Below are 144179 nucleotides of genomic sequence, written 5' to 3'. Positions count from 1 at the left end.
ATGATTCATAAATAATTTTAGCATTTTCCTCTCCGTGTTTCTTCCATTTTTCACAGACTAATGATTGGTTTGCGGTAACGACTTGTCTCAACATTCCTTTGCATAGTGTCCATGCCTGTGCTTATTGTAACGATTGCACCACTTCCTTGCATCTAGATTATTCCTCTTAGGCTCACTTCGACAGTTAACAGCCTTATGGCCTAAGCCATTGCAATTAAAACAACGTATTTCTCTTGGAACAGAGCACTCTTAAAAACCAATAGTCAGTGTTTAATCAGGAAGGACACCTCAACTATTAGAGTGCAAAAACAAGGACATCTATAAAAATATCTTGAGCCTCTCAGCAAGCTTCTGGGCACCTAAAATGATTCCGGGCCCTGGTTCAAAAAGTATTCGCAGAACCACCAATGTCAACGCTAGTAGTTACGATATACATCTATAGCTTGGCTATATGCTTTTTCGCTCAACATGGCGGAAATAGTAACAAAGTTTGCAAATAAAAAAGTAAGCATGAAAAGTGAGATTGTGACTTAAGCTGTATTAGTGTACCAGCATTGTGTAAATTTGGACCATCATTTAATTTCAAACTACTACTTACTACCGTAAAACAATTTAACCAACAACAATTTAAGCTACGAAAACCACAACAACTGTGCAAACCACAGCACTAGTGAAAAATCCAACATCAGAAGAAGCTACAAGCATAACGGAACCAGCACCACCAGCGATAACCAAAACAGGATCAGGAGAAACCACAATGCTAGAAGAAATTAAAATACCAGTGGAAAACACAATATTAGTAAAAACCAACGTCAGAGGAAAAGAGAAAAATTCTGCTTCATCAAAAGCAAGTAAGAACTGGCTTTGATTTGTTGAACATTTACAATTCAATTGTCACTGTTGTTTTCACTAATGTTTGGCAAATTGCCCTAAAGCTGCAAGACGAACTCGGTTTTGACTGAAGTTTTAACAAAATTAAACTCTTAATTCTGTAATTCATTATAAAGTGACTTGCATTCTTCAGGTGACTGCATTAGGATACCACCTGATTTTAAGAACGATACCCAGCTTTTATTAATAAATTCTGTGATATTGTTAATCACTGTATAAAGTAGTTTTCTTTGCATTACTTTTTAATTAGTTGTTATCATTGTTGTCTTTTTCGTTTGAGTTTTAATTCGAAATTTGTACTTTTGCTTCTCTGAAATATTTGTTCTGAGATAATCAACACATCGATAAGTTACCAAAATACAACTTCGTCACTAAACTGTTCATTAAAATCTTTTTTTTACTTTACCAATGATCCAAAAGGATGCGTAGTGTGATACAATAATCAAAAAAAGGGCATAGCGTATCACACTAAAATTGGCGAATTCGAGTTTATTAGATTGAAATTGAAAGAATTTGAATTTGTCAATTTAGTGTGATGCTGTCTACTTTTTTTATCGATAAGTTATATCAGGGTGGTCCAAGACTGCGAACATGAAGGGCCACATTAGGGTCTGAGAAAAACTTCACGGGCCGCATAGTGAGAAATGATAACGCGTTGCTGAAAGTAGAAACGTTGTTAAATAAAAACTTAACTAGATTGCGATTTTGAACTTCTTTTCTATAGATTTCGATCTGTTTTAGCTATATTCTTACTGTTCGCAGGCTATGAACATTAGCAAATCTTGTCGCTGACAAAATACAGTTGCAATGAAAGGACTGAGTTTGCTGTTCTGATGGACCTAATGTTTTGCTGCACGCCTAACTCACTTTTTAATCTTTGCTTGCGACTCAAAAAGTGATTTTCAGCTAGTAAAAAAGATACGATACATAACACGTCAACAAATTAGCAAACCAAAACAATTTATTGTTTTTTGCTTTTGCATATAGTGTCGATCTCGGGTTTAAATTCAGTGGTCGACAGACGTATGCAGGCTTCCAGGGTTTCATCAGCCATTCTGTTCCGTGTGTCGCTTTTTAATCGCTTCATAACGGAGAAAGTGCCTTCATAGCGGAGAAAGTGCTGGCAACAAAAGCAAAATATCAACGCATGTTTGTGTCGTCACAAACCGACATTGTTCCCGCATAGTTACCTATTGACCCGATTATGCGCGAGTTATTTAGGGTTGTGGCTAATGTAATGTATTTATAAAACGTAAGTGTATTTTTAAACCTTGGATTTAGCACTGATAATTCCGGCATGCACAAAGTGTTCGCGGCCGCACAAAAGCTTCACACGGGCCGCATGCGGCCCGCGTGCCAGGGTTTGGACCACCCTGAGTTATATTATCGATAACCTGTATCAGTCGACTAGAATGACTAGACTATAGTAGATTCACCAATTAAACTTTAAAGAACATCACAATACTCCGTATAATACTCATCATAATAAGCTATGGAATGAAAAAAAAATACAGGAATGAAAGAAATAAACAAACCAATAAAATAAAGCAGCAATATAATAAGACAAGCAACAAAGGAGGTTGACAGTTGATGGTCACCGCTGGGACGGAACAGTTCTCATCCTCATCATTGGTAACACTTGAAGTTAAATGGTTCATTGGCACACCTACCATTTGGTGAGTATGCGACCACACTTCTGACTTACAGAACTTAACCAAAACTGCATCAAGCTGATTTATAAGAAGTTATTCAGCAGCTATAATTCAACACTTTCTTTTGCAGTTCTTGGTTATGCTAATTGAAAACGGTTGTTACTTGAAAAAATGTATGAAACGCTTAGGAATGAAAAACAAAAACAGAAACGTAAAAAAACGTTTAAAAAAGTCGATGATTAAAACAACGTTTTTGACCATCCCTACCCGCGACCCGACAATTAGCGGTAGAACGATAGATTTCAAAACAATGGAGGGTTAAAAATTTTGAAAGTGTGTGAAATTGGTGGATTTGGCGGTTTTAAATTTGGAGAGACTGAGTGATTCGAGATTTGACAAACATCATCTCCAAAATGCCCTTAACCTTACTCTCCCAATACTCTGAATAAATCTGTCGTTCGGCCAACTGTCGCTCCTCGTTCGACTTACTATCATACTACTTTGGGTTCGAAGGCTTATCTTTCATCGGTCCAGGTTGGAAATTTTTGTTGACAACACAGAAAGCTACAAGAGAGAAGTCAGTTTTTGGCATCGTCCGAGACCCGCAGACCTTTCGCTTCTGGTGGTTGGTGGATAGAAAATCTGTGATTGACTGCGTTGTTCCCCAGCAGCACATTCACAAATAAATTGTAGGCCTACGAGAATGGTACAATGGTTGATGACAATTCTGCGGTCTCGTCAGGAGCCAAACCAATTTAATTCATTCAAAAAAATATCTTCGGAATCCGACTTGAGATACTAAAACGCTTGTAAATCGGCCTTGCATTTGTCACGCGATAATGAAGTACCGGTAGCAACTTCATTTTCTGGCGACTGTGTTGCTGAGAAACAAACCGCAGATCATGTCATTAACAATTACATCCCGTCTACTTTTGACAAACTGCCGCAGAAGGTCGACGTGTCTTGCATGATAAGACTCAAAACTGGCTGCTCTAATCAGGGGTGCGTAAACCCCTTGGCGATTCGTGAATGAGTTTCAAGAGCTCCGTGATGCAGTAGAAATTTGATTACTGTATAAAAAATAGTTGCAAAAATAAAGTGTATTAATAAAAAAAATTTGAATTGAAATAACCCCTTTTCACAAAAATAACTCAGCCTTGTTTCGTTTTCGAGTGAGTTTCATCAATCGTAGTTTGTCATTTAGCCTCTCAGTTTGACTTATCAACTCATCATACTTCACTCTGTGAACTAAATGCCATAGTTTGGCGACTGTTACATCACTTGAGTTACGTGAGCTTCTGCAGAACAAAAAAGCTTAACTTTTCATTGTATCCCTTTTCATCATTGAAGAACTTGCGATGGCTTGTTTTTGCTGCTTTGTTGATTCAGAGTCACAAAAGATTGTTGCTTTGTTGAGTCACACAATAAACTGTTGTGTCAGAGTATTTGTTGTGGCAGATATACCATTGACGTTTCACAATTACTGCATCTTTCTTTAATCTTCATCAAATTTTTTTAAACTTTTTTTCAATTCAATTCATTTTTCTTCGTCAGAATGCAGAAGAAATGATATTGTGAAAAAGAAATACAGTAACATAACCCACAAACGGAAAAGGTGGCAAAACCTCAATTGTGACTTGCATGAAAAGATCTAATTCTACGGTATATGCATCAATTAATATACAGTAGTTAAGCACGGCCATCAAACCTGATACTTCAAACAAGTGGATGAATTAGTTGAGAATCAATCGTCTCCTCGTTCCTGAAACAACTGAAGCGCCAATTCTTAAAGCAATGAGAACACGACTGAACCTAATAACATCACAAGTACAAACCAATACACACACATATATTGAAATTAGGTAACGAACAATCAAAACAAGAGCTATTTACAGATTTCATACAGAAATAAAGTGTTCGCAGCAACGATATTAAGTAGCCTATAGATTGCAGAATAAATACACAATACGACAGCTCATTACCAAGATAAAATAGTTAATAAAGCTTTATTTTTTAAATTAATTTCCTGCACATGTAAGAGCATAAGAAAAATGATGATATAGCAGCGTGTTTTTGGTATCGCCAATAGGAGTTGAATCTTCTTTTATAGCGTCAGTGAGAGATGGAGTGTTTTTGGTATCGTTAATGAGAAGTGGAGACTCTTTGGTAGTGCTGATGAAGGATTTAGTTTCTGAGTTGTTTCAATTTTTTTACTGCTGCTTTTTATTTTATATCATTTTTTTTATAGTTGTTTCAACTCTACAACAACAAAAATAAGATTGAATGAAAGCGTTAACTAAGTTTTTGATTCGCAGCCACTTGGGTCGCAGAGAAAATAATTTTCAATTGCTCAAAGCCAAATTTTGATGAAGAAATAATGGATAGACAATTTTAACTTTTACTGTATTGCTTGATATTTCACACACCTAATCTTAATTTAATATTCCCAATTCCAGAACTGGGAAGAGCAGACCTGGCTTGTTTCTTGTCAAGGAGAATGAGTTTGGTGGTTAAAACTTTTTGTCAAACAATTTTTATAAAGTCCATAAACTATCAAACAAAATTTTTGATGCTTATAATTTGTTCACTCCTTCATATGATTTTTAAATGTTAGACCCGTAGGCTATAGACCACGGTTAGACCATAAAATTTTACAAAAACCATAATTTCAAAAAAAGATTCTCAAGAACCCCTGTTCGATGAGCATGTTTAAGAGGAATTATTTAACATCAAATTTGACTTCTTTTTCTTTAGAGGAAACTTCAGAACTTCTCAAAAACACTCCTAACAACAGCAGATTGCTTGAAAGCGTTGAATCACTTTTGGAAGGTTTAGCTGCTTGTGTCAATGAAACTACAAGAGGTCAAAGTGATGGAGTAGAAATAAACGTTCTTGTGGGAGATGTTTCTGGAAGTCAACATGTGAAATTCTCGATGTCTTCGTTGGATAAAATCGAGATCGAAAACAACCCCAAGCAAGCTGTGGTTGTGACGTCACAAATCAATTTGCCCCAATCGCTTTCAAACAATCAAGAGTCGGGCGCAGAAATGTTTGCAGACGAAAACATAAATCTGCTGCCTGGTCTACCACTTCTGTCAGTGAGTGCGTTCGACATCACAACAAGAAGAAAAGTTCAAGCCAATGTTTCTCATTCTTTCAACGTTGAGAACAGTAGTGTCTACGTCTCCGATCAATTAAAGAACTTTTATTTGAACCAGTCCTTGCTAGAAAGAAGTGTCGTCAAAACAATAAATTATACTTGTCGGTATTACAACAGCACTTCGGACAGTTTCTCAGATGAAGGTTGCGAGTTGCGTGAAAATGATGATACTTTGGTTACTTGTTATTGCAATCATACAACAATTTTTGCTGTTCTGTTATCAATAGAAAGTTACATCATACCAAAAGGAGTGAAGGTAGGTGATCAATTTCAGTTGATACAAAAATCATCAGAAAATTGAAGCTGTTTTATTCATTTCTTAGATTAATGAAAAATAGCATAGACCTACTAAATATTAAAGTTCTCTAGATTTCAAATAACTTACTCTTTTCTAAACTGCATTTTTTAAACGGCAAAATGAAAAGTTGATGTCTTTTCTAAAACATCTTCAGTTAAAAGTTCACATCTTCAACAAATAGACACATTTTCCCACATAACATGAAATTGTATTAAGTTGTAGACAAGAATCGTACACCAGCACTGTTTTATAGGCTATACAACTTCAGCGTTTTGCTTATACAGTTTTAGGCTATATCACTCTATCACAAATTTAACTAATCGAAAAAATCAATAATTTCTGTTCAATTTCGTTTCAGATCCTCTCTTACGTGTTGGAATCACTCTCCATAGTTTTCCTGGTAGTTACCATAACAATCTTAATAAAAGCTAAAAGAATGATAAAATCCGATCGCACTGTAGTTCAAATAAATCTGGCTTTTGCTGTTTTACTTCTGCACTTTTTCAATCTCTTCCATGATCTTGCTTTGAGGAATTCCAGAATGTGTGAAGCGATAGCGATTTTTATCCATTTTTGTTTTCTTGCTGCAGGTAAGTCTGAATATATTTCTCACTTTGGTAAATGCTTCACTAAATTTTGTGGTAGGCCTACGCCTATCCAGATAAGCCCTGAGTTCGTTGACATTAAAAATATTCAAATGAGAAATAAAACAGAGTAGGCCTAACCTTAGTGGGTTTAACGTACTTTTTTACACACAAAAAATATAATCGTTTTCAAACTCAAACGTTTTCGACACGTACGTGTGTCCTCATCAGGAATTTCCACACGTCCGTGTCGAAAATGTTTGAGTTTATTTTAATTATGTTATATTTTTTGTGTGTAAAAATGTACGTTAAACCCGCTAAGGTTACTCTGTTTTATTTTCTCTATGGTTCAACAAAGCAAACTCTCTACCAAAGTTTTATGTTCACATGAGAAGCAAATTTGTAAATTATAGGTTGTTGTCAACCATCTGATGGAATTTATCCAATTAGAATGAAGGGATGTGTTCTTCGAAAAAGTATATCATTTTTACGCGTATAATAAACCAATGCCACTAAAGTTAAGAATGCAATGGAAGGTGGTGGATGAACCAACAACAAATCATCCACCGATCAACAGAAGCGGTCAATAAAACAGCAGCTTATTTTGAGGAATATTTTCTTAGATGCATCCGTAATCCGCAGATTAGAATCGATAGATTTTCTTTCTGCAAGTGAGTGCAGATAAATTGCTCACTTTGTTGAATCTCACAGATGAACTTGGTGCAAACTGATCATCGATTAATTAATCCAACGATTAGTTAAATCGGCTGCTTAAAAGAAGTAGTGTTGATCAGGGATATCTAGACAAGGGGATATGAAAGCTTTTATTACGACTAACAATAGAAGGGCTTCTATTTACTTCAGTGGTTTTCAAACTGGGGTCCGCGGTCCTTTTGGGGTCCGCGAGACAATTTTCTGGGACCGCAAAGCACCTTCCAAATAAATTAACACCATCCCGAAAAAAAAAATTTGTGGAAAGCAAAAATTTTCAGGCAACTTATTTTCCAAATCAAAGTTAAAAAATATATTTTAGTAAGCTGGCTTGGCATCCCTCCACACAGTTTTTTAAGCCTGCTGGCCTTTCGTTTCATTGTGATAGCCTTTGTTTCGTTTCTATCGCCTTTGTGACATCAAGGAGTGCATAGTGGAACTGATAACACCCAAGCAGGTGCACCCATTTTATTGACGTGTGCATTTTTAATTGCATGTAGCAAATAAATTATTATTTACCGTTTTTGCGCTAATTTGCCGTTTTTGGAGGACCGTGAGTCGTTGAAAAAATTGCAAGGGGACCGTTCAACAAATTTTTTTTTAAAGTTTGAGAAACAATTGGCACCTACAGTAATTTAATAAACTTTGTTATGACAACTTGCGTTGCACTATTACCACCAGGTATGGATATTCAATGAATGCTCATAATTACTTGTTAATTCAACTACCCGTATACTGGCTTTACACCTAGCCAACTGCTAAGGTTTTGTCAAAAAAACAGCTAACTGGTAACCTTTCAACTGTCTTTTCAAACAAGTATTCATCAAATATGTTCTACATAACACTTGCTAACTGTCTTGTGTAGCTGAGTGTACCAGCTGCACTACAAAACTTTCTGCAATTTTAAAAAGAACCGCATGCGCGGTACCCACTACCGCCCTTCTAGTGTCATGAGAATAAGGCAATCGCTCTGAGCCTTTGTATCCCCGTCTTTAGATATCCCTGGTGTTGATGCGTGCAAACCTTAATGTAAGCTTTCGACATCAACATCAATCATTTGTTTGTTTAGCTTCTTGGATGCTTTTGGAAGGAATAACTCTCGTTGCTAAGACAACAAATTATGCTCTTACGTTTTCCGGACGAAACGCTTCGAAATGGACAAAGGCTCGTGTTGCGTTTGGGTGGGGATTCCCCTTGTTTGTTGTGTTCATATCGTCCATTGCTGGATTTGTGACAGAAACGTACATGGCTGTTGTTGGACGCTTTGGATACAAGAAGTGTTGGTTGAGTTCCACAAGTGGAGCTCTCTTGGGCGCCGTGATGATCCCGATTGGAATTATTTTCTGTCTTAACTTGATAATTACGTTTCGAATAATGTACTTTGTGTACCACATGAGTGTACAATCAGAGGCATTTAAACCGGCAACTCAAAAAAAGGCGTCAGATAAAGGGATGAACCTGCACCACCTGAAAGTTGCATTGAAAGGCGTTTTGCTTCTATTTCCAGTGCTTGGTGTAACTTTTCTTTTCAGCTTTTTATCAGGTAAAATTATAAACAAACTCTAACAGACTATTTTAAATCAATTATTGTTATTCTTTCATGGAGGTTTGATGTAAAAACATCATCATTAAAGTCTGATCGAGTTGAAACAAAACTCATTTTATCTTCGACCGTTCCCACAACTTGTTTAACGTTCTCACAGAATACTTCGCACTTGCAACAACAATTCCGCAATGAAAATGTCAATTACAGATAAGCATCATTGAAAGGTTCAAGTTGAAAATATTGACATTCGTAAACCAAGAATAAGCAACAAGTGGTTTACTTTTTGCGTTAGAAAGTAGAAACATTGCTGTTCAAAGACTGTTCTTTTTTTATTCGTAACCAGTGAATAGTAGACGGAGACGTAGACGTATAGACTAGTAACGTATAGTAGACGCAAAAATATATAACAAAACTTCGAGTACAGTTCAGCCTACTTATTGGGCCTAAACTATAGAAACTTCTTTGAATAGGTTGCAAATCGACTATCTTCTGCAATTTTTTCCGATTTAATGAAACCACACGCTTAAAAGCACTTGTTTAACTCAATCCCATGTGGTCAGATTAAACGGGATTGAACAAGAACAAGATTTTGATGGCAATGTTTGAAACCATAACTCTTCGTATATGCAAAGCTGTCACGATTAAAGTTTCAAAAAGCTTCAGTAAATAGTTGAGTACCCTGACAGCTAATCACGAGTAATTAAAAATTCAAAGGAAATGAAGAGCTGTTTCCGCAAATATCTATAGGATTGACCCATGATACAAAATATCTACAGCGGATACAAACTGATATGCTAAAATCAACAAGTGATAAAAAAAATAACAGTAACTTTTCAAGTACATGTAGCTCCACGCAGAGTGAAAATGACATGACTTTTAACTCTTTTTTTTATTTTTTTAAAGATAATGTTTCATAGACATTTTAAACTACGAGCAGTAAGCATTATTAAAAATTTAAACTTTTTTCAGGGGTTGCACACAACGAGATGTCAGTGGCTTTTATGTACCTGAACGTAATATTCAATGGACTTCAAGGATTCTTTCTCTTCCTTGTCTACTGCGTTCTCGGCAGCGAAGTGAGGGACGCGGTGATAAGATTACTAGGACGACGCAGGATCATCAGTCCTACCAGCGGGAGCAACTTTCATATGGTTGTGTACGATAAACCCACCTCCTCAAACACTTCGAAACCACACTTTCACAAAACATTATAACAAAATATTTGAAAATAGACTGATATTGAATTTTAGTCTAGCCTACTGTAGGCTTTATTAACCGAGTGGTGAGAACGTCTGCGCGACGTTCGAAAGGACGTGGGTTCGACAGCGCTCCAGAGTACGCGGCTGTGTCTCGGCAAAGACACTTAATGGCAAACCAAAATAAGGGGAGCAGCTGACTCGAAGACTATATGTCACTTCGCTGCTTCCTATCGTCTGTTGTATCGCATCTGTGATCGCAGTGTAATGTATGTTATCGCAATGGGCGCAAATAAAAACAGGATTATTATTATTATTAGTAAGATACTATGGCTGGATCGCTTTGTAGTTAATGCATCCGCTTCTAATTTGGTAGACATGTTTGATGCCCTATCGGGTCATACCAAAAGCTTTTTGAAAGTGGTACTGATTCTTGTTTCTGCTTGGCACTCAACAAAAGGAATAGATTCAGGATAATTATGTAGGCTACTCTGCTGCTACTCTGTCTCTATGGCTACACTGTCTGCTTTAAGCGCTGAAGAGCAACGCATATCTGCGATAGATATACAGCGCTATTTGAAATCACACATTAATATTATGCAAAAATGTTTTGGTTATATGTTGTAGGCCTACCTGGTTATAAATTTAATCGCATTTTCCATGCTTTGATTATTTATTTGTTGGGTTATCTCACATCAGCTGAATGTTTTATAGTTTTTTCTGTTACACCTTTTAATATTTCGTCTCGACTTGCGGTTTACATAGGTGACCGCATTCTGAATGTTTCCTGCAGTTTTGAATGTTGATATATGTTAGAACAGACTTCTTCTAACAATCTACCTAACAATAATCTTTGTGTACGTTGCTGTACAAACGTTTTGGTAAGTTTTAGCTTAAAAAAGCTTTATGACAAGGAATTAAACCCTGACAAAAATATTTGTGTCAAAACAAAATACTTCGAAATATATTCGATCTGAACAGCCCTACTTGAGACAAGGCGGCGAAGAGTTGACTACACAAAACAATGTAGAAGTAGAAGCATCCACAAAAGTAGTTTCTTACTTTTTATTTCTCATGTGTTTTGTTTGAACCCAATGTTCGTTTTGATTGAAAAACCAAAAAAAAGATAAATGCATTGGTGCCAAAACTCAAGAAAAGTTAAATTGTTCTGTTAAGTTTTGTTTGGTCAATGAAATAGTGTACCAATGTTCCCATTCGGTATTTTTTAAATGTTTGATGTTAACTTTTAAAAATGTTGTTTCATCCGAATTTTTGCATTCGATGTATCGCATATTGGAAAAAAAGTGACATTGACTTCAAATATAATCCAAAAAAATGCATGAAAGTATGGTTCTTAAACGACTAACCAGTAGCTTACATGGGCGACTTGGGCAATTTCCCCACCCCCTCCACTCCCTTAAAACATAGGAAAAGTAATTTTAGATTTATCCCTGCAACACACTAATTTTATTACAGAGCCCCGTCGAACATTCTAAGTGTTTCAAAAGACAAAATTTTAAGTCGAGTGTTTCTGCAACAGGCCGTGTGTTTTTTTTTAGTTTTTTTTTTAAATGTATCGTTTCATTATTTAGCAAACCAGTAAAACCTTTACGTTTGCTTTTAGCAGTCTATTCAACCACACTTTACTGAAAGCACGACTTCTATTGTTTACCTTAAGAACAGTTCAAAACTTCTTCATTTCCTAAAAAAAAAAACGGTACGGCTCCAGACGAAATGATTCATGTTTCAAATCTTGTTGCAAAGACTCACACAAAACAGACAGCGTGAGTTCCAGTTTGCACTTGTAACATCTTACGATTAGAATAAGTTGTAACCACTCAGGCAGATGAGATTTTTAATCGGCGACTCCAATAGAGTGCAACCTTTTAACAAGACTATAGGCCTACGCTTTCCCAATTATTGCGTTTTTTCTTTATTGTTGTCGTCGAAATTGGGAAATGGGTCCTTCACGTCAAGCAGGCCTAACAAATCAATGTAGTTAGCAATTATTGCAGCTGAAGCGCTTCATAATAAGGTCGGAGAAACTTAAGCAAGTTAGAAAAAAGGCTTTTTCCTAATTTTGAATAATTTAGTTTAAGGTCAATAATTATTATATTTTTGAATATAAAAACTGGTTGTTCCAACCACCTAGGCTAGCATTTCGTAACCAATGCGCCTCAACGCACTGGCGCTATGGAAGGTACCCAGACCGCTACTTTATCTGGCCCAGACCTGGTAAAGATCTGAACCAGATAAAGTGGCTGTCTGAGTAGGCTAGCTAGGTGTGCTGCAAAGAAATGGAAAATTTATTGAAAAAATAAGTCTACAGGTATATTATTTTGAATGCATGAAAACTGAAAGTGTGTGCCAGTTTTTACAAATGTTGTGCTAGCTTTCGGTTTCTGTTTTCTGGGCAATTTACGTTATTAATAACTGGTGTGATACTGTATTTTGTTAAAGTCAGATCCAAATTTGTTTCAATTTAAAGTTTTGTTATGTGTTTTCCTAATTTGAAATTATTACAATCTTAAAGGCTTTATTTTTGGTTAGTCAATTTCTTTCTCTTTCGGCTTATCTTGTTGAGTATAAAGTAGTTTAAAGATAAAGCAACTCTGAGGTGTATATAACGAAAACTTGCAAGTAATTCAAGAGAAATACAGGTATATACAAAAAAACTTTGCTTTGCTCTCCCGAGTCCCGATGCGCCACGACATTATCAGAGGTCTGCAGGTGCGTTCTGAGGTAAAAAAAATAAGGTTAAGAAACACTGATTTAGACTATTAATAAATAACGTTCACGAATACGAATATCCTTCAATGGAGGGGAGGCAGGAGATAGGAAACAGGGTAGACTAAAGCTCTTTAAAATTAGGCTTTCCTTCGACAAAAAGTAAAACAAATACGTTAAATTTTTTGTTTCATATGGTACTGTAATGACTAACAACCAAATTACTTTACCCCTCGACAAAAATGGATAAACGTATTAGTTCAGGGATGTCTAAACTTTTTTCCATGCGCGCAAGAATTGATAATGCGAAAGTGCCCGCTGGCCAGCTTTTGACAATCTTGTTAGGTTTTATATGTTAGGTTGGATATGATAAGTTAGGTTGCAGGCTAGCCTACCCCATGGCCACCTGGAGATGTGGCCTGATTTGTCACATTTTGCAGATTTTGATTACAGCTACTGCTAGTGTTAGCCTGACATTTTTTGAGATGTTTTTGCTTTTTGCTGTTTCCTAATGACATAAAACTTTTTAGTTGCCTTGAAAAAGCAGTAGCAAATGAGAAAAAGTAAGTTGAAAAACGCTAAATCAGACTGTTATTGAAAAATTAACAGTCTGACTAAAATCTTCGAAATCAAATTTTCTTTGTTTTTCAACATGTGAGGATGTTAAAACCTATTGTGTCATCTGGGTAAAAGAGAAAAGAAAGCATAAAAATCTAATTTTTAGAAAAAAATATTTAAACGTTCGCCTAAAGTTAGAAAAACCTGGAAATTTCTGCAAAATGTGACAAATCAGGCCGTTTCTTTAGGTGGCCATGCCTACCCTACGAGTTATCTGCTTTTCCATCAGATATTAATACATCCAGACATAAGCATAGGAGCCAGGGGTGCAGGGGATGCGGTTGCATCCCACTAATAAACTTTTCAATTTGGGCAAATTTGATAAAAAATTGGGCAAAAACTTTCAGCATGTTTCAAAAATTTCTTTAAGGTTGAACTTATTTTTGATTTCTTGTACAAATAATAGTTATGCAAATGTCAAATAAAATGCAACGCACTTCTAAACTGTTCAATTACTCAAAACCTTAGCACAATTTGATAAGAATTTAGGCATAAACTTTCAGCAAGTTTCAAAAATGTCTTTAAGATTGAACTTATTTTTAATTTTTTGCTCAAATAATCAAAATTATACCAGGCTATTGGGAGCAGTGTAGAATTTTTAATCAGGTGGTCTATAGGCTACTTTGTCGCAAAAATATTTGGCTCATTTAATTATATTTGATCAAGATTTTTTTTTGCACCCCTAAAAACTAACTTTTCCCTACGCCTATGCATCCAGAAACTTTGTAAAAACAGCTATGCTGATGTGAAAGATAAAACTGCCGCTTTCATATCTGTACCCATGTGAAGTCTGGTTTGAGGTTAGTGATAAACAGGCGTAAAATATCACATGGGTGGAATTCGCTCAGATTTGATCTCAAGCGATTCTTCAATTTTATAACCAAGAACGTCTGCTTACACAAATGTGTTGAACCGAACAAGCTCAAAATTTTGATTGCAAACTTTCGCATTTCTGGAAATTTATTTGTATTCAGCTGCTGGTAAAAAGGCAAGATGGAAAGATGTTGCTGTCTACTTCGGAGTCGCGGTGAAGCTCAATTAGCTGGAGCCTCATCAGGGTTAAAGCAGAAAGAAGTGAATAGCAATAAGGTCTTTTTATTTGCGGCAAAATCTCGAAAGCGGTCGTTGAATTTGCTAGCAAGAAAATGAATGAATGCTCGATTGTATCGCTCATTACCATTCTCCCAGGCAAAAATAGTCGATTTTCCAATTATGAAGCAACAATAAAAGCCTACTAACTTTTCTCGCCTCGCTTTTGTGAGTGAGAAAATCCGTCTTCATTAATGCATGTTTTATATAATGCAAGTTGAATTTGTATGATTTCTGTGTATCAGCAGTCCAAAAGTAACACATTGTGCTACAACAGGCGTGGGCCATAAAAAAACGTTTCGTTGGCCAAATTTGGCCCGCGGGTCAGACTTTGGACTCCCCTGCATTAGTTCAAAGCTTCTACAAGTATGCAAAACTTCCAGGATTTAGTTCTCAAAAAAGATTTTTCAGTCTAAGGATAAAGATTTCTGCAATTAATCACTAATGTTCAACTTAGCTATTCATTCTGACACAGATTATGAAACTGGCAGATTTGCTTTTGTTCTGTATGACAACTTATGATAGCTGTCAATTTCTTCGATCAAGTTAATACGAATGAGATGAGGTGCTTTCAATGTCTATGCAGCATCATATCTTTATGCAGTTTATTAATTTTGTTTCAAGTCAACTCCACCACTGGATCTTCAAGTAAGCAGATTCGACTTTGTTCTCAAAACTAACTAAAAAAATTAAAACTTTAAGCCTACTTCATGAATCCAATGTATATTTTATTGTTTTCTAAGATTTTACTTTAGTGGATCTTACACTAAGAAGTTTGAAAACATTGCAGAATTTTTATCTAGTATTAGGCTAAGTTATTTCTTTTTTGTGTTGCCGTTTACATTATTGCAACTGTAAAAAGCATAAATTTTTGATACTTCTGGAAAATTGAAGATACTGCTTGTATTTATTGTCGCTTCACAACAACTGAGGTTTTTCTGAGACTCTGCTCAATTTGAACTTTATAATCATATTAACGATATTATCACATTATCTCATTATATCACATTCAATGCTTTTCACAAGAATTGGCAGCCATTTTGTTTGGGTTTAAAGCAAATTCTTACCTGGTGTATAATCAAAACAAAACATCGTCCCTTCTCGATTTGTTAAACTGCGTTAAACTTCCTGTAGCTCGAGGAAGCAAACTTGGAACGTGTTCAATGAAGGTAAAGCTGCTAAAAATAAAAACTTAATTTTCACTTCTAACCCAACTTATTTCATGCAGAAAACGTATATGTCCAATTCAGCAGACGCTGAATATTGAGAGCAAAAACTAACATTTGCATGTATGCCATAAGCTTATGTATTTGAAGGCCAAAATACAAAACACGTGTTCCTTCAATCTTTCTAAATCAATCACAGCATCTCGGTCGCATGTTTCTAACTTAATGTTAAACTATGTAAAATCGAATAGTTACATGATAGCCCTCTTTTGATCTTGCATCAGAATGTTCTAACATCTGTTGCAAAAATTCACAAGAACACGGCTTCACTTTAAATATGAATATTTTCGATTGATATTAGATAATGCAGCATAGCCTATCCAACACACCAGTGCTTCTTAAACTTTTTCAGTTTTGTTCACCCCTAGCATCTATCTCCAGATTTCATTCACCCTTGTCTCATGATATGATAAAACTATTTCGTTTATATATAACAGCACAAAATGACTTAGGTTGTTTCGATTTTAGTTAAGATCAACTCAAGCTAAGTTTTACCATTGCAAATCTACAATTTCTCGAGTCCAGAGATATAAAGCTACAAAAAGCATAAAACACAGTCAAGAAACTTTTGTACTTATACACTCAGTGCAAACCAACTTAACTGTTACAATAAGCAAAAAAACACCAAAAAACAACAGTTCAGTAGTCGATTTACTGCAGAAAATTGTTTACTAATGGCTAGGATGCTCCTAAACTTTTGCAACTAGTTTTTCAAATCGTGGATGAATCGGTCCTTCTAATGCCACTCTCATCGATGAGTCCACTCATTTCAGTGCATTTCTCTTTTTAGTTTTCAGCTGTATTCATACTAGTCCGCAATCATTGACAAGCTAAAAATAAGTGGTTCTTGTTTACAGTATTTCGGGCATCACCTGGACAATGGTGGCCTACTGTGAAGCGAACGCACTTCGAACATATCGTTTGGTTTCGCTTTCAAGAACACTTCAATGTAATAGTCTAAAAAGACTAAAACATCAAACAATTAGTTTTTGAAATATATAAAAGAATCAAACAATAAAAAATATTGAAATTTGTAAAAAACAATTAGTTTTGATTAAAAAATGAAAAACTTAGAGTTAGAATTGATTTTGTTTTTGAAAATTCTCACCTGTTCACTGAACAGGTTGAACACCCGGAATATCCGATCTGCTCGCAAGCTATCATCCATTTCTGACGGTTCACCCTTATTCATCTCTTTTGGTTGGTTCACCCCTGCAAATATTTTATTCACCCTGGAGTGAACCATTCACCTGATTAAGAAGCACTGCAATACACTATACCGTACTGTAAGCATGTATAATTTACAGCAACCAAGATCTCTACCAGGTAGGGCAATCATATACAGGGTGACACAAAAAAAACGTTCATCAGTAAAAATCGAATAACTTCCAAATTTTTACTTAGATTAACACAAAAATTCAGCTACATTAGGTTAAGTATATGTAGCAGACATTTTCAAAGTTTCAAGTCTATACCACAAAAACTCTTTGTTTAACTGGCGCTCAAAAAATGTGCTCTAAATGAGCTCCCGTTGCTGCAAGCACATTTGGATCCGGCGGCAAAGTTCTCGATGACCCTCCCACATTCTTCCCTTGGGATTGCTTTTATTGTTGCTGTAATTGCTGCCTTTAGATCAGGAATATTCTGGGGGTTGGGGCCATACACCCTTTCCTTAAGGTAGCCCCACAGATAAAATTCTGGAGCGTTCAAGTCCGGTGAATACGGCGACCACTCCGGGTCACACCTGCGGCTGATCAGTCGGTCAGGAAAACGCTGCTGTAGCCATGCCAATGATTCGTTTGAGGTGTGGGGGATGGCACCATTCTGCTGGAACCACTGGAGGTCCCTGACGACCCCTCTTCGTCGACCAAGTGCTGTCCAGAATTTGCCAAGCACTCCCCACACCTCAAACGAATCATTGGCATGGCTACAGCAGCGTTTTCCTGACCGACTGATCAGCCGCAGGTGTGATCCGGAGTGGTCGCCGTATTAGCTCAGGGTGGTCCAAGACTGCGAACATGAAGGGCCACATTAGGGTCTGAGAAAAACTTCACGGGCTGCATAGTGAGAAATGATAACGCGTTGCTGAAAGTAGAAACGTTGTTAAATAAAAACTTAACTAGGTTGCGGTTTTGAACTTCTTTTCTATAGATTTCGATCTGTTTTAGTTACAATCTTACTGTTCGCAGACTATGAACATTAACAAATCTTGTCGCTGACAAAATACAGTTGCAATGAAAGGACTGAGTTTGCTGTTCTGATCGACCTAATATTTTGCTGCACGCCTAACTCACTTTTTAATCTTTGCTTGCGACTCAAAAAGTGATTTTCAGCTAGTAAAAAAGATACGATACATAACACGTCAACAAATTAGCAAACCAAAACAATTTATTGTTTTTTGCTTTTGCATATAGTGTCGATCTCTGGTTTAAATTCAGTGGTCGACAGACGTATGCAGGCATCCAGGGTTTCATCAGCCATTCTGTTCCGTGTGTCGCTTTTTAATCGCTTCATAACGGAGAAACCGAGAAAGTCACTGTTGCCACTCTCTTGTCATGGAAAAGTACTAGATTTGACTAAAAAAAAACACTAGATTCAGCAAAAAAACACTAGCATCATAAATACACGATCATTTACATGCATAATGTACAAAAATGACAGCTAATGGCGTTAGTGAGTGTCAAAAGTCCTTAAAGTTTCAAAGTAGCACTGAATTTCATTGAAAGTGACAGCCCTGAAGACTGAAGTCATAGCCGTAGGAGAGTAAAACATTTTGGGGGGCGAACAAAATTTTTCCCAAATTTGGCCTTTGCAAATATATTGTCAAAAACGCAATATTACTCACAATCATCTCTGAGGTAGTGTAGTCAAAGAACTCCACACTCATCAAATGTAAGCCGACGAAGTGTAAGCCTACCATAAGGTAGGCTACTACGCTATCTACTTTAGTCTACTTTGAACACTTTTCAGTCATTACTCATTTGTGTGTATTTTTTAAAGTATTTATGCTAAATATTTCAAATTTTGTCATCATTGGGTGTAACCAGACAAAAAACTCACTGCACTTTGAAAAGCACTACAAACACATTGATGCAGCCAAACAAAAATAGGTAGGGCTACTTTGAACACTGTCCAAACTTATGCACACCAACATAGCGGTAAATTGCAAAAAAAACACTAGATAAGCAAAAAAAAACACTAGAACACTAGATGCAACCCCAAAACACTAGAACACTAGATGCAACCCCAAAACACTAGAACACTAGATGCAACCCCAAAACACTAGAACACTAGGAATGTATGTATTTATAAAATGTAATGTATTTATAAAACGTAGCTGTCTTTTTAAACCTTGGGTTTAGCACTGATGATTCCGGCATGCACAAAGTGTTCGCGGCCGCATAAAAGTTTCACGCGGGCCGCATGCGGCCCGCGTGCAAAAGTTTGGACCACCCTGTATTAGAAAAATGCAAATTTTATATTTACACATAATTGCAACAGTCAAGAGAGAATTTGTTTTTACAATGAGCTTCGCACGTAGAAAGTGTGATCCTCTATGCCTATGTGATGTTCCTGGATATATCAAGTTTGGACAAAATCAAATCTTTTTAACTGCCCCACTTTGTGTGTAGGCCTACAGTCTAATGTTGTTCCTCTTGAATGACCTGCACATTGTAACAAACAATTGCAAACAATATTGCTATAGTTGTTGTAGCCAGTAGATCATCAACTGATGATATTTGTTGCATGTACAATGTACATTTTGTTTGAGTCAAACAAAAATGACAAAAGTTACAGCAAATACCATGTAATCTAGACGAAATAGACTGAGAGATCAGTTTAGTAAGTATCATATTATACGACACATCCCCAATCAATATTGGCATCACATTATAGAAGATAAACTTTGAATGCAAAAATGCCAAAAAATCTTCAATGCAGCAAGCACTAACCTGTTGCGAGCGGCGTCAACTGCAGAAAGCGCGTCTCTCAGTGCGGCCACTTTTAGTCAGAACTTTGTGTAAATATTTTTAGCTCCAGCGCATTACCTGTTGGTGCCACTAAAAAAACAATGCATAGCACAATTGTCCAGAATGAAACGTCGCTTATGATTTTGCAATATCTAATTATCATTTTAGTGATTTTAGTTTTTTTAGTTTTTTTTAGTATCATTTTAGTTTTTTTCACTAAATTAGATGCTTTTGTATCTGCTTTACGCGGATCCTCTATTGACTTTACGTTAATCAGGGTTGAAAGTGTCGAAATTCTCTTTTTTTCATCTAATTATCATGGATGGAGTTATCATGACTATGGCGTCATCAATGACGTCACAATTCATTGAAAAATAGATTGCGACATTTCATTTCCAATTAATTTAATTAATAAGCGACCACTAAAATATTAAAAGTATCGCAATGTAGAATGAAGCACTTGGTTGTAGTATTTCTTCCTAGTTTACATATCCTGCATGCGATAAGGCATCAAAAGCCATGCAAAATTTACTGTAAATGAACAATAAACTGGTGTAAATGCATTGTATATTAAGTAACCGATAGTTGGCATGTAATCCATATTTTTGGATTGGGAAAGTTTTTTAGAAGCTCTTGGCGATTTCGTACACAGCGGCCTACCTGTAAAGGCTTTAAACAATCCACACAGACACTTAGATTGAAACCTTTCCGCTTGTTGTTTAAGTAAAAAAAACAAAAAGGTATTTCTTTTATTTCTTTTGTTTCGACACAGAATGCTTGGTTTTCATTTGTTTTGAATTACATTTCTGTGATGAAACATTTAATAACCCAAATTTAGGCTTTTATTCACTGATATATAGAAACACAAAACAATAAGAAATAAAGGCAAACTAATAGCAATAGGTAACGTAGTAGGCAAACAACACAAACTTCTACTGTAACATATAGTTTCAAACATAAGACTGCGACCCTCTGGCAAAGCAGTTGTAAGGAAAGGTTGCTTGTGGTGCCAGAGGCATCGCGCTTCTTAAACCCACATCCTAAGTTTGATTATGACTATTTAGACCTGAACTAATCACAAACGTCTAGTTATACTTTTGTTTGTTGTTTAAAGGCTTTCCGCAGAGTTGCTTTTACGTTTGCGTACAAAATTAGTCGGTTTACCGGAAAGTTCGTATAGCTTGGCAGGAGTCAACAAAAAATGGAAAACAGTTTTAGACCTGCTATTGGTACGAATAAGGACTTCTGATTTAATCACAGCAGTAACTTTTTGATTTTTAAGGTCAATGTAATCCGCGAAATAACACTGCCGCCATTGAAGTGGGAAGAGGCTGCAGGAAGCAATGTGTACCAAAAAGTTTTATTCACAAAGAAAGCTGCAAAGAGTCTTTCATTTGCACTTGCGATCATGAATGCGGGTATTCGTGTGTACCTCAAAGCAAGTACCTTGACTGTTTACTGCTATAATGCTATTATATTAGTCTTCGTTTAAAGGTTACACTTTTGTAGGCCTAACGTGTTAAGCATTGTCTCGAGCAGGGGCTCAAACTTTTGGGTTGCGCTCCCCTGATGTCACTTGTAAAATTTTATGTCTCCCTTTTCTCGTAAATTTATAAATTAAAGTCAAACTACATAAATTTTACATATGTTAGATTTTAAAACAAATTTTGTTTTCTATTGTCCGTCATGCGTATATAAAAGTGGACCCCAATCTACTTATTATCTCAGTAGGCTAATGTAAATTAAGGATGTGGCTGCTTTATCGAAGGTAACAGTTTAATTCTTGCCTAAAGTTGAAGCACATGAAGCACATGAATCCACACTACAAATAACGTCACAAACAGCAGTTGTCAAGGAACCACCGACTAAGCCATAAACGTAAGAATAAGCGCTGGAAGCTAAAGTCACAACTAGATCATGTCACAATTCAATAATCATGACACAAGACAGTGTGTTGCCAACATTTCTGTTCACGACTTGTGCGATATAGTAGCATACTCTTGTAAGAGCTTAACAACTTTACGCCTCCCTCCCACCCTTTAGAGAATCTTCCTCCTTCTAAGCGGGGCGCGCACGCCACTTTAAGAACCACTGGTCTAAAGTCAAAGTTGTGTTGCGACAGACTTACCCAAACTATAATGGTATCTGTAAAAGTCTTCTTAAAAAGCCTCTTGAAAAATAAATTTCGTGATAGCACGTTTGTAAATAAAATATATCCATCGTCGTCGTCGTGTGAGCCTCTGGGGCCGAGGGTCTATCCTTTTACCACCCAAGATTCACGATGTTCCCGGACTACAATGAAGCCATATTAGCCTATCTGTTTACAGAAATATATTTATGAGTGATTTTTATCGTGGAACAAGAAATATTATTGAAAAAAAAATTTTTTCTACAAATTCTCATTTTCATACATCCCTTGCTATGAAATAATGTACAACAGGGAGCATTTGTTGATTTTTGTTTAACGACCATTACACGTGACTTCAAAATAGTTTACGCATGAAAATAATGGGCTACGCTACAGAACATTTTTTATAAATTTACTTGCAAAATTCAGACACCTTCATTCATAAATCATGCGAATTTCCAAGAAACAAATGGATCTTTTTGCATGCATGCAAATCCAAAGAATATAATTAGTTATATTTTCTGCAAATGAAACTCTTTTAATATTTGAAGACGGCTCCTGTTCGCCCCCACCACCAGTTCAAAACTCTCTTCCTGTAAAAGTGAGACGACGATCTTCGAACGGTTCACTCGTCTTGGTGTCAGGAAACAAGTACAAATACGACGACGTAGCTGAATACGTGTGCAAACCAGGCTACAGAAAAGACTTTCCTATCATGGAACATTTGTGCCATTCGAGACGAAGATGGACAGGGACTACAGTTTGTACTCGTAAATCCATGTACTGTAAGTAAAAAGTTCGTTTAAGTGGACAGTTTGCTGTTTTGGTTTACAAATAACAGAAAATTTTTATTAGATCGACTTTTATCGGGGCGTTGTTTGAACCAGCGGTTCTAAATCTCCTTCATAAATATTATTACTCTTTTTGTACCAACCAGGTTTACGAGGATCACCCCAAATATCAACACACTAAGCAGATCACGCAAATAGCAAGGATTTCACAGTCAGCGGTAGTAACAGTACCCGCAGCACAAAACTGTTAAACTTAGCAGGCTGGCGATGTCAGCTGCTGAAAATTATTCTCTCCTTAGAAAACATAACTTTTTTTTCAGACTAAAGTGTACCCCAGATCAAGAAGCAGTAATTTGTAGATCTTGATTAGATGTGATTATAAATACAGCGACTTGAAATCATGCAACCACAAACGATATCATGATATAATATTCATTCTGACACAGATTACAAAACTGGCAGATTTGCTTTTGTTTCGTATAACAACTTATAATAGCTGTCAATTTTTTCAACCAAGTTAATACGAATGAGATGAGGTGCTTTCAATGTCTATGCAACATCATATCCTTATGCATTTTATTAATTTTGTTTGAAATCAACTCAACCGCTTCTGAATTTTCAAGTAAGCAAATTCGAGTTTGTTCTCAAAACTAACTATAAAAATTAAAACTTTATTTCATGAATCCAATGTATATTTTATTGTTTCCTAAGATTTTACTATAGTGGATCTTACACTAAGAAGTTTAAAAACAGTGCAGAATTTTTATCTACCTAGTATTAAGTTAAGCTCATTTCTTTTTGTGTTGCCGTTTATAATTGCTACTTTAAAAAGCATAAAGTTGAGATACTCCTGAAAAATTGAATATACTGCTTGTATTTATTGTCGTTTCACACCAACTGAGATTTCTCTGAAACTTTGCTCAATTTCAACTTTTAACGATATTATCACATTATCTCCTTATATGCTTTTCACATTCAATGCTTTTCACAAGAATTATCGGCAGCAGTGGCCGAGTGGTTAGCGCGTTGGGCTCGCAGTCGAGAGCCTGCATGTTCGACTCCAGCCACCCGCACTTGCTGTTGTTTCTCTGGGCAAGAAACTTTACGATAATTACCTCTACCCAGTGATCGATTTTGAGTAATGGGTAGTACCAAATTTAAGTCATAAGTAGAGTAGACAACCGGAAACAGACATTGTTGTCGGCTGAAGCCTGAGTCAGGTGTACGTCGGAAGGCGTACACCGATGCATAGCGCTCAAGTCCGCTTTCCCGCAATGCAGGATAAAGATAACAAAATAAACAAACAAACAATTTTCTGCCATATTGTTCGAGTTTAAGGCAAATTCTTACCTGGTGTAGAATCAAAACAAACCACCGTCCCTTTTCGATTTGTTAAACTGCGTTAAACTTCCTGTAGCTCGAGGAAGCAAACTTGGAACGTGTTCAATGAAGGTAAAGCAGCTAAAATAAATAAAAAGTTAATGTTCACTTCCAACCCAACTTATTTCATGTAAGAAACGTAAATTTCCAATTCAGCAGACGCTGAATATTGAGAGCAAAAACTAACATTTGCATATATGACATATGTATTTGAAGGCCAAAATACAAAACACTTGTTTCTTCACTCTTTTTCATTCAATCCCATCATCTCAGTCGCATGCTTCTAACTTAATGTTAAACTATGTAAAATCAAATAGTTACATGATAGCCTTGTTTTAATCTTGCATCAGATTGTTCTAACATCCGTTGCAAAAATTCACAAGAACACGGCTTCATCTTTAATAATATCAACTTTCAATGTTTTCGATTGATATTAGACAATGTAGCATATCCAATAAACTATCGTACTGTAAGCATCTGTGTTTGTACAATTTACAGCAACCAAGATCTCTACCAGGTAGGACAATCATATATTGGCTCATTGAACACAGTTTTGCAAAGAATGCAAATTTTATATTTACACATAATTGCAACAGTTGAGGGAGAATCTGTTTTTACAATGAGCTTAACACGTAGGAAGTTAGATTCTCTCTGTGATGTTCCTGGATTAACAAATTATATCAAGCTGGACAAAATCAAATCTTTTTAACTGCCCCACTTTGTGTGTAGGCCTACAGTCTAATGTTGTTCCTCTTGAATGACCTGCACATTGTAACAAACAATTGCAAACAATATTGCTATAGTTGTTCTAGCCAGTAGATCATCAACTGATGATATTTGTTGCATGTACAATGTACATTATGTTTAAAGTCAAACAAAAACGATAAAAGTTACAGCAATCACCATGAAATGTAGATGAAATAGACTGAGAGATCAGTGTAGTGTCATATCATACGACACACCCCCATTCAATATTGGCATCACATTATAGAAGATAAACTTTGAATGCAAAAATGCCAAAATATCTTCAATGCAGCACTAACCTGTTGCGAGCGGAGTTAATTGTAAAAGCGCGTGTCTCAGTGCGGCCACTTTTAGTCAGAACTTTGTGTAAATATTTTTAATCAGCTCCAGCGCTTTATCTGTTGATACCACCAAAATGCAATGCATAGCACAATTATCCAGAATAAAACATAGCTTATAATTTTACACTATCTAATTATCATGGATGGAGTTATCATGAATATGGTGTGATCAATTACCCAAGTCATTTAAAAATAAGTTGCGATATTTGATTTCCAATTTATTTAACTAATAAGCGACCACTAAAATATTTAAAATGCGTGAATGTAGAATGAAGCACCTATTTGTAGTTTTTCTGCCAAGTTTACTTATCCTGCATTAGATGAGGCATCAAAAGGTATTCAAAATTTATCGTAAATAAATAATAAACTGGTCTAGGCCTACTGTACATGCATTGTATATTAAGCAACTGATAGTTGACATGTAGGCTAATCCCTATTTTCGGATTGAGAGCGCTTTTTGGAAGCTCTTGGCGATTTCATACACAGCGGCCTACCTGTAAAGGCTGTAAACAATCCACACAGACACTTAGATTGAAAACTTTCCGCTTGTTGTTTAAGTAAAAAAAAAATCAAAAAGGTATATCTTTCGTTTTGACACAGAATGCTTCGCTTTCATTTTGTTTTGAATTACGTTTCTTAGTAAAAAGTTTTGTCTAATAGTGTTTCATTATGACGAAAGATTCCACATATTAATAAACGATTGTTATGTGTAGTTGTGTGTAGTTACCTAGTCAGCTACTGATGATATCGAATGCAAAGATAGCGACACATTTGATTCAACTACTGTAAAATAACGATTAAAGAAAAATATTCAGTGCATGGTTGGCAAATTAAATTAAGCTAAATTTACAATTAGTAAAATGAAATTACTGAGACACTGAATAGTTTAATAATTTTATCAGATTACAGTTTTATAACTTCGAAAATGATGTAATTTAACGGCACCAAAAAAAATAATAGACCAGCAGTTAATTAAACTGAATAATGTTATTATATCGCCTCGAAAAATTTCCAAGATTACAAGTCTTTCTTTTCTCATTGCTATGCATTTATAAAATAAACACAAAACACCACATCCCTCAAGTAGTGCTTTTCCTCTAATTTGACGTGGACTTTAAAAAATAAACAACAAGGTTTTTGGGTAAGTGTTTCTGGATTACTAGGCTAGGTTAATTATTGAAACCAAAACCTAATTTAAAAACCAAATTGTCACCATCTTTGATATTTCGAAATGAGTAATGACACTATCCGGAATGATATTGCTAAATTTTGAATTTTTTTTACGTATCCAGGCTTACACCCGGTGGTGAAGATTTAGATTAAGTGGACGGGAAGGCAAGGAAGCCAATCTTCATGTCCACCTTCAGGCATGCCTTTTAAGCGTCCTGCCACAGACCCAGCCGCATGCTCTTGAGCAGTGTCGAACCGGTGTCTTTCTACCATATCATGTGATCTGTTTACCTTTTAATGCAGTTACCTTTGATTCTCGTGGAGCCTATCGTTGAGTTTGAGCTAGTCAGAAGTACTCTGCAGTTTTTGTCTTTTCCTGTCTATAGATTTAGTGAACCATTGTATTTTACTCAGATGTAGTTAAGTTGTATGTATATTATTCCTGAAGAGGACATCTTGTGCTGTCGAAAACGTTCGATACTTGATTTGTTGCGTAGTTTTGTGTTTCTACATGTAATAAACGTGAAGATGTCAAACTTGATCACGTTACTCGGCTTCGTATGCCTATTGTTCAACAAGACAAACTCTCTACCGAAGCTCTATGACTCTTGATTTCTTTTTTTTATTCAATTGCTTAATCATTTTTTTCGAAAATTTCTTCTCTTACCAATAACAATGATTCTGAATCTTGTGTGCAGGAAGCAGGAAACGCAGTCACGTTGAAGGTTAGGGAAGGTTAATGTGGAATGAAGTGAAACTTAGACCAAGAAATCGTTTCCTTTGAAACTTAAGGCTGCATCATTTCGAAGCACTTTTTGTTTATCGAACTGTTTAAACTCAATCCTTGTGAATTAGTAACCTAAACCCTTAAAATATAGAATGCAACACGACGTACTTTGCATTTTTCTGCGTTTTTTGTGCTTTGAGACTAGTTTTTGTATGTTTCATTTCATAACATACAGCAAGCGAAATTGTTAAGATCTCAAAACTGAAGGAAATGTCACTTTGCTTTCAAGGATATTTAAGCTTATTAATTCCCAAATCCCAAAGCAAAACATAGTGTTTTTTGATTTGTTTTATGTTGTTGTTGCAGGATCATGTGCAAAAAGCATTTTGGCAACATACTGTAGACACAAAATGTATGCAAATCCAATTGTATGTCTCTTTCAGTATGATTAGGGCCCATTAATTAGAAGAACTAAACGTTCGCATGGAGCGCAGTATTCAAGAGGGCTCAAAACTTTCTTTTTTTGCAGTTTTGTAGTTCTTTAATGTCATTTTTCTTTGAACAAAGACATTTTTGTGTTTCAAATATTGTCACACGAATTGCAGGCATATAGGCTACTTTAAGAGATAAATTGTCCAAACGACACATTAGTTCACCGTGGCATGTTCTACCAACAAAAGCATTTCTTAAAACAGTAATTGCCACGTCCACTGCGGTACTTTTCACTGTTCTCAATGTCTTCAGTACAGTACCTAGCTAGATGACCCATATTCCTACATCGGAAACACCTCCTCTACGTACAGTCCTTGGTCAGGTGGCCTTCTTCCGACACATCCGCATGCTCTTGAGCAGTGTCGAACCGGCGCCCTTTCGATTACCATTCCGGGGTTCGCACCACTCGGCTATGCAGCCGACTGCATTTTTGAATTCAAATACGGATGACGTCATGGAAGTTTATTATGAAGGAACAACAAAAATTTTCAATATTTCAACCTATAATTATCCAGTATGTAGCAGTGGTGAAAAACCCCACTCGACGTTCGAAAGGGCGCTTGTTCGACACCGGGCAAGAGCATGCGGCTGCGTATTCGGCAAGACACTTAAAGTCATAACTAGAGGCGGGGACAAAGATTGGCTTCCTTGTTTTCCCGCCCACTTTATCTAAATATTTAACCACCGGGGGTATGTCGGGATAAAATTTAAATCGGCGATCCAAAAGACGGTGCACAGCATCTGTTTGACTGAACAACACAGTTATCATATAATAAAAAGACACAGCAAAAATGATGACTTATGTAACAACAAAAATGTTGCAAAATGGAAGTTTGGAATTATTCAATTATAAATAAGCCGGGAAAGCAGGCAATGCTGAAAAGTTCACAGAACAATGAAACGTTATTCAAAAAATGAAAATTTTAAAAAGCCAAACACTCATGAACATGGAACATATCAATATCAATTAAAAAGGTGAAATATTCAGTCATTGTAAAGATTTTTATTGATAAATTGCCTCTCTGAAGACCCCAATATCTCTGGCTACAGCAATCACAGAATCTCCCTTCTCTAACAAAGCCAAGGCACAGGATTTTTCTTCCACTTGCTTCTTCTTTTGACCGATTTTAGTTTTTGAAAATTTTTTTGCGAGACCTTGAAACTTTGAGAAAATGAAAAATGTTGTGCGATTTCACCCACCTTACTATTCACGAAGCTGTAAAGCAACACTAGGTAAGCAGAGCAATGGCTTTACGGTGAAGTGCAGCCAGAGAGTAGCAAATGGTGTAACTATAAGCATTTTTGTGACGCAATGCTTTTGGTGGGAAGACTAAGCTAAGAACTTGTGCAGATTTTACATGTAAAGTTTTTTTTTTGCCTGCACTGTATTACTAATAACAATGCGTCTGAATCTTGTGTGCAAGAAGCAGGAAACGCAGACACGTTGAAGGTTAAGGAAGTTTACTGTGAAATGAAGTGAAACTTAGACCAAGAAATCGTTTCCTTCGAAACAGGCTGCATCATTTCGAAGCACTTTTTGTTTATCGAACTGTTTAAACTCAATCCTTGTGAATTAGTAACCTAAACCCTTAAAATATAGAATGCAACACGACGTACTTTGCATTTTTCTGCGCTTTTTGTGCTTTGAGACTAGTTTTTGTATGTTTCATTTCATAACATAGGCTACAGTAAGCAAAATTGCTAAGATCTCAAAACTGAAAGAAATGTCACTTTGCTTTCAAGGATATTTAAGCTTATTAATTACCAAATCCCCAAAGCAAAACATAGTGTTTTTTGATTTGTTTTATGTTGTTGTTGCAGGATCATGTGCAAAAAGCATTTTGGCAACATAGACACAAAATGTATGCAAATCCAATTGTATGTCTCTTTCAGTATGATTAGGGCCCATTAATTAGGCGAACTAAACGTTCGCATGGAGAGCAGTATTCAAGAGGGCTCAAAACTTTCTTTTTTTGCAGTTTTGTAGTTCTTTAATGTCATTTTTCTTTGAACAAAGACATTTTTGTGTTTCAAATATTGTCACACGAATTGCAGGCATATAGGCTTCTTTAAGAGATAAATTGTCCAAACGACACATTAGTTCACCGTGGCATGTTCTACCAACAAAAGCATTTCTTAAAACAGTAATTGCCACGTCCACTGCGGTACTTTTCACTGTTCTCAATGTCTTCAGTACAGTACCTAGCTAGATGACCCATATTCCTACATCGGAAACACCTCCTCTACGTACAGTCCTTGGTCAGGTGGCCTTCTTCCGACACATCCGCATGCTCTTGAGCAGTGTCGAACCGGCGCCCTTTCGATTACCATTCCGGGGTTCTCACCACTCGGCTATGCAGCCGACTGCATTTTTGAATTCAAATACGGATGACGTCATGGAAGTTTATTATGAAGGAACAACAAAAATTTTCAATATTTCAACCTATAATTATCCAGTATGTAGCAGTGGTGAAAAACCCCACTCGACGTTCGAAAGGGCGCTTGTTCGACACCGGGCAAGAGCATGCGGCTGCGTATTCGGCAAGACACTTAAAGTCATAACTAGAGGCGGGGACAAAGATTGGCTTCCTTGTTTTCCCGCCCACTTTATCTAAATATTTAACCACCGGGGGTATGTCGGGATAAAATTTAAATCGGCGATCCAAAAGACGGTGCACAGCATCTGTTTGACTGAACAACACAGTTATCATATAATAAAAAGACACAGCAAAAATGATGACTTATGTAACAACAAAAATGTTGCAAAATGGAAGTTTGGAATTATTCAATTATAAATAAGCCGGGAAAGCAGGCAATGCTGAAAAGTTCACAGAACAATGAAACGTTATTCAAAAAATGAAAATTTTAAAAAGCCAAACACTCATGAACATGGAACATATCAATATCAATTAAAAAGGTGAAATATTCAGTCATTGTAAAGATTTTTATTGATAAATTGCCTCTCTGAAGACCCCAATATCTCTGGCTACAGCAATCACAGAATCTCCCTTCTCTAACAAAGCCAAGGCACAGGATTTTTCTTCCACTTGCTTCTTCTTTTGACCGATTTTAGTTTTTGAAAATTTTTTTGCGAGACCTTGAAACTTTGAGAAAATGAAAAATGTTGTGCGATTTCACCCACCTTACTATTCACGAAGCTGTAAAGCAACACTAGGTAAGCAGAGCAATGGCTTTACGGTGAAGTGCAGCCAGAGAGTAGCAAATGGTGTAACTATAAGCATTTTTGTGACGCAATGCTTTTGGCGGGAAGACTAAGCTAAGAACTTGTGCAGATTTTACATGTAAAGTTTTTTTTTTGCCTGCACTGTATTACTAATAACAATGCGTCTGAATCTTGTGTGCAAGAAGCAGGAAACGCAGACACGTTGAAGGTTAAGGAAGTTTACTGTGAAATGAAGTGAAACTTAGACCAAGAAATCGTTTCCTTCGAAACAGGCTGCATCATTTCGAAGCACTTTTTGTTTATCGAAATGTTTAAACTCAATCCTTGTGAATTAGTAACCTAAACCCTTAAAATATAGAATGCAACACGACGTACTTTGCATTTTTCTGCGCTTTTTGTGCTTTGAGACTAGTTTTTGTATGTTTCATTTCATAACATAGGCTACAGTAAGCAAAATTGCTAAGATCTCAAAACTGAAAGAAATGTCACTTTGCTTTCAAGGATATTTAAGCTTATTAATTGCCAAATCCCCAAAGCAAAACATAGTGTTTTTTGATTTGTTTTATGTTGTTGTTGCAGGATCATGTGCAAAAAGCATTTTGGCAACATAGACACAAAATGTATGCAAATCCAATTGTATGTCTCTTTCAGTATGATTAGGGCCCATTAATTAGGCGAACTAAACGTTCGCATGGAGAGCAGCATTCAAGAGGGCTCAAAACTGTCTTTTTTTGCAGTTTTGTAGTTCTTTGAAGTCATTTTTCTTTGAACAAAACATTTTTGTGTTTCAAATATTGTCACACGAATTGCAGGCCTATATTTTATGAGATAATTTTTTCAAACGACTTATTAGTTCACCGTGGCATGTTCTACCAACAAAAGCATTTCTTAAAACAGTAATTGCCACGTCCACTGCGATACTTGTTACTGTTCTCAATGTCTTCAGTACAGTACCGAGCTAGATGACCCATATTCTTACATCGGAAACACCTCCTCTCCGGACAGTCCTTGGTCAGGTGGCCTTCTCTTTGCAGCTGTAGCAGGCCTTTTCGTCAAACGAGCAGTTCCTGTTACTATATGTCCAATATCTCCCCACACTGGTAGCAGTGGCTGTCACGCCAGGGCTTGTAGCCTAGCCTACTCTGAATGTCTGTCGTCAGCAATGCTTTCTTTTGCGAACTGCCGCGTCTCCCGCATTGATAGCAAACTCCAGATGGTTGTCTCCTGTATCCTCCCCTCCTTTTCTCACGATCACAGTCTTCGCGATCGTGAGATCATCCCTAATGCAAACTATCCTGCACAACAATCTCGAGAAAAGAAAGTATTCTTACCACAAGAATAACAAGTAACTTCAGACTTTCTCTCAGGAACATTTCCAGTTATAAGACCAACTGAACGGTTTTGCAAACATAACGCTTTCATAGTCCCACGACGATATATCGTGTTTTAATGTGTATCTTTTTTAACGGTCCGCCTGTTTATAATCTGCAGGTCGCTGCAGCGGATAAGGTTTATTAACCAATCAGGCAATAATCAGCTGATTGCAGTCATCCAATTTCTGCACTTTAGAAAATAAACTAAATCAACGTTTCAACGTAGACAGAGTGGCGGAGAGGGTTAGGGCTAAAGAATAGCATTTCAATGGCGTGGTTCGATTTCCACTCCTTACCATTACTCTTTTTTCTTCTGCAATTATCAAACAAGAATCAGCTCTCTGGCTGAGTGCTAGAAGGCTCACAATGCTGAAGTCATCTGGTTCATAGAAGAAATTGTTCTATGCTCAAAGTGTCTACCGTTTAAAATGCTCCATCTGCTGCAACGACTTGCAGATTATAAATACGCTAACAGTCTTTGGATCAAAGTGCTGTTAATTGACATCACATGGCCGACTTTTCCAGTTAACTGAGTTTATTTTTACTAAATCTCTTCCCACAGTTAAGCCTGTACACCAATACTACGCAGAACTTTTACCTTTTTGTTTCAAACCTTCCAATCCAGTACTGGCAGATAAATAATCTTAGGGTATTATTTTTCTACATGCATCTATTGTCACTCTTTCTCCCGCTTTCTTCTCTAACAAATCATCCGGTGTCTTCTCCTCAAGCAATGATTTTATATAACTATAGAGCTCTCCCTCCGTAAACATCTGCGTTTCTTCCATATTTCCCAGACTGATAAGTGGTTTGCGGTAACGAATTGTCTCTACATTCCTTTGCTTAGTGTCCATGCCTATGGCTATCGTAACGATTGCATCACTTCCTTGCATCTACATTATTTCTGTTAGGCTAACTTCGACAGTTAACAGCCTTATGGCCAATAAGCCATTACAATTAAAACAACGGATTTCTCTTGGAAAAGAGCCCTCTTGAAAATCAATAGTCATTGTTTGATCAGGAAGAACACCTCAGTTATTAGAGTGCAAAAACAGGGACATTTATAAAAATATCTTATCTTTTATTATTAGGGCACCTAAAATGATTCCGGGCCCTAGTCCAAAAGTATTCACTGGACCAGTGGACCACCAATGTCAACACTAGTGGTTACGATATACATCGAGCCTGGCTATATGCTTTTGCGCTCAACATGGCGGAATTAGTAACGAAGCTTGCAAATAAACAAAATAAGCATGAAAAGAGAGATTGTAACATAAGCTGTAGGCCATTAGTGAACCAGCATTGTGTAAATTTGGAACATCATTAAATTTTAAACTACTACTTAGACCTACTACTGTAAAATAATTTAATTAACAACAATTTGAGTTACGAAAATCAAAAAAATTGTGTCTTTTATTGTTATTTAAATTCCAGTAAAATATTGAGCAATGGGGCGCTGAAGTTTAAGTTTGCCTTGGGTGCAAAATGGCCTTGCGTCGACCCTGAGTATGGTACACATTCGCTCTTTAAAGTCAATTTACCACTTAACTCTTTTTTATGCTGTTTTATTTATACTTATTTTAAAGAACCTCATATTAGTTTAGTTTCATTGCTAATTCAAGACAGTTTCATTTTTAAAACGCACTCCATTTTGCTGTTTTTCAATTCATTCAAGTTGCTCTGCGGAAAATCCACAATAAACTATAAAAAAGACGGTGATCTCCTCGATATGGAAAGAGTTACAAAAAGTAAAACAAAAACCTTATCAGTTTTACTACATTTTGTGGGCCCATATTTTGATGATTTTTTCTGTGGTACCCATTGTTTTGAGTCGCAGTTAAAATATTTTCATATGTTTTAATAATTATTATCGTAAGACTATACTCATGGCTACCTAGAGGCACGGCCTGATTTGTTCTATTCTGCAAATGTTTTCAGATTTTGCTAACTTTTGGTATTTGTCTGAATAAAAATGTATAAAAATGACACTTTAGCCTAATGTCTTTGTTACTGTCTTTCCCAGGTGACAAATTGGGTTTTAACATCACCAGGCTTTAAAAAACAAATACAATTTGATTCAGACAATTTCAATCAAACTGTTAGCCACTTGCTAACAGTCTGATTGAACGTTTTTTAACTGTTTTTTCTCATTTTTTACTGCATCCCAAGATGACATAAAGCTTTTAATATCATTATGATTGAGCAAATGGTACAAAAATCTTTAAAACTTTCAATTTGACAGTAGCAGTAGCGATCAAGGCCGTGCTACCCGCCCCAGTATTCCCCGGTTGGGGGAAGTCATGGCTGAATAGGAGCGCACTCATTTCAGTTTGTTTAATATTTTTTGGTTGTTTAAAAATAAGCTGCTGCAGACGCGTTTGTACAGATACATATTCAATAAATTAGATCATGCAAGGCCATATTTGCTGCTTTCCAACCCCCTGGCTGGGGGGCCAACCTCCGCTTCAGGGGCCAAGCATGTTTAGTTCATGCAGCGTTGTTTGGCTTGTTATTTTTTTTTACTTGTAAGTTTTTTTCTTTTTTCCAAAGCTTTCTCGTTTAACCACATTTTATTTACCTAACCAGCAATATTGAGCGTGCATACTTTCAGTAATGGAATAAGGAAATTAAACGTTTTTTTTTTATATCCCAAAAAACTAACAAAACAATATAACATTCCGAAGTAAACACTGCTTACCCTAATAGCCAGCGGAGGATTTAGGGCAAAATTTTAGGGGGCGCCAAAGAAGTATGGAACAACCTCGCCGCAAATGGCTTGAGAAAAATTTTTGCGTTTTTATCAATAAAATTGCCTATCTAAGTCAGGTAGGCTACCAGTCATTCCCACACCACAAATCAACGCTTTGGATACAAGTTTTGTATATTCTATTTATCTTACAAACTTTGCTTTGTAAAAACTTCGGTTCTCCTTTAACTTCTTCCAGATCTGCTGCTGCATTGTCGGCATAGTTTAGGCCAGTGGTTCCCAACCGGGGTGTCGCGGCACCCTGGGGTGCCAATTACAATGCTCAAGGGTGCCGCGAGATATTGCAATACTGCCGCCCATTCTTTATTTTAACTTTAACTCGCTAAGTGCAGAATTTATTTATTTATTTTAACTCTAATCCACGGTAAGCCTTTGTTTTCTCGCCTAGGAAAAACAGCGTAAATATGATTTTGACTCGTTGCTGTTCTTTCCATAAAAATATTTGAAACGCATCATTATTGCCAGGTTTCATGATATTATTTTGCGTTTCAAGGCGCACAAAGTCAAATTGCAGTGATGGATTATTGAATTGTGTGACCCAGCACGACTATAAAATTGCACGATTGTTTGTTAACCCTTATAAAATTGGAAACTTTTGTTGGATAAAAATTTGACAAGTTTCTGGATAAAAATTCAAAATGAATTGAATATCCTTGCGTTGGAAAGAAAGCTATTATGCTTTTGCTGCAGTTTTCCACGTCATAGCCTACCTATGTGAGGGTGGATTTTCCGTATAAACGAACAAAAAACTAAAAAACGAGAACGACTGTTTATAGCCTAGTCGAGGAAGAAATGCGGGTGGCTTGATCGAATAGTGCCCTTACATATTAAGAGACTTTCTGCAAGAAGTCAAGCCCAAATTTCACACTGACTTTTGAATAAATACATTTATTTACGCTCGCTATAATGTAGAACTGATTCTGTGTTATTTTATACAGATATTTGAAATACAGAAACCTCGTAAAATTGATCCAGCTTTGCCAGGGTGCCGCAAACTATTTATCTTTTTGATAGGGTGCCGCAAGGTTAAAAAGGTTGGGAACCACTGGTTTAGGCCCTAGGCCTAAGCTAATTTATTTTTTCTAGAAAATTTTAGGAGTTGTTTACTTTTTGCTAAAATATGATTGAAAATTTTTTCCTTACAGTAAAAGAGTTTGCGGCCCTAACAACGCTTTCTTGTCCTATCTTTAACCCATATCCTCCTGAATCAAAATTTTTTTGCAATTTTTTGTATGTATATTATTTTTAAGGTATCTTAACCAAATTGAACAATATTTTTGAAAAAAAAATTTGGGGGGGACAATTATCAACAATTTTTGGCCTGTCAGTTTAAACTGACGTTAGGAGCAGGAGGGGGCATATAAAATAAATACGAAAACGTTTTCTCGGTCAGTGTTTAGTCTAATACGTATTCAACCAAAGCAATAATGGAAAAGGACAAAAAAGTCAAGAAATCACTACATGTTAAGGAATCAAATAAATGTCACAGTATCAAAAGATAGGAATATTCTTGGTTGATTCAACGTCTGGCGATATTGATTTATCGTAAAAATGTACTTTATATTGGCTTGAAACCATTTCGTCTCACATGTTCACCCGGCTTGAGTTCAGCTGAAAGAGCCCAATTCTGACATCATCTATTTCACGTGGTACTCCTTAAAACACTGAGGATGTAGGCCAACATTGCAGGTTTCACAAAAATAAAGGGATGTTCCAGAACATCCTGGTTTGGCGCAGTGGCGTTGCTTCCCTTTTATGATCCAGTGTTGGGCAGTGCTGTATTTTATATGGGGTTGCGGAGATGCCCTGGGTCCGGAAACAGTATATCTGAAACATCTTTTCGATAAAGCTGGTGGTAACTTTCAACAACTGCTCTTCTGAAGCCCAGAGCATCTAAACGAATTTCACCAGCATTGGTCTTGCGATATATTTGAAAAGCATTGTTGACTGCCATATCAATACAAAAACGAAATAATGGCCACCACCATTTTTTGCTTCTCAAGTTGATCATATACTTTGAAACATTTTGATCCAAACGGTCAACACCACCCATGTGTTGGTTGTAAACGTGTATTACATTTGGCTGCTGAATATCAATCTTTTTTCTCTCTTGCTTACTATATTGCTTCGCTTTTTGCAGTGGGTCTTTTCCTGCAAAGGTTGACAGAACATTTACTACTTTTCTGTCTTTCCATCGGATAGCAGCAATGTTATGTGATGTCTCCACAGCAACATCCGAGGCACCTCTGTGTAACTTGTCAACTTCATTAACTCGTTTGAGGGGAGGATTTTCCATGCGGTTAACTCTGGCTGTTCCTGTAGCTGCAATAGACTTTTCACGAAGGTATCGCATAATTCCCGGACTTGTGAAAAAGTTGTCGATAACCACATGATAGTTGGAACTGGACTCGCTTTGTAGAGGTAGATGTTGCATCAAATAAGCTTTTGTTTTGTCGTATCCAGGCTTACACCCGGTGGTTGAAGATTTAGATTAAGTGGACGGGAAGGCAAGGAAGCCAATCTTTGTGTCCACCTTCAGGCATGTCTTTAAGTGTCCTGCCAAAGACACAGCTACATGCTCTTGAGCGGTGTCGAACCGGCACCTCGTACTCTTCCAGCCGGGAGTATTTTCCTGCATAAGGGCGTATTTGTACGCAGTAGCCTAACGGCTTTGCTAGCACCCACAGCTTATAACCAAACTTTATAGGCTTCCCATGAATGTATTGTTTTGCGCCATGTTTCCCAAAGTATGGTACCATGCTTTCATCCACACTCACATGTTGTTCAGGTGGGTAGTTTGCAAGGCATTGTTTGTTCACTGCAGCAAAGAATGGCTGGAGTTTGGAAAATTTGTCACTTTTGTCTAATTGCTGGTTGTCAGAGAGATGAAGAAATTGCTTACATTCTTCAAATTCATTTTTTGTCATCAGTTCAGTTACCATTTGGTTGTTGGAATCCTTTCGCCTCTGCCAATACATCTCTTGTCGTGACATTTAATTCTATCCGCTTCTAATTCTATAACAGAAGGATCGCTATAAATGATTTCAACTTTTTTAACGTCATTGTAAATGTGTGATTGCCTTTTTGCCTGGCATACTTATTTGATTCCATCTGGAAGAGTACGCGATCCAATTCAGCATTAGCCAACAACTGTCTACCAGATAGATTGTCTGGAAAACAATCCATCTTACCACCATCATCTTCGTCTGTATCCATGCCATCATCTTCAGGAGGAAATATAACCAAATTTGCTTCAGACACGACTTCTGATATTGATTCTTCATCAGTTTCTAACCTTTCAAGAGCTTCCAATGCTTCAAAAACTGTGAATTTGTTGCTATCATGCAAATGTTTTGCCATTGCTATGCTGTATGAAATCAAATAATGTATGATATATTACTACTTTTATCTTCAAAATGAAACAGTTATACCATATTATGTTCACCAATTGACCTAGATTAAGTTTTCATTTGCTAATATATCAACGTTTTGCTTGAGAATCAAAATGTTTGCAAAATATATAACCCCTAAACTCAACTGTTCTGCACATAATTTCTAAAATCATTTACTATTTACATGCTCCCTTCTGCCCCTAGCGTCAGTTTAAACTGACGGAAGCGGAAATGGTACAAAACTTAAACAAACAATTAATTTCTTCTAAGTATGCAAAATATGGATACAGCAATGTTAGTTCTAACTAATTTCGTGGTTTATGTCATCATAACGCAATCCAGTAAAAATTGACACCGCTATAATTTCGAACAACAAAAAATATCCATTTTGGAAATTTGATCCGTTATATCCAGTCGAAGGATAAACGGAATTTCACTAAATGTACTATAGTGTTAGGTACAGACCTTACGAACCTCATAACATACTAACTGGGTTTCGACAAAACGGTTTGTAATCTAGAAACCATCTAAATGTGCTGTCAGTTTAAACTGACGGTAGGAGGATATGGGTTAAGTGCCATTATTAAACATATAGGGGCCCACTAGTGCATTTTGGGGGAGAAGCAAGATGGTGCTCACAAGGCCCTCGTAGCGATGGTCAAACTCTGCAAATTGCGCCTAATCAGGCCCCACCTCCAGGAAGCCATTGACTACTTTAATCTTATTTTCTATTTTGAAATTACCAAACTATACCTTGTAAAAATATTAAGTAGGCCTATATGGTTAAATGCATAATGCTTTTTGGTTCTTTAATAGCTCCAAGGAAAGTTGTAACAACATCTATAAAACATATTGCCTACCTGAGAAAACTACAACAAAAAAACATACACCAGTGGAAACCACAACACCAGTGGAAACTACAACACCAGTGAACACCACAACAAATATGCAAACCACAGCACCAGTGAAAATTGCAGCACCATAAGAAGCTACAAACACAACCAGCGCTGTATTCGAGGGTATACGCAGTATGCGCAGTATACTCTCTGCTTTTTCGAGCAACTATACTATAACCTCTGGTTTTCTAAATAGAGTGCCTATGCTATCCTTACTGATTCTTGACAACTGCTAACTAACCACCGATGATGACACAGCAATTTTTCATTGCATCATTCACCAGCAAAATCTTTCAACCCTCTTAGGACCAATGATGCACGGGTGTACCATGAATTCAATTCCGTAGTTCAATTTTGATTTTGATAATTCATGTTATTGTTATGGTAAAATAAAGATTAGTATTTTGCAAGTTGTGTATTATTTATCATTTTGACAAATCTGACAGTATAAACTTACCTTGTGCTTTTTTACGAATACAGCACTGAACACAACGGAATCAGGATCACAAGTGAACACCCCAACAAATATGCAAACCACAGCACCAGTAGAAGCTGCAAGCACAAGGGAACCCAGATCACTAGTGAACATCACAACAACTGTGCAAACCACAGCACCAGCACAAGTTCCAAACATAACGGAACCAGGACCACCAGTGGACACCACAACAAATATACAAACCACAGCACCAGTGAAAACTGCAGCACCAGAAGAAGATACAAACACAACGGAACCAAGATCACCAGTGAACATCACAACAACTGTGCAAACCACAGCACCAGTAGAAGCTACTAACACAACGGAACCAGGACCACTAGTGAACACCACAACATCAACAGGAAGAACCACATTACCAATAGAAACTACAACACCAGTGAAAACTACACCATCAGTGAAAACCACACCAGTAGAAACCACAACACCAGTGAAAACCACTATACCAGTAAAAACTACAACACCGGTAGAAACCACAACAACAGTGCAGCCAACAACACCAATGGAAATTACAACACCAGTAGAAACCACTATACCAATAAAAGCCACAATGCCAGTAAAACAACACACCAGTGGAAACCAAACGACCTGTGAAAATAAGAAGAATTCTACTTCATTAACAGCAAGTAAGAACTGGCTTTGATTCGTTGAGCATTTACAATTTAAATGTCTTTGTTGTTTTGATTAATGTTTGACAAATTGCCCTAAAGTTGCAAGCCGAACTCGGATTTGACTGAAGTTTTAACAATATTAAAGATTAAATTCTGTAATTCATTGTAAACTGACTTGCATTCTTCTGGTGATTGCATTAGGCTACCACCTGATGCTAAGAATGATACCCAGGTTTTTTAATAAATTATGTGATATTGTTAATCACTGTATAAAGCAGTTTTCTTTGGATTAGTCTTTAATTAGTTGTCATCGTTGTCGTCTTTATCGTTTAAGTGTTTGGGACCCATGACTAGAGATGTGAGTAGTTTTTTTTTTGTTTTTTTTAAAGACATGTTTTTTTTTGGGAAAAAAACGAAAATAAAAGCACGATCGTTTTCTTGCACCAACAATCTGTCAAAAATTAAAATGTTAAACCAAATTTGAACTTTTGCTTGTCTGAAATATTTGTTCATAAATAATCAAGACATCGGAAGTAGCCTAAATGTAGCTTTGTCACCAAACTCTTCATTAAAATATGTTTTTGACTTCACCAATGAGTCAAAAGGATGTGCATAGTGTGATGCAATAATCAAAACAAGTATAGCGTATCACCACAATAAAATTGGCAAATACGAGTGTATTAAATTAAATTGAAAATTGAAAACTGAAATTGAAAAATTGAATATTGAATTGAAATTGAAATAACTTGAATTTGTCAATTTAAAGCAGGGCTACTCAACTGGCGGACCGCGGTCTGAATCCGGACCTTCTGAGTGTTGATGGGGGACCTTGAGCTTTAGAAGAATAACCTTGTTGTCACGTTTCTGGGCTTCTTTAAACAGATTTCTAATGGGAGGAAGCAATTTATACTGTGATTATCCTTGTTGCTGGTGGGCACTCCCAGACTCTCCAATACTTTCTCAGAAATCCAATTCGAGTTACATTTTACCTAAACAAGTGGTTTGGTGCAGATAGTTTAACTTTCGTGGTTGCTTGTGAAATAACTTATTCACCGGACCGCTAAAAATATTCAACTTGTCAAACTGGACCTTTGTTAAGATTATAGATGAGCAATCCTGATATAGAGTGATGCTGTCTAGTTTTTTTATCGATGAGTTATAATATTATCGATAACCTGTATCATTGCTGTATCTGTATCATTGCTACATTGCTGCCGACGAAGTAGCAACTTCGTCGGCAGCAATGACCGAGTGGTTAGCGCGTTGGGCTCGCAGTCGAGAGCCTGCATGTTCGACTCCAGCCACCCGCACTTGCTGTTGTTTCTCTGGGCAAGAAACTTTACGATAATTGCCTCTACCCAGTGATCGATTTCGAGTAATGGGTAGTACCAAATTTCAGTAATAAGTAGAGTAGACAACCGGAAACAGACATTGTCGTCGGCTGCAGCGTGAGTCAGGTGTGCGTCGGAAGGCGTACACCGATGCATAGCGCTCAAGTCCGCTTTCCCGCAATGCAGGGTAAATATATGAAAAAACAAAAACAAAAACAAACAAACTATAATAGATTCACCAATTAGACTTTAAAGTTTTGCACCAATTAAACTTTAAATTTGGCGGTTTGAAATTTTGGGAGATTGAGGGATTCGAGATTTGACAAACATCATCTCCAAAATGCCCTTAACCATACTTTCCCAATATTCTCAATAAATTTGTCATTCGACTTACAGTACTATCATACTACTTTGGGTTCGAAGGCTTCTCTTTCATCGCTCCAGATTGGAATTTTTTGTAGACAGCACAGAAAGCTGCAAGAGAGCAGCCAGTCTTTGGTATCGTCCGAGACCAGCAGACCTATCGCTTCTGGTGGTTGGCGAATAGAAAATCTGTGATTGACTGCGCTGTTTCCCAGCAGCACATTCGCAAATAAATTGTTAATCGTCAGGAGTCAAACCAATTTAATTCATTCAAAAAATATATATTCGGATTCGACTTGAGGTACTAAAAAGCTTGCAAATCTGCCTTGCATTTGTCACGCGATATTGAAGTAGCAACTTCCTTTTCTGGCGTCTGTATTCTGAGAAACAAGCCGCAGGTCATGTCATTAACGATTACATCCCGTCTACCTTTGACAAACTGCCGCAGAAGGTCGACGTACCAGGTCAGTGGCCGAGTGGTTTCGCCTTCGGCTCTGGTGCTGGTAGATCTGAGATCGATTCCAGGTCGGGTCAAACCGAAGACTTTAAAAACGGTACCGATTGTGTTCTATCCTGCATAACGCAGTGAGAATGACTCGGGTAATAATGTGATAACATCGTAAACCTGATATAAATTAAAAATGAGCCCTGTCGCTAAAAGACCTTAGCTGTTGTAGAGCGACAATAAATAAAACCATAACATTATTATTATTAGAAGGTCGACGTGTCTTGCATGATAAGACTCAAAACTGGCTGCTCTAATGCGTGAACCCCTTGGGCCCTTGGCGGTTCGTGAATGAGTTTTAAGAGCTCCGTGATGCAGTAGAAATTTCATTACTGTATGAAAAAATTGAAATAACCCCTTTTCACAAAAATAACTCAGCCTTGTTTCATTTTCGAGTGAGTTTCATCGATCGTATAGCTTGTCATTTAGGCTCACAGGTTGACATATCAACTCATCTTACTTCATTCTGCGAACTAAATGCCATGGTTTGACGACTGTTACACCACTTGGGTTATGTGAGCTTCTGCAGAAGAAATAAGCATAACTACTCATTGTATCATTTTTCATTACTGAGTAACTTGTGGTGGCCTGTTTTTGCTGCTTGTTGATTCAGAGTCACAAAAGATTGTTGCTTTGTTGAGTCACACAATCAACTGTTGTGTCAGAGTATTTGTTGTGGCAGATATACCACTGACGTTTCACAATTATCTTTCTTAAGTCTTCACATAGTTAATAAATATATCTATTTATTAGCTACCTATTTATTAGCTATGGTTTTCATCATTTTTTTTAACTCTACAACAAAAAATAAGATTGAATGAAAACGTTAATTAAGTTGTTCTTGGTTCGCAGCCACTTGGATCACAGAGAAAATAATTTTTAATTACTGAAAGCCAAATTTTGATAAAAAAATAATGGATAGACAATTTTAGGTTTAACAGTATTGTTTGATATTTCACACATAAAACTATAATCCAAATTTAATATTCCTAAATTTACAACTGGGAAGAGTAAACCTCGCCCGTTTCTTGTCAAGGAGAATGAATTTGGTGATGTAAAACTTTTTGTCAATTTTTATTGAGAGTCTATGAACTATCAAACAAAAGTTTTGAAACTTATACTTCGTTCACTACTTCATATGATTTAAAAATGTTAGACCCATATGCTAGACCATGGTTAGATCATACAATCTTACAAAAACCCTAAATTAAAAAAAAATATTTACAAGAACCCCTGTTCTATGAGCATGTTTAAGAAGAACTTTTCATCAAATTTGCCTTCTATTTCTTTAGAGGAAATTTCAGAACTTGTCAAAAACACTCCTATCAACAGCAAATTGCTTGAAAACGTTGAATCACTTTTGGAAGGTTTAGCTGCTTGTGTCAATGAAACTACAAAAGTACAAAGTGATGGAGTAGAAATAGTTGTTCTTGTGGGAAATGTTTCTGGATATCAACTTGTGGAATTCTCGATGTCTACGTTGAATAAAATTGAGATCGAAAACAATCCCAAGCAAGCTGTCGTGGCTACGTCACAAATCAGTTTGCCCCAATCGCTTTCAAACAACCAAGAGTCGGGCGCAGGAATGTTTGCTGACGAAAACATAAATCTGCTGCCTGGTCTACCACTTCTGTCAGTGAGTGCGTTCGATATCACATCAAGAGGAAAAGTTCAAGCCAATGTTTTTTACTCTTTCAACGTTGAGAACAGTAGTATCTACGTCTCCAATCAGTTGAAGAACTTCTATTTGAATCAGTCCTTGCTAGAAAGAAGTGTCGTCACAACAATAAAGTACACTTGTCGGTATTACAATAGCAATTCCGACAGTTTTTCAAATAAAGGTTGCGAGTTGCGTGGGGAAAATGATAGTTTTGTTACTTGTTATTGCAATCACACAACAGTTTTCGCTGTTCTGTTATCAGTGGGGAGTTACATCATACCCAGAGGAGTGAAGGTGGGTGATCAATTTCAGTTGATACGAAAATCATCAGAAAATTGAAGCTGTTTTATTTCTTTCTTAGAATAATGGAAAATAGCATGTTAAATATTAAAGTTCTCTAAGATTTCAAATACTCTTTTCTAATGAATTTTTTAAACGGCAAAATGAAAAGTTGATATCTTTTCTAAAACATCTTCAGTTAAAAGTTCACATCTTCAACAATTAGACACATTTTCGTACATAACATGAAATTGTATTAAGTTGTAGACAAGAATCGTACACCAGCACTGTTTTATAGGCTATACAACTTTAGCTTTTTGCTTATATAAAGTTTTATTCTATATCACTCTATCACAAATTTAACTAATCGAAAAAATCGATAATTTCTGGTCAATTTCGTTTCAGATCCTCTCTTACGTGTTGGAATCATTCTCCATAGTTTTCCTGGTAGTTACCATAACAATCTTAATGAAAGTTAAAAGAATGATAAAGTCTGATCGCACTGTAATTCAAATGAATCTTGCTTTTGCTGTTTTACTTCTGCACTTTTTCAATCTATTCCATGATCTTGCGTTGAAGGATTCCAGAATGTGTGAAGCGATAGCAATTTTCATTCATATTAGTTTTCTTGCCACAGGTCAGTCATCAATCCACAGTAGATAAATGTTTAATTTGTGAAATATTGTATGAATTTTGTAGAAGGCCTATCTAGACTAATGGTGAGCTCGTTAAAGACAAAAAATATCTAATAAAAAGAGAATTTGTAAATTGTAGGTTGTTTCAAACCATCTAATAAAATTAAACCAGTCAGAATGCAGGAGTGTAGTAGGCTACAAAAATATCTTCTTTTTTTTTAACTAAGGGTCAGTTGCGCCAAGGCTACAACGGATGATCGACTGATTCAGCAATTCGGTGAATTAAGTAGCATATTAACCCACTGATCTAGGAAATATTTTTCTCTTTATGCTCCATCGATAATCCACAGGTTAGAATCGCTGATTAATGATTATTAAATAAACTCGGTGCAAACTGTTTTTTGATTAACTCATCAAACAGTTAGCTTAATCAGTTGCTTAAAGAAGCAATTGTTGGGGAATTCATCATTCGCTGTAAATCTAGGCCTACTTCATCAACAACGTCACTCATTTATTTGTTTGTTTAGCTTCTTGGATGCTTGTGGAAGGAGTAACGCTCGTTGCTAAGACAACAAATTATGCTCTTACGTTTTCCGGACGAAACGCTTCGAAATGGACGAAGGCTCGTGTTGCGTTTGGGTGGGGATTCCCCTTGTTTGTTGTGTTCATATCATCCATTGCTGGATTTGCGACAGAAACGTACATGGCTGTTGTTGGACGCTTTGGATACAAGAAGTGTTGGCTGAGTTCCTCAAGTGGAGCTCTCTTGGGCGCCGTGATGATACCGATTGGAATTATTTTCTGTCTTAACTTGATAATTACGTTTCGAATAATGTATTTTGTGTATCACATGAGTGTACAATCAGAAGCATTTAAACCTGCAACTCAAAGAAAACCAGCAGCTAAAGGGATGAACCCGCACCACCTGAAAGTTGCATTGAAAGGCGTATTGCTTCTATTTCCAGTGCTTGGAGTTACATTTCTTTTTAGCTTTTTGTCAGGTGAGATCATAAATTAATTCTAACAAACACTTTTGAATGAACGATTTTTCCATAAAAGTTTGATTGATTGTTGTCGAAATCTTTATACTCGGACTGGGGAAGCTTCTTTGAGAGCTTAATCCTGGCAGCTTCGCATACTTGTACGGTAGTGGCTTTGAACCATTGACGCAGCCCCGGTTACCAAGATTGACAGAGTGAAGTTTCCGATTGTTGAAGTCTTGTTGTCGAGAAATTATTCCATTCACTTGGTGCCGCTGGATGGAGAGCAGTCCTGAAATGCGTTGCTCAAGCGCACACCCTGAGAACCGAACCAGCGTCGCTTGATCTTGAGTCGAGCGCGTAAGGACAGAAACAAAACCCAATTTATTTTCGACCATTCCTACAACTTATTTAATATTTCCTCAAAATGTTTTGCAGCCACGTTTAAAATCCACCACTTTTCTTGCAGCCTATGCAAAACTGTTACAATTAAGTCTCCAAAGTGCCTCAGTTAGCCTACCAACTATGTTCAAATTAAATTATGAAAGTTATTAAAAATTTGTTGAACTTTTTTCAGGGGTCGCACACAACGAGTTGTCGGTGGCTTTCATGTACCTGAACGTAATATTCAATGGACTTCAAGGATTCTTTCTTTTCCTGGCCTACTGCGTTCTTGGCAGCGAAGTGAGGGACGCGGTTATCAGATTACTGAGACGACGTGGGATCATCAAACCGAGCAGCGGTAGTGACTCTCACATGATTGTACTTGATAAAGCGACTTCCTTGAACATTTCGAAACGACACTCTGATAAAACATTATGACGAAACATTTAGAATAGACTGTGTGATAACAATGCTACAGCAATGTTATTTGTAGCTTTGTTATTAATTATTATTTATCATTATTTGCTGAGCGTCAATTTTGATTTAGTCCAGAACACAGTTTCTCAAACTTGTTTTTTTGCGGAACATTGCAGGGTTACTTAAGTTGACAGGGAACTCCAACAGCCTACGTCAAAACTGTAAAGCAAACATAAACATTTTCTTATCTGAATTGTCGCTGTTTAAGTTTAGTGTATGAACAAATTTAAACAGAATAAACATAATTATAAACAATAATCTGTTCTTCAAGACGTCTCAATGCATTTGTTTTCTTGAGTGCAAAAACTCTGAAAAGTTTGACTCATGGCATATCTCAGATGTTTTATGGATCCCTAGGTTCCCACTTATGGAATCGCGAATCCAGAAGTTCTCAAACTGTGCGACGCGACAAAATCTACTTTTAACATATACCCAACCTTTTGATTCGTTTGCAAAATAATAGGCTATTCAATTCAATTTATTTTTCTTTGTCGTAAAACAACAGCAATGAAAAAATTACAAAGAGTGAACGGGAACAAAACCAACAAAAGGAAAAGGTGGCAAAACTACAAAAGTTTAAAACGTGCATGCGATGCAAATTTAAAGGTTGCGTACACGAAAGTAAATTAAGCACGGCCACCAAACCTAACAGTTTAAAGTAGATGAATTAGTTGGAAGAACCAGTTGGGTCCACATACCTAAAGCAACTGGAGGTGTGCCAGTTGATGAAACCATGCGGGGACGACTGAACCTTACAATCAATATAATAAAGAAAAATTAACAACACGAACATTTAAGAATAAACAATGAACATACGGCATATTATTACATATTAAACATATTACATATTATTTACATATTAAACATATTATTTGCATATTACATATAAGTTACAAAATACTATGTAGGCTACAGTGCATCGTTTTAAGTAAAATGGAGTGTTCGCAGCAACGACAGTGGTGTGATGTTGAATAGGAATTGATAACTGATGGGTACAGGAATTTAGATTAATTAACTTATTATTTGAGCATGATATTAAACTGATGATCATGAATGATGAAAAATGTAGTGAAGATGATATGAAAATGGTCTAGATGGCATGCGGGTGACTTCGGTATCAGAGCGGGACGGAGTTTCTTTGGAGTTTTTTTTAAATGAATTTGCAACCAAACTTCTGGAGAGTGATCCAGCTTCATTGTTGAAGTACTCTTGTCAAACAAATCTACACAACAAAGTGACAGAGAGTTATAAGGTTCTGTGAACAAGTATATTATACGTAGTTCGGCTAATTAAAGGCGTATTGCATTGGTAACATATTAGCATCTAATAGCAGCCTATTGAAATTGAACAGTTTTAGGTGGTGATGGCAGATGTACGACAGTGACAGCTGTAATAAGCTAAGCATATACTAGGTGTCAAACAGTGGTACTTGAAAGATTAAACGTACAAAAGTGGTATCTATTACACAATGGATGTATGCTAATCGGTTTGATTTTTTGTTTGCAGATGGGTTTTCAGCTTGCTGCTGAATAATGAAAAGGCTAGTAACCCATTGGCGTTTTTTCTGTAGCCTATTTCATGGTAAACTATTCTACACCTTTTGAAAGTTTCAGGAAGCCCGTGTTTTTTTGATACCGACTCAGTAAATCTGGTTAAGTCATCATCTTCTTAATCATCAACTAGGCCTATTGCTATTTATAAATCGGTGTCGTAGTTTAAGTAGTCTACATACACAACCTAGCTGTAGCTATTGTATATAACTCAAGCTTCAAACTTTACGAAAAAACAACTAATCCCAAGCAGTATGATAGTTACTTTTAACCGTAAGCTAACCCCTTACCCTATAATTATCTAATTTCAACCTGTCAAAGCTAAAACTGTAACAATAGCGGTGTAGCAAGGTATGGCCAATTGCCATGGTATACCATAGCAGCAAGATGACGTCGTGGTAGTAGAAGTTGCTGGAGATACTATTGTTAACGATTAATCCCGGGTCAAAAAGTAGCCTACTCCGTGAATCTCCCTGTCAGAGCTGCTGCTTCTATAAGCCTGCAATAGATTAGGCTAGTGTTGAGAGTTGGAACAAAAGGCATTGAGCAGGGAGCCAGTGGCTTAGCCAAGGGAGGGGGAGGGTTGGGGGTTCCAACCCCCCCCCCTTTGACACTAGTGTGACGTCACGATATTGAGAATGATGCTTTCAGTCTGTTTATGTCTCTAAAACAAAGTTTGCCTAATTTTAAACGAAACTGCATTAAAGAGCGAGTTTTGCCAATATCAAACATCTCAGCCAGGAATTAGAAACCAGAAAACATAGAGACTTAGCTTTATTGCTATGCTATGCCACCGGACAGCACCATTTTACAGGAATATTCATACCCACATTTTTGTTGAAAATGCTCTCAGAATGCTGGGTGTCTTCTTAGGCGAACACGCTTCGCTCGTCGGCCGTCACAAACCTCCCCCCCTTTTTGAAATTCCTGGCTATACGCCACTGCAGGGAGCTAAGAGTTGTCTTCTGTTGCTAGCCTGCGACGACGCATACGCGTCTTCGATGTTGACTTTGTGTGAACGTCAGCCATTGACGAGTCGCAGCAGAGTTGAGTGAGCGTCATTCATTTAAATGTGGATATACCTTGTGTCAAAGCAGAGAAGACAAAAATTTACACAGACAAGATTGCCAGGTGGCCAAAAATGATAAATTGGGCTAATTTGCGTAAATGCTGTATCCGATGACTAGCAAATCCTTCCAATGTGCCCCAAGGTTCTATTTTAGGCCCCCTATTATTCATAATTTACATTAACGACTTCCCAAATTGTTTAAATTGTACTGATTCTATCATTTTTGCGGATGACACAAATCTTCTGATGTCAGGTAAGAGTGTGGATAAATTGCATGAAGCGGCCAATGCAGAAATGCAAGAAGATGTCAAATGGCTTGTAGCAAATAAATTATCACTTAATGTAAACAAAACAAAATACATGGTATTTGATACTAACAGTTTACGTGCGAATAAGTGTAAGCAAATCTTAAGTATAAATGATCAACCAATTGAGAGAGTACAAAATATCAGTTTCCTTGGCCTGACTCTGAATGAAAATCTTTCATGGAAACCACACATGCAACATTTGCTGCAAAAGGTTCGAGGAAATTTTGGCATGATTACCAAGATTAGACCCTGTCTTAATTTGTCAAATTTGATCTGCTTATACCATTCTTTAATTGAAAGTAATCTGAGGTATTGCATTACGACTTGGAAATATGGCAACGAAGGACTTATACAAAAACTTCAAAAAATCTGTGACAAATTTCATCGTATTTTCCGCCTCAACAATGATAGTTGTAGCAAGATCCCGATATCAATTGAGCAATTGTTCAAACTGGAAATTGGTGTTTTCGTGTTTAAATTTCACAACAATTTACTACCAGATTGCTTCACCAACCTTTTTAAATATGTCAAAGAGGTTCACAGCTCGTCTACAAGAAACCATGATAATGATTCTCTAAACATTCCATACTTCTCAAAAACGCTTACTCAACATTCAATAGAATTCACAGGTGCGAAAACATGGAACGAATTTCCTTCTTCAATCAGAAAGACTCATACAAAGTCACTTTTTTTTCACAAACTAAAACAACATTTAAGCAAAACGGACACGCAATAGATTGAATAGAAAGACAACGTAGAAAGGCTTTTTTGCATTCTTGTGAAGATTTTAGTAGAAATCCGAAATTATTTACCAAAGACTACCCGCACAACAACGTGTCGTTGGTCCAACGTTAGACCATCGGAAACGTCCCGTGGGCCCTCCGTTGGTTTCCGACGTTGGCGCGTAACAAAGTTGGCCAGCGGGCCACCTTGGGCGAATCGTCAGTCACAAAAATCGGTTGGTTAAACGTCGATCCCCCGGAGGCACACTGTTGGTCAACCCTTTCCCGACCATTTGCCACCTGCGACCAACCTGCGACCAAACGCTCTCGTTGGTTCGACGTGGGATCCACGACGCAATTTACAACTGTCCTCACTGTGGCGAAAAAAGGCTTGGCTAATCGTAGACCCAACGTTGATGCACTGTCGACCAACCCTTTCCCGACCATTTGCCACCTGCGACCAACCTGACGACCAAACGCTTTCGTTGGTTCGACGTGGGATCCACGACGCAATTTACAACTATCCTCACTGTGGCGAAAAAAGGCTTGGCTAATCGTAGACCCAACGTTGATGCACTGTTGGCCAACCCTTTCCCGACCATTTGCCACCTACGATCAAACGCTTTCGTCGGTTCGACGTGGAATCCACGACGCAATTTACAACTATCCTCACTGTGTCAAAAAAAATGCTTGGCTAATCGTAGACCCAACTTTGGTGCACTGTTGGCCAACCTGACGACCAAACGCTTTCGTTGGTTCGACGTGGGATCCACGACGCAATTTAGCCTACAACTATCCTCACTGTGGCAAAAAAGAGTTGTTTAATCGTAGAACCAACGTTAGTGCACTGTTGGCCAACCTACGACCAAACGCTTTCGTTGGGTCGACGTGGAAGACGCAATTTACTATCATCCCCTCTGGCGAAAACGATTTGGTTACTCGTGGGCCTAGCGTTGGCCATCATTTGCTAATCTACGACCAAACGCTCACGTTTTGCTCTGACAAGGGTTAGACATTACGACCTCACCAAACCGAAAACGTTTCTTAACTTTGACCACATGGTGGCGTGTTGTTAACTCACTTTTTTCGAGTTAATCTGTGCTGAAAATGATGACCACGAAGACGTGGGATCGAGGCCTCAATTCGCAGTAAACCTTATCACCTACCATACTAGCATTCCACTCGGTACAACATTGCTAGAAAAGGCACTCATACAAGCAAAGAGTAGGACAGATGGCAGTTAAGTTTGTTTTTATTTCTAACCATCACAGCAAAAACAAAGAACATGCTAAATATAACAGCGGTCTAGAAAAGGGCATGAGGCAAATTAAATCAAATTTCCTGTCTTCCTCTTCTCAAACTTCTCAGTCCTCATCTCTTGCGTATTTCAGCCAGTCTGAAATAGCGGCATGGATATTTGAATTTGTTGCTGTGGACAAGTTATGGGTTCTTCGTACTCCATCTAAAAATAATAATGTCATTGGGATAAATTGCCAATAGCTGGTCCAAACCAATATGTCTAGTGGAAAAGGTTGGTTGCTGAAGCCACGTAACTAACTCTAACAAGCAACTTTTTCCCATAAAGCAATGAACTAATCACACTGAAAAAGTTCTGAAAGTATCTCCCATGGATAAACTCAGAATTACATTGATTACAACAGTCTGGAAAAGAAAATGAGAATTATCCTGCTACAAATAAACTTTGAAATCATTTCTTTAAAGATTTTGCGAATTACTTCTATTACAAATACAAAATTATGATTTTTCGTCACTGTAATAAACACCTTTTTCATGCAACCTTGCATTAAATTAACTACAGAAGCTTAGTTATTATTCATTAAAAACTGAGAGTTTGTTGAAAAAGAAACATAAGGTAAAGGGGTAAATGCTTAAGCTGACCATGCTTGTGCTTGTAGTGAAAAAGGATTATCGAAATCTGATGTAGCCTCATCATCATCCGTCATCACCATCATCCATCATCATCAGCCTATTCCTCACAAATAGAGCAAGTTTTCATCGACCTGAATATTCAAAACAATTTACTTTAAAATGTGAAAATGACCTTAATGACCTAACAAAAACTTGACCCAATAATTTAGTGTTTTTTTTAGATTTTATGTTAAAACTAATTGCTTTTAATCAATTAGATCGTACCAAAATTGCAAAATTGCGATACAAGACAGTAGTCTGAGCCACAAAACTGGCGACATAAAAATAAACAAATTATTGAGGGTGAGCTTTTTTTATCAATGTAGGAGGAAACATTTTGCTTAACAGTGTCCATTTAAAACAAGCTGACCTAAAATAAGTAATGGTATTGAATTGACTTTTCATTGATCTATTAAACAAGCATCTGGAACCTTTTCGTTACTTTCAGAATCCTTACAAAAAACGCACCGCGCAAGCTTGCTACAAAAAGTTGACTTCATCGAAAAAACAGGAGATAAGCTATTTAGTATTATCGAAACTAACACAAAAATCAATGCACTGCACAATATACACCCAGGTGTGTCCTAAAATCTAAATTTATGAATAATTATGTATCGGTATTGCATTATAATTAATTATAGTAGGCTACTACATTGAACTAATTGAACCATCTCATGCTTTATCAAAAATGCTAACAACAATAAAAACAGCGATATGCAGTACCTAGTATACACTCACCAATGCTTTTCCAGGCGACTAATGATAGTATTCGAGGCTGGAGCTTGTAGGCTTAAAATCTTTCGCAATTTCATTGGTTGGACCTTGCTGACATACCAAAGCACCGCAATATTATCTTTGTAATTCGTACAAGCCCTCAAGCCGACACAACTCACTGTGAATAAATTTGAAAGCAGGGCAGCATGGGAAAAAAATGAAAAAAGAAGAGGATGACCTAATTAACACCAATGCATGACCTAATTAACAAAGAGCTGTTTATTGCCAGCCAGCAAAGCATGCTTTTGTATCAACATCTGTGAACGTTGAATCAATGAAAATCAATTTCTGCTCTGTTGTCCGGGTGAATCTAGTAGTTAAACTTAATTCAATTCAATCAAACTTTGGATTTAATTAAACCACAATTCTATTTGGGTTAAATCACTGGCGAACAAAATCAGGCATTTTACATTGATTCAACATCTTCAAACATTGGATGAATGTGAAAAAATTGGACTTTGCTTTTCAATAGAAACTTTTAGGTCGAAACGAAATACTTCGAAAATTCGAAGCAAACGAGATGAGAACAACAAGTTTTGTGGCTAAAGGAAGTAATTTGTATTGAACACTCGAAAGTCTGAATGGTTGAGAAATAGTTTTGCCCACCACAAACATTCATATGATCATTTGTAGGCTACTTTATGGGGGATATTTGCGGTTACTGTAAAAACATGATGAAATCATTTTTTTGGTCCAAATTAAATTATTTTATTTTGATGTAGTTAATTCTAGTCAAACGTTAAATACGGCAGATGTAGGCTAACGAAAATCCTTATCCTCAAACAAGACAAAATTTTTGCATTTTGAGTTTTCTTGGTTGTATTTTCAACAAAATATTATTTTTATATGAATTTTTGGCGACGGCTTATATTTCATTTTCAAAAATTTCCGATATCCAACCGATTTACTGACTTATAAACTATTGAAAAGCTGTAAAAACGTTTATCAAAAGATGAATTTCTTTAATCAAATTTATGCAGCATTTGGTCATGCAACATTTTAATATAGGCTATTTGTATGAGTGATTGTAACACTTTGTTTCGTGAGACTTGTGTTTTCTCTAATTGAAAACTATTTGATTCAATTGCGTAGGCTAAGCATTTTGAATTCTATGGACTTTGAGTCTGATTGCAAATAAATAAATAAAATAAAATTAAAATTTTTTGGCAAAAGGTTTGCTCACAACCGAATGCCCACGGCGACGAACGCGCTGTGGGGCCCACCATTGGCTCAACGCCGCGTCAACAAACTATTTTTTACATAGCGTTTTTGTTAGAATAAACCTTTGTTCACTTTAATTTCGTCAAATTGTAGCATATACTGGCCAATACTTCGAATTATTTTGTTGTGAATACGAAAAATGATATTTGTCGTAGAAAGGTTGATTCACAACCGAATGCCCACGGCGACGAACGCGCTGTGGGGCCCACCATTGGCCCAACGTCACTTCAACAAAATATTTTTTATATAGCGTTTTTGTTAGAATAAACCTTTGTTCACTTTAATTTCGTCAAATTGTAGCATATACTGGCCAATACTTCGAATTATTTTGTTGTGAATACGAAAAATGATATTTGTTGTAGAAAGGTTGATTCACAACCGAATGCCCACGGCGACGAACGCGCTGTGGGGCCCACCATTGGCTCAACGTCGCGTCAACAAACTATTTTTTACATAGCGTTTTTGTTAGAATAAACCTTTGTTCACTTTAATTTCGTCAAATTGTAGCATATACTGGCCAATACTTCGAATTATTTTGTTGTGAATACGAAAAATGATATTTGTTGTAGAAAGGTTGGTTCACAACCGAATGCCCACGGCGACGAACGCGCTGTGGGGTCCACCATTGGCACAACGTCGCGTCAACAACTATATTAGTCATATTAAATTTTTGTTGAAATGAACTTTAAAAATTCTTCATTTCACAGAATTATAATACATACTTGCCATATCTCTTAATTCGTTTGCCAGAAACACCAAAATTGAGATTTATTCTCAAAAGGTTGGCTGACAACCGAATGCCCACGGTGACGTACGTGACGTTGGTTCTTCGTTGGTTCAACGTTGTGTTAACAACCTATTTATGATATTGACGTTTGTTGAAATAAAAATTTATGAAAGCTTCAATTCACAGAATTGTAATGGGTACTTTTCATTATGTAAGATTATTTCACCCGGAATATCAAAATAAACAATCGGTGGCTGGAGGTTGGTTTTCAACTGAATGCCCACGGCGACAAATGCGACGTTGGCCCACCATTGTCTTAGCATTGTGTCCACAACCAAGTTTTACACAATATATATTTGGTAAAAAAAATGTTTTATGTGGTTTATATCACCAAATTATAACATGTTGTACCCTTTTTTACTGATTCTTTGTCCAGTTAAAGAAATAATGTTAGTTGGCAAATGGTTGTTTTGCGGCGAAAAGCCGACCGCGACGTTCGCGACCGTTGGCCAACGATCAGCCGACATTGTTTGCTGTGCGGGTAGGCTTACCTAACAATAATACCGATTGCTTGTGCTGTACTTTTATGTTTGTAGATATTAACAGCAAACGCAATACTCCATAATCAACACGACACGTCGCAAAAGGGGATGAGAGCTTCATCAACACCATCAGGACATCATCATCTACCAGCTCATCCATTCCATCTTCTTCTTCTTCTTCGTTTGAACCTTGTTCTTCGCCACTTCAAGGGTCGAGGGGCTCTGCCTTTTACCACCCTTGGGCAGTGGCGGCGACGCGGTCTAAATGTTTGGGCAGGTGTCGAGCAGCCATTGAATTGATTCGTCATCCAATTCACGCAGTCCACGCACACCATTTGGCGCATGGTAGATGGCGCAGTTACAGATGGTGTGGTCTGCGGTTTGTTCCTCCATGCCACACTCACAGATCGCGGATGGAGCCATCCCCCATTTGTGCATGTTGAAGCGAAATAGTCCGACGCCAGTACGCAGGCGGTTGAGCCGCACCCAGGCCTTCCTTGGCACATGCATTCCGGTTGGGTGGTGGCTGGTGTCGGAGATGAAACTTTGGAGTCTTGAAGAGTTCTTCTTCCACTCCGAGCTCCATTGGTGGTCCGCCCAGGTTGCCGCACTGATGGATTGGTCTTCAGCACTTTTCATCAGGAGTTGTGCGGCACGTACAAATGGGTGTCTCGATTTCAGTCGCCGAGGTTTCTCGTTCACAGACTCGTAGAGACTTGAGTAGAGTAAGTGGCTGGGGTTCGTAGCTCGACGAGAGAGAGACAGGATGGCTTCTTCACGACGAAGCTCAGCTGGTTGGATGCCTGCAAGGACAGGGAGATTTTCCGATGGTGTAGGTCGCAGGCATCCTGTCACGATACGCAAGGCGTCGTTTATGGCAGTGTCGATTTGATGGCAGTGGGCACTGCGGCTCCAGACAGGTGCACAGTATTCTGCTGGAGCGTGAACTAGCGCGATGGTGGCAATGCGCAGGGTATCAACTCCGGCTCCCCAGCCAGAGCCGGCCAGACGCCTTAGCAAAGCTGTGCGTGTTGAGATCTTTTTGCGTAGTGACTCCAAATGTTGACGGTAAGTGAGCGACCTGTCCAAGACTACCCCTAGATATTTAGGGTTTGGGCAGAAGGGCAGGGTTTTTCCATTGGTGCTGATCTTGAGCTCACGCTTTGCTTCCCGGTTGTTTAAGTGGAAGGCTGTCGTCACTGTTTTGGTTTCGCTGAGCTTCAGTCTCCATCTCTGGAGGTATGCCGAAAGTGTCGACATGTCCTGGTTTAGAGTCCCTTCTAATGTTTCCCAATGATTCGACAAGTGTAGAATGGCCAAATCATCGGCATAGGCGTACTTTGCGGATACCGTGATTGGCAAGTCGTGGGTGTAGATGTTAAACAGAAGGGGGGCCAGGACAGATCCCTGAGGGACGCCATTTTTAAGGCGTCGTAACCTGCTTGGTTTACCACTTCCGGTGGTGAGAGTAAAGCTTCTGTTGTAAACGAGCTCCATGATCATGCGGACCATGTGCCTGTCCGGGAGCAGGCGGAGCAGTTTGCAGGTGAGGCCTTGGTGCCATACAGTGTCGTATGCAGCTGTGAGGTCGAGAAACACAGCACCAGCCTTCTTCTTTGCCTCAAAGCAGTCTTCGATGTCTTGAGTCAAGAGAGTCCATTCCATCACCCACCAGGACAAGAAACAATAACTTAACCCTTTGTCCTGTGGGGGGGGGGGTCGGGTGGGACTTGGCGCTTTTCAAAGCAATATCACTAAAGAACTACGCAATCCACACCTTTGAAATTTTTTGACTTTTCCTAAAAATTATTCAAGTATTTATTCCGCTTTAAATGGCATTGCTATTGTCTATAGTTTTAGAGATATGACATGATTTTCATAACATACTCGGATATTTTAGCCTGCTACTAGCTAGTCCTTTTGTTTTCTAATTATACGGATTAATAGGATTACTGAGCGCCGTCGTGCGTGGAACTGCAACGCAGATATCTCGTGAGTTGGCTTTGTTGTAAAGCATTCGACCGTAATGATTCCGCCTTTTGTTTGCAAACTCGAGTTTTGAGTTGCTTTGATTAATCTTTTAATTACATCTGGGTTTCTTTGGAATTATATCAGAGAGTAAGTATACGATAAGCCATGCTGAAAAAGATGTAATTTTACATAGTTTTCTATGGCCAATACATTTTGTTTCTAACTTATAACAAGAAGCCGTACGAAAATTTCTTGACAAAACTCAGTCTATCTCACAAAACAAACAAACTGATGTGGGAAGTTTTTTGTTGATTTCTTGTCGGAAAGCAACAAGGAGTGAGTTTTTGACCCGCCAATAAACTTCTGCATGTACCGGTACACTTATATTCACATAAATATTTATGGATGTTGTTAAAACGTTTTTATAAAAACGAGAGATTGAAGGATACTGAAAAGAACTTGACATCGTCTATCTAAACTGCTCTGCTTTTGTGGAAAAACACGCGCAGCGAAATTGTTGTGCTTTGACAAACATTGCACATACTGTATTGTCAGCAATGAATCTTTACCTAAATGGTAATTTTGCAGTTGCTTGAGAGATTACAAAATTATTTTTTCTCTACGAGGATTGAAATGTTTTGATATATCTCAGCAGAAACATTATTAGGACCAACTCAATAATTTCAAACTTTGTTTTCAAATGTTGATCTTCAAAAGCTTATTTTCACAAAAGCTTACCTCAAAAAGGTGTAGGCATATATCATTTTCTCAATAAATTTGGATGTTTATGTCATTTGGAGCAAAGTTGTTTGCTTGGTTGAAAGAATCTGAAATCAATGCCTTGTTTTTGTAACGTATCGCAACGTAACCTATCAGTCAGCCGCTTTTGAGCCTTTTTGTTTTCGAATACATTTCCGTGACAAAAGATTGGCTTTTGTAATAACGCCATCAACCGCGAAGTTGCATTCTCTGACTGCATCTAAAACGCGATGCCATACTCAGCAATTTTTCTAAAAAATTGTTGCACGAAATACATATCTGACAAAATAAGGGAAATATGTTGAATTGAATTATTTTTTATACGGATTGTTTTCCTTGTCTCCTAAAAGTAACTAAAAAAAAAACAAAACGATTTTTATCGTTTGGCATAAAAATATGATATTGAGGTTCACCTTGGTTTGCATGATGAAAAATGAAAATCATAACAAACAATTGCTCGAAGTGATTTTCACAGCTATTTGATCCTTCGCGATAATATCAATTGTAGTTTCTATTACATGAAACCTGTTCAAACTATTTTTTTTAAAACTGTGGTTGATTCAAGAATATAATACTTTGTAAATATAACTTACTTCATTTTTGTGTTTTTACTTCGACTTTTTCACAAGCAAGACTTTACACAAAACAACTTCAGTGTGAGCCTACCCAATAATGTCGATAAGTTATTTGCAACGTGAGTCGATTGACCAGAGTAGCCTCAGTGGACCAGAAAGCTGTGGCCAAAACTTGATTACTTTTATCAAAAGGTTTGCACATTGGGAACAGCAATCACTTTGTTTCAAATCAGCAAATCACTTTTTGTCATTGGTTCAACGTCTGAACTAATATACAACAAAATTGGTTTTCTGGGTCTTTGGTTCGGAAAAACATCATTATGATGTATTGTAGGGTGTACCTTAAAAAAAAAAAGTTTGATAATTTATGCTCTCACCCCCTACATTTGTGCCATTTGACCTAAAAACAATGTCTGTTAAATTTGAGACAGATCCATTGATATTTAGAGGTCAACCTGGGACTTTGAATTTTTATACTGGGTCATTCCATGCCAAGCGTCCTAGACCTATCAGTTTGACCCTCTTCGATTTTGCTTAAACTTGGTTAAAATGTTATTTGGCATGATTTAGCCATGCATTACAAATTTTAGCTCAGTATCTATTATAGTTTTGAAAATGTGATGCTTTAAAGTTTTAGGTACCCCCTAAACTTTTCCACATTCGGTTTTTTGGATCATTTTCAATTAACCATATCTTTTTCTCCGAAGGTTATACAGTAGAACTCGGTTAATCCGGATTCGATTTGACCGGCGATTCCATCTGGATTAGGCGAAGATCCGGATTAACCGATGACGGTTCTATCAAGCCTGACGTTACCTAGATAGAAGGGTATCGGTAAAAATCACCGAAATTGAACGCATTAGTGTGGTCATCTGCCAATTCCGAGACGCGCGATCACCACGTTAGCGATAGAATTCTTTTGAAATGCAGTATGCATGTAAAACGAATATATTTGTAGACTCTGCGTCTAACGCAAGAACACACTGGCAAAAGTTATATCTTAAGACATGCGTGTCGGAATAATCTGTAGTCACTCAAAACTTTTGAAAACAGTTACAGAAGACAAGTTTCTTTGGAAAACTTACAAAAAATCAAACAAAGTCTTCTATTGGAAAAACATCACCGACATACCGCCGAAAATTCCACCGACATCTTTTCAAGTTACAGTACGAGTTTGAGCATTTGCGCACGAATTTTGCGTTAGGAGGGATTACTGTTCATGAAAAGAAGAAATCCGCAATAATTTGTTGCGTCACATTAACGGAACGATAGATAAGAAATTTCTCGCAATAAGCCACGTTACGTTTTAGCATAAAATGGCAAAACTGTCGGGAAAATCCGGATAAAGCGATAGAGAAAGCGCAACTTTTGTCCGGAATAGGCGAAGATCCGGATTAAATAATCCGGATAATCCGAAGCCGTTTCTCAAGAAAAAGATTACAAATCATTTGTACTTCCAGTTTCATCCGGATTAGGCGAAGATCCGGATTAACCGAATCCGGATTAACCGAGTTCTACTGTATTATATAAAGTTTAATTTTTGTAAAATGATTCACTTTTAGCAATATTACATGATGATTGATGACATTGTCAAAATACAATTAATTTGCAGCATAATGGAGTAATCAAGCCTCAAAGTAGCTCTTTTCTTCACCAAAAACAAATTTTGTGCCATATTTGGAAGTCTGTAACTTTTTTATGAAAAGTAGGATGGTTATTATATTTATCATGTATGCTCTTTCCCTACCAGGCAACAACTTCACCAAGTTTGATAAGTAACATTATATTTTTTAGAAGGTTACAATGCATCAAATTGTGCACCCCAAGCAAAAAAGCCTTATTTTCAGCTCCTTAAGTGAAAATGGAGGTGAAAATCTCTTCTACCAGAAACAAGAACTGGGAGGCGGTCAACATACTCGTTTGCTGTTATATACCCATTGCTCATCTACCTCAATAGATTGTTCTAACGTTTTTTTACATATCTGCTTCCTAACCCTATGTAGGAGGTTCGAGCCGGAGTAGTCAAAAAGCAAATGTGGTGGGGCGATAACAGGCAAACACCGTAAGGTTAAATTTAGTTTTTAAAAATCATTCTTTGCCAAGAATTTTGTGCATATTAATTGTATTGTCACAATTTACTTTGTACAATTCATGATATTATAGTACAGTTGATATATATACAGGGTGACACAAAAAAAAAACGTTCATCAGTAAAAATCGAATAACTTCCAAAAATTTATTTAGATTAACACAAAAATTCAGCTACATTAGGTTAAGTATATGTAGCAGACATATCCAAAGTTTCAAGTCTATACCACAAAAACTCTTTGTTTAACTGGCGCTCAAAAAATGTGCTCTAAATGAGCTCCCCGTTGCTGCAAGCACATTTGGATCCGGCGGGCAAAGTTCTCGATGACCCTCCCACATTCTTCCCTTGGGATTGCTTTTATTGTTGCTGTAATTGCTGCCTTTAGATCAGGAATAGTCTGGGGGTTGTTGCCATACACCCTATCCTTAAGGTAGCCCCACAGATAAAAATCTGGAGCGTTCAAGTCCGGTGAATACGGCGACCACTCCGGGTCACACCTGCGGCTGATCAGTCGGTCAGGAAAACGCTGCTGTAGCCATGCCAATGATTGGTTTGATGTGTGGAGGGTGGCACCATCCTGCTGGAACCACCGTCAGGGACCTCCAGTGGTTCCAGAAGGATGGTGCCACCCCCCCGCACCTCAAACCAATCATTGGCATGGCTACAGCAGCGCTTTCCTGACCGACTGATCAGCCGCAGGTGTGACCCGGAGTGGTCGCCGTATTCACCGGACTTGAACGCCCCATATTTTTATCTGTGGGGCTACCTTAAGGATAGAGTGTATGGCAACAACCCCCAGACTATTCCTGATCTAAAGGCAGCAATTACAGCAACAATAAAAGCAATCCCAAGGGAAGAATGTGGGAGGGTCATCGAGAACTTTGCCCGCCGGATCCAAATGTGCTTGCAGCAACGGGGAGCTCATTTAGAGCACATTTTTTGAGCGCCAGTTAAACAAAGAGTTTTTGTGGTATAGACTTGAAACTTTGGAGATGTCTGCTACATATACTTAACCTAATGTAGCTGAATTTTTGGGTTAATCTAAATAAAATTTTGGAAGTTATTTGATTTTTACTGATGAACGTTTTTTTTGTGTCACCCTGTATAATGATATTACAGTTGAGTGACAAAGTCAAAACTTTGTACTCAAGTTCCTTAGCTAATGTTCTTCAAATGGTTAAACAGTTTATTTTGTAAACACTTTTTACAGGGGTATTTTTATACCACAAGATGGCGTTATTTTGGCTTTATTGCTTGGGGTGCACAATTTGATGCATTGTAACCTTCTAACAAATATAATGTTACTTATCAAACTTAGTGAAGTCGTTGCCTGGTAGGGAAAGAGCATACATGATAAATATAATAACCATCCTACTTTTCATAAAAAAGTTACAGACTTCCAAATATGGCACAAAATTTGCTTTTGGTGAAGAAAAGAGCTACTTTGAGGCTTGATTACTCCATTATGCTGCAAATTAATTGTATTTTGACAATGTCATCATGTAATATTGCTAAAAGTGAATCATTTTACAAAAATTAAACTTTATATAACCTTCGGAGAAAAAGATATGGTTAATTGAAAATGATCCAAAAAACCGAATGTGGAAAAGTTTAGGGGTTACCTAAAACTTTAAAGCATCACATTTTCAAAACTATAATAGATACTGAGCTAAAATTTGTAATGCATGGCTAAATCATGCCAAATAACATTTTAACCAAGTTTAAGCAAAATCGAAGAGGGTCAAACTGATAGGTCTAGAACGCTTGGCATGGAATGACCCAGTATAAAATTTCAAAGTCCCAGGTTGACCTCTAAATATCAATGGATCTGTCTCAAATTTAACAGACATTGTTTTTAGGTCAAATGGCACAAATGTAGGGGGTGAGAGCATAAATTATCAAACTTTTTTTTTTAAGGTACACCCTAATGTATTGTTACGTGGTCTATCAGCCAGCAGTAGTTTATGCGCCTTTTGTTTTTGGTTATGTATCAATTACAAAAGATGGCTTTTGCAGTAATGCCGTCAACCGCAAACTGCATCTAAAAAGTTATTTCAAAATTTGAAGAGAAAGAAATCTTCTAATGCGTAAGAAATAGCTTGACACAAAATGCATGTCCAACAAATTAGAAAAACATGTAGAAAACCTTATCTTGCAAATCTAGTTGACAACATAAAAAAGCCGTTTCAATCGCTTAGACACAAACGTGCATTTTCAAAATATCAAAAACCTTCAATTTTGCCGAAGAAAAAAGTCAAAATTTTAGTGATTTTTTTGTATGATAATAACAATCAGCCTAAAAAAGATTTTTTTTGCAAGATTTGATATCTTGCTAAATGTATTTATTTTTCCTATCGTTATGCCACGACTTTGAGTTTGTCACGCAGAACGAGAGTTCCCTTTGGCAATGTACAAACGACCTTTTCTATAGCCTACCAATACGATTTGACTAAACGATTATTGTCACTTCACTTTATCAAAATTGTTTGCAAAATTATTTCATTCAAAGTGATCATTGTTGGTAATTATGGAAACAAATCAGTTTTGTAATGCATCGTGACATAGTTGATCAGTCAGGAGTTCTAGACACTTTTTGTTTTTGAAGTGCATGAAGGTCCAAGTTGGAACGAGCTCCTATCGAAGCAAGTAACTACCTTTGGATAGGTTGTGGTTCAAACACCATGTGACACCAATAGGCTACCTTACTTTTCTGTATCAACCGCTAGCTAGAAAGCAAATCAGATACTTTTACATCGATTCAACGTCTCTAGACGTTGAAACAATGTTAAAAACAAATAAATAGCTCCCTGGGATGTGCTGTAAACTGCAAAGTGTTTCTTGATCATGTATAACCAAATTGGACAGTATGAGTGTGAAAAGAAAACTGAACTGAACACAATTGTTACAAATAAAATGTTTACTAAAGCTCATTGCTTGATTTAGTTTTAATATCAAGCGATGACAGTACATTTGAAAATGTGTAGACTATAACAATTGGCTCAAAAATGACTTGAAACAGTTTATTTTGCCGTGATTTTGTCTCATTCTCTGCAAATGTTGAGACAAAGCGAAAGATTTTTGCAATGCCTCGGGCAAAACAACAAGCAAACGCAAGTCAGACGCCAATTACGATTTCATTGAAGCGTGGACGACGTCCACGCGTAAGAGATTAAAATCCAACACAATGGAATTATCCCGTCACACTCAATTATAAAGTAATTAAGAAACGATTTCTCAAGTCAAATAAAAAAATATGACCAACCATCAAATTATTTGATTTTTCAAGTTACGCTGTTGAACAAATTGCAAAAGATTTTCGATGCTATGTTGTCAGATAAATTATCTGCATCATGTGAAAATTTGATTGATCTATTTTGCGTAGTTTTTGAGTTACACGAGCTGAAAATGATAGTGTCGCACCGACCCCCCCCTCCGCAAGTCAACTGGCCAAAATACGTCACAGGAAATAGGGTTAAACTGGACAACAAACCTCAATCGTCTTAGGCTACTGTGTTGTGCAGTCTAACCATAGAAAGAGCTCAACACCTGCTCTCCTGGGTCACATTGAAACGGGCTTTTGCCTGAGGATGGGTTTCTTTTATGTCCGGTTTTCTTTCTCCATCCTATTATTATTATTATGACTGCTCATCCACATCAATATTGGAATTGGCAAATTCAATCCACAACACTTTTCATTAGGCTGTCATTCATTATTACATGTGTGCTTCTCTCTGTTTTTGTTTTATTTTTTGCTAGGCTATTTGTTTTTTGGGTTTTGTGGCCGTGCTAACTACTGATATATAGCCTACTACATAATTTTTCATTCAGGCACGTTTTAAACCTTTCAAGGTTTTGCCACCTTTTCCCGTTCGTTAACGTGCTGGTAGGTTTATATCGATTTTTGTAGTTAGTATCTTTTTCGTCCCGGACGCGTTAATGACGAAAAATAAAATGAATGAATGAATGAATGAATTTTTGTTTTGTTTATAGGTTAAATTTCCTGTGATATTAGTGAAGTGCCGGACCATAAATAAAACATTTCACTTAATTTGTCCTAAAATGTCCGACTTTCAATCATTCTAGGCTAATAAGAAATAGGAGCTGATGTCTCTCAACCTCTGTTCTGGTTTCTCGATGTTATTAAGGATGAAAAGTTAAACAAGGATCCTTCATTTACTGTATGATGCAACTGAATAATTAAACATAACAAGTAAATAAATTCAGTCAGGTTCGGAAACTTGCATAATTTATTGATAAAGCTTTTGCCACCGTAAAGGCGGTTTCTCCAGGAATTCGTAGCAACTCTGGACTCAATCTCCCATTTAGAGGTGTAGCTTACAGGAGCCGGAGTTTTTTAAGCATTTAGGAGCCGGAGTCTTGGGTTTCGGCAGAAGTCGGAGGAGCCGGAGTCTGAATTTCTTGGCAAAAACAGGAGCTGGAGTGTTATCTAGGCTATTTGCCAGTTATAGGCTATAGTCTTCTCTGCAGTTGTTATTTTTGTGAACTTCCATGGTTTTATTTTCCAAGCAACAAATTATTCAATCAATAATGTGTTTTTATGTTCAATGACAGGGATAAGACAGGTAGCCTATAGGCTAAGTTATAGGCTAGTAAAAATGTAAATTGTGGGTTAGCTTATAGTTTACGTTCAGAGTCCGAATGAAAATTGGAGTCAATAGCCTATCCACAAAAAAATTGGAGCAGAAGTGAAGTTTGAGTCACATAGGGTACATCAGAGTCAGAGTGGAGCAGGAGTCTAGATAACCTGATTCAGTAGGCCTAAATTTCACGATTGTAAGTAAAACAGAATAAAAAAGCAAAGTTGTAGCCTATCTGTTTCTTTTAAATTGTTTAACTTTTATTCGCATCAACAACGCACAGGTAGGCTACAAATGGTTGACACGGCAGGAAGAGCACAATAGACTTTGTCAGGTCAAAGACGTTGAAGAGTCGGCTTGCTACACCCCTCAGTGGCAAGGAGCGGCGAGCTTTTGGGGTGGTAATGCACCCGTGGGAGAGGTCTATTAGCTTAGGTCAATTAGGAGAGGTCTATTAGCAAACAGCAAACTAATAAAACAAAAATAAATAGAAGCACATAGGCTAGGCTATTTAGCCTACCATAGTATTATATTGATTTTGATGGTTAGTTATTGTCACGATTTCTTTCTATCTCTTACCAGGAAAAAGACTTGGGAAGGTTCAATGACGTAGTTTAATGGGTCAAACCGAAAAGCAGTCAATTGAATGTCGAATGGTTCTACTAGTGAGATGACAATCTAACTTCTTGAAGGACTTTAACGAACGGCTTCTCAAATAACTCTAATTTCGAACACAATTTATATCAGCACCCATTCTCATCTACTTTGTATTCGATTACTTCAACTCTCAATCAACAATAATTTCTACACCAACTATCAATCCGCAACTCATAACACAACTCTCATAATCAACTCATAATAATCATTCCGCAAACTACACCACTATTTATAGAAAGTTGTTTCGGTCAAGTAACATCGAGAAGGTTACGTAATGTCACATTGTTCTGTCAAGTTGCAATAAATGTCAACAAGCAGAAGCTTAAAGAAGTCTAAAGAATGTCACATAGGAGTAGAGGACTCTTACATAATAAATATTTCGCAATCCTACTGATAAACAACCTTATGACATCATGACAAACGACGCTCAGAAATTACGAAAAACAACAGAACGTTCCAGAATTGCATGCTTACAGACGATTCTAGAAATACGTTACATAATACAGATTTCTCATACAAAAGTTACCGTACTTCAGGTCATAACCGATAATAGGCTAACACACCGCACCAGAATTCCATAATGAAAACAGCACATTCTGTCAAGACGCAAAGCAGCCCGACGCGAGGCCTTGCACATTGATTGTGACAGTTATGAACCTTTCTCTTTACACTGACAAAGCCTTGATAGGTTATTCCTGGCAGTTTTGCATACTTATAGAGGCGTTTTGACCTAGGGGCAGTTAATAAGATTGGCAGAGTAAAGTTTCCGATTGTTGAAGTGTTAGGCCTATAGCCAGGGCCCGGGGAATTTTTCCATCCATTAGGTGCCGTTGAATGGAGAGCAGTCCTTAGAATGTGTGGCTCAAGCGCACACCCAGAGAGTCGAACCAACGCCGCTTGATCTTGAAGCTACTTTGTTCATTAAGCCAACCGCTTACTAACTGAGCTATCAGAGATGATTTGCAAGGTCATGATCATACAATGAAAAGTAATCTAAGATCATGCCCATCGCTGTATGTAGGTTGCCATAGATTAAACAGGACAAGCTTTGTCAAAAAGTACACCAGTTTCCAAATCTCATTGATTTCATTTCATTTGAGGTGTTACGACCATCCCATATTTTAATCTGATTGTCCTGCATTGGTATAATGCACGTTATAACGTCCGCGTTTTGTCGTTTCTACCTTTTTTAGACCTCTGCTATGTTTGTCATATATTGCTTTTTCGTTTTGATGGTCAGAAATAAAAAAATAAAAAAACGGAACTAAACTGAAAATTTACTTTTTCTGAGTAGGCCTGCTGGATTTCCTCTTTTTTGTATTGCAACTCTTTCTAGTTTAGGGGGTCTCCCGCACAGCACAAATCCAAACTTCGTTTAATTTGTCAACATTAAAATTATGGTAGGCTACTGTATTTGTAGCGCAGTAAAAGATGTAGGTTTGGTAACTAACATCAGTTCAATTCGTTTTATTTCTGACCATCACAATGAAAAACATTATATGCAAACAACAAACATAGCAGAAGTCTAGAATAAGGTAGAAGCGATAAAATATAGGCTAATGTATTAATAAACCTTTTGCCGCCATAAGATGGCTTTGCCAGTATTTTTATTTAAACAGAATCTATTAGTCAATAATGGTTGGTTTTGAATCTTTATCCTCAGACTGGCAAAGCCTTGGTGGGTTATTCCTGTTAGTTTTTGCATACTCGTAGAAGCTTTTGATGCAGGCTGATTACCGAGATTGACAGAGTGAAGTTTCTTATTTTTGAAGTGCTGTTGTCGGAACTTAATATTTTAAGTTCACTTGTTTTGATGTGTGATTGATTGATTGAATCTTTAGGCCTATCTTTGGACTGGAAAAGCTTCTTAAAGAGTTTAATCCTGGCAGTTTCACATACGGTACTTGTAGAGACCAATACTGTGTGGGTGGAACTGGTAGCCTACTGCTTGCCAAGTTTGCCATGTGGTTTCACAGTGAAGTCTCAGCTTTTGTTTATCTTTTGAAGCTATGTTTGTGTTTATCAATTCTTGTTTTGTAGAATTAATATTATTTATTGTATAAGAAAGCTTTTATGTTGATTTATTAAAATGGCAAATAAGAAGCCTTCAAGTGAACTAATGAAACTGGATCTTTATAAATTGTTGGGGGTTTCAGAAGACGCCACTGAAAAACAGGTGTATAAGAATGTTCAGTTTGGCACAATGTTTGTTTGACTCAGTATAGACTTAATGTTATAACGTATTTGGCAATTTTTGGAAAAAATTGCACAAGAAAAAGTAACAATGCAAAAATGGTACAATAATATTTCCTTGTTCAATTTCAAGTTTAATGAGACATATCGTAGACTTCAGACAGTTCTGTGGTGAAATGAACTTTTTGCCCTACTTCCACTAGTGACACTTACAGCCTTGGCCGTCGATGTCATCTAGAACCGAAACAAATTGAGTCAAAAGAACTATAACTCTGTTTTAATGTCATTAACGTGGATGTCCCCATAATGGTGTCACATAGAAATATATTATATTTTTCAAAATGAGGTCGCAGAACAAAAAAGTTTGAGAAGCCCTGATTTGGAATATCTAGATGATGCTAGGGTCAACTAGACAGTAGCGCACCCAGCATGGGGCTAAGGGGGCTCAAGCCCCTCCCAAAACTCGCCACGAAAAATAAAGTTTTTGTATGTTCCCTATGTAGGCTAGGCTATACCTTTTGCTTACAGGTTAGGTATGAATAAGACACAACAATACAACAGGCCCGAGCATTATAACAATATATTTTAAATAATTACCGTACAAATAGTTTTAACAAAATCGAATATAATAGTAAAACGAATATATTTGTAGACTCTGCGTCTAACGCAAGAACACACTGGCAAAAGTTATATCTTAAGACATGCGTGTCGGAATAATCTGTAGTCACTCAAAACTTTTGAAAACAGTTACAGAAGACAAGTTTCTTTGGAAAACTTACAAAAAATCAAACAAAGTCTTCTATTGGAAAAACATCACCGACATACCGCCGAAAATTCCACCGACATCTTTTCAAGTTACAGTACGAGTTTGAGCATTTGCGCACGAATTTTGCGTTAGGAGGGATTACTGTTCATGAAAAGAAGAAATCCGCAATAATTTGTTGCGTCACATTAACGGAACGATAGATAAGAAATTTCTCGCAATAAGCCACGTTACGTTTTAGCATAAAATGGCAAAACTGTCGGGAAAATCCGGATAAAGCGATAGAGAAAGCGCAACTTTTGTCCGGAATAGGCGAAGATCCGGATTAAATAATCCGGATAATCCGAAGCCGTTTCTCAAGAAAAAGATTACAAATCATTTGTACTTCCAGTTTCATCCGGATTAGGCGAAGATCCGGATTAACCGAATCCGGATTAACCGAGTTCTACTGTATTATATAAAGTTTAATTTTTGTAAAATGATTCACTTTTAGCAATATTACATGATGATTGATGACATTGTCAAAATACAATTAATTTGCAGCATAATGGAGTAATCAAGCCTCAAAGTAGCTCTTTTCTTCACCAAAAACAAATTTTGTGCCATATTTGGAAGTCTGTAACTTTTTTATGAAAAGTAGGATGGTTATTATATTTATCATGTATGCTCTTTCCCTGCCAGGCAACAACTTCACCAAGTTTGATAAGTAACATTATATTTTTTAGAAGGTTACAATGCATCAAATTGTGCACCCCAAGCAAAAAAGCCTTATTTTCAGCTCCTTAAGTGAAAATGGAGGTGAAAATCTCTTCTACCAGAAACAAGAACTGGGAGGCGGTCAACATACTCGTTTGCTGTTATATACCCATTGCTCATCTACCTCAATAGATTGTTCTAACGTTTTTTTACATATCTGCTTCCTAACCCTATGTAGGAGGTTCGAGCCGGAGTAGTCAAAAAGCAAATGTGGTGGGGCGATAACAGGCAAACACCGTAAGGTTAAATTTAGTTTTTAAAAATCATTCTTTGCCAAGAATTTTGTGCATATTAATTGTATTGTCACAATTTACTTTGTACAATTCATGATATTATAGTACAGTTGATATATATACAGGGTGACACAAAAAAAACGTTCATCAGTAAAAATCGAATAACTTCCAAAAATTTATTTAGATTAACACAAAAATTCAGCTACATTAGGTTAAGTATATGTAGCAGACATATCCAAAGTTTCAAGTCTATACCACAAAAACTCTTTGTTTAACTGGCGCTCAAAAAATGTGCTCTAAATGAGCTCCCCGTTGCTGCAAGCACATTTGGATCCGGCGGGCAAAGTTCTCGATGACCCTCCCACATTCTTCCCTTGGGATTGCTTTTATTGTTGCTGTAATTGCTGCCTTTAGATCAGGAATAGTCTGGGGGTTGTTGCCATACACCCTATCCTTAAGGTAGCCCCACAGATAAAAATCTGGAGCGTTCAAGTCCGGTGAATACGGCGACCACTCCGGGTCACACCTGCGGCTGATCAGTCGGTCAGGAAAACGCTGCTGTAGCCATGCCAATGATTGGTTTGATGTGTGGAGGGTGGCACCATCCTGCTGGAACCACCGTCAGGGACCTCCAGTGGTTCCAGAAGGATGGTGCCACCCCCCCGCACCTCAAACCAATCATTGGCATGGCTACAGCAGCGCTTTCCTGACCGACTGATCAGCCGCAGGTGTGACCCGGAGTGGTCGCCGTATTCACCGGACTTGAACGCCCCATATTTTTATCTGTGGGGCTACCTTAAGGATAGAGTGTATGGCAACAACCCCCAGACTATTCCTGATCTAAAGGCAGCAATTACAGCAACAATAAAAGCAATCCCAAGGGAAGAATGTGGGAGGGTCATCGAGAACTTTGCCCGCCGGATCCAAATGTGCTTGCAGCAACGGGGAGCTCATTTAGAGCACATTTTTTGAGCGCCAGTTAAACAAAGAGTTTTTGTGGTATAGACTTGAAACTTTGGAGATGTCTGCTACATATACTTAACCTAATGTAGCTGAATTTTTGGGTTAATCTAAATAAAATTTTGGAAGTTATTTGATTTTTACTGATGAACGTTTTTTTTGTGTCACCCTGTATAATGATATTACAGTTGAGTGACAAAGTCAAAACTTTGTACTCAAGTTCCTTAGCTAATGTTCTTCAAATGGTTAAACAGTTTATTTTGTAAACACTTTTTACAGGGGTATTTTTATACCACAAGATGGCGTTATTTTGGCTTTATTGCTTGGGGTGCACAATTTGATGCATTGTAACCTTCTAACAAATATAATGTTACTTATCAAACTTAGTGAAGTCGTTGCCTGGTAGGGAAAGAGCATACATGATAAATATAATAACCATCCTACTTTTCATAAAAAAGTTACAGACTTCCAAATATGGCACAAAATTTGCTTTTGGTGAAGAAAAGAGCTACTTTGAGGCTTGATTACTCCATTATGCTGCAAATTAATTGTATTTTGACAATGTCATCATGTAATATTGCTAAAAGTGAATCATTTTACAAAAATTAAACTTTATATAACCTTCGGAGAAAAAGATATGGTTAATTGAAAATGATCCAAAAAACCGAATGTGGAAAAGTTTAGGGGTTACCTAAAACTTTAAAGCATCACATTTTCAAAACTATAATAGATACTGAGCTAAAATTTGTAATGCATGGCTAAATCATGCCAAATAACATTTTAACCAAGTTTAAGCAAAATCGAAGAGGGTCAAACTGATAGGTCTAGAACGCTTGGCATGGAATGACCCAGTATAAAATTTCAAAGTCCCAGGTTGACCTCTAAATATCAATGGATCTGTCTCAAATTTAACAGACATTGTTTTTAGGTCAAATGGCACAAATGTAGGGGGTGAGAGCATAAATTATCAAACTTTTTTTTTTAAGGTACACCCTAATGTATTGTTACGTGGTCTATCAGCCAGCAGTAGTTTATGCGCCTTTTGTTTTTGGTTATGTATCAATTACAAAAGATGGCTTTTGCAGTAATGCCGTCAACCGCAAACTGCATCTAAAAAGTTATTTCAAAATTTGAAGAGAAAGAAATCTTCTAATGCGTAAGAAATAGCTTGACACAAAATGCATGTCCAACAAATTAGAAAAACATGTAGAAAACCTTATCTTGCAAATCTAGTTGACAACATAAAAAAGCCGTTTCAATCGCTTAGACACAAACGTGCATTTTCAAAATATCAAAAACCTTCAATTTTGCCGAAGAAAAAAGTCAAAATTTTAGTGATTTTTTTGTATGATAATAACAATCAGCCTAAAAAAGATTTTTTTTGCAAGATTTGATATCTTGCTAAATGTATTTATTTTTCCTATCGTTATGCCACGACTTTGAGTTTGTCACGCAGAACGAGAGTTCCCTTTGGCAATGTACAAACGACCTTTTCTATAGCCTACCAATACGATTTGACTAAACGATTATTGTCACTTCACTTTATCAAAATTGTTTGCAAAATTATTTCATTCAAAGTGATCATTGTTGGTAATTATGGAAACAAATCAGTTTTGTAATGCATCGTGACATAGTTGATCAGTCAGGAGTTCTAGACACTTTTTGTTTTTGAAGTGCATGAAGGTCCAAGTTGGAACGAGCTCCTATCGAAGCAAGTAACTACCTTTGGATAGGTTGTGGTTCAAACACCATGTGACACCAATAGGCTACCTTACTTTTCTGTATCAACCGCTAGCTAGAAAGCAAATCAGATACTTTTACATCGATTCAACGTCTCTAGACGTTGAAACAATGTTAAAAACAAATAAATAGCTCCCTGGGATGTGCTGTAAACTGCAAAGTGTTTCTTGATCATGTATAACCAAATTGGACAGTATGAGTGTGAAAAGAAAACTGAACTGAACACAATTGTTACAAATAAAATGTTTACTAAAGCTCATTGCTTGATTTAGTTTTAATATCAAGCGATGACAGTACATTTGAAAATGTGTAGACTATAACAATTGGCTCAAAAATGACTTGAAACAGTTTATTTTGCCGTGATTTTGTCTCATTCTCTGCAAATGTTGAGACAAAGCGAAAGATTTTTGCAATGCCTCGGGCAAAACAACAAGCAAACGCAAGTCAGACGCCAATTACGATTTCATTGAAGCGTGGACGACGTCCACGCGTAAGAGATTAAAATCCAACACAATGGAATTATCCCGTCACACTCAATTATAAAGTAATTAAGAAACGATTTCTCAAGTCAAATAAAAAAATATGACCAACCATCAAATTATTTGATTTTTCAAGTTACGCTGTTGAACAAATTGCAAAAGATTTTCGATGCTATGTTGTCAGATAAATTATCTGCATCATGTGAAAATTTGATTGATCTATTTTGCGTAGTTTTTGAGTTACACGAGCTGAAAATGATAGTGTCGCACCGACCCCCCCCTCCGCAAGTCAACTGGCCAAAATACGTCACAGGAAATAGGGTTAAACTGGACAACAAACCTCAATCGTCTTAGGCTACTGTGTTGTGCAGTCTAACCATAGAAAGAGCTCAACACCTGCTCTCCTGGGTCACATTGAAACGGGCTTTTGCCTGAGGATGGGTTTCTTTTATGTCCGGTTTTCTTTCTCCATCCTATTATTATTATTATGACTGCTCATCCACATCAATATTGGAATTGGCAAATTCAATCCACAACACTTTTCATTAGGCTGTCATTCATTATTACATGTGTGCTTCTCTCTGTTTTTGTTTTATTTTTTGCTAGGCTATTTGTTTTTTGGGTTTTGTGGCCGTGCTAACTACTGATATATAGCCTACTACATAATTTTTCATTCAGGCACGTTTTAAACCTTTCAAGGTTTTGCCACCTTTTCCCGTTCGTTAACGTGCTGGTAGGTTTATATCGATTTTTGTAGTTAGTATCTTTTTCGTCCCGGACGCGTTAATGACGAAAAATAAAATGAATGAATGAATGAATGAATTTTTGTTTTGTTTATAGGTTAAATTTCCTGTGATATTAGTGAAGTGCCGGACCATAAATAAAACATTTCACTTAATTTGTCCTAAAATGTCCGACTTTCAATCATTCTAGGCTAATAAGAAATAGGAGCTGATGTCTCTCAACCTCTGTTCTGGTTTCTCGATGTTATTAAGGATGAAAAGTTAAACAAGGATCCTTCATTTACTGTATGATGCAACTGAATAATTAAACATAACAAGTAAATAAATTCAGTCAGGTTCGGAAACTTGCATAATTTATTGATAAAGCTTTTGCCACCGTAAAGGCGGTTTCTCCAGGAATTCGTAGCAACTCTGGACTCAATCTCCCATTTAGAGGTGTAGCTTACAGGAGCCGGAGTTTTTTAAGCATTTAGGAGCCGGAGTCTTGGGTTTCGGCAGAAGTCGGAGGAGCCGGAGTCTGAATTTCTTGGCAAAAACAGGAGCTGGAGTGTTATCTAGGCTATTTGCCAGTTATAGGCTATAGTCTTCTCTGCAGTTGTTATTTTTGTGAACTTCCATGGTTTTATTTTCCAAGCAACAAATTATTCAATCAATAATGTGTTTTTATGTTCAATGACAGGGATAAGACAGGTAGCCTATAGGCTAAGTTATAGGCTAGTAAAAATGTAAATTGTGGGTTAGCTTATAGTTTACGTTCAGAGTCCGAATGAAAATTGGAGTCAATAGCCTATCCACAAAAAAATTGGAGCAGAAGTGAAGTTTGAGTCACATAGGGTACATCAGAGTCAGAGTGGAGCAGGAGTCTAGATAACCTGATTCAGTAGGCCTAAATTTCACGATTGTAAGTAAAACAGAATAAAAAAGCAAAGTTGTAGCCTATCTGTTTCTTTTAAATTGTTTAACTTTTATTCGCATCAACAACGCACAGGTAGGCTACAAATGGTTGACACGGCAGGAAGAGCACAATAGACTTTGTCAGGTCAAAGACGTTGAAGAGTCGGCTTGCTACACCCCTCAGTGGCAAGGAGCGGCGAGCTTTTGGGGTGGTAATGCACCCGTGGGAGAGGTCTATTAGCTTAGGTCAATTAGGAGAGGTCTATTAGCAAACAGCAAACTAATAAAACAAAAATAAATAGAAGCACATAGGCTAGGCTATTTAGCCTACCATAGTATTATATTGATTTTGATGGTTAGTTATTGTCACGATTTCTTTCTATCTCTTACCAGGAAAAAGACTTGGGAAGGTTCAATGACGTAGTTTAATGGGTCAAACCGAAAAGCAGTCAATTGAATGTCGAATGGTTCTACTAGTGAGATGACAATCTAACTTCTTGAAGGACTTTAACGAACGGCTTCTCAAATAACTCTAATTTCGAACACAATTTATATCAGCACCCATTCTCATCTACTTTGTATTCGATTACTTCAACTCTCAATCAACAATAATTTCTACACCAACTATCAATCCGCAACTCATAACACAACTCTCATAATCAACTCATAATAATCATTCCGCAAACTACACCACTATTTATAGAAAGTTGTTTCGGTCAAGTAACATCGAGAAGGTTACGTAATGTCACATTGTTCTGTCAAGTTGCAATAAATGTCAACAAGCAGAAGCTTAAAGAAGTCTAAAGAATGTCACATAGGAGTAGAGGACTCTTACATAATAAATATTTCGCAATCCTACTGATAAACAACCTTATGACATCATGACAAACGACGCTCAGAAATTACGAAAAACAACAGAACGTTCCAGAATTGCATGCTTACAGACGATTCTAGAAATACGTTACATAATACAGATTTCTCATACAAAAGTTACCGTACTTCAGGTCATAACCGATAATAGGCTAACACACCGCACCAGAATTCCATAATGAAAACAGCACATTCTGTCAAGACGCAAAGCAGCCCGACGCGAGGCCTTGCACATTGATTGTGACAGTTATGAACCTTTCTCTTTACACTGACAAAGCCTTGATAGGTTATTCCTGGCAGTTTTGCATACTTATAGAGGCGTTTTGACCTAGGGGCAGTTAATAAGATTGGCAGAGTAAAGTTTCCGATTGTTGAAGTGTTAGGCCTATAGCCAGGGCCCGGGGAATTTTTCCATCCATTAGGTGCCGTTGAATGGAGAGCAGTCCTTAGAATGTGTGGCTCAAGCGCACACCCAGAGAGTCGAACCAACGCCGCTTGATCTTGAAGCTACTTTGTTCATTAAGCCAACCGCTTACTAACTGAGCTATCAGAGATGATTTGCAAGGTCATAATCATACAATGAAAAGTAATCTAAGATCATGCCCATCGCTGTATGTAGGTTGCCATAGATTAAACAGGACAAGCTTTGTCAAAAAGTACACCAGTTTCCAAATCTCATTGATTTCATTTCATTTGAGGTGTTACGACCATCCCATATTTTAATCTGATTGTCCTGCATTGGTATAATGCACGTTATAACGTCCGCGTTTTGTCGTTTCTACCTTTTTTAGACCTCTGCTATGTTTGTCATATATTGCTTTTTCGTTTTGATGGTCAGAAATAAAAAAATAAAAAAACGGAACTAAACTGAAAATTTACTTTTTCTGAGTAGGCCTGCTGGATTTCCTCTTTTTTGTATTGCAACTCTTTCTAGTTTAGGGGTCTCCCGCACAGCACAAATCCAAACTTCGTTTAATTTGTCAACATTAAAATTATGGTAGGCTACTGTATTTGTAGCGCAGTAAAAGATGTAGGTTTGGTAACTAACATCAGTTCAATTCGTTTTATTTCTGACCATCACAATGAAAAACATTATATGCAAACAACAAACATAGCAGAAGTCTAGAATAAGGTAGAAGCGATAAAATATAGGCTAATGTATTAATAAACCTTTTGCCGCCATAAGATGGCTTTGCCAGTATTTTTATTTAAACAGAATCTATTAGTCAATAATGGTTGGTTTTGAATCTTTATCCTCAGACTGGCAAAGCCTTGGTGGGTTATTCCTGTTAGTTTTTGCATACTCGTAGAAGCTTTTGATGCAGGCTGATTACCGAGATTGACAGAGTGAAGTTTCTTATTTTTGAAGTGCTGTTGTCGGAACTTAATATTTTAAGTTCACTTGTTTTGATGTGTGATTGATTGATTGAATCTTTAGGCCTATCTTTGGACTGGAAAAGCTTCTTAAAGAGTTTAATCCTGGCAGTTTCACATACGGTACTTGTAGAGACCAATACTGTGTGGGTGGAACTGGTAGCCTACTGCTTGCCAAGTTTGCCATGTGGTTTCACAGTGAAGTCTCAGCTTTTGTTTATCTTTTGAAGCTATGTTTGTGTTTATCAATTCTTGTTTTGTAGAATTAATATTATTTATTGTATAAGAAAGCTTTTATGTTGATTTATTAAAATGGCAAATAAGAAGCCTTCAAGTGAACTAATGAAACTGGATCTTTATAAATTGTTGGGGGTTTCAGAAGACGCCACTGAAAAACAGGTGTATAAGAATGTTCAGTTTGGCACAATGTTTGTTTGACTCAGTATAGACTTAATGTTATAACGTATTTGGCAATTTTTGGAAAAAATTGCACAAGAAAAAGTAACAATGCAAAAATGGTACAATAATATTTCCTTGTTCAATTTCAAGTTTAATGAGACATATCGTAGACTTCAGACAGTTCTGTGGTGAAATGAACTTTTTGCCCTACTTCCACTAGTGACACTTACAGCCTTGGCCGTCGATGTCATCTAGAACCGAAACAAATTGAGTCAAAAGAACTATAACTCTGTTTTAATGTCATTAACGTGGATGTCCCCATAATGGTGTCACATAGAAATATATTATATTTTTCAAAATGAGGTCGCAGAACAAAAAAGTTTGAGAAGCCCTGATTTGGAATATCTAGATGATGCTAGGGTCAACTAGACAGTAGCGCACCCAGCATGGGGCTAAGGGGGCTCAAGCCCCTCCCAAAACTCGCCACGAAAAATAAAGTTTTTGTATGTTCCCTATGTAGGCTAGGCTATACCTTTTGCTTACAGGTTAGGTATGAATAAGACACAACAATACAACAGGCCCGAGCATTATAACAATATATTTTAAATAATTACCGTACAAATAGTTTTAACAGTCGAACGTTTTCGGCCTAATTTTAAGCCCTAATCAAGAATCAGAAAATAATTAATAAATGCAATAAATTTCAACTTCTTGAAGGTAAGTTTACATTAGGAAAAGGCAACTACATAAATAACTACAAAAAAATTTGCACCACAGGGAACGTGATACATCAAGTAAATGTTGAGGAGAATGGACGCGCCTCCAGCAAATAATTGTTTGTTTAAATTTGGGTTGTAGCGTATAGCGTTAACAGTGCTTCCTGAATTTTGGTGTCAAATTGGGATTTTCCTTTGCGTAAAATTATAAATGAATCAGGAGAGAATTTTGATCTGTGCAAAAAGAACACTTCATGATATGGTCTTTGATGGCACCTTTCTTTAACTCCCTAAAGCTCAGATGCTCTCGTGGTCAAATGTCTGGTGGACAACTGGACATACCGATGTACCATAGCGTCATACGTCAATGCCGAATCACACGGACATATAAAACTGTATAGGCCTACGACATTTGAGCAGAGAGACGAAGGCGTCTGGGACTTTAATTGAAAATACGAACTAATTTTAAATGTTTTGTAAATAGGAAAAACGTCCACATCAAATTTACTGTTTACAAAATTAGTGTTTTGTTTCAAACTGTTTTCGTGCTAGTTGTCGGTTTCGCACTTATCTGTGTTGGCAAACGGAAAGCTAATTTTATCTTGTCATAGGCCTAGATGACGAAAAGTCAAGATCTATAGAAGATTGCGAGAGTGGACCTAGGGATGAGAGTGTTGATGGTTCTAATAGCGTGGGGTTCACTAGGCCAACTTCTAATCTGATTTGAGAGAACGAATCCTGATGTATCGGCAAACCTGTGGGTAGTGGGCCGTGAGTGCCTTTAAATATTAATCAAAGGGATGGGCACAGTGCCGGTCTTAGGGTATTTCGGGCCCTGTGCGGAATATACTTTGCTGGCCCCAATGACAATGATCCAATTCAGTAGCGAAGCTAGATATTTTGAAAAGGGAGGGAGTGTTTTTACGGTCGGCAGGCAAATCCTGACGGTGTCATCGCCGAAGGCCACCCTGTGGCTGGGGGTCCTGCCCTAAAAAATTTTGAAAAATTACTTTGAATTTGGGGCATTCTGAGAGCATGTTCAACAAAAATTTGGGTATGAATATTACTGTAAAATGGTGCTGTCCGGTGGCATAGCAAAAGGATAAGATCATGCTTTCCTCAGCATTTTTCGGAAATATAAAGCTATGTCTCTATGTTGATTTGAATGCAACTTATTTCGTCCCCTAAAAAATTCTTACCCCGATTCCGTACCCTGAAATCGGAGTAACAAAATCAAATTTCGACTTAATTCGTCCCTTGAAAAGATCAAGAGAAGTTTTGAAATGTTTGCGGCAACTCCGATAAGCGACTTCGGCTCTGTTGTTTTTTTTCTCGATCTTTTCAGGATACGAAATGTTCAGGGGATGAAATAGGTTGCACCCGTTGAGTCTCTATGTTTTCTTGTTGTTAATTCATTTGTTGAACTTTTCCATTGGAAATAACAAAATTACTGCATTTTCTGAGTAGATTGCGGGCCCCCTAATTTGCGGACCCTGTGCGATTGCACGGTTTGCACACCCCAAAGACCGGCACTGATGGGCATTGGCCTACTGTCACTATTATCGCAAATCACTCGGCCGACATTTCTGAATTAGCCCCCCCTAAAATTTTTTCTGAGTGCGCTACTGCAACTAGATGCTAGGTTTATATTCTAGTAATCCTCCTCAGTGCATCAGGCAAGTTCTGTCAACAACTGACCAAAACCATAGCCAGTGTGAGGGATGGAACTACTGTTAGGCCTAAGTGTATTAAAGCACTTAGGCAAGAAGAAGCTAGAAGCTCTCCAGCATGCTGGTGCAAGATGTTGTAAAAGCAATTATGTGAAAAGTATCCCCTTAAACTTCATATATATTCAGCAAACAAATGTCATTGTGCCTTTTTTTCCTCTTATGCATTTGTACCATCTTTGTTTCTGTTCACCATATTTGGCTAATAGTTCAGTTCAGTTTATTTTTGTTTAGTTGGCGAAAAAGAAAGACACAAAAAGCAAAAACACAATAAACACAAATAATTCACACAACAAGGATGGCAGCGAAAGACCAAAAGGTCACCAAAGTCAGCTGCCACCCAAACATTTAAACAAAAGACAAACAAAACAAAATTTAATAATAAAGCAGCTGTGGTGATTAGCCTGAAAAACTTTTTGAAACAGTTATATTACCGTACTTTCAACTGTTTGGTATATATACGTTGCTGATATAATCAGTGAAATAAAGCTTTATTATACACCGGTACTTAAAATGATTTGTTGTTCAAAACACTTTTCCAAACAGATTTTACACTGGATTTAGTTTAAAACTATAAAAACAATGTTGATTTTAAAACAATTAATAGTTGATGAAGTTTGCACTAATTTTGTAAATTTTGTGATACAGTATTTATAATTTCAGTATCATAGGCTAGTCAACAGTTTTTCTAGCAAGAACAGCAACCTTTACATAACTTGTGTGAGGGCAATCAATGCTGCAATGGTAGATGTATAACTTTAAAAAATGTAAAGGAAACAATATCTTCTCTGCAACCATGTGTATATATATGATTTCCAGATAAAAAAGGCATATCGATTGAAAGCGTTGAAATGCCATCCTGACAAAAATCCCGATGACCCAAAAGCAGGTATTATATTAAGCTTTATGTCATGTGTTCTTTTGAGCATAATTGAACTATTAAATCGCAACATCAATTCTTCCTTACATCTTGAGAGTCGTTGTTTGTTGTACAAACTTAATTTATGCTGTGATGCTGAAAACTTGCATGTGACGATCCTAGATTATTCTAAGCATTCACAATTGCTTTCAACATTATATTTCAAGATTTGGAAGCTTTTAACTTTATATTTCAAGATTTAGTACAAATTAAAGTCATACTTTTACATAAAACAAGTTTGAAAAATGAATCAAATAAATACATTTGCTGTATATATACAAGTCTATCCAACTTAAATGTGAAATACAGTAATATAATTTGGAGCTGGTATACAAGTCCCCCCCTTGGTAACTCATGACAAAGAGGAATTGACCAAAACATGTGGATTGAAGTGTGTGAACAGTAAAGCAAAGGTAAAGTGGTTTCACCCTATATGTTTGGTCGAGTCCTGTCTTTGTCGTGAGTTACCAAGGGGGGTAGGGGGGACTTGTATACTAGGGTGGAGTGAATTTCACTTAATGCTTTGGATTTTGATTTAAGGTGTTGTAATGTTGTCTTTGGGCCTAAAAAACAACCCTGAACATAATTTTGGTTCTCCTACCCCTAAATTGACCCTCCTACCTGAGGTCAAAGGTCACGGGAGGTCAAAATTGCTCTATCTCCACTTCTACTGGTGCTACAATCCTGTTTAATGGCTTAAAAGATTCAGAAGTCCCATATTTCTATCTATTCTAAGAGAACTTTTTCTTCTATTGCTAGTAGAATTTGAATAAACAGCAAAAATACAGTTTTGTGGTATTTTTGCATATATACAACATCATATATAGTTAACGAATTTCAACAGCCAAAATACTAAATTTCAGCAATTGGTTGGATTGTTGTTTGAGAAAAGGTGTATTGAACATCGAAATATTCTTATCTGTAGCATTGATGAGGAACTGAAGTTTGAACTAAGTATGAAATTAATGTTTTGATGCATTTAAGATGACATTTCAATGGTTGAAAGGCATGAAATTATTGAGAGAGAGATACAGTTTTTGCCAACAAGTCACACTACGTACAATAATAATTAATTATTACACAAACAATCAAAATTTAAATTGAGCATGAACTAACCAGCAACAACGGGAAGGCTGCGAAGGGACCACTGACAGGTTTTCAAGTCAAGCAGCACCTAATGAAAATCCCATTGCTTGTAAATGAAAATCTAATTGCACTTTTAAACATTTCAAAAAATGTCACAAAATATTTTGCCTCCCTCATATTTAGGTTCCCGTTATGCCTGTGGTAATTATAACGAAAAAACAAGTGGTTTTTATGCAATCGTATTCAGCAGTAAAATTGGTTTTTGGTGTTGAAAGAGGGCATCAACTTCCGTGATTTGATCTTTTGCCAGATCACACCATCCCGTCTTTCGAACCCAGCCACATGTATGGAAGCTTCTGCGTTACGAGCTTCACATGACGCTTTACACTTACAGCTTGATTGTGGCATGGGTGATCAAGTTCAAGCTGGTTTGTTTTGAAATTTTGTATTGCATCATCATGCATGACTTTGGTTGCGGGAGGTTCCTGTGACATGAATTTCATCAAAAGTTACTATGTTGTGGTAGAACTCGGCGTTGATATTGATTTCCAGTATGATAAATTTTCGAACAGTTACTCTCCTCTCTGCAATAGATTTCGCCTTTGCACTTTCATCACCTGGGATCATTTCAACATTTTTGCTTCTGCGTAGCGTTAGCACAATATTGACAGCTTGCGATCGAATTGTATCATCATCATCAGCCATCATCGAAAGAAGAATGTTTTCGGAGTGAGCTGAAAAGCCATTACGTATCAAAGTTTTTGATGCAATGTCTCTTGCTTGCTTCTAGGGAAATTGGTTGATTCGTTTGAGCATGCGAAAATAGTTGACAGCTACTTATTTATTTCAGAGTTAAGCTTGATATCAAACCAAATTAAGAAGTAGACTTTTAAACAAAATTCTAACAGAATTCTCAAAATTTTGCTCGGCTTTGTTTGGGAAGTGTATCTCAAAATGCGACATGCAAGTGTCAACCATCTTGCATGTGACAAGTCATCTACTTCAAACTGTGCTAAGTCATTCTCAAGTTTTCCAGATATGACAACCAACCTTTTTTTAATGTTTTATCATCATTTTATGATGGTTGCATTTTATTTCTTATGTGATAATAATGATTAATATTCATTTTGCAGCAGAATTATTTCAACAGTTGGCGGAAGTTCTTAAAATTCTTTCAGATGTTGGAGCAAGGGTGAGTTTGAACCAAAAAGTAACTTAATCTTGCACACAAACTATGTTAATTCTGTTATGTGTACGAAACGCAAAGATGAAGACTGAAGAGGGTGACATGCAGGTCCGGAGATGGTTTTGAATGTAAAAGATGCAAAAAGATTGAAGAAGAATAGTTGGTCCTGTTGTAAAGCTGAATGACGAAGTTGAATCGGTGAATGCATTTTGCTATTCAGGAGATAAATTCAATGCCAGTGGTGGTTGTGAAACTGCAGTGACTGCAAGAGTAAGGTTTGATTGGGTGAATATCAGGGAGTGTCGAGAGTTGTTATGTGCTAGAAGATTTCCGTTGAAAATGAGAGGAAGAATTTATACTAGTTACGTGAGATCTGCAATGCTGTACGGAAGTGAGACATGGTGCTTACGGGAAAACAAATTGGCGATTTTAAGAAGAACTGAGAGAGATGGTGAGAGCAGTGTGAAGTTGATGGACAAAATGAATATCGACGAATTTATACACCTGTTTGGGTTGAATGAGAATGTTGATAAGTTAGCGAAAGTAAATGGAGTGAGGTGGTATGGGTGTATTTTGAGAAGCAATGAAGATGATGTTTTGAGAAGAGTGCTGGAGTTGCAAGGGGAGGGTTGTAGAAAACGAGGAAGACCCAAGAAAACATGGAAAAGGCACTTTCGTACTCACTTTTGTACAGCAGTGCAGATCTCATACAACTAGTATGTATAATATAAATTCTTCCTCTCTTTTTCAACGGAAATCTTCTACCACATAACAACTCTCGACACTCTCTGAATTTGACCCAACCAAACCTTACTCTTGCACTTTGAAGTCACCACCGCTACACAACCACCACTGATATTCATTCTATCTCCTAGATAGCAAAAGGCATTCACTGATTCAACTTCATCATTCAGCTTTTCAACAGGACCAACCATTCCTTCTTCAATCTTCTTGCATCTTTCACATTCAAAACCATCTCCGAATCTGCATGTCACTCTCTTCATCTTTGCACATCTTCCATGCACCCCCTTCCTGCATTTCATACACATAACAGAATTTGCCATCACTCTTCTTCCACATACGCCACATGGGTCAATTTTGCTCATTGTGATTTCCCCTTCCGTTCCACTAATTGTGACCTTTGTCTTTTTGATATTGACACGCATACCTTTACATTGAAGCGACTCCTTCTACTTCTCAAATTTCTCTCTCAGCTCGTCCATTGTGTCGCTCAACAAAACTAAATCATCCGCGATTCCGCGTACAGTATCTCCATCAATGAATCTTCTCTTACACATTCGGTAATCACATCAATCACAATGGCAAAAATTAATTAAAACAATAAGTGGTATTAATACCAACCACTAAAAAGTGCTCTTTGCCAAGCGTAATGCTAGGCAAAGCTAATTCAAGTAGATTGAGCCACTGTTATCAAAGTAACTTTTACAGCCTGTTTCACCCTGTGTGGGATTGTCAGAAGGTGTTTTCACCTTTGGACGATCCCGCAATGGGTTAAACAGGTTGTAAATTTAAAATGAATTCACTCCACTTGAAGTAGCATAATATGTTTAATTGAGAGACCAACGGAGTAATCTGAAGATAATGACAATGATGATCGGAAGTTGCTGCCGGGAATAGTTTTTCATGACCTGACATTAATCGTGCACTTTCATTTCAAAAGATGCTCACCCGAACAAAAATGACCTTGTTACCACATCCATCCCACTTGGGGTGACATATTTTTTGCATGAGAAAGTTAAAAGACTTTACAAATTTATAGCTATTCGTACACAGATTAACATGAATGGGATTGCACATGCTGAAGTAGTAAATACTAACTTGGCTCTTCTTTGAGTTAACGTCAGGGAAAGTACGTTCTCAGCATCAGCTAACAGTCTTCTTATTTGAATATTGATGACCAGTGAGATATGGTTCACTACTTTGAGGTTTTTAATTCACAAAATGATGACATAATGCTTTAAACATTTGCAACCAATACCATTGTACTTGTCTTACAGGCTGCCTACGACCATCTGCGAAGAGCAAGAAAAGCAGCTCAGGATAGAGTGGATCGATTAGATTCCCAAAGGAAAAAAGTCAAGCTAGGTTATTGTTTTTTCAGCCTCTTGTATGTGGAGAGTGAAACAATCATCGCGCATTTGTCCCTCAGAAGATATTTTGTGTAGAAATCAACTAACTTCTTTGAACCTGCGTGCAATTTTACGAGGTCGAACTTGTTCCGTGACAAAGCTGTGATCACTGAACCGTGTCTGCATTTTTAGATTTAGAAGCAAGAGAGCGAGCCGCGGAACAGAATGAAAAAAAGCAAGCGAAGAGGACATTGAAACAAGAGGTTGATTGACATGGCTTAATTGGCTTAAACATATTTACAAAAATTTAGAAGTGGAAAAATGTAATATGCATTTAGTTTACAGACTCTTGCTCAAGACCTTTCATTTGATTTAAAATGGAGTTAAATTAGAATGGAATTTTTTGTTGGTGTCGTATTGCTCCAACTATGGGTATTGTTTTGTTAGACAATCATAATTGTTGACATGATCAAGACAGACATAGCAATTTGATTAACGAGGTGCTATTTTATGTGTCAAACTACTTTAGTAAACTCACCAATCTGTTTCATGCAACCAAGATTGAACGTCTTCGGGAGGAAGGATCAAGGATTTTACAAGAAGAGCAAAGGAAAATGAGAGAACAAATGAAAGAAGAGAGACAACGTAATGCTTCCAAATCGATGTTTATCAATGATACTTCAGTTTATTTTGCCTTGTGCCTTGCATAGTAAAAAAGGGGCATTGGAGATTGCGTTTTGCACAATGTTGAGTCTCGTGAGTTTAGGCTTGTTATTGTTTCGGCAGCTGTTTGGTTTGATTTGGCTTTTGAATCTTTATCTTCGGACTAACAAAGCCTTGATTGGTTATCCTTATCCTGGTAGTTTCGCATACTTGTAGAGGCTTTTGACGCAGGGCCGGTTACCGAGATTGACAGAGTGAAGTTTTCGATTGTTGAAGTGTTGCTGTCGGGAAATTATTTCATCTACTAGGTGCCGCTGAATGGAAGGCAGTCCTGAAATGCGTTGCTCAAGCTCTTCATCTTGAATCAGGCGCTTAACCACTGTGCTACTAAAATTGATTAAGTTCTATTTCTTTTACTCTCACTTTTAAAATAAAACTTCATTGCATTGTGATAATTATCACTGCTCAATTACACAAGGTGCAATAACTGCAGTTCTTGTTCTTGCAGGTGCAGAGCAGCAACTTAACAAACCAAGTGAGCCAGCTCGGCTGAAACTGAAGTGGAAATCCAACAAAGGAGACGCCTCTAATGGCGGCTACTCGGAGTCTTTGTTGACAAAAATGTTTTTAAAGGTCAACAATTTCTGTAACATGTTTCAAAATATTGCCCTGTAAAACTTAAAAGGTGTGGGTTACTCCCCAGCTAGCAAATAATCATTGTTTATAATCAATGTAATAAACGACTGGTTTGTGGTTGGGAATAGAAAATAATTTTTTTTTTTTAATTTGGCTTCCCCTGTGTACATTTTCATCTGAAGATGCCACATTGTCAAATTTTTTTATTCATCTAACTGGTTTATGCTATGGTCACTAGACTTGCATCGCTTTCACGTCATGAATGTGCACTGGAAGCTTTATCACTAAGAGAAAAAGACAGCAGGAGTCGAGGATTAGTTGATTTATCGACTATTTCTCGCTCTTCTTGACCAACTTTTTGTTAGTTTTTAAACTTCTGTGAAGTCATTGTTCCTGTAGTTACAAATAACTTATTAAATCTTGATCATTCTGTTTCCCGGATGTTTGCAATGACGACGTTTTTACTTTTTTTTACGTCATTGCAGTACGGTGACGTCACCGCCCTGCTGCTGTCCAGAAAGAAGCTCGGATCTGCTGTGGTGGAATTTGATGATGTCAATTCCGCTGTGAGTTGTTTGTACTCGGTCAGGACTTCCCAAACTATGGGTCGCAACTTGTGACAGTTTTCAATATTATGAAAGTATTTAATGTCACTTGGACTCGCGTTTGCTACTTGAACTGAAATTAGAAAACTTTTACAGAAACTGCACTTGTCTTTTGTGAGGTAATAATTGAACTTGTTGCAGGTGCTGGCCTGTGAAGCAGAACTCGGCATCCCAAGCAACCCCCTGAAAATATCTTGGCTTACCGGCAAGCCATCTGAAGCAAGTGCGCCTTCCCTTAATCGAATGTCTCCTAACTTTAATCCGTCAGATGGTGCTGCAGGGTTGACGAAACAGGTTGGTGAATCATTATACCAAGTAGTAGTTTTTTGTATGTGAAAATACATTTAAAAGCTGATTGATTTACGACGGTTTACAATCATTTAGTAGGATTGCATGTAGTATTGTAGTGGATAGATGGTTCGAAATTCTGTGTAAAGATCTAAAGGTTTCCAAACGTACATGTATTTTCTGCCTAAGGCATCGTTGTTTTGTTCAACATGGAAATGAAGTTTGTAATTTGCTTTGGCGATTCTTGCTTCGTTGATAAATTGATGAATATTGCCGCATGCGTGGTCGAATGGTAAGAGTAACCGCTCAACGTTCAGTAGGACCTAGGTTCGATCTCTCTACCAAAATTGCATTAGCTATTTTAGCTTTTTGAAACATAATTCGGAAGCTATAGTAAGGCAGTAAGCTTGTCTCAAGTTTGATAGTCTGCTAATTTTTATGAAGCAGCGTATTTGTTTTTACGTGTTCCGCTTCATTACCCATGCATGTCATGTGGAAAATTACCGCAAGTTGAAGCTCGGATTGTAAACTTTATTATTTTCTGATAAATTTTGCAAAGCGTTCTTTGTGCGTACATACAGCATCGCTAGATGGTAAACTGTTGGTGCAAATTTTACCAGTCTGACAGCAAATACTTCGCTTTCAATCTGAGTAACCCAGTCAAGGTTCTTTAGTTATGCAATTTCATTGTTTGCAGACGTTCATGCAATTTGAAAAAAAGACCAAGGCACTCGATATAGGCTATATAGTTGAATTTCAACAATTGTCAGGTGACACTTTGACAGAGCTTGATGTCATATCTTGGTTGTCATCAATTGACGTCATGTTTTAAAGAACAGGCACTGGCCGATGTTGACAATGGGTCATGTTTTATCTTTATTGTGAAAAACAAAATGAATTTGACGTTGAAGGATTCACTCGTCAATCGCTTTTTGTCAATTGATAATGATGAGACGCACTCCTTCTTGTTCCAAATAGAGAATAGCCGCATTGTTTTCCGCTTATCTATTGTGTTTGATTCACTAATTTTTCTTAATTCCAAATGATTGAAGCATATTAAATTACGACGAGAAGGAATTCATATTGTTGTATAGTCGCTTGTTGCCAATTATACACATCTCAGAATGTAGACTAGAAAAGTCTAGTTCTTGCACTGTTTTTTCCCCTGCTAGAAAAATCAAAATTTAAATTTGATTTTTATGCCTTTTGCCTGAAAATTGTAGACGGTACAGTTTTCTCTCAATGAAAGTTCTCGTGGGGTGTCATAAAAAGTTGAGCGAAATTTCTCTCTCCAACTCGCATCACATTTCTCCATGAAACAAGTGATAAAAGCTATTTGTTTTCAACATAGCTGACATTATATTTTCAACGAAGCTTTCGTAGCCGAGCGCTGACGAACCCAATTATCATATTTTCGTGCTAATTTAGTTTTTTTAAATTGCTGTAAACAATTTCTTGCCTAAGAATATCATAAGCTATCTTTTGAAATCCGCACAAAATATTTACAAAGGATCTAATCTTGACCTGTTCACACGTCACTAGGTTTTTAGTTTGGAGCAACTGGTTTAGATAGATGTGAATGTCAGTTTGTTAAGGCCAGGTATACCCAACCAGCGAAATCTGTCCTTTTTACATTGATTCAACGTCTACGCTCTTATATTGTGAAACAAGCTAACATACATTGAAAAGATAATCTGCACATATCCCGACGTCAACGAGATTCGATTGACTTCCTCACCGCACCAATGCTTGATGAATAGTCTCATAGCACATGGGATGAAACATACTTGGAATGCAACATGGTGTTGAACAAAGACGGTTATTTTTCTTGAATGTATTAACAAAAGAAAAATGATCGAATCGCAATTTCTGCAACAAAATACACAACGTAAGATTGTTAAACTCAACACTAGAACTAGAACAAAAGAAGCTGTTGTTCGCTAGCCTGCCAGAATGAAATGATACGAATAAAACAGAGTACTGCCTCGCGGAGTACACGTGACAAAAGGAGTGCAGAAGTAATCAAGGAAGCATGCTAACTGCAGGCATTTGTGCATCCCCCCCAGCTCGTAAGGCGAAACTGTAGACTTACGAGCTCGACCCCTTGATTACCCATTGACCAGAGGATGCGTCTAAATCCAATGCCGGCCGTCGGGACCGCGTGGAACGGCGCAAAACAGGCGATTTTTCAATGTGAGGGACTCCACTTGTAGGTTCGGTTGGTTCCACTGAATCGAAAGGTAGCGGCTGCTTTGGAGGTTCAGGTGAGTGCTGTGGCTCACAAAGCTTCGGGCTTGAGGCTGGTGTCGGGCAGGTGAGTGCGGGCGGACTGTGATCTGCATCGAGAAGCAACATCGGAGATTCTCCAATTTCTGGGCTAGGGCCTATTTCGTGATGCGGAGGGTGGGGAGGGCAGTAGTCCGTTTCAGGAGGCTGGGCAAAAGAAGATGATGGGAGGCTCTGTGGGTGAGCAATGATGTTTGGTTGAGGAGGGATGGGATCGGCACATGCTTTAGTATGTGGAATTACTCGCAAGAAACGTCGATTCCGTTTTGTGATTCTGCCCGACCCGTCAACTTTCACTACATATTTGTCATGCGGCAACGTTTCGACAACCATTCCCACTTTGTCCCATTTTCGAGGATAGTTGCCGTTTTGGTTTTGGATAAATACGCGTTTTCCACATTGTAAGGTACGTAAAGGACGAGTATGCTGAGACAGCGCCTTATCGGTTCGACCAGCTCGCAGGCGAAGGGCGTCTTCCTTTGCCTTCCATGTATCCCGCCATGTACGACGAATGTGACGATTGGAGAACTTGACTAGGCGGTTTACAAAACCGAATGCGTCGCGCAGAGGGTGACCGAACACGATCTCTGCTGGAGAGATGTCACAGTCAGGATCAGGTGTGTTTCGCAACTGTAACAATGCACGTAAGAAGGAATCGTTGTTCAGGTCTCCGTTTGGGCTCACATTAGTCATGAGCAAGCGTTTTACAGTTTTGACAGCCACCTCAGCTCGACCATTAGATTGAGGGAAGTAAGATGACGATATGCGGTGCTGCACACCCCAATTTTTAAGAAAGAGTTCAGTAACGGCAGCCGTAAATTCGGGACCCCCATCTGTAGATATTTCCTCAGGAACACCAAACGTGGCAAAGTACGAGCGCAAGAGTTGAGTCAAAGCAGCTGCTCCTGCGGCACTCGATCCTGATGGCGTGGCAAATACATCCGACCACCCAGAGAATCTGTCCCCAATGACCAAAAAGTGACGGCCCCCATAGTCAAAATAATCTGCAAAAATTTTCTCAAACGGTGTAGCTGGGGGATCACATGGCGTCGGGGGAGGAGCTGCTTGAGATGGAGCATTACGATTACATGAAGTACACGAGTCACGAATAGCATGGATATCATTAGTCATACCGGGCCAAAATACTATAGCACGTGCCCGGCGTTCCATGGCAGACACACCTTGATGACCAGCATGCAACGTTGAGAGTACTCTAGGCCTAAGCGATGGTGGCACAACAATACGATCATGATATAGAATAACGTCGTCTTCAACAAAGAACCCGTCACGATAGGGGAGATATGGGCGAATGTCGCCGGTGTTGGGAAAGGTGAATCCCGTTTCAATAGCTACCATTAACTTGCTAAGGTTTGGATCGGCGGCTGTTTCCCGAACGATTTCAGGCCATTGCAAGCAAAAGGCATGGGCGGCATCTGCCTGTATGGCAGTAACCAGCGCCATTTCTGCTACATTATTTTCTGCACACGACGCTACAGCAATGAGATCGCATGATACTGGGTGACGTGAGGCAGCATCGGCTGCGCAGTTGGTTGTGCCAGGTAAGTGTGCGATATCAAAGCGCCACATTAGTGTACGCTGTTTTAAACGAAACAGGCGAGTGTTAGTGATTTCGTCCAACGTACGGTCACCGAATATTTTTACCAATGGCTTATGATCCGTTACAATAACCAAATTATCACAGCCTTGCGTAAAATACTTTGTCTGTTCTAGGCCCCACGCAACTGCTAGGGCTTCGCCTTCTATGGGAGCATAACGTCGTTCGGCCGATGAGAGGAATCGGGATCCTGCAAGAGTCACTTTCCAACCTGATGAGCAGCAGTCCGGTATAGTGGAAGCACATACGCAGTGTTTTTGGAGAAGGAAATATCCGATGCCTTTGTTGGACCAGTCAGGGCGCAAACATGTTCGACGGCAGGGGTCAAAGATTTCTACCCCATGGCGAATAGCATCAACGATTGCCGATTTGGAGGCGGCAAATGCGGAATCCAGCTCCTGAGACCATTCGAACTTATGCTTTGGGCTAAGGAACGGCTTGAACGGTGCCATTAGGTCACGCAGTTGAGCATAGTTTCCTACTTGGTTGATTAATCCGAACCAGCTGCGTATGTCTGTGATATTATTCGGGACTGGAAATTCTTGGATGGCGAGCAAGTATTTAGGGAGGGGCTCGACCATTGCTTCTGAGATACGGAATCCAGCGAAATCTACGGTGCGTTGGGCAAATTGAAACTTGTCAGGGTTAAGGACAATGCCCGCCCGTCCCACTAAAGTGAGGAATTTTATGGTTCGCCACCAATGTTCCTCCAGTTGGCTATCATAGAACACTGTGTCGTCGACACAGCGTTCTTTGCGCACAAAATCGGTTAATATGGTATTGAAACGGCGATTGTAGCCATCCCCAGAGGATAGGAATCCTTGCGGTGCCCTAGTGTAGCGCCATCTTCCAAAGGGAGTGATGAAAGTTGTGAGATGCCGATCAGAAGGACGCAGTGGAACACTGTGATAGCCGTTCCATGCGTCAGTCACCGATTTCCAAGTGTTTCCGGGGACACGACGGGACAGCTGGAATGGAGCTTCGGAGGCGAAGGTTTCTCTCTGGCAGAATTTGTTTAAGGGGGACAGGTCGACAGTACGGCGTGGTGAGCCATCATTTTTGCGTGTGATAACCATGCGATGACACCATGTGGTGGGTTCGCCGTGGGGGACTTTTTCAAGGATTCCCAGAGCCTCGTCGCGGAGGAGATCAGCGTGTACTTTTTCTTGCCAATGCAAGGGGATAGACGCTGGTGTATGAACGGCCACTGGTTTCGCGTTGGGGTCAACATGTATTTCTATGGGAGGACCAGCCATACAATGTAGCGCGCGGTGCGGGCAAGTGTTGAAAGTGGATGCGGCGTACCTCTGGAGTAGCCAGTTTGCCATCTTGTCATTGTTTTCAGGTGTGCATGGGAACGGAAGCTTGGTTGGGGGAGCTGGAACTGCACCACGTTGAGGGCAAGTGCACGACTCCAGTTGCTTGCTGGGTACTGTGCATCCACCGTTGACAAGTCTGACGACGTTGATTTCTGGTTCGATAAGATTGTGCGCCATTTCTTGCTTGATCTGATGTTCCCCTAGAGTTGGGAACTTCGGGGATAGGGCACCTAAATGCAATAGTGTGTCATGAGATAAGTATAACTTGTCAACGTCTGGACTGATGTAAATCATGCACCGACGTTCAACATTGCAGCCGTGCGCTGTACCCCGAATGATGGCACGAAATGCTCCTGTAATGGAAATAGTAGAGCGATTTGCAGCTATTAGGTTTGGTGCGGGTACAAGGGTCTCTTGTCCAAAGCCGGATTGCACAAAGTTCTTCAGTGACCATACATTTATTTGGGCACCAGTATCTGCGATTGCTGTTACTTGTGCTATCACGCTAGTGTACCTGCCTTGATGGCATGAGTCATCCATAGATATGTCTACCCGAACTGTGGGATGTTCTCGCATGCGGGATGGTGTCCAATGCCCTTTTTGGAATGTGTGGTGAGGACCACGAATTGTTGAGAACATTGGGTCTCGGGCTGCGATGTCAGTTTGTGTTGAGGCAAATGTGCCTATTTGAGGTACAGTAGGTGCTACACAGAGTGCTCCGACTGATGCATCTTTAGGAGGAGCGCCCCATTTGTTTTTATGACGAGATGACCGAAAGCATTCGAGACAAAGGGAATAAGGCGTAGTGTTCCAACCTCTGGGGCCTTCTCTGTAGCGATTGAATAATCTATTGCATTTAGGGCAGTGAGTTTTTTGTGACCAATTGGGAGAGGAAGGTGCTGCCTGGATGTGTCCACGGTCTCTTGGAATAGGGCTTTGGCTTTTCTTGCGCTTGAACGTCGACACTGCCGAAACGTCATGAGATGGTACCGCATTGCGAGCCATTTCTTTAATCTCGACAAGGGCGATGATATCGTTGATGGGAATCGACAATACTTTGTCCATTCCCATCATTTCGCGACGAATCTCACTGTCCGAAATTCCACTGAGTAGTGTGTCGCGGATCATGTGATCTGTATAACTAACTTTCAGCCCGCAGGAACATTTCGTAGTGAACGCACATATATCCGCTTTTCCTCGAGCACGAGCTGCAAAAGCGCGAAATTTTTCGTCGCGCATTTGGTGCATCGCCATAAACTCTGACCGTAACACCCCTGTGGCGACAGGTATAACGGCCAGTTGTCGCATTGCAAGCAAAAGTTCATCTACAGGTTTGCTCACTGTCTCAGCGTCAGCTTGGAGAAGGCTGTCCCCTAGGGCTTGGCCGGTACATTGAAATAACTGGACTGACGCTGCTTCATCAGGAATGCTGCAACCTTCTTTAAAAGCCTTCCATCTTCTGGTGAACACGCTCCATTCTTCTGGAGAAACTCCAATATCTACAGTAGGTCGATTTAGCTTCGGGCCAAGGTTTACGGGCGCTGGAGCGTTGCGCGTCGTAGCAGCATGACTGTACGTGTGACTTTGCAGCACCACACAAGCAACCGCTTCGGGCACGTCGGCTGTTTCAAAATTACAGTTGGGAAAGGCGCATGTTATCACCACCATTCCACAAATTTCTTTAAATTAACCTTATCCTATTGCGATTCGATCATGAACAAAGACGGTTATTTTTCTTGAATGTATTAACAAAAGAAAAATGATCGAATCGCAATTTCTGCAACAAAATACACAACGTAAGATTGTTAAACTCAACACTAGAACTAGAACAAAAGAAGCTGTTGTTCGCTAGCCTGCCAGAATGAAATGATACGAATAAAACAGAGTACTGCCTCGCGGAGTACACGTGACAAAAGGAGTGCAGAAGTAATCAAGGAAGCATGCTAACTGCAGGCATTTGTGCAGGTGTACCACCGATACCACACTAAATAGTTTTATACCTCATCTGGTAGCGTGTCCCCCTGCCTCGGCTGACTTGGATCACGCTAAATATCATAAGTGGACTACGGGCCAGCAAATGACTTTGCTGACTTGGATGTTGTTAGCTTGGATTACAATACGAACCAGATAGTAACAACAATGTCAGAAGATCCTAACTACCTTTAAATGGACTGGATCGTTTGTTTGGGGTAAAAGGGAATGTTTTTAATCCCAAAGCTAATCTGTTAAGACTAAGTGAATGACTCAAACTTCGAGCTGAGTCTCCTGTGACAGATCAACACGTTGCATTCAAGCGGAATCACGAATGAATTGTACGTTGATTTCATGCGATGAAATGGCAAAAGAAACGCTTTTATTAGCGCTTTCCTCGACTTTCTACTTTAACCAGCCTGATGCCGCGAAATTAGAAACCATACCAACGTCATCAGAAAAATGTTCGTTAATGCATTTGGAGTGTAACAATACACCCATTGTGGCTCATTACCTGGCACGTGCGCCACGCGCGTATGCTTGAAAGGTTCAGGTAATTGACTTTGAACCAAGACTTGATTTCTATTATTGTTGTTGACCGACTGCTTCTCTGGTGAACAAAGAATTTTCACTGGTTTGCGATTTTGCATTTTTTATTCCTTTACGCTTGACTTACCTTACTGCGACGTCACGCAGTTTTTGTGATGTCATGACTCACATTCCACCATTTTTGTACAATTTGTTGCGTTCTTGAAGAATGTATTGGTTTTCAATCATCTGCATCGTTAGATAAATGCTACGAAAAATTGACTGTTTTTAAAAAGAGCCTTACGTTACCTGACTACATGTCTTGATTTTCGTTTTTTTTTTTTTTTTGCAACTAGCCACTCTGCTTGGATGGTGCGATAGTGTTATAAAGCGTCTTTTGCCCCTTCAGTACTTGAATACGTATTATTGTGGTAAAATTTTATGTCTCATTGTGTAGTTTGTGGTATCGAATCGGCAAGTAAATTACCCAGACAGTAAATTCTACGTCTCAAATTAATTCTACATTGATTCAACGTCTGCAGGCGTTGAATCAATGTAAAAACGGTAGATTTGCTGCTTGGGTACTTCTCTCCCTTTCTCTCTTCACGTGGCATACCAACTTATTTTTCATCAAACAAGAATTTTAAGATATCTATTTTTCACTTTTATTATTCTTCCACGCCCCTGATCGTCATCATCTTACTATGGTTTCCTATGGAATGGCTATTCTTTCCTGCTTGTGGTTGGTATATTACGAGCTTAGGTTCTCTATAAACCACGGCAAATGATAGCTATTATATTTTATGACATCGAAGTTCTGACGGGGTCTCGTTTCTTCCTTCTACGCTTGAGTATAATATTTTCACTTGAAATCGACTGGTTCATAGAAAATTTTATATTGTACGTATCAAGTTTTGTGTGCACTGTGCAGACGTTGAACCAATGTAAAAATGGCGGATTTTTGCTGGTTAGGGATGTGTTTCTCCTTTTTCATTGGCTTTTTGAATCAGGTGTTGTAGTAAATGTCATATTCCAGATTTATTTGTTGCAAATAGTTGAAAGTCACGAAGATGTTCACCTGCTTTGTATTGAATGGCAGTCATGTAAGCCGGTAATTAGTGATGTTGACATTTTGTTTCTACCGTTCATCGTAATACCAGGCCATTTTAACTCCACTTGACCTTGTCGAAAATGTATTTTTAACTTCACAAAGTAGATTTAAACGATCTGTCTTAGCCTGATGCTGCGAGTTTGCTGTGGCAATAGTAAGTTGCGCTAGTTTTTGGAACACAGTTTCCTAGTCATGTGCTATGATGAATGGTTGAGCACATGACTAGGGAACTGTGTTCCGAAAGCTAGCGCAACTTACTATTGCCACAGCAAACTCGCAGCATCAGGCTATAACAGATCAACATGCTGCTAAAAGCGAAACTCAATCAATTGCATGTATTTTTAAGTTTCTTATTTTCTTCCTATTTTGTCAAATTGCTTTGAGTCCCAACACGAAGTGTCCCAGCGAGCAAAATCGGTCATTTTTGCATTGATTCTACAGACGTTGAACCCAGGGTTTGAACCAATATAAAAATGACTGATTTTGTTCGCTGGGTTTCTGGTGGTACTGTGGGCCATTGAAATATGTTGTCTGTTTTAAAAACTAACATCGTTGATGGCATTTTTCCTGCAAAAGACTCTAATCCTCCCAGTGAAACAAACAAGCCATGTTAGTGCTAATTTGAGGGAGGATTTAAGTCGAATTATATGATACACTACTTCAATGGGTTTTTGTTTTACTCCTTCTCCGAAAAGCTGCACTTTCTCAACAAAATGTATATATCATCTGTTTCGTCACAGTCACAGTATCTCATCTCTTTTATGATTTTTATGAACTTAATGAAGGCTATAAAACTGGTACACAATTATGGTAGATACAAATATAGATTTTATCAGACAAAGGGTCGACAATAAGTGGAAGCGAGTGATGGTACTCACTCAGCTTCCTTCTGCCAGAGTGCACCACAACAGCCCAGGGGTGCATGGTGTGTTTGTAAGAAGTTGTAGGTGTGGATAAACATATTTTGGACCAAATTAAACCCCACATATCTCTAGAAGTTAGAATCTTCAAGCAGAAACTTCACATTATTTTGTATCAGAACAAGTTCTTGTATTTCATTGAGATTTAACTCCAAGTTTGGAAATCTTGTGGTTTATTTTTTAGGGTCGTAGGCTTCACATAATTGATATTTTCAATGTATCAGTTGTTGATTTGATTTGAAAGAATGCAAAACTAAGGGATAGTGACCATAGTAAAATGTGATGGTTGTTTGAAGGCTAATGGTGATTGAAATCATTGAAGTGCTTTCAGTAAAAGCTTTTCTCCTTATTGGATTGTTACAAGTTAAAATTATCTCTTCTAATCTTCTTTCATCTCGTTTAAAACAAGGGATCAAAAGCTTTTAAGTTAAAGAGGCAATTTGTAAATTTTTTTGTTTGTGCACTGTCATGTCTCATGGAAATTTTACCTTAGATTTCGTTACAGCAAATAATATTTTTACTTTCAAACAACACAGAAAGTTTTTGGAACATTTGCTGTATTGTTTCAGTGAAGTTCCACAGTCGTTATGCAGTTATGTATTTCGGCATAATTACACGTAGTAGTATGCTACTCCATGTATGTCACTTTCTTGCCGATACGTCTTCGCATTTTGTACCTGATTTTAATGATCACCACACAAAGAACAAGATTGGTCACATTGAATACGTTTAAACAACATTAAATTAACAACATCAAGCGGAAACTTCACTCTGTCAACTTCAATGACCGGGTCTGTGTCAGTGGTTCAACGGAATGGCCCGATTCGGTGAGAGCCCTATTCGGTGAGTTTTTTTTTAAATTATTGCGCGCCGTAGCCTAATTATCATTGCCGTTATAGGGGTTAGGGGTTTGGGTTTTTGGGGGTTTGGGTTTTTGGGGGTTTTGGGTTTTTTTGGGGGTTTGGGGTTTTGGGTTTGAGGTTAGGGGGTATGGGGTTTTGGGGTTAGGGGTTTTAATTAGGCTACGGTACCCGATAATTTTCAAAAAAAAATTCAAAAAAATCACCGAATAGGGCTCTCACCGAAAAAGGCTCTCACCGAATAGTAGCAGACCCGTGGTTCAAAGCCTCTACCGGTGTGTGAAACTGCCAGCACGCTTTCAAAGAGGCCTTTCCAGTCTGATGATGAGATTTCTACAATCAATCAAATCGCAAACATGCAATTTTTTCATTATCGTTTTTTATTTTTGTTTTATTCAGAGAATTGCTTTTTAAAAATGTCATTAACTACTTTTTTACTGATTAGTTCCACTCACCCTGGTTACTTTCGGTTGCTGCTGAAATGTTGTCGTCGTTGAAGGTTATAAGAAAAAGCTAATTGACAATGCTATTATTTTGCTATTCATCCTCATATTCATCCTGTGGTAGCCCACTGCTGAGCGAAGGCCTTCCTCTTTTTTTGCCAATCCAGTCGACCGTGTATATTTATTTTGCTATTAATGTTCCTAAAATGTATTACCACAAATATGGTCAAACCTTTAAACAAACACACTGCCAACATCACAGACTAACAGGAACACTTTCGGTTTTCGGGTTCGATATTCCCTCCAACCATGGTAGTCATCGCAACGGCACCTGATTGTGCAATCAAAGAAATAGCAAGAACAAGCAACAATGGTTGGATTCTAGGCGGGTACGGTGGACTGCTGTGTCTTTCCATATTTTTAGATCCGACAAATTATAATTTATTTTTCTGAAATTTCCTTTTATGTCTTTTATGAAATTTATGTCTATATTGCTCGAATTCTTGGCGTTGTTTCCTTATAATTTATTTGCACATGGGATATCACTGATTATAATCATACTAGGCTAGTATATCATGATTCCAGTGTTTAAAATTAAATTTTTTGATTTTACAATTTTTCCGCGTTGTTCTGGTGACTGCAGTCCATGCAGACCACCGCAAGATGTCCCAGAGAGCAAAACTTATTATTTATACATTGATTCAACGTCTGCAGACGTTGAATCATGGTAAAAATGATAAATTTTGCTCTCTGGGTGTTGAGATTGATAACCAGGCGTATTCCCAACGCTTCGTCAGTCAACACTAACTTTATCAAAGAGTTCAGACAGGTAAAAACTACCGGATTAGCAGCAAATAAAAAGTAGTTTTTACCTGTTTTATTTCTTGATAAAGCCAGTTATAGCTGCGTTGGTTGGGTTTGTTATAATGTTACAAAGAGAACAAACTTTGCGCCATGATCATGGGCTGTATCCAAAGGGGGTGATCACCCCCCCCCCCACTTATTGGAGTGGTTTAGAATAACTAAGACGATTTTAGCCCACTGTCTAAAAATCACCCCCCCCCCCCCCCGAATTCTAAAAGTGGATAGAGCCCCTGGCCATGATGATGAGGCATTTCCTCAAAGCTTAAAGTTACATGTGCCCCCCCTAAAAATATATATACATACATCAGCACAGTAGTGGAGTATACTCCCATCTTTTTACCAGAAAATCGATTTCTTTCTGCAGGCGTACACCTTTCTACCGAAAAAAAATGTTCTTGCACGTTCTCGTTTTTACGGTTTACTAGAATTTACCATCTCACTTTAGTTCACTGGTTGACATAACGTATGCTGCAACTGGTATTTGATTTTTCGCTTTGGCATTTCGATGATGAAAAATAAACTCAAAAGTGGGTTGCAAGCGGTACGCAAAAGTGAGCTCAATAGTCTTGCAGCAATGAAAGCATTTTTTCTCCATAAAGTAGTCGAGTGTTGACATTACCTGCTACGATTTATAACGTTCATGTCTCGGTAATTGTGTTTTCATTGCATGGAAACGGCTTGTGAATCTGTTATCAGTTTTCTATCAACAATTTGTGTTCAACTGCAAGGAAAACAAGTCTTCTTTTGAAAATTCAAGGATCTCGTTGATCGACATTTGAAACCCAGCGCGCACACTTTTGCAATATCTATGTATTGTTCAACAGATCATGACCTGGGTGTGTAATAAAAAGCAACCTCGAAAGAACAAGTCTATCTGTAGTTCTGCAAATTACTGTTTTTTTCAACAGGACAGTTTGCGCTATAATTGAAAGTGCTGTAACTACATATTTGTTGAAAAGCTTGAAATTACTATGACATAAAAACCTCTAGCAGTTCTAAAGACTAAGAAGAGACCATTGAGGTTACCGGTATTGTCAGCAATTTATTCCGTCCACTTGGTTTCGCTAAACTAAAAGCCGTCCTTGACGTTTCCTGTTTCATTTCCGATCATTAAAGCGAAAAATATTACTTGCCATAATTTAGCAGGAGTTTGGGTAGGTAGAAGCGACAAAATTAAAGACCACGTTAAAGCATGTTCGAGACAAAAATATTCACGGAATACAACGATTTGACACGGGTGCAACACCTTGAGAAATTTAAAAGTGAAAGAAATCCCAAAATTGCATGTCCGGAAAAGTTGCATAGCGTATATATATAAAATTAACATGACAATAAAAAATAAACAAATTGATAGACAATTGCTGTGCTGTTCGTCGTGGTGCGTTATCTGGGCAACATGGCGAGCACAGCTCTTGAAGTGCTGATCAATTACAGTCTTTTGAGTTGAATCAGCTTCGCTTGTTCTTGCTGTTTCTTTGTTTATTATGCAGTACAGCTATCACGATTATTCCATCCGACTTCTGACCTAGTAGACCTGTGTTAAAAAGTATTTATGAATATTATCAGTGTGAGAAGTTGTTTTGAAAACACGCTTTTGAATTTTCTGTCATGTTTGTCTAGAAATCTGATGCTTAAAAGTTTTATTTCAACAATTTTTGACAACTGATGAGAATTCAATAAGGTTAGTTTACCATTTTGACGATGGTTCAGTCTGAGCAGATAGCCCCCAAGTTTACTTTTGTATATTTGCATTGCCTTCGGTCAATATTTGCAAAATCTTTGGTTGCTGCTGTTCGAGACTCATAGACTGTGTTCAGTCAGCGCCAGTCAAATTGACCTTGTTTTCGCATTTTGCCTTAATTTGAGTTGCTTGGCCAGATATCTTCTCATTTGTACCCCGCAAAGCTTTTTTTTGCGTCCGACATCATTTCAATATCACATGGAACCACTCAGACAATACAAATATTTTTGTTTCTTTGCACAATACCGTATCGCTTGGATGTGTTAATTTATCTGCTGTATTTTTACAAATGAAAATTGATTCACTTAGTGTTCATGTACATCACAACCCCTTCATTAAAAAAAAAAAGTGTAACTTTGCCGATCAAGGACTTATCGAAAATAGGTGATCAAAGTTCCCTGCAAGGCTTAGCTGCAAAGTTCAAGTTCCGGTCTTACAAATACCTCAAAACCATCCTTTTCTCCACAAAATTCATCTTGTTGTTTGTTTTTGTAAATTCTCAACATATCTGACCCTAATTTCATGCTCTTACGTCTAAATCATAAGCAATTTTACCAACACCATTGTTTCAACGTTGAGTTATATTGTATTCAGAGAATTCATGTGAGTGAAAGCTCAGGTTCCGTCGAGCAACTGTCAGCAAGGAAACCAAGAGAAATATTTTAATGCGCTTTCTCCCTTCATTCTCCCCTTCGTGTAATCGTAAGATCTTCCAACACCTCACTCTCATGAAATAGTTAAAATCGCGTCAGCATCGTTTATAGGCTGACAGTTGGGCAGAACTAAGTGACCACAGCAATATTTTTTGACATAATATAAAATCGCATCTATGCGACTAGTAAAACAGATCACATTGTTAGCTGATGCTGTTTTGGCGCTGGAAATAAGATCCATGAACATGCCACATCATTAAAATATTGTTTTGTCTTACGTTTCATCGGTCAGATACAACTGACTCTTTAAAGGCTACAAAGTACAATATTTAAGAAGGAGAAACAAGAACTTTTGAGACAAAATATTAGCTTTTAAGTCCACTTGGCAAGAAAGATGTTTGTCACTTCGATATTATGCTTCGTTATCTTGTTGTTGTGTAAATAGCAGATGCTGTTGTGCCTTGCCTGTCTGTGGTACAAAATAGCAAACTCTCTCCCAAACTATGATATAGAAGTAAAATAATCTTGATGTAACCGCTCTTCCATCATCATACCAACTACCATATCCATACTGTAATTATTTGATGTAAGCAGTTTTTTGCTATTAGTGTCATGAGATGACACAGTTCATCAATCTAAGGTAGTTGTTTTCCGAGGCATCGTATTTTTGCCGTCAGGTTGAAAACCAATTATTAATAATATGAACTCCGCAATTGTATGATTCATTTCAGAATGCCAGTCAGCAAATTACTCCTCGAACAGCAAAGATGTAATACTGATAGATATACTTTTCATCCAGGTATAGCCTGAGAGTTTCTTTGGGAATAACTATGATTCATAATAAATCTATGTTTTTTGGAAACATCAGAAATTCGGTTTTGTCCCAAGCAGAAAAATTTCCGTTCAGCACTCTGACTTCAATTCGTAGGTCACAATTGTAATTAATTCCTTTTTGTACATATGCTTTTCTTTTGTTGCTGGTATTGCAGTCAATAAAATCTTCCCAGCCCAAAGTGCGATTGTTTTATTGGCGTGTACAATTGACTCTCTTACGTCATTTTGGGAACTGTTCTAGACAGGTGATTGTTTTTTTTAGCCAAAAATCACTGAACCGTAACAACGGATATCCGATTGATTGTCAGTGAGTCACAGACTCACCTACGGTAAATAAAGAAAACATAAAAAAAAACATGTGCAATGTTACTTTTTCAAAAACGTTTCACTGGTTTCAAGTGCTGCCATAGGCAACAAAATCCACCATTTTTACATTGATTCAACGTCTGCAGACGTTGAATTAATGTAAAAATGATGGATTTTGCTGTTTGGGGCAAGACCATTAGATAGGCTCTCTGAAAATGGATCATCCAGACAATCAAATACGTCATACTTTGGACTTGTCAAGCATGTGTTAATCTGTTCAACCGTAAATTTGACGTAAAATGAAGTAGTTTGTTTACAACACAAGACATCTTTTCGTGGGAAATTGTTACCTATTAGAAAATCCAAGCACTTCAGCTGATTCATGTTTAATTTGCTCCACTGGTGAATTTGTTACCTAATTATCGCTTCTCCCTTATGGCAGATGAATCAATCCAAAACGGATAGTTCAAAATATTTTAAGTTTCTTACACACGTTATCCACATTATGCCTTGTAGTGTAACACGTCATCAATCTGACGTCATTTTTTTCTGGACGAAAGTGCAAATTTTTTGAAAGTGCAAGTGAAGAATAAGGGTATATTCCAAGGAGCTTGTCCCCCATCTTACTTCTACCAGTTTGCCTGCTGGTGTTTGCCTATCGCCATATTCGAAATGTTTCATGTATTTCATCCACATCAAAAAGTCCATACCCTGTAGTTCATCTCATGTTTGTAAGGTCTCATTACTGACACAAATGCATTCAAATTATCTCATTTGTTCGTTGTCTGTCATGCCTTGGTGCATTTAAGATGCTTTGCAGGTTAAGTGCAGTTGATCCCAGGCTATATACAAGTTGAAACTGACATTTGTCTGTTAGGCAAAAATCTCTGGCATGCGGTAATCGTTGCATTGCACGCAACTGAAGGCCCTAAAATACTAAGACATTTTTATTGCGTGTTGTCTTGAAGAATGTCGATTTCAGGTGATGTTTTAACCATTAGCATAGTTTCAGACACTGCGATTGTTTTTTCTTAAAGATCTCTTTCTAAATTACTGTTTTTATTTCTCCTAGTTCAAAGTGCCAACTGTCTCTGGTGAATGTGGTGAAATGGGAGATTTGCATTGGTTTTAGAAATTCGATTAAATTATTTTTACGCCCAGTCGCCCACACACATTTGTTATGCAACACAGGTGACCTGCACAAATTTGGTAAGCCTACACCAGAGACCCAGACAGCGAAATCCGTCATTTTTTACATTGGCCCAACGTCTGCAGGCGTTAAATCAATGTGAAAATGACTGATTTTGTTGTTTTGCGTGTTCTTTTGTGCAGCGTTGATGTTGTCATGCATTACAGAGTACAGACTTCACTGTTTTGTGTATAGGTTTAAACTTTGCCGAAAAAAAAGAGACTGCTTTAAACATATCTTGAATAAGACATTTGTTGAGGATGTGTGTCTAAAATGTTGCTGAAGAAATGTTTAACGACATTTCATTAAAGAAAAACGCGTGTAAAACAACCTTTTACAATTAGCAACCATAACCATTGAATTTGGGTACCACCAGTTTCTACTCCGCCTAGACATTATCGTGGAATTTAGTTCGCAAGATTTCAATAACAATCATAAATCACAGCTTTGCTCTGACGTATATGATGTTGTATTGACTCTTTTATGATAAAGACCACTTTGAAGTAGTTGATATGACGAACTAGTATGATGAAAACCAACTGACGAATTTGTGAAAAGAATGACCAGAAAATAACAAGAATTTACGACTTCCAATGTGTAAACAAGAGTATTATAGCTTTAAACCGCTTCAGCAATTGCCTAGAAGGCATGAAAGTAGTGATAAGCCTCAGTAAAATATTTGTTGTTTGCTATGGAAAGATTTGATAGCTTTTGATTTCTATTTTGAAAATTATACTAATTTGATTACTATTTTGATAACTTATGAATAAAAAAGTGCTCTATAGAATCAACGAGTCTCTGTCATAACAGATCACAAGACTGTCATGAGAGGTCACTACAAATCTCTAACTCTACCAAACAAGACTTGGGATTCCAAATACGAAACAGTTCAAAGGTTTCGATAAAAAATTTAAAACATTTAATTTTGTCATGCAAGACAAGTACCCAGTTTGGGGCATGCGTGATGGATAGCCAAGCCTCATCACTTGTCAGTGGGGTAATGACTGATCGAGACTTGTATCATTCAACAGTGTTGCCTGTGGTCCAGTTATATCTACTGTGTTTTCAGTTTCTTGGTGGTTTAAGAAGTTTTGGGACATTTGTACTCTGGTCATGTCAAACACCAGTTGTCGAAAAGTACCACAAACGCTGATCAAATATTTTATCATTTTGTGACAGTTTTTAAACGTCGGTTCAGTGTATAAATTGGTTGCTTTTGTGCTTTTGCAAACTTTGAAATCTTACACAATTTAGAAGTGGTCTTTGTACTTTAAATATAACGGGTACTTAATTAATGTTTATTTTATCCAAAAATTGTGGGTTTATGCCACAAATAGCTTTATATTGCTTCATGTACATTTAATAGACCTCATTTTTTTAGTAAGCTTTGCGCACAAAAAGAGCTAACGCATGCTTGAACGAATTAGTCGGATCAGTGACAAAATAAGTTTTTAGATATACAATTGATTTTCGGTTCAAATAAATTTTCGGTACTTCTCAAAAAGACCAAAAATGTCTGCATTAATGAGAAGCCGAAGTAATGTTGAATTCATAGCTTTCCACTTGGCGAGGAGGTTACGTATTTACCACTCTGAAAGATTCTCATGTTATGCATTTGTTGAAAGGACTTTTGATTAAAATTTACTGCTGGCTGCATGATATTGCATATATTAAACTTCGATGGTTTGTTTATTTTGGGCTCGCCGATTATGGTAACCCTGGTACGACCTTTTGACACCACGACCAATCCTGTTAAAGAATGACAGCGCACAGAGAATGGTCACTCATTCCGTAACGTAATATCTTCATTCCCTTTTCGTTATCACGTTATTCATTCAAATACTCTCATGTTATGCATCAACGGTTTTACTTTGCGTATTTCCAGTGCACTTTTATTCTTATCTACATTAAGAAATATGTGTAGGATATATTAAACTACCGATGTTTTATTTGCGGCTTCAGCGCTTTCTCCCTATTAAGAATTTTGTGATAAAATTGCTTCACTATGTCTATCAGTGTTTGTAGCTTCAACAAGCTTGGGTTCCTTTATACTTTTTTTTTTCAAACTTTTATCAACTAAAGATTATTTTCTATTACATGGTGTTTCATAGAGGTTTGAATGGCGTCTTTGATTCCCTGAAATTTGAAAGTATGCTTTCATTCTTTTTGTTAATTGTCTATGGAGATGGAGAGACAGTCTATCTTTCGTTTAATATTTGTGTTCTCCGAGTCTCAGCTTGTCAAACATGTCAAGTACATTGTATATTTTGTCAATACAGTAAGTAGCGAAATCATTACTGAGACATTCATACTTGGCCCGTAGCTACTGCAGCTTCAAGTAAGGGGTGGCGGAAGTTGCCTCCTAATTTATTGATCCTTTTATACTTCTTTCTTCATACCTACTTGCATACGTATGTGCCTAATTATAAATCTGATGAATGACTTTTGTAGTATCCAGGCTTACGCTTTACGCAAGGAAGCCAATCTTCGTGTCGTTTCCTTCCACCCCCTTTTAGGCATGCCTTCAAGTGTTTTGCCAAAGACACAGGCACAATGGCACATGTTCTAGGTGCCGAACTGGCACCTTTTCTCATCACTCGGCTATGCCGCCGACATCTCTGATCGTAAATCTCTATGAACCACTCCTTCTGACATTCCCATGCTACAATTGAAGGGTTTATTAGGAGTGATTATTTTTCTAACATGTAATGATATGAAAGGTGAAATTGCTGCAATCTTTCGCTGATGTTTTATTCATTACGACAAGGCAAATCCTCAAAGTTACTTACTAGCTAAATGTGCCTTTTCTTGCTTGCACACTCATTAATTAGTTTCATTGGCAGATGGATTGGTTAAGTCACTATTCTCGCAAAGATGATAAAATTGAAATCAAACAGTCAAATGCTTATGAAGTAGATGCTGGTTTTTCTTGACCTCTGTTAAGTCACAAAGGCTTAGCGTTTACAAAGCGATAAAAATGAATCAAGCATTAATGGCGACAACCGCGCTTAATCGGACTGCATTGTCTTGGTCCGTGGCCACTGGCCACGTCTTGGTGCCTATGTGGTCCGATTAAGCGACGTTTACTATTCACGGTAGGTTGACAATCAAAAATGAAAGACATCACATGACCAGGAAGTGAGGAAAATGGTATTTTGTCAAAGGTCCACTTAAATACATAAAATCCTGGATCAAACACCCAAGAAGTGTGGCTATGAACCCAGAGACTGACGCTGCACTTATTGTAAGTCTCAAACATTTTTGTTGAATCGTTAAGAAAGCAGATTCCAATGTCCTTGCTGACATTACTTTCCAACGTCCGCAGACGTTGTAACGATATAAAACCTTTACCTTTTGTTAGTGTGGGTAAGCTTTGTAGCGTCAAACTTGATTAAGATAAGTGCTCTGACTGAGCCTGTTCATCTTGTGTTTAGACAACATCAAACGACAATCTTCAATATCACATGTCCTTTCTATTTTTAAGCCACGGTAACAGGTCGAACTGCTTTATGTAATGATTCGTATGTCACTTTCACATCGCATAACTGAAAATATTGATGGTATTAACATATTGTTTGCTATTCAAATTCAGTCTGTGTAATTTTTGTATTGTTTTATTCATGGCTTTATTGTATATTGCTATGAAATAGACAGAGTTGCAAAAGAACATAACTACGGTGACAAAGCTTGTGAACAATTCAATAGTTTCACCCTAAAGGCGCCAACGATCTCGATGTGGATCATGTAGTTGTTTACATTTCATACAACGAGCCAGCACAGGCCTAGTTCTAAAATGGAAACGATGCAGGAAAGAATTAATGGGCCTTATGTAAGGATGACATGCACATCAGAAAAACATTCCATATCTCTAAAAGATCTTGTTGGCTTAAATTATATCAACACGATGGCTGCACGACGCATACTCAGATAGTTAGTCCAGCCCATTGGCACATTGAAAGATGGTCGAAGGCAGAGACGCTTGGACTGGCAAAGAGGACTCAAATGCAATAGGTCAGCAAGTGTGGTCGTTTTTTCCATGTTTAACACTGATGGAAAAGAAAGTTGTACAATGTACAGTACTTGTATGATAACATGGAATTTATATAATCTTCAATGACCCAACACTTATTAAAAATGCTTTTGTCACAAATTCACGAACAATAGTCAACTGACTGACATGTTTTCTATCCACGGACTGCCAAAGCCAATGAGAAAAACTTATTGTTTTTCGCATCTCTGTCGAACTCTGTTGTGGCGTCGAATTACATGTATTTGGCTCCATTGGCAGTGACGTAACTACTGTAGAGGTTGTACCGGGTCTGCTACTATTCGGTGAGTCCGATTCGGTGAGTTCCTAACCTCTAACCCCTAACCCAAACCCCTAACCCTAAAACGGCAATGATAATTAGGTTACAGTACTCGATAATTAAAAAAAAAATTTGAAAAAATCCCCCGTTAAGGGATCGGACTCACCGAAACGAGCCATTCCGGGTTGTACCAGGAGGAAAACCATTTTTAATGGCCTCCACTGGTCTTTTTTTAAGCAAAATAAGCGAAAAGTAACCCAAGTATTGCATTTGGCCAGACGAGGAGATGCGATTCCTTTATCAGTTATCCCCTTATTTCTATGGGCGGAATGGCCCGTTTCGGCTAGTCCGATTGGGCTAGTCCGATTGGGCTAGTCCGATTTGGCTATTACCCTTTTCGGCTACAGCCCGATTCGGCTAGTCCGATTGGGCTAGTTCCCTATTTGGCTACAGTCTTTATCGGTTAGTTCGTATTCGGCAATTTTTTGAAAATCCAACGATAATCCTTCTGTAATAACAAAAAATCCTTCTGTAAATCCAATGACGCCTTCTGTTTATTTAGAGAATTTTGTATTTTATTCCACAATATGGTTTCTTTTGCATTTCGACAAAGAAAAACAAATTGAAATGAAATTTAGCGAAAAATGTTTGAACTATTAAATTGAACTGTTTGCTCACATAAAATCGACAACGACGCCTTCTGTTTATTTAGAGAATGTTGTATTTTATTTCACAATATTGTTTCTTTTATAGTTGAAATTATCGAAGCTTTGGATGAGTGGGGTTTAGACCTAACCATTGAGATCTTAAAACTAAAAAGCGAATTAAATTTATTTTTGAACTGTTAATATTTGCTCAGATAAAATTGACATGTATCCTGCGCCGCCGTCTGCATGTAAACTTAGAATATATTAGAATCCTCAACTATTACAAAATTCTAAATCCAACGACGCCTTTTGTTTATTTAGAGATTTTGTATTTTATTCCACAATTTATCGTTTCTTTTGCATTCTTGCATTTTATCCAGTGTTTACCTTTGAGTGCCTTCCTAGACAGTAAAATCCGTCATTTTTACAATAATTCAACGTCTGCAGACGTTAAATCAATGTAAAAATGGCAGATCTTACTGTCTGGGTGAGCCATGCGATAAATTAAAGCCTTTGGTTGCGTCATAATGAACTATGTAATTACCATTCCTAGACCGAGGAGCAAGACTACGCGCGCCGGTATTTAAAAGAGAATAGCGGAGAAAAAAGTAATGCTTGTCACAAAGCAATGACAAAATTCTTGAAAACCTTTTCGAATGCGTTGATTAATGATTTTAATTGGGAAAGAAAGCCAGAAGTAGACATTTGTTTATTCAGGTTAAAGTGAAACCACTCTACGTTGGACTAAAGCGCAAAGTAACTATCAAGTTGCCTTGCAAAGCGGAAGATCAAAGTTCGCAAAACCGGTCGTAAAGTTGATTTTGCCCAAAAATTAGGTTGTTGAAATCAATGCTTAATTACTCGTAACTTTCACGTGATATAGGCCTAATTTTTTTTTGTAGTCAGAGTGTAAAAGATGGAGGTTTGATATTATTGAATTGCATAGGCGTCGACTTTTTAACAAACCTTGGGGGGCGAGAAAGGTGATGACGTCATAACCGTAACGCTATTTTACTCAATTAAAATAGTCTTTGATTAAGCTTAGTGTCTTGTTTATATTGACAAATAGGTCGCAAACCGAATTTATTAGAACCGCTGCTTGAAAGGATTAGTTTTACGCATGCAGTACGCCTAGTCGTAAAAATTTTGATATTGATAGCTCATAATTGGAACAGTTGGAAAACAAGACGATTCGTTTCCTTTTCGTGCGAGTGAATAACAACGATCAAGACAGTGAAGTTATCGAAATAAAACGTAAAAAATCATGATCTCAAGCAGAGTGAAAACCCGCTATCAGTTTTATTAACCTCGTTTCGCTAATTACTTACTTTCAAAGCGTTGACAACGGCGAAGTGTTTTCTCTTCTGTTTTTTATCGAAAGTCTTTGTAGTCTTTTATTGAATACAGTAGGCTATATACTCGAGTAAAGGTCGAGATGTTCGCAAGTGATTTTCACACCAAAAAGGCAAGTTCAACTAACACGGGACGTGCTGTTGTCTCCAGCTCGGCAGTTTTCAAAATGAACGCACTAAAAATCATTGTCGACGTAGATTACGGAGTGTGCCTAAGTAAAAGTTTTGAATACGTTTATTTGCAGTGATTCAAACTTAATTTTCAAATTCAATCATTTCTTGTCAATTCTAAACTTTATGCACTTGTTGAGCAGTATGCAAAGCTCACGAGACAAAACAGAAAGAGCTGTTTTAAGAGATCATTTTTTTATTTTTGCGTGTAGGATATAATCGTTCTTATTATTACGTAACATTCCATGATCGTTAAAGTCGATGTCAAACCTTAGCGGCCGCATAAAACAATGATGTTAGGTCAGCTAAGTGATAATAGCGGTAAGAGACGTCGTTAATGCAGGCAATATCTGCGACCAAGACCATTAAACACCTTTTCTTTTATCGGTTTTCGATTTAATTCTCACACATTGCGAAGAAAACAATACGTTCTGTTAAATCATAATTGTCTCACAGCGGGAAGACCTCGTTGAAAATAGCGTGTCTAATTTAGCTGGTTTACTGAATATTGCCGTGAATAGTTACATGACTATTCCAGCAGCGTAAGTTACTCTACCATCCACTTTGAAATTTCCATACCGTATGAGAAAGCCATGCAATCAGCTGCTGTTTTGCGGGCAAGAGCAACGTAGGCTTTTCTTGCTTTCGGCATTATTTAAGTCCGTTTAAATTATCTAAATCTCTTTCGCGAAGTGTTTTATCTTTAAAACACCACTTGTAATCACCACTTTTGTTGCCCCTCAACCATAAATTTACGGGGGGCGTCGCCCCCCGGAAGTCGGCGCGTATGTCGAATTGAATCGCCGGTTAATACTTACCGCCAGGTAACACTCTAAATTGATGGACCGCGCATTATCGTAAAAAACTGTTCGTCCGCGCATTTGCCAGTTTGACTATACTATATATATATGATAATACTGTATATGACTTTGTTTTACAGCATCAAATTTATGCTATCTCCGTAATTAATAACTCGTATGTAAGTTTTTACATGTATTTTGAACAATAACACACTCGAACAACTAACAAAACGCTTCTATTTATCTCATTAACCTCTATTGGTAATAATGAAAAATGTTGTTTTGATGTAAAAAAACATATTTTGAACGAACCCAGACAACAAAATTCGTCATTTTTACATTCAATGTAATAATGTAACAATCAATGTAAAAATGAAGGCGTCGTTGTCGATTTTATGTGAGCAAACAGTTCAATTTAATAGTTCAAACATTTTTTGCTAAATTTCATTTCAATTTGTTTTTTATTGTCGGAATGCAAAAAAAAACATATTGTGGAATAAAATACAAAATTCTCTAAATAAACAGAAGGCGTCATTGGATTTACAGAAGGATTTTTTTGGATTACAGAAGGATTATCGTTGGATTTTCAAAAAATTGCCGAATACGAACTAACCGATAAAGACTGTAGCCAAATAGGGAACTAGCCCAATCGGACTAGCCGAATCGGGCTGTAGCCGAAAAGGGTAATAGCCAAATCGGACTAGCCCAATCGGACTAGCCAAATCGGACTAGCCGAATCGGGCTGTAGCCGAAAAGGGAAATAGCCGAATCGGACTAGCCGAATCGGACTAGCCCAATCGGACTAGCCGAATAGTAGCAGACCCTTCTATGGGAGGTTTTTTGCATTCCTAAAGTGGCGGTTGGGTATTGTTTTATTTTCACATCTTTGAGACCGTTGCTGTTATGCTGAAATAATTTCAACGTTTTCAAAATCTGTTCTCAAACCATGCGGAGTCACAGACCCAGAGGCAGGCGCGAATCTAAGAGTTTTTTTCGGGGGGGGGGGGCCAGAAAATTTGAAAATCAATTAAAAAGAAAGAAAAAGCTAAACAGATATGAACAATGATACTACGACATATACGATATGCTAGAAAATATACATTAAAACAACCATTTTCATCAACTGTGATGCCGAGGGACTAATATCAGCTGTTTAGAAGCATATCAAACCATTTGATGCGGAATCATACAATTTTTCACAAAATTTCGGGGGGGGCCCGGGCCCCCCCCCATAAATCCGCGCCTGCCCAGAGGAGTATTATGCTGTTCGTTTAACTTTTTTACTCTGAGCTCTACACATTCCATCTTTCAGGTGTTCAACTGTTCATGTGACGTCTTTTCAATGCAGAGAATTGTTTTGTCAATTTGAATGTCTATGATGTCATCATGCGCCTCTGTCGACTGTTTATCACTACACTGTTCCGTTTTTACCACTGTTATTGTAAGTTTCTTTACGACATAATTTGTTTGCTGCTCTGGGAGTAGAAACATTCTAAAAAATGAGAGTTTATTTGTTGTGTTTGTCTTTTGCAAAAGGCAAAATCAACATTGAAGGAGTGAATCGTGTCTTGTGTTGTAAAAGTGGAAACGTTACATGGTTTGTTATTTGAAGAAACCAATACCCCACCTACTCTCGATAGATACACACTTGACTTTCCGGTTTTGTAGACTTTATGTGTTCCAACATGTTTGACTACACCTAGTGTTTCCGTCTGTTTATTGTCTGACGTGATTGTGACAACATATGAAAATGTCACAGCCAAGCTTCGGCTTCAAATATCTGTGTAGCATTTGCTTCAGTTTGCAATGGTTTGCTCTATTTCCAATGGCAACATGTTCTACTTAATAGGTCGTCCTGTTTCCGTTACAACTCCACTGTTAATGTAAATGGTTCAAAACTTGGCGAACTAGCTCTTATAAAAATAGGTTGGATTTTCGCAGCAAGACTTTGACTTTCAATTCGAAATGAATTTAAGGGCACACCAGGTTCTGTTAAGGGTTCCCGGAGGTACATTGTGTTGGACTCAGAGCTCTGCGAAAGGGTCATTTGAAATATCTGTTGAATCCTTTTTAGCAATCTCAAATAGGTTTCAAAAACCGCAAGATTTGTGATTAGAGCCATATTGGACTTTTAGTTAAAATGCTGACGCGAAATGATCTTATAATATTTATAGTTACATTGTTTATTTTGTATATATATATAGTAGCTTTTTATCAATCTTGAATAGACTTCTCACTGACCTTTTTGAGAATGCATAGTTGGAACTTCTCGATCATTCTGCATTGCTGACTATATTTAGATTTTCACTTCAAATGCGACAACAAATTATTTGACAGGTCGTGAGCCCAATTATATCTGAACTGGAAGCGAAAATATGCAATTTTAGGGGAATTTTTGGAGCTTTCAAACTGACACAACCATATATGTCCACAAAGATGTATCTTGGTGTCTTTTCACCATATTTGTTTTTCATACTGATATATCCCCATCAGTCAGATATATCCCCATCAGTACTTTCCAATCTTTGAATTTAAATCACTTAAGCTGCTAATGTTCAACTGACATAAAGATCGCATTTCCGATTATCAAATCTGACAGCTGTTGGATCAATTCGTCGAACTAAAGATTCTCCTGAACATTTTTGCGTCTCTTCTGTGGTCAACTTCATTAAAACACTGTTCGAGTGTTCGTTTAGTTTAGATTTAGACATTGAAAGGCAATGAGAAAGTTGAGGAATAATGGGATCGTTCGGATAGATGCCACAAACAATTTTATTACGGTAGCCTATGACTATGTATATGATGAAAAGTTTGCAAACGAGTAATTTATTGGTCAAGTGCATTTAAGTTTATTCCATAATTCACTAATATACAAGAAACGAAAAAAAACTTAAGACACTGTGTTTTGAGGATTCATTTTTGGAAAGAAGAAGCTCTCCAGAAGTTTGTGCAAAACCATTGTTCGTTTCTTCACCTACTTTTGATTAGGGTGTCGTGAAAGTCACCCTCGTGTCTGGTAGTCGAGTGCCTGAGGAAAGAATAGCGATAGACATCGCACCGTATTTCAGCCAACCAAATATGCTTGCTGTACTTGCGAGTAATAAGTTGAGCCCTGGTTTGACGATCGAAAGGGCGCCGGTTCGACACCGCTCAAGAGCATGTGGCGTGCCTTTGACGAGATACTTAAAGGAATGCCTGAAGGTGGACACAAGGATTGACTTTCTTTCCTTTCCGTCCGCTTAAACTACATTGCGACAAAAAGGTGCTGATAGCCAGAAAGAGAGCTACAGTCTCGCTTCCCACTATCACGGTTTTCTGCAGGTCAGCCACAACATCTTGAAAAAAACGTTTTACGAATTTATTGCTCAGCCATTAAGAGATACTTGCAACAAAAGTTCAATATGAATCAACAAAATTATTACAAAAATAATACAATAAACGTTAATAGCAGCAGTTCACCACTGTAGTGATAGCATCATTGGCAAATTAAAATAAATTAAGAAAATGTTCATTTCAATACCACTTCATTCCTCAAGAAAAGAAATAGGCGTTGATAAGGAATAGACGCTTCCACACAATACTGTACGTTGGAGTAGTTTTGGTTTATAGTTACAGTTCAATGTGAGCATTCTTGCAAATGAATTGAATCCGCTTGATGATTCTTTATCACTTAGAATTCTATAAAATATGTTGTCATAGTCTTCAGAAGCTAGACACTACATGGCAAATTGTTGACATAATACTTCAAGGCAAAGATGCAAGAAGAGTTAGTGCGAATTATTGCTGAAATTTTATTTGCAGTGCAATTTTGTATCAGATGAAGTACTTCGGACACAATTTTCGCGCTGGATACAATCGCGAAGTGTAGCAGCGCGACTGCAATTGTTGGTCGACCTCTGCATGGCAACCAATACGTTAGCCCAGCTAGCAAAGTGGCTCTTTTTACATTAATTCAACGTCTGCAGTTGTTACATCAAGGTAAAAGGAACCGCTTTTGCTAGCTAGGTTACTGGACAATCAGGAATAACTTGGCAACTGACAGACCGTGTCGACATCGAATATGTCACAATTAGGTGGTCTGGTGCTGCATTGAACAGAGATTTGAAAACTTTTTATGACAAATTGAATTGAACAGAAAAACCATTGGAGGCAAACTTTCATGGTTACGCCTGGAGTGGCTTTCTGGATCCACAAGTCACAATTTTGTCGCAAAATACAAGCAAAAAGTTACCAGTCTCGTCATTGTAGTGGAAGTACTTAAGAAAAGCAACCACGAAAAGGTAAAGCTCATACACAAGAAGACCAAATGTTATTATTGTTGTCTGATATTGTGGTTCAAAATGTTTTAACGTAATATTTAACGTCGTAGGACTTTGCAGTTACATTATGTTCTATGCTGTTTCCGCACCAACTTCTCGCCTGCACGCTCTGCCACCTTCCTCCCACCTGCATCTCGTGCGGCAACCTTCGCTTATCGATCACGCATTGTTCGCGATAGATAATTTGATCTCACAACTCGATCTTATCCATAATTCCCATGACGTCATCCATCAATGACGTACCAAGATCTAGGTCTAACTCCCATCCTTCGTCTAAGGATGTTGTGTCGCTCATTGGCAACTTGGCTGGTTCGTTGACAGTTGCAGGTTTGACATTGTAATGGCCGTTGGCGATATGATTATCCGCGTCTGGAATTCTTCTAGGCTTTTCCGGGCCGTTTGGAATTCTGTTTGGCGTTTGCACCATATTGTTCAGTCCTGTTTCGTGGCTGATAGCTTTCCCATTAGCAATGTGATTATTGTTCATTGTTTTCTTCGTCTTTTTCCCTTTGTTATCTTTCTCTGGCGTGAGTTCGCCTTGTTCATGTAACAAAGGCAGCGAGAAGGCTGATTGTAAAATGGGCGATTCCAAGACACCATATCCTTCACACGGTTGGTTTGATAAAGATTTCGCGTCTGCCTTTGTTCCGCTGCAAATAAAACCACATCTGTTAGAAAATGGGTTTCTTTCGAGTTGACTGCGTAATCGTCGTATGCATTAAATTGCTTACAAAGAGATGCAAAACAACTTCAGTTTTCTCTTTTTCCGTATTTCAAAGACTTCACTTATTGTAAATGATAGAACAAAGTCTATCTAATGGTAGGTCTACTCACTGTTTCGTTCTAGTTTCTAATAAAGGTTGTTTAATGGCACAAAAGTAGCACATCTTGAATATTTGCACGCAATGGTTCGGACTAATTTTGATGCTTCGAACTCAACCATGTTGTTGATAATTCATGCTTCATCAGTTGTCGCAGTCTTGAGAGCTGCGTGTGTTATTGTTTCTCTTTCGAACCAAAATGTGATAAAGTTATTCATCACATATAAATATTGGGTTTGTGGAGGGTTGGGTTGCTTAAAAGGCGACGTCAAATTATTTCAATCTTATGTTCTTTCACGTTTCTCGCACAATACAACAAAGTCTGTCGAAGCCCTATCGGAATTCTAGAATCATGACGTTTGTTCGTCGTCGTGTGAGCCTCTGGGGCCGAGGGTCTATCCTTTTTACCGCCCCAGATTCACGATGTTCCCCGGATGACGTTTGTTGATGCAGCGTCATACACGGAACTGTTGTGACGTCATTACGTAACCATTGTTTGTCACAACTGAAACTAGCTGCAGTTGCGTTTCAAAGAACTCGAATCACTTCAGTTCTCACCTGCTTTTGTCCTTCTTGCTTGATTTCCCTTTTCGCCGCATGCTTTGAAACGTCATAATTCCCTCGCGTTTGTCTGTCGCGCCATTTGTCGTCGCCGTTTCTTTGGCGTTCTTTTGCTAAAGCCAAATTAGGTTTGTTAGAAATTTCCTTGTTTTCTCACTTCCGTTGGAAAAATGACAGTTGCAAAGTCAGTTATTTGCACATCAAAACTGCAACTAGTTGAGTACCCGCAGAAATGCAATGTTTTAGTAGCGAAAAAGACGCACACACATAGTAACAACGGAATTTTTGGATCACATACAGTAAAAGGCTGAATGCGTACAAGTTGAAACCCAATAATACTCAAATAACATGAAATCGTGATTGTGATAACTTTGTTACGGTGTACTTACATTTAAAAACGTTGTATCTCCAAACATGTCGTCCGCCCCTCCTCTGCCAACATGCGCCTTGTGCCTGAAGTCTAATGGCAGAGAAATCATTTCTGTCGAGAGAAGCTCGCGTAATTTTTGACCATTCTTCCCAGCTCCCGAACCATTTTTCCCGCTGTTTGGCTTCAAATAGATCGGGGCTTTGGCCGGCATGTTAGCTTTCTTATGATTAGGAGCCTTTGTAAGGGTGAAGATAGTGCTCGCCAGCTTGACTGTTATAATAACCAAGCTTTCTGATTTTTAATTAATACTTCCTGCACTCCGATTGAACGGATAAAATATATTCCAAAATTATCCAAGAAAGGGATGGTAACCAGAATTGTGAGTTTAAACGCAATTTAAATTTACAAGTACAAAGCAACTTTCTGTAGCCTGCAACAAAATGTCATGTTAGTTCAATCGTTCCAAATCATTCCACTTTCGGATTATTAGATTGACTGACATACATCAGCGTCAGTGAAGCCAATCTTTTCAGTATTCAATGACACGTAGTAGTAGTAGTCAGCACTATAATATTAATTGAATTTATTTCTGTGTCAAGTTCACATGATAACTTTGTGGCACTACTTAGACTTTTACGTTTTCTGTGCAAGATCCTAAACTCATCAACGCTTGTGAAAAGTATGCCATGTAATTTGCTTGCAGCTACTCATAGACTTGTGGTTTTTGTCATGACGTTCACCCCGTTTTCGGAGTCTACTAATTTAAATTAGTTGGTATGGTTCGAAGTCAGCTGTTATAGTTTCAATCAAAGATATAAATTCCTTAACTGGATGGCTGCCTTCATTTCAAGCTAACTTGTAAAAGCAATATTTGCTTTATTTTAGTTCCGGGGAGAGTTTGTTTTTTTACGCCACAAGACAGGCAAGGCACAACAATACAACATGGCTGAGCATTACAAAAAATATTTTACGTATTTACAAATAGTATTAACAGTCGAACGTTTTCGAATTAACTAAGCCCTCACCATGAATCAAAAAATATTTGTAAGAAATGCCATAAGTTTCATTTTCTTGAACGAACTAGCTAACTGACTAAACAACTAGAAATAGGCAGCGATTGAAATCTAACAGTGCGGTTTGATACTAGAAAATACCATTCGGATACACTCGTTGAATATAAAGCTGTTGGCATTTCAGAACATGTTTCTCTCTGTTCTAACGGTAAACTTTAGCTTGTAAACATCACTACGTCTCTAACACTCTGGCTTTGTTTTACTGATCTAAAGCGAAACCTTATACCAACGAGACAGAAGTACTCGCCTTTTTAAATGCGACCAAAAGTAACTCGACTGTCGCACTGCAGGCACATTAAGTAACTGCACTGGAGAAAAAGGCACGGGCATGGAGCTCAGCCTCGGGTTTGTCTGTTGTCTCGTTGAGCTTGCGGCTTGACCCTAGCCTTTCGTCTAGTAAACCAGAGCAAATATTTTGTGGTTTGGCCTTATATTGACACTTTTATGGTTAATCTAATCTAGCTCACGCTTTTTGCCTGGCAGACATCTTTCTGCGATAAAATGTGTTTGCCAAAACTGCTACTTTCTGATAGTACAATTCTTCATGTACATGGATCAAATGTAAATTAAACGTACACCAGATGTAAGTTTTATACGTACAGATTGAGTTAATCCAATGACATGCAAGTGTTTGTCAGCAATAAAATTTTGAGGACGTTTAGAAATCATCTTGGAGCTTGAGGTAATTAGGAAGTTTGCTTTTGGTCTTCTGAAATAAATTTTCACTATTCTTGCTCATAACTTCAAGATCGTAACAACGATTATTATCCCTTTCACTGTTCACATCAACATTACAGCAACTACTATGCAAATTAGTTTGCTACATTTACGTAGTTTACATTCCAGCGAGCTGTGGTATCATTCCTGCTGCTAAACTAGAAGAAAAATCAGCTTTCTCAGTTTTTTACAATTTTTTTACCACAATTCAGTACAAATTGCTCAATCAGCAAGTGGTCACGCGATTCGCTCAGGAATGATCAAACTCCGACTAGCAAATCAGCTTATTTTACATTGATTTTACATCCGCAGACCTTGAATCAATGTAAAAAATAGTTTGATCTGCTGGATGCGGCAGTGTTTAAACAACTTCGATCATTCCTTAAACTGTAAATCCAAGGGGACTCAACGTTTTTTAATTCTTGTATCTAATCCCTCAACTAAATATTGAACATTTGTGCATTGTCTTTTTCTGTTTAATTTAAACTGTGTTCTGTTGAAACATGGACATATTTACTATTGAAACAGCGTTGATTTTTGTTATCCGCCTCTGTGGCAGCACTATCAAGAAAATCTCGATAGTTACAATCTGTTACTGAAATCGCTTTTCCCGCGGGTTTCTTCCCAGACAACAAATCAACTGTTGTTTACATTGATTCTATGTCTGCAGACGTTGAATTAATGTAAAAAACGGTTGATTTTCTGTCTTGGTCGAAAAGGACCTTTAATTTGCGCTTTCAATCAAACCCTCTATCTCTGGAGAGGCTTTCGGAACAACAGTGGCTAAAACAGCGCGAGATAGGAGGATCCAGTCAGAGAGTAAGTAGTTTATACATTGATTCATCATCTGCAAACTATGGATCAATGTAAAAATTGACTGATTTACTGTCTGAGCTGACAACAAAAGACGAAGTTCAGCCAATAACACTGAGTATCAATAGCCAACTGGGCTCGACATGACTCAGACTCATGTGACAATGTGGAAGTTTTGTTTTCAAGTAGTTAGGGGCCGCGTTCATCTGATGATAAAGTGTTCTAAAAGCAGAAGCGTACAGGTTCTTTTAGTTTCTAATTCATCAGATGATCACCACCGCCACTGAGCTAGAAAAGAAACTTTCCCTGATGAATCTTCACATTTGTCAGAATTTAGAACATAAGTTTTTCTATTCAAGCTCAAAACCAAAACTACTCTTCATTATTCAGCCACATGCCAATCGAACTTGTTTTGCAAAAAAGCTTCTGCGGCTACATCTTCATGCTTGCATCTTATCTCCACGACTGGCTCAACTTTAATTCACGACAACTAAAGAGCTTCCATCGCGCGCATAGATAATGATGTAAACAAACCCAGAGCACGTAATTTCTGCCTGAGCCAAGATTAAACAGGTTCAGTTCCATTTCTGTCTCAATTTCCAACGTTAATTAAGCGAAGGCGGAGTTTTAATTGATTAAAAATATTTTGGAACCTTTTTTGTAGATTGAACTATTCTTCCGCTTCTTCTTGGCTGTTCTCACCTTCCACCCACATGTCTTTTGTGAAATTGTTTCGCAAGATTTTCATTTCACCTCCAAGACGCTAAATGATATAAAAGGGGGAATTTTTCAACCCTAACAAATTTCTATGGCTCAATTGAAAAACGTTGTGTTACGCTGAGCAGGAATTTCAAATCGAAAAGTATTGAACTCGGCTTGCTAATAAACTCGAATGCTTCAAGAATTGTATTTTGCTTTGATGGCCAGAAATAAAAATACAACTAAACTGGATAGGATCTAGTTCATAAAAAGCAGCACTATACCAGCCAGCAAATCAGTCCTTTTTTCATTGATTCGTTGTTTGTAGACGTTGAATGCTTGACAGTGCGAGTGAGACCACAAAAATGAAGGAAGGACTATCGTACTTTGAGACCTTGGCATGGCTTGTAGTGAATTGTCGCTATTGAAGGAAATGCAAGAACATAGCTTCCTGTGTGGAATCAAAGTTTGTGAAATACGACTTGATTGTTTGCGTGGTGCAGATATGGTTTGAGTTAACAACTTCGTATGATGCACACGTCCTTCCAAAATATGTCAGGTATTTGTTTACGTGCTTCAACAGTAAAGTCGTGTGTGATTTTTCGTCTTCATTTTACCCGAAAAACCATTCATTAGTTTTGGAAAGTTTATACAACGTGCTTGAGAGCATCCTGGCTAGTGATCCATGGGGGGGGGGACAAACCTACCCTTGTGAATTACGCTCACGGCTATTGGTCAAAAACTGTGGCGACAACCATTTTTATTTTGGAAGACTGAAACCTGTAGACTTTCAATTATCAAAAAAATTTTCAGCGATTTACACTTATACTGCAGATGTTGCTCCTCAAAAAGTCTTCGCAGATTACTAATATAGCCTCAACACTTAGAACAACAAACCGAGAAATCTTTCACTACTGCAAATCGCACAATTCTATTGAAAGTTGCTGTAATCTGCAAGGCGCCTGTCTGTACAAAATGTAAACGTTACAAGACGTCAAAACGACAAAAAATTAATACTAGTTTATCTTACTGGGAAGTCTATTTTCAAATATTTGCTTTTCGTGACCAACTAACTAACTTCACATTTTGTTTCATTGTATTTTGGTGGTGCTAAATGACGTCACAAAATCAAAGAGCTACCTCAAATAGAAGAAAATCCCCACCACCACTTTGGAGTGCTGCAGTAAACATTCTTGTTATACACACGCAGCACCAAACAACAAATGTTCAGTGATGTCAACTACTGACTTTCTGCAAGCGTTCTTAGCGGATTACCTGTCTGCTTTGAAGATTTTAAAACCAGTAAATCACTCTGCCACTCTGTACTAAAAGGCACTTGTCCAGCATTGCTTTAATAACAGTCTCATCAAAAGCGTGCGGTTTATAAAACTCTGTTAGTTTTGCTGCCGTCACCACTTTGTAGTTTGTACAGACGATTACTTGGCATCCGAATAACAGTGTGGAGCCATATTTAGTCTTCGTTTGACAACCGGGGAGTTGGTTAACCCAAATATAGATCTAATTTACTGGTGCTGATAGAAAACTTGGCTTCGATTGACACGGCGTGTACATCCTGCTATTTGTTTCAAGATAAGTGAAGAATAGATGCGCTAAAATATCTTCACTTGCTTGTTTATGAAACGTATCTTGATATAGGTTAGTTTCCTCAAAAACTAAAAAGTAAGTAAAAATGTATGATGGTGAAACTGATAAATATGTCAAGGATGTCTACAGTGAAAGAATCTGTTCCGAATTAAGCATTTATGTCTATAAATTTACCGTTATTTGATGTTGAATGAGCGTCTCAAGCTTTTTATTTTTACTCCCACCTTTTGTGAACAAGATTATATCTTGACTTCTCGCCCTGATTGTTTTATTTGTATTTGGTATCAAGTTTGAGGGGTTTACTGGCTGGCTCGCTGCTGATTTCTTTTGTTTCTTCACAGTTTCGTTTCCCATGGGTATAAGCTCAAGTGAACTAGTTTAAGAAAAAAAACTTTTGTGTCTTATATTTGAACGTAATTGATGCCACGAAAACCGAAGAAAAATGTTGAAAGGTGTGGACTCTACAGAATTCCTGGCATTGTGCTGAATTCGCTTGTTTTGCAAAAAGTTCAAATTCAGTCATGAGATATATGACCTTTTAGAAACACCAGCTCATTTCTCAACGATTTGCTGTTGATCACCATACGACGTAGTTTTTGCCTTGTTTCAACATCTAGTAACTTATAACAAAGTAAAAAAGGAACTTTTTCCTGGCTGTGACAACTTTATTGCTGTGACGATTAAATCACTTGTGAATGATATTACAAAGAATCCAATTGTAAGTTTCAATTTACAGGTCACTGCCATCATCACTCCACGTTAAATTAGATTTGGTTGCTCTTAAAATTTCCAAGAAAATCTGTCCTTTCTAGCACTAGTTGCAACGTTCATCTGATGAAAGTGAAAGTAACAACAAACAGATTGATTTATTGCTTCACTGACGTTTCGCGCACCATGACAATGCGCATCTTCAGAGCGAATAATATACAACATAAAATTTATTGTCATTGTCTTGGTGCCCGAAACGTCAGTGAAGCAATAAATCAACCTGTTTGTTGTTACTTTCACTTTCATCAGATGAACATTGCAACTAGTACTAGAAACGAGAATTTTCCTGATGAACACCCAAACTTTAAAGTATTCAGCAAAATCTGTCCTGTTGTGATGTACAGTATTTTCATAGATCAACAAAACTATCGCAGTCCATATTTTATCACCAATTTTAAATTTCGCATTTACAGTATTTCATGAACATAATTATATTACACTACTATTCTCTGCGTACTTTTAATTAAATTTCGTTACTCCTAAAATACCAAAGAAAATTTGTCCTGTTGTTAAAAATGAAGTATTTTTCAGATATCAAAAAAACTATTACAGTCTAGTCTGTATTCTACCACCAGACACTACTATTTTCTGTATACAGTATACTCATAGTCATATACCATTATTTTATTCTACTGTGCATTTAGTAATGTCACTTTAGCCTCATTCTCTGCAAGAATATCCTTGAGAGGCAAAACTTGCGAATATGGGAACTGGAAAACGCAAGATATGTTACAGCTTCAGGTTTCTGTTTTCACTTTGCCGAATACGGTAACAAATTGCACGAACACAATGATGTCCTATGGAAGATGATGATGTCCTGTATATGAGCATGTTTGTCTCCATAACTATATGAATCCAAGTAGCCCACATCCTTCTGTCAAATTATTCTAAAAACGTTTATAAACGTGCTCAATTCTGTTCTATTTTGTGCGCAGGCACGTGCAACTTCTATTGCTGGGCAACAAAACAAAAGCAAGATTTTAATATCTGGAAGCTACTTTTACTGATGCAATTTTAAAGTTGAAGATTTGTCATTTATCTTAGTTAAAAATTAGGCTTGGTGATAAAATTGCACCCTCATTGCTAAAATACTCGTTTACAAATGTCTCTTCATACGTATTTTGTCCTGACTCTGTGCTTGAATGAGTGAAAAATAGTTGCTCACGGGTATCTGAACAACTATTACGTAATTCTTCAAGCTTTTTTCTTCTTTCGTGTCTATTTCAAACAGAATCACTAGGTTCTCGCAAAGCTACAATCAGGGGAAATAAATCACTAGGTATGGCACAAATTGTTTTGTATGCCGCTGGCGCTGTGCTTTTGCGCTAACAATTCTAGGACCCAGTACAGATACTGTACTGCAGACTCGTGCATTGTGCTTCTTTCACTGTGAACAGCTTTGATTATGACGTCGTTTTCGCGCCTTTCATTGTCCCTGCATCGTTTGAAATGATGGAAGTCGTGACACCATTTGCTCTTTTGCCAATTGTCTGTAGATCAATCCATTGTCTCCGTCTAAGCTTTCAATCGTTTCTACCCGTTTGTGTAGCGACGCTGTTGCGGTTTCTAATCCGTTATCACTTTTGCGAGTTATTGTTGGGAAGGTAATCTCTTGTCTGAGTTGTTATGTCGTCATAAATACTTTTATAACGCCCTCAGATAATGACGAAACTAATTCAGCATTCTTTGAATTTTGTTAACATTGATTCAACGCTGCTTTGCGCTACAGTCCAGTGGTAAGAATGATTTCATATCCCTGTTGGTGAGGAGAAACTACTTCGATTACTCGTGCTGAAGGCACTTCTGAGGGTTTTCGTTGTTGCATGGGAGCACGTTGAAAGAGCTTGCCTTGTTATTCGCGGTTATATTTTTGAATAATTTATAGCTCAATTTGATGTGATGCGAATTATTCTGCCAACTTGTTCTCTGACTTGACAGCTTACACGCAAGGAAATTAACTTCACAGGTTGGTGACGAAAACGACTTTTGAAATTTTTTTGTTTCCTTTATGATTTCACTGGCTAAACGTTTCATGTCATTTTCCTGAGCGATCTCAGTGCTTGTCATTGTCTTTTGGTACTGACAAGGCATAGGAGTTTTTCCAAACAGGAGGCTTAGTTTCGATGTAGTTTCAATCAACTGCATGCCGTTTATAGATTGTTTGACTGGAAACTTGCTTACCGTAATATAAGTTTGGAAACCGCTTAATGGCTTGAAATATTTTTTGTAGCTTTTTATGTATAAAAAATCTGCGAAACTATTATTTTACAAGAGAGGAAACTAAAACACTTGTCATAATGTACCTTATTTCGATCAAGACATCTGCAGCTGATTCTTTTAATAACTCGTATAGTTTATTCAACTTTCATGTACCAAAAAGTATGACGCTTTACGTTTGACTTGCACTATCTAATCTTGCTGTTGCGCCAGTTTAACCTAATATCATTTAGTGCTGTTTATATCGCTCGGATTACACAAAAAATCTGGATGAACTATGAATTTAGGTCGTCAGTGTTTTGCTCGTTTCACACTTCACTGAAGGACCTTTTCGCTTGAGTGGTTTCCAATAACGGCCATGACGACCCTTAGGTTCAATGTACACCCTTGTCAACTGCATGCTTCCTTTTTAGGTCACTAATACAATCCCTTCAGTTTTGCTGCACGAGCAAATAACTGACGTCTTTGTCACTTTATCTCAATCTCACTTGCAGATCAAGTTACCTTCGAACTAAACAAATGCATTTGTTTGCATCGACTTAACGTTGGAATTTTAGTAAAAGCATTGGACTTCACAAGGCTCAGATTTCATTCAAATGGTTCAGAACACTGTCATCAACTTTCAAGGTTTCTTTTTATGCAGTTTGTTTGCATCAGATCCACATCAATATTTTCAAAAAAGACGTTCTCACCGAGCCGCTGTACGTTTAAGCACTCAAGTTTTACAAATATCCCTTGAAATGTGATTGGAATCAGTGACATATTTGAAAGTGAGTAATCCCTCACAGTTGACTGAGCTTATGACTTGCAGTTGAGAAGGTAATGGGTTACGCCCCACCATTGGGTATTGCAAGAATGATAAACGGTTGCTTTCTCAGCTTTAGGTATTTCAACATGATTTGGCTTTGGCCGAGAGTTTTTTTTTCATGTGTTTTGCAAAGTTTGTTCAATGTGAAGTGACCCATATCAGTGGCCAGTAACAGTTCAGATTTTTCGAAACGAATATTTCTTGGTCGAAACGACTAAAATTCTTCACCTAACCGAAACGAAACAAGCCATTTTGAAATTGTGAATCAAAGTTGCTTGTTTTTTGAAAAAACAAAACCAAAACTAAGAGTTTTACATCAAAATGTTTTATAAATTCGATGTATTTTCATTTTGAGCAGCTTTTCTTAGTTTCTTTGTGAAACGACCATTTATTAGGGTTTCATGAACTAAGAAACGAAGTAGGCTACATCTGCAAAACACAAGCCATAAATATAAAACGAACAAAGTCAGTCAGTTTTACACAATCAGAACAAGCAACAAAAAGTCCCTTAAACAGTTAAAGGGAACCATCGTAGAAAGTATTTTTAAATAATTCTGAACGATTTTTAAATCATTTTAAATGGTTCTGAACTCTTGCAGATAAAAAGTATGTTGTTGGCAAATGGCCGTTTTATAACCGTTTTCTAAACACTTGAAATCAATGTAAACACAAAAATCTGATTAGCAATTGCAGCTCTGTACCGTTCAACTTGAAAACTTGTGCACCTGCAAATTAAAATACTTTGCCAGTGAGTCGCACATGTGTTAGCGATCATATAAATATTTACACGCGTAACAAGATATTCTTAAGAGTTTGTGGACGGTAATTATCGAACTGTAAATCAACCGACGTGAAAAACGAAGTCGCGACGCACCAGCCTTCTCTGTGTACCAACAAAGTCGACGACCTTTGTAGGTTTTTAATTATGATCTTCTGGAAAGTTGTAGGCTTATGCAAAATCTTTCTCGTCATTAGTAATATCTGGGTGTGATGTCATTATCTATATAGTTTGAGATACGTCACTATTTTACAACAAGTACAACTTTTGTACGACAAAGCAGTGGATGTCAACAAGAACAGTTTAGAAACAAGGCTGTGAAGAATTTTGAACTTATTGCCATCGAATAGCATTGGCTCCACAATGTTGCATCACACTTTGCACTTTGGTGCAGCAGGCCATGACTTAGGACTAAGTGGTGCCAAGTTTGCATAGAGAGGCGTAGTTCCAAAGGGCCCGGGGGTTATATTTTTGGTTCAGGTGTCGTTCAGACGCAAAATGTCAGGAAAAAGATTTCTACTCTTTAATATATTCAACCTAACCTTTGCGTTGGATGTGGTTACCCTCATATCTAAGGTTATGGATAAAGTTGTTCGAAAAGTAACTCTATTGCATTGCTTTTCATTTCCATTGTTGCTGTGTTGACTCAAATTTTTCTACACCTTTTGCTATTTGCAGATTGACTTCATCAAACAAGAGTTATCAACTAGCTAAAAACAAGGTTGAAGTATATTAACCCTTCAAAGACAGATTATTATCGGTTTCGTCCGTTTAATCTACTTCTGCCAACATTATAGCTCACGTAAAATGCATAGCCCAAGATGTTTTGTCTTATTGTGTTCAAACTCACCGCTTTCTCTGCGCTCGGTATCAAGACTTCGACTACTCGTCAAGTGAATACTGTACTGAAAAAGGCTCGTGAGTCGTGACCGCTAAATACGTACTGCAAAGCACCTTCATTGTGGCGCAAATTACTTAAAAAAGTCATACTGTCCACGTCACGTCATTACAACCACTTATACCTTCGCAATCAAGCTTAATAAGGTTTCTTCACTGATGGCTAAAACTTCCAAAACCACATTCTCACATATTACTTCTTAATTACCTCCTTTCTACAACAATCTCACTAAATAAATCGGGTAAGTACCCAGTCAGCAAATCTGTCGGTTTTTACATTGATTCGTTGCTTGCGAACATCGAACGGCATTTTACAGTTGCGGATTCACTTCCTCCAATAAGCAAGTACAAAGGTTGGTGTAATTAGCATTGTCCTGCATAGGCTAGGTTGCATGTGTTTTTGTTGCAATTCTAGTATTCACATCACGCTTACAACAGGCTTTGGTAAAACTTTTAAGAAAAATACTGAATTCGACTAAAAGTCTACTGAAATCTTGAAATGTAAAAAATAATTGAATTTTTTTTACTTTTGAAGTTGGGACTCCAATCTGTTAATTGTTTGATATTAAATTATTTATAATCGCGTATTATTTATAATGAACGTTATTTATAATCGCGTATCCAGAAAATTAGTCATTGTAAACCATTGATTCAACATTTGCAGACGTGACATCAAAGTAAAAAGAACTGATTTTTTGGCTGGGTGCTTTGTCATAAATTGGTTTTTATCTATTTTTGTTCTCGTTTGCTTTTCTTGTAGGTTCTGTTCTTTGGTTTATATTTTGCTGATGATGCTGTTATGAAACGAAATTGTATCTATCTTGGTTAGTACACAAAATCAATCATATTTTTGCGGTTTCCAGTGCAAAATCAAGCCTGGGTGTTCAGAGTTTCGAAAACAAAACCACCCAGTTAGCTAATCAGTACTTTTTACGTTGGTTCAACATCTGCGGACGTCATGTGGGGAAATTTCACGCCATCTGGCATCAACTAATATAAAACCTGATTTGTTCGAATGCACTTCTTTTTTCTTTCGTAACCTCGTTCATCTTTGGTAGCTTCGTTTATCTTTGGTAACTTCGTTTATTGTCATCAGTCGTCATCATTATCATCCGGTTCCTTTCTTTAGTCGAGAGTTGAAAGCAGTTAAGCGCCAAATCGGTTTGTTATGAGATTTTATATTCAAACTCTGCGCTATTCTTGGCGCTGTTAGTGCAAGTTTTTGGCGGTCTGCCCTTATTTCGTTTCTCATTCAATTTCTCTTCTAGCGTTACTATACACAGAATTAATTTGGATCATGTGGTCAAACATCGCTAAATCGACCTTATTTGACGCAGCAAAGTTGGTCAAATTAACGGGTCTTGACTGCATAGTTAAGTGTCTTCTGCTAACTTCCTTATACGCAACTGAAAACAGCCATAAATCATACTAAGATGGAGAGTTCAACTGCACTTCTTCCTCTCCACTCTGTCTGACTTGTTTCGATAAACATTTTAGTGACAATCAGTCCAGTCCCGAAAATTGGAAAAAAACGCTTTGTCACGAGACAGTGCATTCTTAAGATGGCATTTGACGCAACTAGAAATCTTGCAAAACTTCAAACTCTTCTCTCGTGCTAACAAGCTGCAAAGAATTGCTTTGATAGTCTGTACGCCAAGCATTTTAAACTATCTATCTTTCACCTTCTTAACACGCAACTTCAAGGTGTGTGCAGCAATAACCATTTAAATGAGGAACTTACCTTGCACTTAACAATGAGGTAAAACCGCTGTACAGTTTTTGTGACCTTGAACCTGTAATTGCGAATGCCAAGTCAAAAGCATTATTGCACCACTCAAACCTTCATGTATTTTGTTAATGTTTAATGATGTTCGCCATGGCGTTGGTAACATTTTACTTGGATACTGTGCAGTAGCCACAGATGACGCCCCAATGAAACAAGAAACAGGTTTGCCCAATCAATTAGGCAAGTAATTCCTCTTAAAAATTATGATTGAATGGAACGATCAAAGACGCGGTAGGCCTACATTTGCACAATAAAAATATAAGTCTTCAACTTTATCTGGAAAAATTGTTTTCCGATCTGATGTGATGGAATTTGCTTTCCATTAATTTCCCTTTCAGTCTCGACAAATTTATTTAGAGTCACCAAAGGACCACTTGGAACAAACAAAGTGCTCTTATCTCTACCCACTTGCTTTGATGACGTGTTAGCATCTGATTGGACAAGATCAAGCCTTCTGTTAATAATTGACTTTTTGTTGTTGTGTTGCTCGCTCCACACGAAGGCTAACTGACCATGGAAAGGCGTATGCCTGCATTGGCGTTGTTTTCCGAACATCTGGTTGCTTTGTTTCAATTTTTTTATACGTACAATCTCTTTCTCATTGCAGTAAGTGGAGTCAGTTATGGTGAAGTTCTTTCTGCCTACGCAAAAGGAATTTTACATTGAATGAACTAAACAAAACTTGAAACGTTTGGAACTATATTTGAGCTGAAAGGTTCTGGTTGTGACGAAATAAAATCTTCTGACCTTAATTGGATTTCTCAGTGACATTAAAATGCTTACACTGTCATCTGTCTATTTCTGTCGACTGTAATTTCTCATTTATTTGATCACTTACACCGTAAACTGAAGATTTATAGTTCAATTGCTTAACTGTCTTTATTGGATTGAGGCTATCAAGCTCTCTTGATTGTTACTGACGCAAACGAAGCTCACACTGTCCTTCTATGACATTAATAGCAGGCGGCTACACTTTCAACTCTTTGTACTTTAAATGTTAAGTTGTTGTCTTCTTTGATAGAAACCACAGCACGCGGTAGACGAGTTTATGACTTATAGCCATTTAAGTTATCATGTGCCGACTAACTGCAGCTATCTTGCTTTTCTTTCACTTGCACAGTTTATGAATTAATCGTCGTTTGTATGCAGGAACTGTAAGTTGCAAATGCAATGATTGAAAGCATGGCACATTCTATTCTGGTGCATGTAAAGTGAACTATCAAGTCCAAAAAAAAACGAACTATTTTTTAACTTAAACGCGTGTTGAACAATCGCATTTCCTTTGTAGCCCTCTGCGTATTTCTCTGATTCAATTTGTTTGCACAATTTGCATGTGTCTGTAGATCTAAAAGTTCTTGGTCATTAGAATATTTACGTCATTGTGGCTATTGAAGATTCCATATTATTATTAATTTACTTACATTTTTCTGAAAAAGGAAAAAGGCATAACAATTTGGAAATTTTCTTTTATTGTCGCACTTGATTCCAAGCATTGACTGCCTCTTGAACGTCTCAACGTCTGCAGACGTGAAAGACTGCAAACGTTAAATCAATGCAAAAACGGTGGATTTTGCAGTCTGGGATGTAGTTATGAGAATGGCTAATGGCAGCAACGACCATAAATCATTAAAACTTTTGCTTCGTGTGCATTCCTTTTAGGTAGGTGCAACAGCATTTGTTTTTCCTGCTCAGAAAGTATTTTTGTTCACTGATGATTACGTCCTTTCTCTTGTCGGGAATCCTAACATTCAAATTCTTGCTTCCGCTTCACCTGACCAAACGTTCTGCCAAATGAAGCATTCTGTTTGCTTTTCTAACCTTAACAAAACTTTCTATATCAGGTTTCTACCCAGACAGAAAGTCAGTCAACGTCTGAAGACGTTGAATCAATGTAAAAAAGGACTGATTTGCTGTTTGTGTAGTTTTTGGAATAGAAAAACAATTTTATTTGATTGTTGATTGTATTTTAGTTGAAAATACCTTTTTTCCGTTGGTTAAGAATTTGATTATAATTATTTATTGTTTCCGTATGTAAATTGTTTCAGGACAAAGCAAGTCGGACATAATTCTACCGCTACAATTAACGCTTGTATGAGTTGACAAATTTCTTTATAATCAGTTTGAACCAGTAGTTTTCTGTTTCTCGCTATGAAATCAGAGCAAATTGTTTTCATCATATAAAGCTTCCAAGTGTTTGGAATAATGTATTCACGGCCCTTGACTTCCCTCACCAATCTCCCCAGGCAGCAAATCAACCGTCTGCAGACGTTGAATCAGTGTAAAAAAAACGGTTGGTTTGCTGCCTGGGTCGTGCGGTTTTATGAGCTCACAATAAAATCGCAAAGTGGCATTGTGCAGAACAACAATTGCGGCATTGTTTTTTACTTACAATTGCTGAGACAATCTGTGCATAAATGCAGTCATTTCCAAGTGGTGATTTACTTCTGTCAATTATAATAATGTGTGATCAGCCAGCTCCAATTGTCCTCAAGTCACATGGTTGTCACTTGCAACTAAATTTCCGTGCTAGTCAGGAAAGGTTTGATGTATGCAAGTGCGGTAGAACATTTGTTGCAACCTCAGGTCTGTCCATTTCACCAGCAAATCGGCTTTTTCACGCTGATTCAACGTCTGTAGACGAATCAACAGAGCAGGTGTGGTTTTCTCTTTGGATGACTAGTAATCCTAATGTGCGAGTGGTATTTTTATTTTTTACTGCATTTCTACAAATGTTTTAAATGAAAACATTTTCCTGTACACCAAGATCTCCATCTTACTCGAATGCAAAGTAGCTGTTTATTTTTACCAACAACGGTATGTAGGTACATAAAATCTACCTATTCAATCTTTCCCAGACCCGGGTCTGAACATTCCTGGTACCGGCACTACGATGTATGCGCTATTTCTGGCAAATATACACAGATACACGCGATGTATATAGCAATACACCAGTCGTGTACATTTTCGCATACAGCGCATGCACTAACAAAAAAATGTATAAACAACTAGCCAATACGATGGGACCAGCGCTTAATATAAATGTGGTTGTCAGGGTTACAGCTTCTTCTGTTTCACGATTTGCTGAATTTTCAAAGTCAACATTACACTTGACCTTTACAGTTTGGCTAGCTTTTGCCCAATTTCAGTCAGCTTTCTGTTTTGTCTAATGAATATGTTTACGTATAACTGCTCTGCTGTGGCGAACTCATTTTAACCTTTCTACCAAGACACCCATCTGCACTTCTTTGCAATCTACGCTCAATTGTGACATCACAGTGCTGAAATTATTTGTCCTAATTCTTGAGTTATATTTTTGTGCGCTATGTAACCATGTGTGTACCATTACATCTATATATTCTATGACGTAATAAAGTTTGAATATTGTACGCAACAAGTGCATACGTGGAAGGCAAAGTCATCTATTTTTAATACGACTATCGTCAAACTGCTTATCTCGAGTCTATAAATAACACTTTTGTTCCTAGGTTATTGGCTGCTCATCTGCGTGCTTTGGTATCGAACGGGCACACGCACTGGTGTAGCTGAAGATTAGGCCAGAGAAACAAACGAAACTAAAATGCGCTTATTTTCACACTAACACCTCATTTCTTATCTAAAATTAGGGCTGTTGAATTTCAAAAGACAAAGTATGTAGTAGTTTTGAAGTACTGTGTAGTGATTTTACGCAAATTTCCTTGGTTTTCTTCTGTTTTCAAATAAGTTTTTAATAATGAGTGTACAATTCCCTTTAGTTTTGTTTCGCAATTCCGTTTAGATATGGTTTCGAAATGAAATGGATGCACAAGAAAGTCTCAGATCACCAAACGCGGTGAAATTTAGAGTGGATCGATTTTCATAAGTTCATTTAGGTTGGTCTGGTGTTGCCTTGTTTCAAATTAATTGTCTTTGAAGGATCTTGTTCCATTTCGTTTGCACCATAAACTCATGCTTCTTTCAAACGCAAGTCACTCTAACACTGAACTGCTTCATTTGCTGCAAGCGAATTTAAGTTGAAATTTTTCGTGTCATCTTTGAAGCAAGTTCATGGATATGTCGCTTCATATGTGCACTTCCTTTGCTTGTTTGTTAAACAAACAGAACATGCGGTTTCACCAGAAGTCTGTGCTATGTAAACAACCCAGCGATAATGTCTTCTTCAGTTAACCGTTCACAATACCTCTTCTATTTCTTGTTCATGACCCTGACGTAATTTTCGGCTGTGCTAAGCGACAAACAGTGTTGCCATTCGGGTTTGTTGCTGGCATAGTTAGCAGATTGAATTGATAACAGTAGTATTTCTATGATTCATCGCTCCCCTTATAACTTTTGAGATATGTTGGCAAATGTTTGTTTAATTTTGTATCATGTTAAAGCTTTGGTAGATAGTTTGCTTTGTTGAACCATAGACAGACAACACAAAGTAACTTCAACGGGTCTAACATACTTATTGCATAAAGAAATATATATACTATATAAACAGACATATTAAAATAAACTCAAACGTTTTCGACACGTACTGGTGTCCCCATCAGGAATTTCTTTAAATCTGCAATATATAAAATGAGAATTATAACATTGGAATTATCTGACTTATCTTATAATTTTTATTTTATGTGTATTGCAGATTTAAAGTAATTCCTGATGAGGACACAAGTACGTGTCAAAAACGTTTGAGTTTATTTTAATTTCGTTATGTTTCCTTGTGCAATAAATATGTCAACCCGTTGAAGTTATTTCGTTTTGTTTGTCTTTGTATCATGTGTATGACGCTTTTGCCATACTAATAGACGAATCAATTTTGAGTGAACTAGCCTGCGTCCGCGAAAGCAGGAACTCGAAATCTCTCATAGCGACCGTGGAAGGATCGATCTGGCCGCATCTTCTCCGAGTTATGTATTAATTTGTCTAGGGCTGCATAGTTAGTGGTGAGAGCCCTAGTACGACATTCGAAAGGAAACGGGTTTGACATCGCTCAAGAGCATGCGGCTGTGCCTTCAGCAAGATATTTAATGGCATGCGTAAAGGTGGACATGACAAATGGCTTCCTTGCCTTCCCGATCTCGTCCACTTAATCTAAATCTTCAGCTACCGGGCGTTAGCTTGGATACCACGTCACCACGCTAATATGCATCCAAAAATCTTGTTCTGGAACGTGCGTCGATTGCATTTGATTTTGCTGCTTCAATTTTTTTGATACGACAAAATGAAAAGTTTTTTTATATGACCCGACCTGGAATCGAAACAAGACACACCAGAGGTAGGGTTGATAGCAGCAAGTTGTCGGCCATTGAATTAAGCACAATTATGACTTCTTTGTATTTGCATGAATTCTGTTGCAAAACTTTTATCACAAGCTGAGCATGTCTGAAATAAGATCCTTGCTACTTAACCCCGCGGCGATCGCGAGAATATAATTGCCGCTCAACAATGTGCAGTGCGCACTTTTGTATCTCGTTGAGGCTCACTGCGCATGTCATAATATTTGAAACATATTTGTGACGGTGTTTTGAAAGTTTGTGTTTCGATTCTTAAAATTTTCTCAACTGCAAAATCTGACAACCAGAAGTACCACGGTCACGTGACTTCACGATCCAATCAGAGGCGAGAACAATCCTTCCCCGTTTTTATTATTATTTCATCACAAAATGTCTGACGCTAAAAGTTTTGTGAAAACAAGCGTTTGTTTTTTTAACTTTTTACAAAACCGTTGACCCAACTCACTGTGTTGATTTTTTAAAGCACAAAGGGAGTTCTCAACCGATGACCAGCCCCACTTGAACTTTTCAACTCTGGCTTTTTGACCGGCCCACAATGACAAACCCATTGAGCCGTGTGGTCCACTTGTCCAATTTCGTCGAAGACGGCTGTCGGTGGATTTTCGGCCACTTAAACTTTCATCCGATATCTTGCTTCTATAAACACGATTAATTTTCTAACATAGTTTTGATACAGAAATAAAAAAATTAAAAGATTTTGTACCAGTAGTGTTGTTTTTTAAACTTTTATTCACTTTGTGTTTGTTTTTGTGTAAAATGTTTGCACAGTTTTCTGAGTTGTGCTACTTCCACATCATAGCTTACCAGTTTTCAGTAAACGAATCGAATGGCAACATGTGATCAGACACATACAGTAGAAAAATGAAAATTAGCGGAAACACGATCTGTTTGTGACGGTGGTCGGGCGGTACATGATGCTCTTGTGGCGATATCGGTTGCAAGAAGCTAAGCTTTTCTATTTCTATGCGCGTCGATGTGTGGCTGGCTTGTTGTGTTGTAGTGAAATCTGGAACACGTTTGCTCGCCCAAGCTAAGGGTCAAGAGTCACGTAAGGTAATAACCCAACACCTGGTCCCTAAACGGTACCCAGCCACTGTAACCGTTGACCAATCGAGCCATGCGCCTGACAGAAAGCTAGTGTCCTCACAAGCGACGACTAGTTCCTTTTTTGACATTTTTACGATGTGATTTGACGCTGAAACAGTGTGAAATAATGAGATTCTGCACCTTGACCTGCCTATTGAGGTGAAACGTTTCAGACTTCATTGACGACAGTTCATGTTTGCTGACGTCACACAAGCATTTGAGTAATTTTTCATTCGTGACAATATGCCGAAAAGTTAAATGTTTTTTGCTGCATTGTTGTAATCTACACGCCGTGATGTGAAAACTTGTACACTTTTTTCTTTTTTGTCTCTGTGCAAATATAAAGTCCTTCCCATCAATGAGATCTCTGGTTAAGCCACGTCCGTGTGGTTTCAGTAGTTCTCGAACCGGTGTCCTTTCTACCGTCTGGCAGACTCTATCACTTTTCCTGTATTTTAAAATCTTGTTTTTAGATAGGGTCCGATGGCAGAGCAAGGAGTATTTATTCTACGTGGTTGATTTCGATGTTTCAACTTTTTCGATTTGGTCTTTATGACTTTACCATAAGGTCGTAATGTCCCAGGATTTCCTTTTAGTTGTCGCTTTCCTTGTCTGAAAGGAAATGAGCAATGTCTTCACGTCAGTATTTGTGACCTCACAACAGAAACTATTGGCATGATTGTAAGTGTTAATTGAACATACGAATATAAAAATTTACAAAGAAGCTTTTCAATTAAAAATGACTTTATTTATTATTTTATTGGCTTTGCAGCAACAAGTGTTGTCAAATGAGTGGCGACTAACCTAACGGTTTAAAAACATCGAATTTGCTCGACTTTGCTCGTACAAGCGTGTAACGTATGTGACCATGCTTGGCAATGTGTCTTTCTTATTCGTGTTTTTTGTTTCTAAAAGTTGTAGATAATTCTGTTTTGAATTGTTCAAGTCAGGTGCTGCAAACTTGCAATTAAACTTGCTCGTGATACTTTCCCACGCTTTACACAAGTACGGTTTTTCGCTTTGATGTCAGTTGGCACACTGCTTCTTGCTGCATAGCCGAGTGGTGAAAGCCCTGGCTGTGGCGTGTGGCAAGACATTTATTAATTAATGGCATGCCGTCGATTACGGAGTCACGCCCCCATAGCCTTTGATTTTTCTCTCATGATTATGGACGGCACGCTGCTCTAGAGAGAAATGCCTACTAACCTCCTTCGGAATGGCCCGTTTCGGTGAGTCCGATCCCTTAACGGGGGATTTTTTCAATTTTTTTTTAAATTATCGGGTACCGTAGCCTAATTATCATTGCCGTTTTAGGGTTAGGGGTTTGGGGTTAGGGATAGGGGTTAGAGGTTAGGAACTCACCGAATCGGACTCACCGAATAGTAGCAGACCCACCCTCTTTAGAGCTATGGCTTGTTGAGCTGATGAAGCTCATTAGAGACTCATAGTGACCAACCATTTGACCGTAATTCTAAAAACGTATGGAGTTTGGACACCACCGTGTGTTTACAACTGAGGGAAGTCTAATTTACATTGTCTGTTCGGTATTCGGTCTTCCTGCATAAAGGCAGCCATATTTGCATTAATTTTTTTTCTTTGGATCTTTTTTATTTAAGCACTTCAGAGCAAAAGTGTTGCATGTTGAGATTCAAGCTCGTGCGAGCACTGAAGCCTTTCGCATGTCTCGCAATTGTCCATTTTACATCGTTTTAGCAAACGTTTTCGGTAGGCGTGGCTAAGGCATCCTGTTGCAATATAAAATACTTAGAGCAAAGCTCTGTGGTTGAAATCGTTTCGACGTAATGTTGGTTGAAATATCTACAGAATGTTTAGTTTTAAGTTCGAACATGTCACTGATTTCTCATTGTCACACATGATGGAGTGCAATGCTGTGCTATTATATCATGGAGGAACCAGTTGTTTGAAACATTTGTACATTGAAGTATGCGACAAATATATGTTTGTTGTTCCTACGTCTTTATAGTCTTTGAATTGCTGGTTGCATTCTATCAATTGTTGCTTTGTGACGTCAGAGAAGCCTCGCGCCTGGCCGCTGTTCTTGATAAGAATCGCTGACGACTTTCAAGAGTGAGGTTGTAAAAGTGCCCCATAAAAATAACCAAAAGTGCAAAGTGAAATGGCTCACAAGCCTTTTCAGTATTTTTACGTTTAATTTTTGTCTGTTCTAAAGTTCGGTTTATTAAAAATCTTATCTGGCTGTCACTTCTATGAAGGGTGGTAAAAGTAGATAGTTTGCAGTAAGTTTTGCAAATAATGTTCTCACTTTAAATTTGTCGTTATCGTTTGCAATTTGATTCCATTCCTTATCAGATCATCACGGAACGAAAAAGATTTATTGATAGGAATCAACATCGTCAGCTGTCATACATCCACAGCACTTTAAGCATTTGCACACCGCTGGGTAACATTCCTTTACGATGATAGTTTTCGCCAGCCACAGAGATAATGCGATGAACATTCTGGCTATGTCCATATCTGATTTGAGCTGGAAACTATTAATTTGCGTGACAGTTGTCAATTGCATTCCATATACTAAGCTGCTTTTAAACAAACAGCAAACCACTTTGTTCAAAGATGTTCTACGGTTGTTTGTACAAAATTTACCTGTAAGCTGCTCACCACCTGAAAGATTATCGCATTAATATTTGTTATTGGCTTCAAAAAACTTGTAATATTTCCTTGTTGGTGGCGGTTTGATGGCCAACTTCATCGTGTTCAAGCTCCAACTTTAGCACGAGTTTCAAGATATCCACTAATACCGAGTGCAAAAGTCGTGTTTGTCGTTCCGTTCATTCACGCTGACCACATTCGTGAAAATCAGAGGCTCACGTGACAAACTTGTTCATTCTTCTGTATGTTACCATGGTCCTCTCAAACCTCGCAACCATCGGAGCACTCGCTGGGATTCGATGGACTGGTATTGTAGTGATGGGCCGCAGATGGTCGTCAAATATTTTGTTTTTGCCACTGACGTGTCCGGAAAATCTAAGAAACGGGAAAGTAGTAAAACCGTGTGAGGATTAAACGTTAAGAAGTGCGTAAACGATTTGCTTGAGTTTTGGCTGCAACGTGCATCTGTGGTTGGCACGGTCACAAAACCAAATAAAAGCAACTATAGTTTGATATTTTTCCGTCACCCTGACGTTACGGGTCCCGCTGAGCATGCGCGATCAAAATTTAAAGCAGCAACCGTTGCAAAGTTCACGTTAGAACGATTTATCTATGAAAACTTTTGATGACTTTTAGCGACTTGACATTAATTTTTTTTTTTGTTTCTCGCCAGTCGAGTGTAACAAGAATTGACAGTGAGCAGTCATCAACCTTGTGCTGACGCCAAGAAAATCCATCCTTCTGAACATTGAGCTTCTTTTCAGAATGAAACCGATTCGTCTGCAACCAGTTCTTCAGCGCCATCTACCGACGACAATTTCGAGACTATGGTCCTCATGAGAATGAAGCGGGAACAGGAACGAAGACGAGTCCTCGCACAAGAACTGGGCAATGATGACAGATGACCAACCTGAAGGTCTATTGTGATTTTAATCTTTTTCTAGCTTACTTTTGCACAAGCTTCTATGACTTCAATGAATATTCATCTTCATACATTGTATTCCATTTTCTCGAATTTCAGTATCAGAGCTGTCCAATTATCTGCTGACAAGAGAAAACTTTTGCGGGTCCAGCGGTGGTTAACAGTGAACATTTTCAATTGTACGCACTTCAGTAATGTTGATTACCAGTTGCCATTATTAGCCACTACTTTCTTTACCACTCTCAATGCTCAGACACGTCATAATGGATTGCTTGGTTGAATATTCAAATATAACAATGCCTGCGTGGTGAATGTATTTTTGTTCAAACACAAACGTGCAGCTGTTCCTTCCGCTATAAAGCGAACCAATTGTTGCATCGGGCTAACCGGGTGTTGTAGGATTTTAGGTGTTTCTTAACATTACAAAATCAGTTTAAGGAAACGGTACTGTGCCATCCTATCTGTTACTTTGCTCTTCTTTCTGTCTTTATTACTGGCACACTCATTGATCATCGTCTTTTAAGCAGGATGAAAGCAACTCGATTGGGTTCGCAACGGGAATCAGAATTGCACTCAAGATGAGGACGTTGGCACAAATTTGAAGATCTCCACACGATATCTCTTCAACGTTTTGACCAGGGAGTCAACCTGGGATTGGCCCCGGCTTACGTTCGTGCCGAATCTAGTCTTTTTTTAGTTTCAAAATTACATGCCTGGCTTATTTCTACCTCTCGTAGGTCGGCAAGCATGCACTGCAATTTACCGACATGTTGTAGCGTGTTGGAACTGTCAAATTATCGTGTTTGAATTCCCAGATACCAACGCGTGTTGTTATATTGTTATGTTACAAACTTTTGTACTACAACTCGTGCTTTCGAAACATTGCCTTATCGTTTCATGAAGTCAGCAAGATAGGTGCCATTTGAATACGACCGATGTCTCCAACCAAAAAAGCTAACGCACGGATAACCAAGCGTAGCCAAGGAAAATAGTTCATAACTAAGCTGTAAGACTATAGTTCTGTAAAAAGCTGCAAAACAGCAAATCAACACAATCATACTTTATCAGATTATTCGTCCCATTTCTATTAAACAGTATCAGTAGGCTACATAGAACAGTTTAAGATAATCTTTAAGATATCAATCGACAATATTTATTTATTAACCTACTGTACAATACAGTTGATGTTCAACAGGCACTAAAATAGATTTAATCCAAATCCGATCATTTTGGCTGCTGTGTAGTGTGTATGGCTTGAACGGTGAATAAGATTTGTCTTTTTGCAAGCGATCAAAGTGCAAGTCATTGTGCATGAAGCTGGTAGGTATAAACTATTGTGCCGTCATATTTTGACATTTTCTTATTTTTAAAAATTGATAAGGCCTCCATTATTTTAAGAATGCAAAAGAGGTCCGCCATATAAAAAATAGTTTCAGGACCACTGGTTTGGACGAAGCAGCGTTTTGAGCTCACCAAGTTTGATGTGATTGAAGATGCCTATAAAACTAAACTACTTTTTGATTATAAGTTAAATTGAGAATTAATAATGTTAAAGCAACTTTACAAGTTTTCACAGTCGTCATTATCGACAAGAAAATTATTTAAAACTTTGAATTTATAGTTATTTGAAATGTAAATCAAAAGTCGAGATTTGTTTATATTGAATGTGGGAATCTTTATTGTCGGATTGAGAAAGCTCATTTGAGAGCTTAACCCAGGCAGTTGCGCATGGGTTTAACCTAGGCTTGTAGAAGCTTTGTGCCACTGACGCAGGCCCGGTCACATAATTTGACAAATTGAAGTTTTCGATTTTATTTGAAGTGTTATCTGGTAATTACTCCATCCATAAATGCCGCTGAATCGACAGCGGTCCTGAAAGTGCGTTGCTTAAGTGCAATACCCCCAAAGTCGAAACAGCTTGATCGGGCAGTTTCTTTGTTCATCAATTCAGGTGCTTAACTAACTGAGCTGTAAAAAGGTAGGGAACGTGATTGTCATTGAAATCGATTTCATTCTTTGGGTTGTAAAGGTGACTGGTTCGCATAAAATATAAAACACCACCAAACAGCAAAATCCGCCATTTTCAGACGTCTGTAGACGTTGAATCAATGTAAATATGACGGATCTTGCTGCCTGGGTAGTTATTAGGCTACCATACTAGCCTACTATATAATTAGACAAAGTAAGCTATCTGTTAATTCGAACAACCAAAAGCATTGCAGTATGTGCACAGTTGTTGTGCAAAGTTATTGGTCGAGGGTTTGACACAGTTTCTAGTCACAGCTTGATTCAGGACAACAAGCATTGATTCAAACAACGAAGAGTAGATTATTATCTACCAATTGTCTTACGTGCCAGTTTAGTAGACCTTGTGTGAACTCAGTTACATCAATTTTTTTAGGTTAGACGCAGCACGATCACAAAATTAAACCTCTCTTTACACAAAGTAAGTAGACAAGAGTTAATTACAACTCAAAGCTTTGGCTGGCCACAATTATGTTTCTGTCCCCAATTAAAGGTTTTACCGTTCTCTTCGGTTGCTTCCGCATAAGATAGGATACGTAGCAGACGTTTGAAAACCAAGCTACATGTAAAAAGATTTATTATCTGCCTTCCTCAGAAATAGACAAATGGTTTCTAGCAAGTTAGCTACATTCTAACGGATTAGTTCTTTGGTTACTGGAACTGAGAGAAGTTTGTTGCAAAGCTTGTGCGGAGTGATTTTGAGTTCTGGATGCTTGCAATAAGTTTGAGATTCCTGAGCTGAAAAGTCGAGTTATCTTTCTCAAGTCAATTTTATGATAAGAATTTTAAGTCAAGGCTGCTATAAAAACTAAATCGCAATGTTTCAGCGACATTGTCGGCAGCAGTGGCCGAGTGGTTAGCGCGTTGGGCTCGCAGACGAGAGCCTGCATGTTCGACTCCAGCCACCCGCACTTGCTGTTGTGTCTCTGGGCAAGAACTTTACGATAATTGCCTCTACCCAGTGATCGATTTCGAGTAATGGGTAGTACCAAATTGAAGTCATAAGTAGAGTAGACAACCTGAAACAGACATTGCAGTCGGAAGGCGTAGGCTACACCGATGCATAGCGCTCTCAAGTCCGCTTTCCCGCAATGCAGGATAAAGATAATAATAAATTCAGGTTGCATTGATTGAAACAAAACCAAGCTGGAATGCAATTGCTGAGCTAAATCGACATTACGGGCTCACTATAGGCCTAACCTACAATCTTATTTAATTTTATTTTTATTTATACTTTTTTAGAAACTCTGTTGGTTAGACTAGCAATAGGCTACCTTTGCTGCGCCATGGTCAAAGCCAGTAGCAAATCTAGAAAACAATTTGGGAGCACCAAAGTTCAGTTTAACTTAAAATATTTTCAGCATTATAGCCTAATAGAGTAAATACCGTAATGAAAGTAATAAATTTATGAAGAAAGGGGTCCGCAAACTTGTGGAAAATTTTGCTTTCCTCAAACTTATCGCTATTTGATTTGACGTCAAAAATGCATTTATTTGAAACGCGCTAGGCCTATTTCTATTTGTATAGGCTATTTATCCATAGCAATATCCCCAATCAAAGCCACAGTATTCTTGTAAACGCTTGCTTTAAAAGCTTTGGTTTAATGATGAGGAATAACGTTCAAAACTATTTTGTTGACAACAAAAGAGGCCTATTTCTATTTGTATAGGCTATTTATCCATAGCAATATCCCCAATCAAAGCCACAGTATTCTTGTAAACGCTTGCTTTAAAAGCTTTGGTTTAATGATGAAAAATAACGTTCAAAACTATTTTGTTGACAACATAAGAACGTAGGTCCATCCTAATTCCTCACTGAATTGTTTATATTTTGACAAGGTTGTGAGCAATTATCGTTATAGTATAGTTCGAGAAGATCAATCATTCATTTTATTTTTCGTCATTAACGCGTCCAGAACAAACAAAAAATAGCCTGCTACTATAATATTACAATAGTCTAAATACCAGCACGTCAATGAACGAAAAAAGGTGGACCTTTAAGATTTTAGAAATTTGTTCTGCTTACAAGCTTTATGTACGGTACCTACCATAAGTAGGCTAAAAGAGGATTTTTATATTGGCTACCAGCTCCCTTTGATGTTTGATTCGTCATTGGTTGAAGCTGGCTTGTTATGACTTTCTTATAGGCTATTAATTTTTGTACCTTGTGCCTGGTTGTTTGCAGAGGTGGGCAGTAACTAGTTAAAAAAGTAACTAGTTACATAACTAGTTACTTTTTGAGTAACTGTAACTGTAACTTCGTTACTTTTTTGAAAAAGTAACGATAAGCGGTAACTAGCTACTATTTTATCGTTTTTCAACAGTTACTAGTTACAGTTACTTGATTTCCCAAACAAAAATTGGTCGTTTGTTTTTCAGTTTATGGCAGTTTTTTTGTGGTGGTCAAATTATTTGTTTGGAAGAGATTATAGGCATTTGGCGACAAGAAGCGAGGTTGTGTACAGAAAGGAGCTGTGTAAACTGCGAGATAGGATTTTGCGGTGTACC

At 37.8% G+C, this 144179-nt stretch overlaps 3 protein-coding genes and 1 long non-coding RNA gene across 6 annotated transcripts; 2 read left to right on the top strand and 2 right to left on the bottom strand.

Moving 5' to 3' along the window:
- Positions 1 to 39549: 39549 nt before the first annotated feature.
- Positions 39550 to 47019, top strand: LOC145784622 (adhesion G protein-coupled receptor E3-like). The gene is made up of 5 exons (XM_082596487.1): positions 39550 to 40173; positions 43650 to 44311; positions 44702 to 44933; positions 45459 to 45932; positions 46489 to 47019. The coding sequence occupies exons 1-5, from the start codon at positions 39582 to 39584 to the stop codon at positions 46731 to 46733; spliced, it is 2205 nt and encodes a 734-aa protein (XP_082452613.1). The 5' UTR covers positions 39550 to 39581; the 3' UTR covers positions 46734 to 47019.
- A 4642-nt stretch (positions 47020 to 51661) lies between these two features.
- LOC145784818 (uncharacterized) lies at positions 51662 to 54139 on the bottom strand. The gene is made up of 3 exons (XR_014291052.1): positions 53089 to 54139; positions 52321 to 52442; positions 51662 to 51883 (listed from the first exon to the last, which is right to left on the bottom strand). It is a non-coding gene; the product is annotated as an uncharacterized LOC145784818 (long non-coding RNA).
- Positions 54140 to 77555: 23416 nt separating this feature from the next.
- Positions 77556 to 141147, top strand: LOC145784614 (dnaJ homolog subfamily C member 17-like). 3 transcript variants are annotated; one of them, XM_082596477.1, is made up of 11 exons: positions 77556 to 77667; positions 80930 to 80999; positions 83249 to 83307; positions 85320 to 85407; positions 85584 to 85654; positions 85952 to 86036; positions 86563 to 86687; positions 87176 to 87256; positions 87437 to 87589; positions 139490 to 139641; positions 140175 to 141147. In XM_082596477.1, the coding sequence occupies exons 1-10, from the start codon at positions 77581 to 77583 to the stop codon at positions 139628 to 139630; spliced, it is 960 nt and encodes a 319-aa protein (XP_082452603.1). In that variant the 5' UTR covers positions 77556 to 77580; the 3' UTR covers positions 139631 to 139641; positions 140175 to 141147. The 3 variants fall into 3 exon arrangements, with proteins under 3 accessions (XP_082452603.1, XP_082452604.1, XP_082452605.1); XM_082596478.1 differs by having other exon boundaries at positions 140172 to 141147; XM_082596479.1 differs by lacking the exons at positions 139490 to 139641; positions 140175 to 141147 and adding an exon at positions 98899 to 99026.
- On the bottom strand, positions 114837 to 118022 carry LOC145784802 (cdc42 effector protein 2-like). Its single transcript, XM_082596646.1, has 3 exons — positions 117591 to 118022; positions 117199 to 117314; positions 114837 to 116469 (listed from the first exon to the last, which is right to left on the bottom strand). The coding sequence occupies exons 1-3, from the start codon at positions 117780 to 117782 to the stop codon at positions 116010 to 116012; spliced, it is 768 nt and encodes a 255-aa protein (XP_082452772.1). The 5' UTR covers positions 117783 to 118022; the 3' UTR covers positions 114837 to 116009.
- Positions 141148 to 144179: the final 3032 nt, after the last annotated feature.

Source organism: Aplidium turbinatum, chromosome 15 (genome assembly GCF_918807975.1).
Source record: "Aplidium turbinatum chromosome 15, kaAplTurb1.1, whole genome shotgun sequence".
Taxonomy (NCBI): domain Eukaryota; kingdom Metazoa; phylum Chordata; class Ascidiacea; order Aplousobranchia; family Polyclinidae; genus Aplidium; species Aplidium turbinatum.
Note: the sequence above shows the minus strand (reverse complement) of the source record. Positions and strands in the feature narration are given on the sequence as shown.

What these genes read in the sequence shown, in the direction of transcription:
- LOC145784622 (XM_082596487.1), top strand. Translation starts at nt 39,582, where the DNA reads ATGCAAACCACAGCACCAGTAGAAGCTGCAAGCACAAGGGAACCCAGA. An exon ending in TATTAGTTTTCTTGCCACAG is followed by an intron (nt 44,934 to 45,458) that starts GTCAGTCATCAA and finishes TTGTTTGTTTAG; the next exon opens with CTTCTTGGATGCTTGTGGAA. An exon ending in TCTTTTTAGCTTTTTGTCAG is followed by an intron (nt 45,933 to 46,488) that starts GTGAGATCATAA and finishes AACTTTTTTCAG; the next exon opens with GGGTCGCACACAACGAGTTG.
- LOC145784614 (XM_082596477.1), top strand. Translation starts at nt 77,581, where the DNA reads ATGGCAAATAAGAAGCCTTCAAGTGAACTAATGAAACTGGATCTTTAT. An exon ending in AAGGAAAAAAGTCAAGCTAG is followed by an intron (nt 85,408 to 85,583) that starts GTTATTGTTTTT and finishes CTGCATTTTTAG; the next exon opens with ATTTAGAAGCAAGAGAGCGA. An exon ending in AATGAAAGAAGAGAGACAAC is followed by an intron (nt 86,037 to 86,562) that starts GTAATGCTTCCA and finishes TTGTTCTTGCAG; the next exon opens with GTGCAGAGCAGCAACTTAAC.
- LOC145784802 (XM_082596646.1), bottom strand. Translation starts at nt 117,782, where the DNA reads ATGCCGGCCAAAGCCCCGATCTATTTGAAGCCAAACAGCGGGAAAAAT. An exon ending in GAGATACAACGTTTTTAAAT is followed by an intron (nt 117,315 to 117,590) that starts GTAAGTACACCG and finishes ATTTGGCTTTAG; the next exon opens with CAAAAGAACGCCAAAGAAAC. An exon ending in AGCAAGAAGGACAAAAGCAG is followed by an intron (nt 116,470 to 117,198) that starts GTGAGAACTGAA and finishes TTTTATTTGCAG; the next exon opens with CGGAACAAAGGCAGACGCGA.